We start from the raw sequence: 144,179 nt of genomic DNA on the forward strand, positions 1-144,179 counted from the left end.
GATTTTACCAACCCATACGATCCAAAGTAGGATCCCAATCTCGATATCCTTGGTTGTCAGTTTTCAAATTTAACATGGTTAATATAAAGGAAACATTGATACGAATAATCACAACTTTCACGAATCTTCTAAAAATAATCCCAACTTTGCATTATTTTAAGGAAAAATTATCAAGAATAAGTAAACCTTTACGTTGATCGCTTTTAACAAGTCAACCTTCATTTATTCCAGTAGCACGTAAAGCTTCTACATGAATTAGCTTTTAACAAGTTTTTTTACTTATGACCTGAACAACCTGTAAACTTTCATTTTAAACTTACTATTCCCTTTGACTTATTGACTCTGGCAAAAAAATTCCCTCCACATTTCGTTTCCCCTAACTGCTCGTATTACACACACTCTCTCTCCTGTTCTTCGTCTCCAAGTCAGGCATTGAAGCTCAAGCAAATCAAAGTTCGAATCTTTGCAGCAAACGTAAGTTCGTATTTTCTTTTATTTCGTTTTTCGCACTAGAATTTTCTTGAATTTTTCCATTTCATTATTCGAAACTCTTGGCTGAATGCATGTGTGTGGTGTTTGATTGATTTATTCGTAATAGTTAATTAGTTGCTTTGAAATGGTATGATGTTGAATGTAAACAATTAGGGTTGCAATTTTAGGTTGAATTATGGTTGTTGATTATGAATCAGTTACTTAGTTTAGGGTTTCCATCCTTTTTTTTCGTTATGTGTTTGGTATGTTTGTTAAATGAGTTTAAACTGGGTTGGAACTCATATTGAGAAATATATTGAATTTTTTAATGGCTAGTAGTGTTTGGGATACTGTTACCTTAAGGTATTGACATGGTGGAAGATTTAAAGAAGCTAGTACAGGGGAGTTAATATATGCAAGGGGGCAAGGGAAGACAATTGGTGTTGTTCCTGATGAGTTATGTTTTTGGGAAATTATGAATTTGGCTAAGAAGTGTGGGGATTAGAGCACAGTTGCAGTTTCCTATTTACTTCCTGGGATGGGGTTGTTAGATGGGTTAAGAAAGGTAGAAGATGACAAGGGTGTTCTTGCACTTTTTAATATAGCAAAGAAAGAGAAAAGTGTGGACTTGTATGTGTTGCATCAGCAGGCTTACCCCACTTTCCCACATAAATCTCCCTCTAAACTATACTTCATAGCACACGTTTTTAACTCTAAACCCTCTTTCTTCAATTGCTTCACCTCTGCTTCTAGTTTCCCAATATTCTTGTTCAATTCCTTTATATTCTCTTCACTGAACTTTTGCAACATCTCCATTTCTGCTATTGTAGTATCCTTCTCGAACAACCGAAATTGCAAATCTTCAACATCATACACCAACTTAAACATGTCACACTTAGTGTTCTACAAATCGAAATTGATAAAAATTAGCTTTCCTTGTTTAGCAAAGTAAAAAAATTTAAAGAATCTAATTAACTTACGGGCCAAAGTGGGCATCCATAAAATTTAGCACCGTAGTTGGATCCCTTCTTCACGGTTCTGACCACAACATCATTTCCACACTTGCACTTCACTTTTGGGTACAAAACCCTAGCTGAATTCGAAGAATTCCCAGACCCACACGAGCTTTGTCTTCGCGATGACATTTTAAAGAGGGAGGAAAAAAAACGAAAAGGAGGAAGAAGTGAAGAAGAAGCAAAGTATCAAACAGGGAGGAAGGAGCAGTTGGGTGGGTTTTATAACAGGTGGGAAAAAATTTAAAAATTAATTGCAATAAACCTAACGGATCTTTAATTACCTGTTGGAACCTACTATTGCAGGTTATCATTTAAAAAAACTTGTTAAAAGCTAATTCATGTAGAAGCTTTACTTGCTACTGGAATAAATGAAGGTTGACTTGTTAAAAGTGGTCAACGCAAAGGTTGACTTATTCTTGACAATTTTTCCTTATTTTAAAATAATCCCAAATCTAGGAGGTACCTTCCCAAAATAATCTAAATTATTAATTTTCTATATATTAAGACCTAAAGCAGATTAGTGTAGGCAAAAAAAGTGATAATTTGGTTTATTTTGAGAAGATTCCCTTCAAAGTTGAAATTATTTTCAGAAGACAGCTAAAAGTTGAGATTATTCATATGAATTTTTTCCTTATATATAAAGATGACTAATTTTAAGTTCATTATGCCCCTTATGTTTTAAAAAAGATCCATTTTTTAAAGAATCATATTCATCATCGTTTTCAAGGAAATCCCACGATCAATAATAACCCTAATTTCGAAAATAAGAAGCCCAATTATATGGTGTGGGTCAAATTCGGAACCTACAACACCAAAAAAAAACTGCAAAGCAAGAAAACCGATGGGGAAAAAATAAGTAGAAATTTAAGGTCGGATTAAAAGTTATGGCATTGAAGAAAGAGGAGAATTGTTAGGGAAAATAAAATGGAGAGTGAGAGTGATGAGAGAATTCAAGGTGCGGGAAAGAGAGGGAGTGAAAGTAATAAGATTGTGAGAAAAGTGAGAGAGATGAAGAGGAAAATTTTTAAAAGAAAAAAAAACACGAGAACATGTAATGGATTTTGGACATCTAGTGCCCATGTATTTCAAAAAATTACATGGGTAGCTGGTGAAAAATTCAAAAAGAATAACAAAAAGTAACAGATAATTAACGTCGTTGCAAACCAAGAGCACCAGCAGCCATGAGAATTTGTCATCCTCATAGCACTCTCTATTTTCTATAGAGAGTGATGAGTTTAAAAACTAATACGGCCAGTGCAGCTAGTGTGCTGTTAGCAGAGACTTAGCAAATACATGTCGATCTAAAGGGAGAGGATTTCTCTCGATTACGGTTCAATTAATTAACTATTTCAGAAGAAAGATGGTTGAATGAATAATATCTAGAACTAAAGTAAACTAAATCAGATATGGATGTAAATCAAATAATTAAAACCTAGGGCATTTGTTTGGTCCACCATGCTTATGCCAATTCAACAATACTTGGATTAACGGATGAGTTCCTAGAGTCTTTTGTTAATCCTACTATCGGATCTTAACACTCTTAGATTAACATATGCAGTGCGATCATTAACATAATCAAATCTACCAATTGTAACAAGCTTCTAATTAGACCTAGCAAAGTTGATCATGATCCGAACTCCTATCAGTGGTCCGAACCTTGATCTGAATCCGAAACGATCTGGTCCAAAATAATATTGATCCGAAAATCATTCGAAACCCGAATGATCTGATATGATCTTGTCCGATCCGAAATCAATCCGATCCAAAGGTACCCAATCTCAAAGCAATAAGAAATTATTGCCTTCCATCAGGCTTTCATCTGAAGTACCCGAAATTGACCCGTTAAAAAAAACGATTATCACAAATACTCTTTGGCACATGTTTTGACTATGCACATTAGTTATGTATATCTTTAGAAAGCACGAAAAATGGCAGTTTCATATATACATAACAAAAGCTCATAGTCAAAGAAACCATCAGACCAAAGGAGTAATAACTCCATACATAATAAAGATGAGATATTCCACCATCTGATCTACAACCGTCCAATCCGAAAAGCATCCCACTCCGATGATGATCCAAAGCATAATCCGAAATTCGGTCCGGTCCGGAATGGTCCTGTCAAGTCCGAATATAACTTGTTCCGAAAACGATATGATCTGAATTGACCCGGTCCAAATCGGATTGGTCCAATTTTGAGGTCTATTTCTAATGAGTACGATATTTCGATTCTAACCCTTATTAGCTAAATGATAACCTATGATATCGCACAATTACATGAAGTGAATAATGATAATAAACAATAGGAATTACTCTAATCTCGATCTAAACATTGAAGAACTTTAAATCATATCATAACCAAATAGGTATAAACATGGTTTCTCTCACTTATCCCTGAAAATAGACTACTCACTCATAATATTAAAGGACATTATAAACAAATCAAAGGAAAGAAATTCATCAAATTAACTTAAGTAAACAAAATATCGAATAATTGAAGAAAAATGGAAGTGAAATCAATGACTTTTATGATCTATAGAGAGTAAAGAGTGCATACTAAGCTAGAGAGAATCTAAATGTTTGACCTAAAAAAATAAGAAATAAAAGACGATTTAATCAAAATCAATAAAATGCTATATATAACGTTTGCAAAAACTATGAAAAAACACTAAAATTTATCATCCTGATAAACATCCCGACGGGGTAACGATGATTCTTCATTTACGAGCTCGACTGGAAATTTGCCCGGTCGGTGCAAGCACTTTTGGACCCTTTTTCACTCGATTAGCTGGGCCAAATGCATCCAGGTAACTAAGCAAGCATGGTTGGCCCAAACCGCCCGGTCAACTGGGCGAGAGCTTTTCTCTAGTTTCTGACTCATATTCTTCCTCCAAGCCTCTTGTAGGACTTCTCGAATATGTTATGGGCCACATGTGATCACTAGACTGTCCTTATGTGGCTCAAATCAAGACTTTAGATGCCTAACTTGCACAGCTAAAGAACGAATACAAGTCAACCATATCAAATCACACAAAAACAAGTAAAAAAGAACTCAAAATAGTACTCAATGCTAAGGGAATTAGGCTAACAACTTTATATAAAATGGACACATCAATGAGTCTTTAAATAAGGAAGGAGGAGAGAAGGAAGAGAATTCTCCAAATATGTAGGATTCAATAACTCGACCAATGTGCCAAAAAGTGGGTCCATTTTTTGTGTATTACCAACGCCTCTCTGTTTATTATCAAAAAATAAAAAAGCTACCGCAGTAATAAAAAATTACTAATTTCCCAACAATTTTTTTGTTTCTCTATAAAATGAGCCCAATATCCCTTGCTTTTAACTACCTTCGTCTCTTACCTTATTTTATTGCACAAGCCAATATTTTGCCCAATATCCATTTTCTCTTCATTTTCCTACTATGGATCATAATAATCAAAATTTTAGAATTATCAACACTACCAAAATAATCCAAGTCATCCTTAGATAATCCAAACTCCCAAAAATAATCAAAACTATCCGCAAATAACTAAAACTGTTAGAAAATAACCCAAATTATCTCCAATATAATACGAACAACTATCATGAATACCAATTTAATTTTTCGATAGATCCAAATATTTTCAAACACCCAATAGATGATTTCAAATTTGTGTAACAATCAAATGAGACAAACTAATCCAAATTTGGATGAAAGGTAGTCGCAAAATCATCAGATATATCCCATGGCACGACACTTTAGCCAACCATTCAATCGATCTCTACACGACGAAAGGAGTAGCTCTCATACTCCATTAGAAGATATGGGTCGAACGCAACACCTAGACGAAATAAACGATATTCGTGTTGATTTGTGCCTTAGAAGGAACCAACAAACTATTTAGGGTGTGCGATCCGAAGAATGCAAAGGGGTTTAAGCTAAAATGGATTATGAAAGAAGAAAAGGTCTTCAGCTTACATTAATGTCAGAGGAGACAGAATAAAGGGAACCAATTGGTCAATAATTAAGGATATATGGAAGCCATTATGAAACTCTACAATGACGTACACGAAGCTAATAATCCCTCCTACAACATCAATCCAAGGATGATAAAAATATCCAAAACCATTAGGACACAATCAACAAAAAATGTATCAAAATGGGTGGGGGTGTATGCCGCGGCAACAAGAGACAAGAAAAGTGGAGAGGATGAGGATGATCTTGAGAACAAAGCTCATGAAAGGTATAGAGAAATGTACAATACTAAATTTAACGTTATTCACTGTTGGATGATGTTGAAGCTATTCGATTACTGGAGTGTACCCCGAAAAATTATTACAATCTGAGAGTGAGGGAAGTAGCAAAAGATCCGAACCAAATAGTGAAAATGAGGAAAGTCAAGACAAATCACCTAATGGCATCAAGAAGATAGAAGAAGATTAAGGAAACTGCTAATTCTTCGAGCATAAACTTGGACTCCTTTACACAATCCCTAGATGAAATGTCAAGAGAAAGGCATTAGAGCAACTTCAATGGTAAACAAAATGGAGTTTGGCTTAAAGTGCCACCTAGATTTATCTAGCTAAACTATACTTTAAGCCAAAACACCTCCAATGGTTTAGCCAAACTCCATTTAGCTTGAGTAGGTCCCACTTGTCATTCATCTTTTGTATTTTATTTTTGACACAATACTCACTTATTATTAATTGGAACTAAATTGTAGATAAAATTTTAGTACATATAAAATTTATAAAAGAGTAAATAAAAACACAAATTGGAAAAAAAAAATTATACGTCTTGTGAAAAAAAAGTCGATTAAAAATTAATTAAAAATCTGAAAATATGCTTGAATTACAAAGCCATGAAATTTTTTGAAGGAAAAGAACAACAGCATATTTAGGAATTTAAACAACAATAATTAGGAATTTAAAAACAACACATTAATTATCATCTTGGCTTCCAAAACGTGTCCAAATGTGTTCGACAAGATCCGCTTTGAGTTGATGATGCATTTGTCTATCCCGGATGGCTACATCCCTTGGGAGATATGCTTGAAAATCTTGAGCATGTCCATGTTGAACGTCCTCAACAACATGTGGTGAAAAATCATCGTCGGGGAAGTTTCGCGAGTATGTGTGTCTCTCATCTTCAACAATCATATTATGCAATATAATACACGCTTCCATAATATCGTGAAGTTTACTTTTATGCCAACACCGTGATGGTCCACGAACTATTGCAAAACGGGCTTGAAGTACTCCAAATGCTCTCTCCACATCTTGTCTTGCACTTTCATGTTTACGTTTCAAACATATTCTTTTGGGGTCTTGAGGGTGTGGGAAGCTTTTAACGAATGTAGCCCATTCAGGATATATACCATCTGTAAGATAGTACCCCATATTGTAATCACTACCATTAATAGTGAAATGAACTTCAAGAGAAACTCCTTGTAAACTCTCCTGAAACAAGTTTGATCTACTCAAGACATTAAGGTCGTTTTTCGAACCAGCCACACCAAAAAATGCATGCCATATCCAAAGGTCCACCGAGGCGACTGCTTCAAGCATTATTGTAGGATGCCCGTAGTCACCTCGTGTGTATTGACCTTTCCATGCGACCGGACACTTTTTCCAAGCCCAATGCATGCAATCAAGACTACCAAGCATGCCAGGAAAACCATGACACTCTTCATGCAACTTTAGCAGTCGCTGAACATCATCATAAGTCGGATTTCTCATGTAAACCCCTCCAAAAACTTCAATAATAGTAAGACAAAATTTAAATAAACATTCAATACTAGTGCTCTCACCGATTTTAATATACTCGTCAAGAGCATCAGCAGGTGTTGCATAAGCAAGTATGCTAATAGCTGCGGTGCATTTTTGAAGTGGAGACAAACGTACTTTATTAGCTGCATCACTCCTTTGCTTGAAAAATGGTGACTTACTTTGAAGTGCATCTACTATACGCATGAACAGTTCCCTCCTCATCCTAAACCGTCTTCGAAACGTTGACATAGGATATACGGGTTCAGGAGAAAAGTAGTCTCGATAGAGGCGTGCTGCACCACCGTCACGATCCCGGGGAACGATTGATCTAGGCGGATTTGAAAATTTGTTGATATAAGTAAAGCCCCATTTGCTCGTTAGTGTCGTCCCAAAATTCATCATCCATCTCCTTCGTCCAATCAGTATTATTATTTGATGAGCTTGGATTATCAGACATTTTGAGGAGATTAATAATGTAGGTATAAAGAGAGAAAATTGAGATGAACTATGAGTTGTGAATCTTTACAATGAAAATGACCTATATATATAGAGAGAAAATTGATTCCAAACGGCTAGTTTCCAACCACTAAATCCAAAGAGCTAGTTGCCAACAACTAAATTCAAACGGCTAGTTTCCAATCACTAATTTCAAACGGCTAGTTTCCAACCATTACATCCAAACGACTAGTTTCCAATCACTAAATCCAAACCGCTAGATTCCATCCACTATATCCAAACTATTAATTTCCATTACATAAAGATTTTCAATTAGATACTAAGTAAACATAACTAATAGGACTATTACATAAAGATCCATACAAATACTTATATATTAATCAAGCATAGCATAAAGTCAATTACTAAAATATTAGTTTAAATTAAATTCCGTACTTAGTTCTAATGTACTGGCACACTGATTCATGATTTTTTTGAGCGTTTTCGTCCAAGTTTGAAGTGTCCTTACACAGAAGCTCAAAATATTGCACACGAATGCGTTCTTCATACAATGAATTTCTTTTTAGCTTGGAGCTTTTCAAACTTGCTCCAGGTTTCCATAGCTTCTGGATTAGTCTTTTTATTCTTTGCCTTTCCCTTACCTCTTGCTGCTGCTTTAGCTGCCTTTTGACCTGGTGGTCTAACATCCATAACCTCAACAACATTATCATTTTCGCTAGCATCCGGGTTTGAGGATGATGAAGTGTACGTACTAGAGACAGAATTCTTTGTTCTCTTTGAAGAACGATCTTCCTTTTTTGCAAATTGTTGCCATTTCAGTTGCTCTTTAAGAATTTTCCAAGAATGTAAATAAGCAAATTTCCTGTCGTAACGACTTGTCCAAAGATCCAAGGCCATAGCCATGATTTGATCATCATCATGACCACTTGGGTGTCTATCTGCCACCTGTATGCAACAACCAATAAATTTGGAAACATCGACACTCATTTTGTACCAATGATTTAGGGTCATTACCGGACCCTCCTTCCTATATTGGTTGTAGTAAGCCACAATATTTCCCAGTAATTATTGAACGATTGATCAGTTCCCTTTACACCATCATACGAAGTTGTAACCAAGCAAAGCACAAATTTGTATCTTGTATTGGACTCCACTTGACCCGTTTTTCACCTTTGCCCTTCCCTTTCATATTATTTTTTTCGATCACTTCGATGTTGTCCTCTTCACTGATTTCATGTTGAGGAGTTTGAGGCTCACTACCCGAACCTGGAGTTTCGAAATCTTGGTGTACGCTACTACCTCCAAAGTTTTCCCTTCTTGAATTATCATGAACTGTATATGGTTCATGGGGATACGGAGCGCGAGAGTAGTAGTTTGGCCTCATTGGAGGATTAACCGACATAATATTTTGTGGCTGATAGTATCCGGGGTGGTAATAAATTTGCGAGTCAAGAGGAAATGAGTGATGTTGATTATTATAATGTAGAGGAGTTGAACGAATTGGAGAAGTTTGGAGATTTGTGAAACAGTCTGGGTTGATTTTGGGATTTTTTGATTATCTAAATTGGGAGAATTTTCCAAGTAGGAGTAGTATTGAGCATAATAATCTTGTGAATTGTCCATATTATAGAATGTGGAACTTTACTAATGAAATGAAGTAAGATAACTTTTTTGTAGAAAGAAGAATTTAGAATTGGAAATAAATTTATTCTCAATTTCTCTACTATATATACACAAAATATTTACTGTTTAAATTTATTTAAAAAATAAATTACAAAATTATCCGTTATGGTGTAATACTCACCTTTACAAAAATAATGAAAATTGAACAAAGTAATCAAAATAATGTTGCAATGGAATTTTTTTTGCATGTGGGCCATCCCACTTTTTGTTTTGATGGAGCATTTGCACCATTCCAAAGGTGCGTGTACGTCACCTTTATCATTTCCTGCCTTCAGCAATGCAGTGATACTTGCGCTTGTTGTTTGTCTCTCTCCACAACATCAGCATGTCCCAACATACTTTTGCTTGGGCAAATTTGCTTAGTTCAGCTAAGTTGTTAAGCAAAAAAAAAAAATCAGCAACCTACTCCAGTGGTTAAGCTAGTTGCCCTATATTTTTTTAATTGCTAGCAAGTCCTGCACCCCAACTATTGGAGGTTCTCTTAGGTGGGAGAAAAAAATGCTCAATTTATGTAGGAGCGGCATGAGCAGAGGCAAAAGTAAAGAGAAGAGGAGAAGAAATTTAGGTAATTAACTATGTTAGAGGCTAAACCATCTCTAATAAGCACTGAGAAAGAATTGTATAATAATTGACCGAGGAATTAAAGTATAGATAGTGTTGATTAGTATTACATTAATGTCCTGGAATTGTTTAAAGCTTAAATGTTAAATAAATGTTTGTAGTAGTTGTAATGTTTGTAATATATAAATTCTTATTATATAATATTAGTAGATGTCATTCAGAATTTTTCTAGTTTACCTATCATAAAAACTCAAGATTATGTTATATTTTCACAAAAAAAGATAAAAGATATTATCTTTATACATATATCTTATCTTGTACCAATCAATAAAATATCATGAAATCTTATCTTATACCAGTCACACTAATAAAATCTTATCTTTTACATCAACAAAATCTTGGGAAATCTTATTTTATACCATAGTAATCATATCGAGTTCGAATCCTCTAGAGTTTTAGTGAAACTCTACAAGGTAGAGTTGAATTTGAACCATATATTTTAAAATCAAGGGTTTATATTGGATTATTGATCGAGGGAAAAATTAGGTGGATTTTGATGAGAAAAGATAGAGGAAATTTTGGAAAGAGAATATATGAGCCATTGGTTTTTTATTCAATGGTTGATATTGCTCAAACTCTACCTTGTATAGTTATTTTATAACTCTAGAGGATCCAAACACAGTAATCATATCAATATCATATCCTAGAAAATCTTATCCTTCATCAATCATTGTCTATAAAAAGGGGATTTTATTTCACTTGAGTGTCCACACCAATATTCTCATATTTAGAGTCAATATCATACTCCCACAATTATTATGAACATATCTGTAATATCCTAAAAATCTTAAACACACTTAAGTGAATAATTAACATAATAATGTAGTTAGAACATATTTTATTTTATTCGTTCCACTAATTAAGCAACGTCTAATGATTATAGAATTTTTTTTTTAACATAAAAATTTACCAACTTAAGTTATGACGATAATTTATAATATTCGATTTCATGAGTTAAACAAGAAAGCTAATGTAGTTGTAATTCACTTAAAATACAAAATGTCAACATTTCACCCAAATTTTTGCTAAGTCACGTTGATAAGTGATAGTAGGGATAAATTTCTGATTTTTGGGTTTGCAAAATAAAAAGGAAAAGGAGAAAATAAAGCTATGGTCAATCCCCATTAATGGTGCCTTCTTCCTCACCCTACCTTGTCCATTTGGCACCCATGCCTTCACTCTCTTCTCCTTCTTCAGTCAAATCTGTCACCAATCCTCACCAAAACTTCTTCAAGTTGACAAATTCAGATTATTTACTTCACCATCTTCCTCCCAACCACTGATTTTAAAACCTCCAAACTCCACTATAAATAGCCATGGAAATTCAACATCAAGAACTCACCAACAACAACCTTCATCCTCTCTTCTCTCTCTAATCAGAAAGTTCTGTCAACAAATTACCGGAAAATTGAAATTGTGACTAAAGGAAACCCACAAGAAAAACCCCATTTTCTCTCTCTCACTCCTCTGGTTCGCCCCCCACAACTGACCACCGTCGGCCACTGCGCACGCCACCTGCGTCGCGCCCAGTCCGCCGTCACCTCGCTGTCACTCGCCGGAGACCGCCGCGCCAGGAGCTTCGCTCTCGCTCCTCCTCACGCACTCTCTCTCCTCGTCGCTCTCTCTCCTCGACGCTCCTCTTCGCGCGCTGGTGCTGCTCGAGCTTTTCGCCGCCGCCGGAGTTCTGTGGGCCCGCCGACTTTCCGTGCCGTCGCCGCATCTTCGCCGGAACTCGCCAAGGGTGCTGCCCTGTCTTGGGTCGTCCTGCTCCAAGAGAGCAGAGGTATAATACCACCTCTTTTTATTCCTCCCTCTTATAAACTGACTTTAAGTTTTATGTTAATGCAAGCCCAAATTACCACCTATGGCTAAGTTAGTTTAGATTGGGCCCAAATCAAATTAGTTAAACCAACTTAGTTTAATTATTGCATGGATTAGTTGGGTTTCAAAAATCTGATTTTTATTAGTTAAATTTAAACTAACTCAATTTAATTGTTGTAAGTACATAAATTGGGCTCAAATCTGACTTTTTATAATATTAGCTAAGCTACTTATTATTAGATGGACTAATTGAGTTAAACTAAAGCTGATCTAGCATTTTATTAAGTTATGTTAGTTTTATTAAGTTAAGTATAATGTTGGGCTTATAATCTGATTTACTTAGCTAAGTCATTTAAGTTAATCTTGTTACTTTAGTATATTGAGCTTTAGTGGACTGATTTAGTTGGTTTCACTAAACCACCTAACTTAATTACTAAAATCTATTATTGGGTTATAATTCATGATTTCTAAAACTAGTTGAGTTGTTTAAAACTAACTAAAAATAATTCATTAAGCTTGTTGTTTATAATTAAGTTTAAGTTATGAGTACTTCACTAATCCTTAAGTTCACTTATAATAATTAGTTACTTGACTTGTTAGTTTTAAATGACTAAATAATATTAAAATAATGTTAATGTATCCATTATAACCTTAAACTTAATTAAGTTATTATTGGACGACTAATTAGTTATTAACTATGAACTAGAATAATGTTATGTTCTCGAAAGGTTATATAATATGAGTTTCGATAATTTCTAAAAATATAGCTAAATGAGTTATTTCATTAAGTGGTTGTTAAAGACTCACCTTAATTGAACAAAGTTATTAACGATTAAGAAATAATGACCTTTAAGGAAGCCTTTACGACGTTATAATGACCGCTATGACCTTAATAAGCGCTAACTAATATTTAGGCTTAAAAGCTAAATAACGAAATGTTCATTAATAAAATTATTCTTGAATAGATTAAGGAAGATAAAGGATATTACAAGCCTCCCCCGGCTATCATGGTTGGTAAGCAGGAATTCAGGTAACGTCTACTGCTAACACCCGCATTCCCCTTCGAAGTATGTTTTATGATCATGATTAATATTATATTTTTGTTTATGGATTGCGGGAAATGAAATGTTTTATGATGGTTATGATGATATGATGCTATGAAATGATGATGATGATGATGATGTTATGATATGAAATGAAAGAATATAATTATTCACGATGATGATGATATGCTTAAAACCAATGAAACATGATAAATTCAAGTGAAAAGAGTTCTTGGCAAGTATTCTGTTATCCCGGGTCGTGCACGTACCTTCCGGCCGGTTAACCACTTTCCGTTTAGTGAGGGCTATTGTCCTCGGGTGGCACCGCGCATTTTGTGCAAATAACGCCACCTTCCGTTTAGTGAGGGCTTTTGTCCTCGGGTGGCTGCCTTCCGTTTATGATGTTACTATGTTCTGGGGAGACGTCCCTTCCGTTGTACTAGCCAAGTTACCAAAGTAAAATATATATGATGATGAACATGATAAAGAAGGTAATGTAACCTGATATGATATGTTTGTGAAATTTTACTTATTCTATTCTCCTTGTTTTTAACTAAAATGATGTGAAATGAATTTACGATGTTAGAGTAGTATGTTACTGAGCCTCGGCTCACGACGTTTTGTATTATGTTTTAGGTATGGAAGAACAGTTGTGGATCACTATTATACTGCGTTATGGAGTTTTAAGATACTTTGTATAATGGATAAACAAGTATTATCTTGCGATGAGTAATTGTATAGTGAATTTTATATTTTAGGCTACTATTTTATTTGTGGGCCATAACCCACATGATTAAGTTATGCTTCCGCTGACGATTAAGGTTATGTAAATTTGTCGGGGCGTTACAATATCCCCTAGCAGTGAGTCACAAAATGGCCTTTGATTCAAGCTCTTCTAATTTTGATGATGATTATGATTTCATGTTACTCAATTATATACAGGAATCTAAGGCACCACAAATAGTTGAAGATGCGATGAAGTCATTTTTGTTTCCCCTTTTCACCAGCCCGAGGCCCCAAAGAAGAAGAGGAAGGTCATGCTTAGAGATCGTGAAAGCGCACACGAACTCCTAGTCGAAGATTCTTTTAGTAATGAGTCGCTGTACAGTGATGAGATGTTTTGATGAAGGTTTGGAATCCAGAGACATGCTTTTCTTGGCATTGTCCAAAAGGTTAGTACAAGCGACAAATATTCTCAGAGGCGAGATGCCAGAAGAAGATTTGGTGCCTCACAGTTTCAGAATTGTACTGTTGGGATGAGGATGTTGGCATATGGCACAAGAGCCTTAAATTGGGTGCAAGCACGTCAACTGAATGCTTTGCACACTTTGTCGACGAAGTCATATCACAATTCTCAGGCGAATACCTAAGAAAGGCTACACCGGAGGATGTCCATTCTCTCGTTCGTGTAGGAGAACGTCGTGGGTTTTCAGGCATGATAGGAAGCATTGATTGTATGCACTAAAATTGGAAAATTGTCCAGATGCATGAAAAGAAATGTATCGAGGAAGATCCAAATTGGCCACTCTAGTATTGGAAGTTGTTGCTTCAAGTCATCAATGGATTTGACATTCGTTTATTGGCACGCCTGGCTCATTCAATGAATATAAATGTGTTGCAACGTTCTCCTATTTTTTAGGATATTTTACATGGTCAAGCTTCGTAAGTATGTTATGATGTGGATAGAAACCCGTATAATATGTGATATTATTTGACAGATGGATTTATTCTAAATGGGCGTAATTCATCCCCACCGTAAGTCTAACCTAAACCCCAAAACATAGGATGTTTTTCCAACACCAAGAGGGTGTTAGAAAAAATGTTGAGCATGTGTTTAGAGTGCCCCGGGCTCGATTTTCAATTATACAACAATTAGCTTTAATTTTGAGTAAAGAGCTATGGTGAAATAATGATGGCATGCATCACAATGCACAATAAGATCATTGAAGATGAATGAGAAACATATGAAATTTAGACGATCCAACCGAATTTCTTTAAGATATACCTGAACATGAAAATGCATCGTCAAGCGAGAACATAGTAGAGCCTTTTATTGTTCAAAATGGGCGGATTCAAAAGCTAAACTTAAACAACTATATGCAAAACAACATATTCTTCAAGGTAGACAAGTTCACATATGAGCGGTCAGTATGAACATGTATGGAACATTTCAAGCAGTCAGTATGCGCTTAATAAAATGGTTAGTTTGTATTATAATTCGACTGAAGTAATTAATTATCGAATTAATTTACAAATCGTACTTGAAATTCCATAATTATTAGATTTTTTGATACAAAATTATTGCATCAATATTTAATTTAATTATTATGCTTTTCTAGTAATCACTTAGTAACCAAATTTATTTGAAGAATTTAATTTAATACAAATTGGGTGAATGAAAGAGGAAATTTGTGATGGAGTATGTTTATGGTTAGAGAGAGGTTAATGAGGATCATTATGGTTGGAGGAAAAGGTGAGAAAATGCTTAAGGAAAGATGATGTAAGAAGGAAAGAGAAAGAGACAGTAAGGTATATGGAGAGAATGAGAGAAAAAGACTATAAGGATTGGGCCTCATGAGTATTCATACTCTAAGGTGTTTGGTACATTTTTCGCAAACCTTAGGGTATGTGGTGAACTTTTGAAGTTACAGAGATATCCTATGAATTTTAAAAAATCAAAGGGATATCTGATGAAAAATCCGAAAAAAATAACTTTTACATTCATAAAACTTGGAATTGACAATGATCCAGAACGAGCTCCTAGTCACCATTTGTTGTTTTAAGTTTCAAAATTGACATGTTTTATATAAGCATGACTACTTTTAAGCTCATTATATCTCTTGTATCAATATACCATATAACTTTGATATCATAAAACCATAAACTAGATATCGCTAGCAATCTCGAATAAGCCCTTTAGATTCATACTTCATCTGTTTTTTCAATGCATCATGTGAATTTTTACGTTTGCGAATTCACAACTTTAACTATCAATACTCTAGTTATCTAAAAAAAAGTTTTTTTAAAAAAAATTTAGTCGAAAGCCACCTTTCAAAACATCATTTTTTTTTTTTGTCAAAAACCACCATAAAATTTTTTTGGCACAAAATCACCTTTTCCAAACTTTTATTTTTGTCAAAAGCCACCTTATAAAAAAACTTAGCACAAAATATCACGTTTTAGAAACTTTTTTTTTCAAAGCCACCTTTTTAAATCTCACTTTTGACTTCAAATTCCAGGTTGGAAGTCGAATTTGAAGTCAAAAGTGAGATTTGAAATGTGGCTTTTGACAAAAAAAAGTTTATAAAAGGTGATTTTGTGCCAAGTTTTTTTATAAGGTGGTTTTTGACAAAATAAAGTTTCATACCTTCTTTGTTTTTTTTTTTCTATTGCATCATATGGACTTTTACGCTTGAAAATGCACGACTTTAACTACAACTACTCTAATCATCTAAAACAGTTTTTAGAAAAGAAAAACTCACCGGAAACCACCTTCTAAACATCTTTTTTTTGTTCAAAAACCACCTTTTACAAACTTCTTTTTGTCAAAAGCCACATTTTACTGGAGTCTCACTATTGACTTCAAATTTCTGAGGTCGACTTATTTCTAGCACGTGAGTCAGTAACATCTTTTATATACTTCCTCCGACTTTTTTTTACTTGAAACACTTTTTTTTCATCAACTCCAATGCAAAATTTGGATAGAAGAAAGGTAGAGAGGAGGAAAAATAGAAAGGACCCCATGTGATTGGAGAAAAATAGAAAAGAAAAGCAAAAGTAAAAAATATTATAAGTAATTAATTATTGTGAAAGTATTGGATCAGACCGTCTGACCAAATACTTACTGTCAGACGGGCTGACCCAAATGAAAAAATACATTGGGGAGAGAGATGAGAGAAGGGAGAGCGTTTAGAGAGAGAAACCCAAACCAAAACCCAAACCCCTGGATAACTGTCCGGCGATGTAGACGCCCGCCTTCCACCCAACCTTCAGCCACTAAGACTATCTTCATCGATTTTCTTCCATTAAACATCAACCCAACATCCTCCTCGATATTTTCTACCCTCATGGCCCTATCTCCTCCCTCTTCATCCCGGAAAAACTCCGTCAAAACTGTAAGCACAGATACGCTTTCATCAAGTTCACCTCTTCCAGCTCCCTCCTGAAGGCAATCAATGGGGAAAATGGCAAAAGAATAGAAATTTCTATTTGTTTGTTTTTCACTTTCTCTTTCTTTAATTCTTATTTATTTATAAATTTCTATTTCTTATGTGGAATATTCTGGATAAACTCAAGGAGTAACAAGCTGAACCAATTGCAAATAACCAGATCTTCATGAAATTCTTAATCTCAGTCTCCATTCTTTTCCTATTTTTCATTTTCAATTGGTTATTTTTTTTGTTTCAATTGGTTATTGTTTTGTTTCAGTTAGTTATTGTTTTGTTTCAGTTGAACTTTGTTTCGTAATATGTGTACCAACTTAAAGAAATAATGGACCAACTGAAAGAAATAATGGACCAACTGAAACAAATAATGGACAAACAGAAAGAAATAATAGGCCAACTGAAAGAAATAATGGACCAACTGAAAAAAATTGAAACCAATTGAAAGTCGTTCCACCAAATATTATGGTCAAACACGTCTGACCCAATACCTTCTCTTAATTATTTTCCTTTTAAGAAAGTATTACAAGTAAAAAAAACAAAACAAAGGAAGAACACATTTTTCCCAAAACCACCTTTTTAATATAAAAGAACTAGCGAGAAAACCTATATTTGCATATCTCAAACTTAAGTCGAGCCTGTTCTTGGTTCTCTCAAGTTTGAGTCAAGCCCAAGTCTTGAGCGAGCCAAGCCAAAAGCTCGGGCTTGGTTCAGCTAATTGACACTAAGAATATGTAAACAATCCTATTATAATTGATATTGTTAGAGGAACGAACTTTTCAGGCATACTTTAGGGCTTTGCTAAACAACGCCCTAGTATTTCCTAGTAACGCCCTAAATACGGTATTTTTATACCGTATTTATATACCTGTATTTTTTTTCTCTCCTCCCCTTCACTCACTCACTTTCTCTCTCCTCTCCACCACAACCGCCACCAATTTCTCTCTCCTCTCAACCACAACCACCACCACCACACCACCACCACCATCTTCTTCTTCTCCAATTTCACACATTATACCCGGTAAAAAAAAAAAATTCACACATTATTGTATTTTTCTTTCACAAAATAACAAATTCTCTCATCTCTTAAAAAGTTTTAAATTTATACTACATCTTATTCAAATAGGGGAGAAACTGTAGATTGTTGCATCATCTTATTAATTCCAGAATCATAATGGAGAAGAAGAAATATACAGTTTGAATAAGAATAAACTGGACCCAATGTTAAATTTACAGTTTCTTGTCAAATTAATTCCACCACATGGGAGCGTCCACCATTGACAGATCTGAATTTTTTTTAAAAAAAAAAATAGGGGAGCATCCACCATGGACGCCCCACCACTGGTGGAGGCGTCCATGGCAGGCGCTCCACCACATGGTGAGGCGCCTGCCATGGACGCCTCCATCAGTGGTGGGGCGTCCATGGTGGACGCCTCCCTTTTTTCTGAAATTTTTTTTTAAAAAAACAGGGGAGGCGTCCACTATGGACGCCCCACCAATGGTGGAGGCGTCCATGGCAGGCGCCTCACCATGTGGTGGGGCGCCTGCCATGGACGCCTCCACTAGTGGTGGGGCGTCCATGGTGGACGCTCCCCTGTTTTTTTTTTTTTAAAAAAAATCAGATCTGTCAATGAAGAAACAGAGAAGAGGAGGGTGGGATTACGGCGGTGTGGTGCGGCGGCGGTACTGGTGCAGCGGCGGCGGTGGGGCGGCGGTGGTGCGGCGGCGGTGGTGGTGTTCAACCGGTGCCCAATGGTGATGTCTGATGTGGGAGAAGAGGGGAGAAGAATGAAGGTATTAGAAGGAAGAAAATCTGAAAATGAAAAAATACGTATATTATACGTATTTAGGGCGTTAATGGGAAAATTTAGGGCGTCGTTTAGCAAATGAGATACTTTATTACAAAATTTCCAACTTAAGAAATTACAAGTTGGAGACTTGGAGAGTGAAGAGAATACAAAGAAAAGAAGGTAATTACAAGTGGCGGCAAAATGAACAGGAGCAGCGCTAATTAAGAGGCAACTCACTCTGGCTTCTCTCCTTAGGTGTTGAGTATCTCCAAATTCCCGCCAAAGCACTTCCGATAATTGAGTGACAAACACTAGAGACTGCGCAAGGAACTGCAGTCAATGGGTTCCCGAAATGCTGGTTTGCGAGCACTAGCCCAAGAACCGAGTTCTGAAACAAAAGAATATAATCAGTTATACTGTTCCGTGCCATGAGGAGTTAGACTCTATCATTGCAAGGATAAGATCACGCAAGTCCAATACCCTTTTATTTTGCCTAAAACATGAGTTTCCTTGCAGGCATTAAGGTAATGTCATTATATACATTGATTCAGGAACTGCTAGAACTAATTTTGCTGCAAGTGAGCCTCTCCAAAATACAAATTCTTACCTGCATGCCAACCTCTATTGATATGGTCCTAGCAGATGACATATCAATTCCAAGCAACCTTGCAAGCATATATCCAAAGAAAAACCCGGATGCATGAAGGAGACAACAAGCCAGCACGACTTGCTGACCAGACATCAAGATTGCAGAAGAACTCTGCGCAATTGCATTGCCACATAGAACCGCGACAGTAGCCACAGCAATGGGTGGCAACAATGGTGAAACTAATCTAACCAGGCCCTGGAAATACTGGTTAAAGAACGCCCCAGCTAACACTGGAAGCAACACAACCTGCAATTCCAACAGAGCAAGAGTTTCTGAAAAGGCCAGAACACTAACATAGCAAGCATTGAGCTGAGAATAAGCACAAACCTGAAGAGTTGACATCAGAAGTCCAGTTGCATCAACTGGAACATATTGCCCAGCAAGTCTAGCAGTGAGGAATGGAGTCATGACCTGTGATACGATGCTTTAGAGAAAACTCAACATGGTAGAAAACTTCTTAGACTCCAAAAGATTTGGCCTTAAGGCTACTGGGCAAAGGGGTAGTGGCTAGCTTCAAACCACATCCTTAACATATCATACTAGTAATAAGTTATCATAGGCATCAGTTCGAGCCAGGCTTAAAAAATTCTCCAACCAAACTGAGGAAATGCGGACTTTATGAAAGTAAACGGCCTATGAATAAGGATAAGGATTTAATAACCTACCAAAAGAAAGGGGGGGGGGGGGAGAAATAATTGTGTTGATGACATTTGTTCAACAAAAATAACTTGAATGTATCACTAACCAGAAACAGAGATCAAAGTGTTTTCCAGCAACAATACATATCCAAGCACAAAAGTATATACTAAAGCATTATTATAATGGAATGAGACCACCTTCACAAATTTACCTATCACTTATTATCATTACCAACAACACCCGCTAAATTGTTTTTGGGTAACGCTGTATGCATTTCATTAAAAAATTGATACAAAGCCACCTATGCAGGAACATGGATGAATCTTATGTGAAGAGTGAAAGAAAGAGAACGCAAACACCAATACTAAATCAACAAAGTAATAGGAGATGACCCTCACGGGAACATTATAATTTCTCAAGCAAAGGCTTGGTATTTATCAATTAATGCTTCAGCACTACTGATACAAGTATTTCCAAAATCTAGCATCGTCTAATTTTTGGGGAAAAATAAATCACTTACTAGTCAGTATAATATAATTCTTAAACTAGATTGACTTGTAAAAAAAAGAAACAAAACGAAAAAAAGCTAGATCCTCTCACTTCAATTTGCTAGTCACTAGTCAATTTACTCATTTCTTAGATACCAATTATTCTCTAGACAATACTTGGTTCCTCACGATTGTTAAGTTTAGCCACATATAAACCAGGTGGGATCCTCCATAGTATTGTCATTCAGGGAACTTTAAAATGGATGCCAGAGTCACTAACACTCTGTACCTTATTTTGTTCTTCCACTTTCAAATGTAATTTTGTGTTCTTCCCCAACTTCTAGTCTCTCTAGCACGAGTACTTCTTCTAGGTCATGTATCCATACTTGTACCCATTATGATATGTTTCTTGTACGGATACGCGTACCTATGTCTTAAAAGCTGTCGAAATCTTGCCATTTTCCGTCTCCCGTACCCAAATTTGATCCCGTATGTGCAAAACTTAGCTTCTAATCTTCTAGTTCTCTCACAAAAACTACAAATGTGATTTCAATGGCCCACAAGATATTCATCTTCCTTGCTAACTCCCGAAAAGAAAGCGGGAAAAACCAATATAATCTGGAGGTAATAGTACATATTATATCCTTGTGATGAACTCAGACGCCTTCAAGCAACTCAGGTAAGCACAACAATAACTCAGAAATAATCAGGTAAGTGTAATAAACTCGATATTTAGACTGTAAAATAAAAGAAGATGATGATGATTTTGGTTGATAGAAATGGAAATTACAGAAAATAAAGATAGATTGCCAAGTATTCGAGTAACTTGACACACTCCCAAGTTAACCACTAAAGTGAACTCTCCATAATTTTCTTCATACCTCTTCCATCACTAATCCCCTATGCTTATAGAGCTAATTTATTTACTTACTTCCCAAGCTAACCTACTTATCTTGTACTCCCCATATTACCCCTCCCCTCAAACCCAATGTATAATAGTAAGCAATAGAAGAAAATAAAAGAAAAAGAGAGACATAGGAAACAGAAAAAAAGGAAGGATTTATGTATTTAGAGCACTCTCACTCATGTTTTATGACCAAATACTACAAATGCTTCCTACTCATGACATGAATAAAAGTTGTATATAATGTGCAAATGCTCTGAACTCAGATTAAACACAAGAATAAAACACAAAATATTAGGCTAAAGGAGGAAGATAGACTTGTATTCCACTGATTAATATCAATGCTCATCATTCGAGAGGATGAGTGCTCTCCCAAGGGTTCTATTCTCTCAATACTTTTCTACGTAATCCTCCCCTCAGTGAGGTCCTCCTTTTATTATATCACTGTACTACAGAAACACTACTAAGGACAAGTTTACCCCTTGGTCAGATATTTTCAGCACTATCTGGACCATTCACCAGCTCAGCATTGCTGTGGATATTCTCCAGCTCACCATTCCCCTTTTTCCCTTTGTTTCTTCTCTTGTAAGTTATCAGCCGGCTTGGGGTGAGTCACAGCATTATCCCCCGCCCAAACTTTCACCTTGTCCTCAAGGTGAAACGGTGGAAATCTCTTGTGGAATGCTGAATATTCTTCCCATGTGGCTTCAGTATCAGGCAAGTATTCGCACTGGATCAGCACTTTCGTTTGTGATCCTGTCCCCATAGGTACATAACGAACCCCCAGGACAGCAGCAGGGGTGGAATCCAGGGCTAATCCTGACGAAAGGTCAGCAGGTATATGAGCATATGCTGGGTGATTTCCCAGAGCCTTCTTCAGTTGAGAGAGATGGAAAACGGGGTGTATCTTAGCAGTAGGGGGAAGCTCCAGCTTGTAGCCAGCAGAGTCAATCTTCTCCACCACCTTGAATGGCTCATAAAAACGAGCGAGTAGCTTTTCAAATGGCCTCTTTGCCAAGGATTTCTGTCTATAGGGCCTGAGTTTTAAGTAGACCAAATCCCCCACTTGGAAGTGCACATCCCTTCTCATTCGTGTCCCTCTCCAACAATTGATCTTCCAAGGATGATACGGCTGTGCTGTCTTTTTCAAACCTCATAAGAGGAGGTGGATCCCTTCCATACAATGCTTTGAATGGAAAGCAAAGAGTGGAAGTGTGGGTAGAGGTGTTGTAGCAATATTCCGCCCATGGCAACCATGAAGCCCAAGTTTTAGGCTGCCCATTAATGAAACAACATAGATATCCTTCCATCCACTTGTTTATCACTTTCGGGCTCCGTCGGATTGAGGGTGATAAGCGGTGCTTTGATGGAGATGCGTACCTTGGAGCTTTGATCTCTGTCTGATACGATATAAGGATGGAAAACCCATGGAGTTTTACAATTTCTCGAACAAACAGTGCTGCCAGACTTGCAGTGGTAAAAGGGTGCGTCAGAGGCAAGAAATGGCTATATTTGGTGAGCCGATCGACTACCACCAGTACGGTATCGACCCTGACAGACCTATGGTAGCTCCTCCACAAAGTCCATCAACAAATCTTCCCATACTTGGTTGGAAATTGGCAGGGGCTAAACCCGCTGGTTTGAGGGAGGTTTTTTTTCTGTGCTTGACACACTTGACATGACTAAACATAGTTGGCAATCGCCTTGCGCATGCCTTGCCAATACCACTCATTGGCTATATGTTGGTACGTTTTGAAATCCCGAAGATGCCCACCCATGGTAGAATCATGGTGTTCACTGAGAATTTGCTGCACTAGTGCTGATTTGTTGGGAAGAACAATCCTCCCTTTGAAGCGTAGTACCCTTGAGCCACTATAAACCCTTTAGGAACTTGCTGCCCCTCTTCAATACCCCTTCTAAGCTGTTGTACGAAGTTGTCAGACTTGTCACCATCAATTTGCTGCTGCATATCTGCCCATTGAGGACAGCGGGTGGAAATGAGTGCCCCACATTCTAAGGAACCAGAGAATCGTCGAGAAAGAGCATCGGCTACCTTGTTAGATGACCTGGCTTATACTTGGTCTGAAGGTCATAAGCCATCAACTTACTCATCCACCTTTGGTAGTCTGTACCCACTTCCCTTTGGGCCATTAAGTGACGTAGGCTCTGTTGATCGGAGTGTATCACAAAATGTCGACCCAACAAATAGTGCTTCCACTTTTGTACCGCCAACACTACCGCCATCAACTCCTTTTCATAGATCGAACGGCTGCGAGCTCTCGGCCCCAACAACTTGCTATAATACGCAATGGGATGCCCCCCTTGCAACAGCACAACAGTCAGCACCTAGCCCATAACCAGAGGCATCGGACTCAGCAATAAATGGCTGTGAAAAATCAGGCATGGCAAGAACCAGGGCAGCAGCCAAGGCCTTTTTCAGGGCCGTAAAAGCTTCAGTGCACGGACCACCCAAAATTATCTTTCTTGAGCTGCATAGTGAGTGGTTGTGCAATGTGAGCATACCCTTTTACGAAATTCCGGTAATAACCAGTGAGACCAAGGAATCCATGCAATTCCCTCAAGCTATTTGGGACCGACCATTCCAACATTGCCTTTACTTTGGATTGGTCTACTGCCACACCCTTACTACCAATGATATGCCCTAAGTATGCTACTTCAGGCTTCCAAAACTCGCATTTCTTGCGGTTAGGAAACAAGTGATGCGTGAACAGCACCTCCAAAACAATAGTCAAGTGCTGTAGGTGCAATTCTAGGGTCTTCCTATAAATTAAAATGTCGTCGAAGAAGACAAGCACAAATTTCCGCAAGTTGATATTCCGGTCCTTTCAAGGTCCCAACAAGGGTGACCGACTCGCCCCCGGCCTGGAACTTGAGGGTTTGGGTCTTCCAATTCTTTGTCATCGTACCGAGCTTTTCAAGCCACTACATAATCAGATCCGAGTTGCCTAAGGGAAGAGGAGGAAGTCCTCAATAATTTCGATCCCTTGCAACTTCAATAGCACTTGCTTACATTCCCCTTCACCTTGAACGACCTCTCCAGTACCAAGGGATAACCCAAATGTGTGACTACTATTTCGAGCCTCCGCACCAAATTAACGGAGATGAAGTTATGTGTTGCTTTGGGATCCACAATGACCACCACCGGAGCGTCCTTGATAGTCCCTCGCAGCTTCAATGTTTTTGGGTTACTGATTTCCATAACCGAGTTAAGAGAAATTTCAGTGTTAAGCACCAGATTAACAGAGATGACGTTATGTGTTGCTTCGGGGTCCACCATGACCACCACTGGAGCGTCCCTGATAGTCCCTCACAACTTCAATGTTTTTGGGTTACTAATTTCCATAACCGAGTTAAGAAAAATTTCAGTGTTAAGGGTAAGGGTAAGGGTAAGGGTAAGGGTAAGGGTAAGGGGTCTTGGGTAAAGGGTGGGTCATCATCAAAATACTCTAACTGGGTTAAGAGAACGCTTAGTTCCCTCCTTTTGCATCTACGGCCGGGGGCACATTTTTCATCACATTTGAAACATAAACCTTTCTCTCTCTTGGTTTTTAGTTCTTGCTCATTGAGCCTTCTTACTTCCCCTGTGGGCCTGCCGATGAACGAGGCTGTGGATTGAATGGAGCTCTGGGTTGCTTGAAAAGTGTTTGTGGGCTGGGTTAATTTCGTGGGCTTGGTGAATTTTGTGGTGCTAGGTGGGTGTGGGTTTGAGTGGGTGGTCTGGGTTAGGGATGGGTTATTATGTGTGGGCTGGGTTGAGTGGGTGTACGTGGGCTCAGAACCAAACCTGGTCTCCCAATTACGGCCTCACTTTTGTTGTAGCCGATGTTCTACCTTGAGGGCCAGGTCCATGGCCTCGTCCAAGTTCATTGGGCATAACACTCTTACTTCTGCCCTAATTTTTCCTTTTAGCCCATTGATGAACTGCTCTTTGCAATCTCCTCATGGACTCCTTCCAATGGGGCCAGAAGTTCAATAAACTTCCGACGGTACTCCGCTACTTCTTCTCACTGCTGGTGGTCTAACCACTGAAATGAATGTATGAAACTGCTTGAGAAGCATTCCCTTTAACTCCTCCCACCGTCGAATGGGGTGTCGCCAATTCTCCCAGTGAAACCAAAAGAGTGCGTCGCCGTCGAGCGCCACCACCGATGCCTCCATCTTGTCCTCCTTGCTGAGGCGGTAGAACTTAAAGAACCGCTCGGCCTGGAGGATCCAACCATCGGGATTTTGGCCGTCAAAGGTAGGGAGGTCAAGTTTTTTGAAACGCCATCTCAGCCTTTCATTTCCTCCATTCTCAAAAGTAAAATCTCATCCACGCCCAGCCGCCTCTTCGAACTCCTCTTCATCTCGCGGACCACCGCCGCCCAGGAATGACTAGTGGTGGCCACTTCCCCGGTCATTAGTGTGATGCGAAGAGTTCCCATGCAACAAGGACTACGCTCCGAATTCCCCTTGAATTCTGCTCGACCTTCGCCAGATGTGCTCAAATCTTGGCAATCGCCGCCTCCTAGGTCTAGTCCATAAGCCCTTCTAGGCGAATTCGGTTCTCATTCATGTCAGTGTTAGTCTTTTCCAGCACTGACATGAGTTGGGTGAGGGCTTGCTGAAGTGGTTCAGCCACCCTACTCATCGCACGCGCGATTTCTCCCGGAAGCTCTGCCTGAAAGGCGACAAACTGACAAACTGTTGCTCGAGATTGTCAAGTCTCTTGGTGTTGTTCGAAGGTCCTACCATGGTTGTCAATGGAGTCCTTTTCTCGCTCTCTTTTTTTTCTATGGGGAATTGTACGGCTCCGATACCAAGTTTGCTGTGAACTCAAATTAAACCCAAGAATAAAACACAAAATATTAGGCTAAAGGAGGAAGATAGACTTGTATTCCACTAATTAATATCAATCTCATAGAATGCTCATCATTCGAGAGGATGAGTGCTCTCCCAAGGGTTCTATTCTCTCAATACGTCATAATCCTCCCCTTAGCGAGGTCGTCCTTTATTACATAAATGTACTTCAGAAACACTACTAAGGACAAGTTTACCCCTTATAGAAAGTGGTTAGATATTTTCAACACTATCTGGACCATTCACCAGCTTAGCATTGCTGTGAATATTCTCCAGCTCACCATTCCCCTTTTCCCCTTTGTTTCTTTTGTTAAGGTGGCTTGTGGTGAGTCACAACATCAAAATAAAAAGTCAATAAATTTTTTCGTTTTTTTAAATAAATAAATAGCATTTCAGTTTTTGTTTATAGATTGATAGAGTCAGAAAATATATTTTTAGAAGTTTTTAAAAATATATCAAAGTGGATGTTTAACTTCTTTCTTTTACTGCCATTTTTCTGAAATGAGTTACAAAAAAAAGCAAGTATGTGCAAATGACCATGTGTCCCTTTCTCATTACCTGCTAGAATGACTTTGTACTCCCAACTGGTGGGGCTCACGGGATGACTTATTTCTAGAATAAGTCACCGCTTACTTGTTGATGACAAACAATACATGAGATCAATGTTATCAAGATCGGGATCCTACTTTGGATCGTAAGGGTTGGTAGAATCGAATCGGTGGGATCGGATCGTAAGATCCTACAATTCAATAAAATAAAGATAATTATGCTAGAATATCGTGAGAACCTCATATTAAAAGTTTACACATTAATAATGACTTATTTAATTAGCAAATGGTGATAGTTTTTCAATCCTATAAGATTGAAATAACATGCGATCAAAATCTAATAGGACAAATATAATATGTAAAATTACTTTATGATTTTTTTACGATAGGATCGGATCGTAGAATCGTGTTAAGATCCTACCATGTATTTTTTGTGGTTGGGTAGGATCGGAAGATCCTGCATAGGATCGGGATCGGTGCGGTCCTCCAGGATCGTAGAATCGTAGGATCGTAAGATCTAGATCGGGATTTTAACAACAATGCATGAGATGTTTTTTTTTTTTTGAGTTTGTCATGAGTGTAGTGCAAATATTTTTTAATCGTGGTTAATGACTAATTTTGATGACCAATAAATTCATGAGTGAGAGTGCTCTAAGAAGATAACTAAGAAAATAAAAATGGTGAGCCTTCGAGAGGCTCCCTAGTCCGTACTCTCTAGTCTCTCCTAAGCCAAGTATTCCTTCCAATAATAAGATGACCTCACATGCAGATGTCTTCCCGCTTTATTGTGTATTCTACTGACCCATGTAACTACCTGACATAATAACAGAATTACAAAATATTCCCTTTCTAAATGTCTAGCAGCTTTAATCTTTCTGATTTGCCCTATTTGTTGCACCTCTCATATGACAGCAGCTCAGGTGTGTTAGACTACATGTAGCTGTAGTCTACTTTTCTTGCTATTCGTTTCTTTTATTTCGGGATCAGTAGCTGGACTCTTTCTTATTAGCTCATTTGTGCCCAAGGGTTGAGCCAGTCAATGAACGGAAACCAGCTTTCTAGATAGTGTTGAGGTTAAAACCTTAATATATCTATCTTCCTTACCCCAACCGTCCGCGGAGGCTCATTAGAGGCAGTGCAATGATGATATGATACAAGACCGTAGATTAAGGGACTTCACCTGTTCACCACAATCTAAGTTAAATGAATATCCTCTTCTGTGTAACTCTCCGCGATTCCAAAAAGAATAGGCTTCTATAGTTTGTTGCAATCATAGAATGAAGATTCTGGAAGCGTGGAACCAAATAAGCACTTTATTGTGAACTGGAGGAAGATAATTTTACAGGGGATTCAAACCTTTCATGTAAATTTGGCAGGCATTAGTAGTTTACTTTAAGGTATATCTAACAAGAAAAGAAGGGAAGATTCAAGTCAATCATGCAAAAAGAATTTAGCAATTAACTACGTATACCATCACCATAAGCCACTGTAGAAGATTAAAATATAAGTACAATAAGACGGCAAAAAAGTTACAAACCACGGCTGAAAATGTACTTGCCGCTGTCATCAGCACTGAAAGAGCAACATTTGCACTGCATAAACAAACATGTTAGAAACCTACCAACTCTGCTCCTTAGAACTGCGACTACAACTAAAAAAAGGCCTCAGAAATTAACCTACCGGGCAAGATAGGTGACAATGTTACTCGCTGTCCCTGCAGTTTTGATGCAAATGTGTAAAAAAGGAAGAGAAATATTAACAAACAAGAACACTTAGACCTTATGAAATCACTTACCACCAGGGCAACAGCCAACTAATATTAGGCCAGCTGCATAATGGGATGGCAACCCTAATAGCCGGCTGATAAAGAAACCAGACAATGGCATCACCTGCAGCAGGAAAGAAGCAAACAGGCCTCAACTCCGAGATTATGAAGCAAATGACAATGCCAAACACAAACGGGAAGGCTGGTAAAGAAGTGATGTAGAAGGCTTTCTCCAGACATATATGTGCTGAAGCTGGAACATTAAGTCATATAATCTAAATGTGTGTTCCTACTATTGCAAAACTGAAATTTATTATGTTAGTGGAGCTTACCAATCCTGTAATTGAAGAAGGAAGAAGATTTACCGAAAGGATCCAATCTAGATAAATGACATTTTACAAGTGAATTAACTTTTTTGTGCTTTTAAAAAGGGGTGGATGACATGATATTCTCAATATTTTTGTAAAAAAAATTATTACATCATGTCCAAATAGATATTTAGCACAAGATTATTCTTAATCCAAGAATCTTCCCCATTAGAGGTGGCAATTATGCGAGTTGAGTTCGTGTTTAGGTTCGCACGAATCACTTCGCTAACTTCTGGATTTGAGTGAGTCTAGGGGCAGTGATGTAATGGTTGCAATGTGCTCGAAGGTTGCAGGGAGCTTCAGGGTTGATGTTGCAGAGGCTATGACAGCTCGTCAAACATTAATGATTGAAGCATGTCTAAGGAATGTGATAGTGGAAACTGACAACAGTAAGTTGTACCACCACTTGAAGAACAAAAAGCGGCTATGCACTAGGGTGCACAGTGCTCATTGTGCACTCTAAAGAACATATCATTCTTGTAAAAGAACACATAATTTAAAATTAAAGAACATTAAAGCGTGGATTATGCACCCAAATAGAACATACCATTTATATAAAAGAACACGAACTTTTTTCAGCAACTTTTCTACTTTAAAAAAGAACACAAGACTTAATATTAAAAAACATGTAAATCTATATTTATAAAAAAACATAGGTTATAATGTAAAGAACATATAGTAAATGAACATCTACGCTTAAGGTATAAGAACATATACCAATTTTAATTAAAAAAACGAATCTTTAGTTGCAAAATTTAAGGAAACAAATAACAACTTTTTTGATAATTATAGACTGTAAAAATGATAAAACGACGTAGCTTAAAAGAGGGTGCACCATGCTCTACATACACTTGGGTGCATGTAATTATTTGCGAAAGAACATGAAAATCTCCAATTACAAAAGAACATAGGTCATAATGAAAAAAGCATATAGATGAACATCTAGTCTAAAGTACAAGAACATACCTTTTAAAATTCAAATTTAAAAAAAAAGAATCTCGCTTACAATCATATTCGAAAAGGTTAAACAAGTTGCAAGATTTAAGTAAACAGATAACAACATTTTTTCTCAAAAATATGGACTCTTAAAATATTAAAACTACGTCGTTTAGGAGATGGTGCACCATCCTCTACATGCACTTGGGTGCATGTTCCAAGGGCTTCGAAGAGAAGATAAGCTTTAGTAATATAGTAGCTAACATGCTTCTTTAGCAAGTCAATGTATTTCTATCTCATTTTCGTTTGTTAGGAGAAGTAGAAATAATGTTGCACATAAACTATCCCATATAAGCAAAAAAATTGATGAGATGAAGATCTGGATGGAGGTGCCTCATGAAGCTAGTGTGGATGCAATATCAGACTGTTTACCTGAGAATGAATAAAATTTTTTTTCTTTTCCCGTCAAAAAAAAATTAAATTCTCGAGTTGAGTCGAGTTCAAACGAGTCGAGTATTGATTGAGTCGAGTTTTAATGGAGCCGATCTCGAGTAACTCGCAAGTCTTCTTATCTGATAAGTGCCCTTAGGGTAGATATTATGTCAGATTTAGGCATTTTACTTTGGGTAATAATTAATAATTGTGTTTTCGAGTTTCTCAGAAGTTCTCAAGTCAAGTACCAAATAACTCAACTCAACTTGACAATGTCTCAAGTCGAGCTTGAGTTCTTGAGCTCACTCAAGTTCGGTTTTGACTGAGTCGATCTCAAGTAGCACATGAGTTGTCTTGTCTCATTGCGATCCCTACTCCCCATCCTTGATATAAGATAAGCCCACATCACAAGGCCCATTCCAACACCATATCTATTGAAGAATTTGGAAACCCCTTAACTCTGTCATATTCCACAAGTCTCGTGACTTATCTCCAAGATGGTTTGCTAAGTTACATGAAGATTTTTCTTCTTTTTCTCCCTAATAAGCCTAATAGGCAGAAAAACCATGATGACATTTCTAATTACAACCATAAATCAAAATACAAACAATAATCCAGCTATATAAAGTCATAGAGACTAGAGTAGCATCATAGACTCATAGTCATCTCCTATTTACTACAGACCAGAACAGGATATTAAAGTGAAACCTTCTCACAATCATTAAGCTAGTTTCTTGCATCATGATCAAGAATCAGGCTTAGTTTGATATCCATGACCACTGAACTTTGCAATACTTCTCTCTCATCCAGATGCAACTGTGAACGGGAAAACCAAAGCAACCCACTCGAGCAGTTCGATCATTTTCTCACTGCCCGTGAACTAGATTATAAAACCTACCCAAGAGCTACTTAAAGCACTTGATAGTTTCAGTTTTCACAAGAAACCATCAAAGGATTCCCCAAATCCCAAGTGATCATTGAGCTTTCCAACAAGTCAGCCAGATTGGTTTTGCATACAGTGTGTTTGGATTTGGTCCAGATCTAATTTCCAGTCGATTTCGGGTCAGATTTTTTTCCTGACTTTAGGGAGACTACTTCCTTAAAACCATCTCATCGCCTTTGCTTTTGGCAGATTGTTCACAGGTATTGGGTTGAAAACTATCCATCTCCCCGGAAGGGGGGGGGGGTTCCGGTCTAATTACTTTTGTCAATTCTAATTTAAACATAAACTGTATGATATGCTGTCACAATCGATATCAACTACTTGAAGGTTGAACATATACATCAAAACAACAACAAAAGTCATAATTGCAAACAAAAAGACAGAAAGAATAGTGTATAGTCAAAGCTCAACATGAATAAAAATGATGGGGAAATTGAAAATGAGAAAGATTTCGATGAAAAAACAGACCGAGTACTGAAGCAAAAAACCAGCAATCACTTCTTTAGGCATAGCCATAGCTCCACTCAGATCATCCAAAGTAAGTGTCATACCCATACCCAGCATAGTGATGGTCAATCCCCAAATTGACAACTGGGGTTTGACCCAACTGAAAGAATCCGGCTTCAAAAGTCCCATCAAACATCCCAAAGCAACCCATATTGGGAATGCAGTAGAAACTGCTTCACTGAGAGTTTCAATTAACCCCCTAAACGACGATTTGTTATTTGCACTCAAGCTGTTCGACGAATTGCCGCAAAGAAGCTGAGTGCAACGTTTGGTAGCATTCCTTGGTTTAGAAATAAGAAAACGTTTTTGGATTGTGGGGAATGAAATGGGGTTTATCAATTGAGTCGAAAAACTATTATGTTGGCATTTTAATTTGAATGGTGATGGGATTTGCAACTGTGAGTTTTTGTTGGGAAGAGATAGAAATTGGGTAGTGGGATTAACGATTGATGGTGTGTGCTTGCTGTTGCTTGGAAAAAGGTGAGGTTTTGGTGTTTTATGGAGGGATGAGAGTGAGAATTGCGACATTTTTCAGTTGAAACTAATCAAAATGGGTAGGAGAGATAGGGTATAGAGATGAATGATGATGAGGTGATGTTGCAAAGGCGCGAAAAGTGGATTTGGAAGTGTTTAAAACGCAGATTATGAGAGTTTAGAAACTGTGAAAGTGAGATAATTTAAGGCACGAGTTTTGGGAGAACTTTTGGTAACGTCAAAGTAATCACCACAGCGGCTGTTCGAGTACGAAGGCACATGTATGTAAGTTGTAACTAGCAGAGTGCTCCTCGTGAAGAAGACTACAAGCATAGTACGAATTAAGAGGACGACAATCAACCTTGGAGGAATGCTAATTCTTTCTTTTTCGGATCTTTTTACAAGGTATCCCAATGGAGTTTTTGGCAATGTTCATCAGGTGCCATCAACAAATTTTTTTGGAGAAATTTACAAAAGGGGGCCAACTATTATCCATTTCTTGTATAAATCCCAACTATGGATTATTTTCTATAGTTGTCAAGTTTACCATTTTGTAATTTTTATAAGTCTTGAATTACTTATAAACGGTTTAAAATGTAAGATTTTAAAACGTTGGCCCGATTTTATAGATCTTTATCACTTGCTGAAAGTGTTCGAAGATGGTAAACATTTATAAATCTTACCTTTCAAATCGGTTATAAGTAACTCGGGACCTATGAAAATTACAAAATAGTAAACTTGAGACATGTAGGGAATAATTTGTAGTTGGGACTTATAAAAGAAGATGGGTAATAATTGGGGTGAATTTTTCTCCTTTTTTTGTATTAGAAAAGATAATTAGTACGAAGATCAACCCTTTTAGGCTACTAGCATGCAGGGACACTAGTTGAGGTTGGGTACAAGGCTAAACGACAATAAGCCTAAAGGCCCACTGCCACCACAAATGAAATTCCCAACAAATTGTTGGGATAAGCATTCGAACCCTGGACATTGTTTGAAATTCGGGGTGATACCTAGCTACCATATCTCCCTCAATGCCATAAAGTAACATTGAGATATAGTATAAATTCTGGTAACTAATCCGAAACAAAACTAATTTAGAAAAACTGATTTAAAATTTTAACTATTTCATAAATTATGTTCTTGAGAGAAACATTTGATTTGTCATGGTGTTAAATAGAAATAACCTTTAAAATCAAGTTAGATTGAAGAATAATAGATATTATGAATGGAATTATAGTGACCATAACTAGCAATTTAGTTTTTCTCTTGTGTAAAGTATGTCTTATATATGAAAATGAAACCATTTGATGATTTGATCACTACAATATTTGTTATCAACAAGAGTAGAGATTCTTTATGGATATTGGTAAATGCCTCTGATTGTGCTAATTGTTAGAAAACACTTGGCTTATGTTGGTCCAAATTTGAAGTTGGTTAACTACTTTTGTTGTTGTCGTACATTGGTGGTGAAAGAAGTTGTACCCTAATTTATATAAAGAAGTGTCATATAATGAGTTAAACATGTTATGAAGGAGACAGTGAACAATTTCCATTTACATTATCTTGGTTGTTACAATTTTGTAATGTTAGTTAATTGCCATTATTTGCTGCATTATTTCTTATTGTTGTTGGATGTCATCTCATTAATCCATCGGTTACGTTTGTCCATTTTTCCTCCTATCAATAGTCCATCTTCTCTTTAGTATATACAACATAATTCTTTTTCCCCTCTACTCACCAGAATATCTATTCCATAAAATTTCTTCTGTTCGAGTTCAGTTCCCACTCCATCTACTGGAGGAGACATGAACCCCGGAGTCGGTGCCTGCTATCCAATCGCACCTGTTCTGGAGGCCTATCAACTAAGAGATGTGATAGTATCACGGCGTCTCAATTATCAGATAAGTTATTACGGTTTCTTATTAGTTCCAACAATCTAAGTTGATTAATTGTTCGGTTATAGTAATATTAGTTTGACATGGCTGCTGAGAATGTTTATGTTGCTTAACCTAATAATACTCTTATTACTATGCCTGAAAACATTATCACTGACTTGTCCAAATTTGAACCTTTGAATGAAAAGAACTTCAAATGTTGGTAAGAAAAAACATCCTTCTATTTTTAAGAGTCTGATATTGATTATGTGTTACGTTAGGAAATTGTTATTGATGATTCTGCCACTGGTTATTATAATACTAAGAAAGCTAAGGACAATTGTATTGTTAGAGGAGTTATGTTGCATTACATAGACAACTCTTTGTTTGATATATACTATAAATGAATTGTGCTAAAGAAATATGGACCGCTCTTGATTCTAAGTATGATTATAATGATGCTTGGTACCAATAAGTATGTTGTTGCTAAGTGGCTTATGTTTGAGATTGTAGATGACAAGCCTATTATGGACCAAATTCATTGATTTGATGTTTGTTAATTTGTGATCACTTTCAAGCTAATGCACTCATCGAGAAGTTACCTTCTTCTTGGGGAGAGTACAAGAAGAATTTGATGCACAAGAGAAAGGATATGAAGCTGCAAGAATTGATTGCTCATATCAAGATTGAGGATGCTAAAGAAACCAAGAACGTGTTAAGACTAATGCTTCTAACTTTGTTGTTATTGTTAAATATAAAATTGCAGGTATATACAAGAGTGGTGGCCAAACAAGAAGCGCAAAAGGTTTGATGGAGAATGCTTATACTGTCACAAGAAAGGACAATTTTTTCTGCCAATTGTCATGCTAGGATTGCAAGCGAGAAGAATGGAAACAAAGGTAACAAAGGCAACCAAAAAAGTTACAACAAAAACTACAAGGCTCATATAAACAATTCGGGTCAAGGAAATCCTCAAGCTGATCTCCATGAAACCTGTGAGGATGTGTTGTTGTTGTTCTCTCTAAAGTCAAATTGGTTGAAAATCAAGTTGAGTGAATTGTTGCTACTGGAGCTACATGTCACATCAGTGCCAACAAGGATTTCTTCAAGGAGCTCAAAGATTATGGTGATGGTGAGTATTGCGTACATGGGAAACTCCAGCAGCAAAGTTCGGGTCCATGACAAAGGAAAGGTTAGTGTGAAACTCACCTTTGGAAAGACTTTAGCTCTTGAAAATGTGCTATAGGTCCATAATGTGCGTATGAACATTATTTTGGGTCTTTACGTAATAATGATGGTGTTAAGCTTTCTTTTCATTTTGGTAAATTATACTTGTCTAAGTTTGGCTAGTTTTTTGCGAAAGGATTTTGTAATGGTGGTCTTATTTATTTTAGATGTTGAAATGAATGCATCATCTTCTGCTTATATTGTTGAATATGTTGATACTTGACATTCTAGACTTGGACATGTTAATTTAAATTCCATTAATCGCATGCATAATATGAATTTGATTCCAAAGTTATCCATGTTTGAAATGCAAAAATGTCAAGTGTGTGTTGAGGCCAAGTATCATAAGAACCTTTTAAGGAAGTAACCAAGAGGCAAACTCAATTGTTAGACTTGATCCATTCTTATCTTGCGAACTATAAGGATGTTGTGAGCAAATCTGGCCATATTTACCTGAATTTTATTGATGATTGTTCGAAGGTTAAGAATATGGTTCAAATAAGTTGTGGAAAGGTTATCCTCCTAACCTGAATTTTGTGAAAGTGTTGGGGTGGTTGGTTAAGGTTCTTGTATCTAAATTCAAGAGAGATAAGATTGGACATAAAATAGTTGATATTATTTTTCTTGGTTATGCCCCGAATAGTGCACCTTATAGGTTTGTGGCTAAGGATGCCAAATTTAGTTTTTATTGTCATACTTTTGTGTCGAGAGAAGCTAAATTTTTTTAGGATAGATTTCCTTTGAAGTCTTTTAGACTTGTTGATGTTTCTTAGGAGTCTTTACCTTCTTCATCTTCTCCACCTGATGATGCACTTGATGTTCCTAAAAATGTTGTTGAAGCCTCATTTGAACTTAGGAGAAGTACAGTCCTATAGTAATTTGAACATGATTTTATTACTACTTTTGTTATAGATTATGGTGATGATTCGGATGAGTCTTTTGTATCTGCTTTTATTGTTGAGGATGATCCTAAGACCTATGATGATGCCATGAGATTTGTTGATGCCGTGTTATGGAAGAAAGCCATTAATAGTGAGATTGAGTCCATTATGTCTAACCATACTTGGGAGGTAGTGGATTTACCTCGTGGATGTAAACTTCTAGGTTGTAAGTGGGTTTTCAGGATGAAACTCAAGTCTGGTGGATCTATTGATAACTTTAAGGCCAAAATCGTTGCTAAGGGTTTTACTTAGAAGAAAGATTTTTATTACTTTGATACTTATTCTCGGTTACTAAGATTGCCTCTATTAGGGTGTTGTTTCCTGTTGCCTTTATTTATGGTCTTTATGTGCATCAAATGAGTATTCTGTATGGTGATATTGGTGAGGAAATTCATATGGAGAAACTTGATGGTTTTAGGATTCTTAGTCAAGAACATAAGGTATGTAGACTTTTTAAGTCTTTGTATCATTGTATGGCTTGAAACAAGCTCCTAAGTGGTGGCATTGGAACTTTGACAGTGTTGTTTTATCTCTTGGTTTGAGAACTTGTGATATTGATTCATACATTTATGTAAGAACTGATTCTTTAGATTATGTTATTATTGAATTTTATGTTAATGATATGCTCATTTTCTATACTAGTATGTGGGTAGTTAACTCAACCAAGTATTTACTCAAATCTTCCTTTGACATGAAAGATATGGGTGAGGTAGATGTGATTTTGGGAGTTGAAGTTGAGAACACTACTTCTAGTTTCAGATTTAGTCAAGCTCATTGTATTAAAAAGGTTATTAGAAAGTTTGGTTATTTCAATGTGAAACTCGTTTGAAATCCCTATGATGCTAGTATATCTTTGAACAAGAATACTTATGATAATGTCAAACAGGTTGAGTATGCTAAGATTATTGGGAGTCTTATGTTTTTGATGAATTTTTCTCGTCCCGATATAGCTTATGCAATCGGCAGATTGAGTAGGTACACTCATAACCACGATCATGATTATTGAAGTGCTTTGATTCATTTAAGTATATTAAAGGGTCTATGAGTCTTGGTTTGTGTTATAGTGGCCATCCTCCTATTTTGGAGGGATATTGTGATGCTAACTGGATTTCTAAGAGTGATGATATACACTCTACTAGTGGTTTTGTGTTTACTTTAGCCGGAGCAACAGTGTCTTAGAAATCCTCCAAGTAGACATGCATTGCAAAGTCTACAATGAAGTCTGAGTTTATTGCTTTGGAGATGTCTGGTCAGGAAGCAGAGTGGCTGAGAAATCTTATGTCTGATGTTCTTTTGTGGATAAAGCAAATGCTCTCAGTTTTAATTCATGGTGACTCACAAGCGACCATTCATGTTGCCAAGAATAAGGCATATAATGGTAAGAGTAGGCATATACGCCTAACACAATATGTTGTTCGTAATTTAATCATATTAGGTGTAATCTTTCTTGACTATGTGAGGTAAGAGAGAAATTTAGAGGATTTGTTGACTAAAGGTCTAAACAGAAAACTAGTTTTAGAAACTACTTAAGGAATGAGATTGTTGAACCCTAGTTTTGATGATAACAAAGGAACAAAGATAAAAACTAGGTATTGAACTAACAAATTGCTAAATGAATGGATTTTACAAGGTATCAATGAAAGGAGCAAAGAGAATACTAAGTCAAAGAAGAAATCAAGTTTGGATTTTGAAGATTAGTAAAGATGATCAAGGAATTGCTACTGGAGAAGCGCTGGAACAAGAAGACCAAAGCAAGCTTTATGTTTCTAGTTCCAATGTAAAGGAACGAGTAAGAATGGCAAGGAGCTATGGCAATCTAGAATGAAAATGAGCATCTGTTCTTTTGTAAGGAACATACGAACTGATACTGTCATATTAAGTTTAAAGGAACTAACTATTAAAAGGAACTTAGACATTGTACCGCTAATAATGTCGTTTGAGTTATTTATGCCTAGATTCTAGGAACCCATTTTATTTAAGTAAAAAAAATCTGATTTTAAGGAAAATATTGTCAAGAAAAAGATTTTATTTATATGAGATAATAAATATCCTTTTTGGTTTTATGGAAAATATTTGAAAGATATTATTTTTGGTAAAAGGATTTTATTTATGTTTTATAAATTAAAATACTTTTTAATTAAATCAGATTTTTGATTTACTGCCTAAGTGGTTACTAAATTTAAGGAAGCAGTAAATGATCCATAACCCACGTTTAACAGAGATCATGGAGATCATGGGTGTCAAATAAGAACGTGTTCCTCTAGTTAAGGAACATCATGGGAAAATGTTTTTACCACTAACACATGATTTTATTCCACGTTCTTAGTTATCACTGCTATAGATACTAATGTCTAATTAAATTCCAATATGTGTATAACCAAGTGTTTAGTGAGTTTAACTAAGTAAAGTGCGTGCATTCATTCTCTCATAAAAGTCATTTCTTCTTTACCTTCTTACTCTATTCCACTAAGCTATTATTGATCATTGTAATTTTGGTTTCGGGGTAAGGGGACTTTCAGTGAAGTTCTGTAAAAGAGAAGCTTTGAGTGAAGCGAGTTAAAGTGAGAAAATTTCAAGTGAAGTTGAGAGGAAGAGTTGTTAAGGGAACGATTGTTCAAGAACTAGAGTTTAGGAAATCAAGGTGTGGCCCGTGAGTAGAATTAGGTTGTAACAAAGTTGTTTGGCCTAATTAGTGAAAATGTTGAGTTTAAAATCCCTAGTGGTTGAGGTTGTTTCTTCTTGTTGGACCCAATAAGTTTTTCCTCGTAAAAATCCCTTGTGTTTCTTTAGCTTGTTTCTTTGTTTAAGTTTTATAATTCCGCAAAAGTTACATTTATTTCTACAGATACAATCCCCCCTCTTGTGTTATTCCTAGTGAAATAAAAGATATTGAACCCCCTATGAAGTAGCCCATGATGGATAGCTAATCTGGTTTACCAAATGCAATGTGGTCAAACGAAGTTGTGGAGCTATTGCTTGTAATCATGTTGATATAAAAGCCTTGAGGTATTACTCAAGTATAGTTGTATATTGTACCCTTGAACATGTTTATACTGCATGGCTGAAGATGAGATCCATAGCCCTTGTTGGGTGGTGTGACCTATACAAACTTGATAGACTCACCTATGTTATTGGGGGGGCTGGCCACCTTGTATGAGCACAGACGCAGACCATTCTCTAAAGCAATAATGAGACACGTTGTTATGGCTTAATGTTATACATGCAACAAGGGATACTCAATTTCATAGTTGCAGGTTCAAGACCTTGTTTGCCCTAGCAACATTTTTCCTAATTTTCTTTTTCCTTGAAACCGGCGTAAGTTTGAACCAAGTGGGAGATTGTTAGAAAAAGATTGGCTTATTTTGGACCAAACTTGAAGTTGGTTACAACTTTTGTTATTGTCCCACAATGGTGGTGAAATAAGTTGTACGCCAATTTATATAGAGAAGTGTTCTATAATGTGTTAAACAATATCCCGCGCGTCAACCGCCTCGATACTGATACAATTTAATATTTTTTCCATGTAAAATATCTTGGTTGTTAAACTTTTGTAACGTTTAATTAATTATTATTATTTACAGCATTATTTCTAATGGTTGTGGGAGATCATCGCATTAATCCATCAGTTACGTTTGACCATTTTTCTTCCTATAAATAACCCATTTTCTCTTTAGAAAAATATAAACAACACAATTCTTTCTCCCTCTATTCACCAAAATATCTATTCCATAAAATTTCTTTTGTTCAAGTTCAGTTCCCACTCCATCTACTAGATTGTGCTAGTTCGTGGAGGAGATGTAAACTCTGGAGTCGGTGCATGCTATCCAATCACAATTGTTGTGGAGGTCTATCGACTTAGGGTAGTGATAGTATCACATCCTCTCAATTATCAGATCAAATAAGTTATTACAATTTCTTATTAGTTCTAACACTAACAAGCATCAATTTGTCGATCTTAATCTCTGAAGAACGCAAAACCCTTGCTTATAGCCATTAAGAGGCCATTCCAAATGGTCATACTTTAAAAACAAAAACAAGTGTAGAAAAAGAAGGTTTGAGCACAAAGAAGAATGATCGAGGGGACCATTGAAGTTGAAATCCATATATTATGAATGATTTTTGGTAGATCAGAGTCAGCTTGCTAGGGTTGGAAGAAAGTGAGAGCCATCATATTAAAAGAAAGCTTGCAATCAATATTGATTTTTTATGAACTGAAAACGTTGCACTAGAAAATAAGTAGGGATGTCTTGGAACCAAATATAGTGATATATTAGTTTAGGATGTTTAAAAAAAATATCCCACGAGTACAAGCTGCAAATTTTACGAAAAAAGGAGTATGAGAATTTAGGCCTTGAATCCCACTCATGTATAAAAGAAAGGAGAAAACATCCAACTCTACGGTCCATATTTGATCCATATTTAATGATTAAAGAAAAATGATGTTAATGCTAATAAATTATCTTAATGAATCCAATATGAATGAGAAATAGTTATCTTGAAAAAAAACAAGATAAGATTTGAGTTGGACAAGTAATACTATTAGAAATGGGTTTCTTTTCATCCATCATTTCTTGTTATTGCCATGTATTAATTTGCTTGTATTAACACCTTTACCTCTCATTGAGAAACTAGTTTTCAACAACTCTCTCTCTCTTTAAACCCCCTCAACCAAAAACCCTAAAAAACCTAGGGCCGCCCAGTAGGCTCGCCAGTCCTTGGCCTGAGCACGCTGCTCACCCGGTCACCGGCGAGCTTGCCTACTTTCACTTGTTCGTGTTTTTTTCTCTTTCTCCCCTCCCTTTCTGTATTTCCCTTCCTCTGTCGTCCCAAATCGCATCCTAGTCGTCTTCCCCAGTCACTACCTAGTTGTCGTCCCTACCGTCTCTGCTCGTCGTCCCCGTCGTCCAGTCGCCCTTTTCCCCACCTCCGGTTTCGTGAATCCCCTTTTCCCCTACTTTGGTTTACTGAGTATCCCCTTCCTTTCCCATCCATCTCCCCTATTTTACGTGGTTCAGTCATCCCCTCTCTGTTCCCCCGTGCTCTAGGTACTAGGTTCCCCTTCCCCATCCCCCTTCTAGTTCAAAGTGGTTAGTTTAGTTTCCCTTTTCCCGTTTTCCTCATTTATGTTCAAGGTTTAGAGTCGGCTTCCCATTCCCCCCCTGGTGTTTGGGATTTCCCTCCCCCTCCCCCTCCCCCTCCCCTCCCCCTCCCTCCCCCTAGATTTTTGGTCTTCCCATTTCCCTCCCCCTGGTTTTCGGGCTTCTCCTCCCCCTCCCCCTAGTTCATAGTTATGTAAGATATAAGTATGCTGATTTTTATCTTAGTATGCATGGTTAATCTCCAAATAATTGGATTCAGTTGTGTCTTTCGAGTTGCAGAAGATGTTCTTCGTGATTGGTTGTGAAAATCACAAATTGTTTGTGAGTTCGATAAGGATCGTATTACCTTAGAATTTAGGTATAAGGATTATGAGACTGGACGAGGTGATAAAAAGTCTTTATGGTTGGTACATGTGTTTTCTGGTTTCTCAAATCGGAGTTGTGTTCGAGAGCTCAACATGTTTAGCTCTCTTCTTAGCTTGGCATTGATCTTAATGATCCTTGCCTTGAAAAAAATCAAATATGAAGGCGGCATCCTAGTTCCATATGGTGGTTTTCAGCGCGCCAACTCAAATGATGCTCTCCTACCTTAAGGAGACACGTGCACTACTCTTGCAAGAGAGTAATGAGTCACCGAGGAACATGACTCTTCATAATATCATAAGCCAAGAATTCCAAGCGACAGAAGGTTGTAGGGATTGCTCATGGCATGATATGTGAAGCTCGTTGTTGGTTGCTAGTTGTCCAGATCGTGGACGAGATCGACTTCTTCCACCACTTCCATCAGTTTTTGCCTCAATCATCACAATCATTAAACAGCAACGACGACCTCCATAATATGCTACTCTTTATTGGTTTTACTTGTTTTTATTTTATATGATTTGTAAGAGCTCATAAAGCTCCTTTAGTTTTTATTTGCTTTGTTTTATACTTTCTCCGTTTCTTTTAAGTGAGTCACTTTCCTATCAAGGAGTAGTCATAATAAGTGACACACTTCCACAAATGAAAAAAATACTAAATTATTACAATATTGCCATTACAATTAAACTCACCTACCTTATTGATTACTCTACCACCAACCTAAAAATCATTAATTACATTAGGGTTTCCCTCCTTTTTTTTATTGTTGCAATTATTCCCCACATACCATCCTTTTCTCGATCATTCTACACACCTCCGGCCTCTTACTGATTTCTCTTTGATTTAACAACCCTAAATCTTGAACTTCTTCTCTCTCACTCAAGAACCCTAACTCTTCTCTCCGATTTATCTCTCTCGTCTCTTTTTATCTTCAAACCTAACTTCTCTCTTCTTTCTCATCTCTCTGAAAAAGAGATCTCTTATCTCTCGTCTCTTAGAAAAACTCTGATCTACGGTTTTGAAGACTGATCTTCTTTTTTTTCCGTTTCTATTTGTTGCTTCAATATGTCTTCTTCGTGGATTAAGACAGATTACTTGTTTGGTTGTGATGATATGGATTCTTCGGAGGAAACGTGGCTGATGCGCTTGATAGATCGTGCCAACCACAGTTCATCTTATACATCTACTAAGCTCCCTTATGTGCGTAGGGAATCTGAAACACAAACATAGAAATTGGTATGAAAGGAAGAAAATGTGGTGGAAGCCACAGTTGATTCGAGATCTGCGTGCTTGGGTAAGAGGAAATTGTAATTTAACGAGTCCCCTGAATCTTCGCCTCAAAAGTCTGCAGATTAGAACCCCAAAGTTCAAACTTCAACCTCTGTTGCCGAAAGCCCTAAAAATTGCAAGAATTTTTTTTTGAAATTCTTGTCTTTCTCTAAGTTGGTGAAGCGTTCCTAACTTTATCTCTTAAAGTTAATCTTTTTCATGAATTTATGTGTTGTTGAATGATTTTGTCATGTTGGCTCTGATATTTGTTAGTATTATGCTTTAATAGTACTTGTGAGGTCATTAGTTCTTTATGATTTGTTAGTATTAGTATTTGTTGATATTTGTCCTTATAGGCTGATTTCATCTTTATTAGTTGATGTTTGTTCAGTTCTTTGCTACTCTGTAAGTTTTGTACTTAAGATGAGTATATGTTTGTACAGTGAGGTCATTTGCATGATGGTTATTATGATGATTATATTTGAATTAGGTTAATCTGAAAGTTATTTGCATGATGGTGTTGTTGTGGTTGTGATTTTAACTATTTGTAGGGTTTATGGAGTGATTGGAGTGTGTATTTGTGATTGAATTTGCATGATGGTGTTGTTGTGGTTGTGATTTAAACTTTTTTTGGGAGTTTATGGAGTGATTTGAGTGTGTGTTTGTGATTGGTTTTGCATGATGGTGTTGTTATGGTTATGCTTCTAACTAAATTCAGGATTATTGAGTGATTTAAGTATATGTTTGTGAGTGGTTTTGCATGATCTGTTGTTGTTGTTGTTGTTGTTGTTGTTGTTGTTGTTGTTGTTGTTGTTGTGATTTTAACTTTTTTTGGGGGGGGGGGTTTATGGAGTGATTTGAGTGTATGTTTGTGACTAATTTTGCATGTAGTGTTGTTGTGGTTGTGATTTTAAGTTTTTTTGGGGTTTATGTACTGATTTGAGTGTGTGTTTGTGACTGATTTTGCATGGTGGTGTTGTTGTGGTTGTGATATTTTATTTTGGGGTTTATGGACTTATTTCAGTGGGTGTTTGGTACTGATTTTGCATGATGGTGTTGTTGTCGTTGTGATGGAGTGATTTTGGGGTTTGTGGACTGATTTGAGTGTGTGTTTGTGACTGATTTTACATGATGGTGTTGTTGTGGTTGTGATATGCTTGGTAATGATGTAATTTCCAAATGATGATAATCTGTTTACACCACAAATGTTGTCAACCTTTTTTTCCTCTCAATGTTCCCCTAGCATATTTAATTTGTCTTTGCATTGATGAGGCAACTGTGTGTTGATGTGGTTGTAATATTTTATTTTGGGGTTTATGGATTGAAGTTAGTGTGTGTGCTTGGTACTGATTTTGCATGATGGTGTTGTTGTGGTTGTGATGGAGTGATTTTGGGGTTTATGGACTAATTTGAATGTGCGTTTGTGACTGATTTTGCATGATGGTGTTGTTGTGGTTGTAACATGCTTGGTAATCATGTAACTTCCCAATGATGATGATCTTTTTACACCACAAATGCTTTCAACCTTTTTTTACTCTCAATGTACCCCTAGCATATTAATTTGTCTTTACATTGATGAGACAATTGTGTGTTGGTGTTGTACCTACTGGACTTGTGCCAAACAATGTCAAATAATAAAAATTTGCATGAGATAGAGGATGATAAATTATCTTCGATGATGAATGAGGTCAAGTTTAAGTTTAACATAGTCCATGTATTGGCTTTCCCCCACTTATGCTACTAATGCATTGACTTATTTTGCATGTTGGACGTGGCAGTTAGGAGGTTAAATATGGTTATGTGCATATTGGTGATTAGGGACAACCTGAGGGAAAGAACCAAGCCTTTCTTTTTTCTTCAAACATGTTCCTTACATGCATTACTTGTGGAAACCAACTGATGTGAAATGCATATAACTATGTACTTTACAAAAAAAAGGTCATAACTTTACAAAATAGGGCCATACAACCTTTATACTAAACAAAAAGTGTATGACTTATGTACTTTACAAAAAGTGTATTTATGTGTCAAAATGTATCCATGTCTTATTTACATGCCTCTATTGATCTTTTGGAAGCAATTTCATTGCTTTAAATGGCTGAGGCCCAATCACAATGTCTTGATTGAGCTCATTAACTCTGTCATTTACCAACTCCTCTGACACTTCAACAGTAGTTGGTAATTACTAGTGGAAAAAAGTTCAACCGTTACGGTCAAAATCGGGCTTACCGCTCCGGTTTTGGACCATAGTTGGACTCGCAGCAGTCCCCAACTATTAATTGATGTGGTCCTGAACTGGATCAATTAATCATTTACCCTTGCGGTTTTGACCCAAAAATCGCAGCAATTGACCATTCCAAAAACCAAAACATTTTTTTTTTTTGCTTTTTTTCATTATTAATCAATACAAAATCAATAATATATATCGATACTTATTTTATTAAGCATATTATGCTTAATTGAAGCATAAGCATAAATAATTAGTTACATAAAAATATTAACTATAATCTAGGTAAGTATGCGATTGATCCTTTGAGCTTGAGATAAACAGAGAGCCTTTCATCTATATCCCGGTGAATCCTGAGATGTTGAATCCCTTCATCAAATATAGATACCAAGGAGAACATAGCAAGAACAAATTGTTAAAATAATACCTTTGCTATCTTCGGTTGCTTCATTTGGTAGATCAAGCCAGGATATAGTTCTAGTTCATACTATATAAAACCAAAAAGTGAAAACATCGTAACTGTACCATATCGACTGGATAAATTCAATAGTCATAAATGTGTATGCAAAAATCAAATACCTAGCACTTCCAAGCTTCCACCAAAATCCCGACCAAGAGACCAAAAAGAAAGAAGGAGCAGCAAAGAGCATCAAGATTACTCATGGGAAAGTCAGACTGCTCAAGGCAAGCTCTATTATGACATAACAGAGGTAGGGACAGACCTAAAATATGTCACGGGTAAGCGTAAAATCCCACAAATAGTTGTCATGACTTGTGTAAGTATGAATAATTAACTAATTTATCCTGAAAATAATTAACTAAGAAAGTGCAAAATATGCTTAGCACCAACTATTCATCAATCATCAATGAGATAAGTTCAAAGAAAACATAAGATCCCTCGGCATTATAAAAACTACTATCTCTTGTCACAGTCTCAGAGATATCACTCACATGAAGCAATATAGAAAAATAGGTAATGATTGACAATCCATAGCTATGACGAAAAAAGTGGTCTAAGATTGGCTGCAACCAAGATTTGCCACAGCAACAAACCCACACAAGCAAGATAGCATAGAATCGAGAATGAGAGGGAGATGCAGATAGATAATCTAACAATACTTATACTTGAGAAAGCACCATAAGAAATATGCAAGCCCCTCCATGCTTATAGGAAACTTAACACCACATGCTCCAACTAGGGGTGTTCAATGTCGGATATCGGATCGGACCCGATCCGAAAATCCGGATATCCGAAAATTTCGGATCGGAGAAATTGCGATCCGAATCCGGTCCGAAATTTTCGGATATCCTAACTTTTCGGATCGGATCACCGGGTTTTCGGATCGGGTACGTTGATTTTTTTGAAAAATCCCGATCCGTATCCGATACGAAAACCCGAAATTTTTTCCGGATACCTGATTCGAAATATCCGAAATCTTAAAATCGGATCGGATCGGCGAATTTTCGGATCGGATATTTTTGCACACCCCTAGCTCCAACAATATTTTGGATCTTGAAATTCTAAAGAAATCCTAAATAATACCTTGAATTTTGCTGTAAACACCAACTTCTGAATAATTCGAGCATACTGAAAAAGAAAGCAAGGAGAAATTGTGAAACAAAATGCCCACATGCACAAACAGTAGAAACAAACACCGCAATGCCTAAAAATGTACCTTACGAGCTGCTAATTTTGACTGATTTTCACTCTTAGCTAGAGTGCAAACCTATGTTGATTAGGTAAACGAAAACAATGAGCAAGCATCAATGCATATTGAGGCACGAAAACTCAACAAAAATGAGCAATACAAAATAGTAAGAAGTTCATGTAAATTTATTTTTTTACTCATATATTTCCTATTAGTTTTAACACTTTTCACGCTAGCTAACATACAACTTTAAGTATTGACATATTTAAGACTTCAACCATCTAATATTAAAAATCACTACTAAGGAGAAAAAGAAATAAGTTAACACCCTTACTCTCGTTAAAGATACTTATTGAAAAACTTTAGTGGAGCTAAATGCATCCCGATGAAACTTCATCGTGGGTATCGCAACAACCACAAAGGATTCAAGACCATCTGCCCTTTGCTCTAGCTATCACAAAAAAGGGCAGACCAGAAGTGTTATACACCATCTAATTAAAGTTGATTGTATCAAACATCGCCATTCTACTAATTTACTATTAATTATGAATGTCAAACTAGTAAGAAAAGCATATTTCTAACAATTAGAAAGTAGACAATGTGGTAAATCAATAGCATTAATTTATCATGTCTTTACCATTAACCATAAGAAGCAAATCTAAACCCTATCAAATCAAACTAATAACCCTTAATTATCAATTCCACATTAAAATCAATGAAATTCGTCACATTTCACCCCACATTATACAACAAAATTAGATCTAATTGAAACTACCATCACTACCTCAATCTCTTCCATTACTATTATGCAATAATCATCCCAATTTTCACCTTCCAAACAAAACCCAATTCCAAAAATTCAAACTTTTGAAGAAATTGTGATGTTCTGCTTCTTCAAAGCAACCTCAAGAATTGCAAAATCAACCCGGAAAAAAGGAAGAACCATCGAGCGATAAACGAGTTGACCCAGTTGGTTTTAACAATAAATTCAACTCAAACAATTCAAAATCATCAAAAGCGCTAACCCGAACCCTCTATTCCTTAATTTTGTACCTTAGAGAAATACTGAGCTGGTACTGATAGAGTAGTCGCTCCAAAAATCTATCCAAATTCGTCGGATTCGAAGCACAATTCGAAGCTCCTTGCTTTGACTTTTCCGCCTCTTTTAATCTGCAACTAGGGATGCTTATCGAGTGAGCCGAGCCCGAATAGCACTAGGCTCGACTCGAGCTCGTTTAACTTTTCTTGGGCTCGGCTCGTGAGCTCGCCGAGCTTAGGGGAGCCGAGCTCGGTTGAGCTCATGATTAGAATTTGCGGCTCGAGCTCGACTCGTGAGCTCATTTAGGCTCGGCTCGTGAGCTCATTTAGGCTTGGCTCACTAGAATTTTTTAATATATAAATTTTTTTTTAATATATAAATTTTTTTTAATATATAAACAATTTATTAAGATAAAATATTTTTTTAATATAAAATATTTTTTTAAGTATAAAATAATAATCGAGCTGTTTATGAGCTTTACGAGCCGAGCTATGCCTAGATCGGCTCGGCTCGTTTAAGTCTCGAGTCGAGCCCGAGCTCGAGCCGAGCTTTGGCCGAGCCGAGCCCGAGCTGCTCGCTAGCTGTCATGCTCATTATCACCCCTATCTGCAACAACAATAAAATCAACAACAACATCAATAAAAACTCAAAAAAAAAAATTGAAGAGGAAAAAGTTCCAGGATAAAATATTAACCCTAGATCTAATTGAAACGAAAGAGGAAGTTGTGTAAGAGAGTGACGGTGATCCAGTGAAGGCTGAGAGAGGACGACGAGTGACCGTGAGTGAGTGAAGAACCACCACGAAGAAGCTTCCCAGGTTGTGAGAGGAGTGCCATAGGAGGATTGAGTAAGGAAAGAGAAGAGAAGCAATGGGTGGTGCCATGAAGATTAGGAGATCGGCAATGGCGAGAGATGGATTAAGAGGAACGATTGAAGAAATAGATTTGGATGATAGAGAGGGATGATTGGATAAGAGATCGAAGACCAAGTGAGTAGTGAAGAAGAGATTTGGGCTAGAAATAAGGGGGGAAAATTAGTATTAACCGTTGTGGTTCACCGAACCAAAACGGTTAAAAGAGAATCGCAATGATTTTTTGTTAACCGTTTCGGTTTTCTGAGAACCGCAACGGTTTATGTTCCTAATTTTCCCACCCAAAATTTTAAGGATTTACCGCTACGGTTCTCTTAAGGACCTCAACGGTTGTGTTTTGACCAATAGCGTTTTACACTAGTGAATTGACCCAATTTGTCCATAATTTTTTTTTTGGAAATGTGGGGATTTTCTGTTATTGTTTCCCCCCTTGACCTTATATGTCTCCATCATAACATACATCAAATATAGTTTAGTGTTGTTGATTATCCTAGTATCATACATTGTGTATGCATCCTCAACACTTTTAACCAACTTCTCAATTGAGTCTGGAAAACTCTGATGTTGAATTGATTGAATGGCTTTAAAAAAACCCAAATAGAGTACATTGAGGCCAGGGGACTAGGCTGGCTGGCAGATTATGTTAATTTCAAAATCACCTAGTGTAGATGCTTCCAAAAACTCAGCATCATTAGGTTGGATATGGGGTCTAGCATTGTCATACTGAATCCATATCTATTTGCACCCATTCTCTGGCCAAGTTGCTCTAACTGTTGGCAAAAGTTTGTTGTTAATATATTATCTGATGGTTTCCTTTGTAATACTTTGATTTGCCTTCATCTCAATCGTACTTATGTTCACTGACCATCTTTGTGCTACAACCTCATCTATGAAAGGGAAGATACCAATCTTTCCATCCCATATTATGTCCCCTGTTGTCCCTAACCACGGTCTTGCTATGGCAGCTAAGAACATAACTTTTGTAATGAATTCTTTTGATTGGCATGCTCTGTAAGGGTCCTCTTCTTCTGATAATAAGTAAAATCTTGAGTTTTTCTGTGCCCGTGTGGTTGTTGGTTTCTACATTGTACCCCAACTTTTTAAACTTTCTATACTGTGCCCCTTAATTTTAAAAGTTAAATAGAATTTACCCTTACTAACATATAATTAATGACGGACGTTTAAGGGGCATTAACTTGCACACCTACCCCTTTTGTTATTTTTTTTTTCTTTTTTTTCACTTTCCACTTTCCCTCCCATTCAGCTAATCATTCCACTTCCCCCTCTCTCTGTTTTACTCTTTCGAGCACCAAATTGAAGAACCGTAAGTTAATTTCTGGTGATTGATGGTGAAATTGTAGAACCCTAACATCATTCTTCAGTTTTCGCGAAATATGGACTTGAAGAAAATCGAAGGCACTACCAAAAAATCCACGGTTTGTCAGGTACATTTCCATTCTTTAAGCTTACTTAGCGAATAGCGAGTATGACAAATAGGAATGTTGTTGCTTTATTTATGGTAATATGGAATGTTCTAAAAGTGTATGTTAATTTGTGTGTGTTTTGTGTATTTGCTGGGAAATGTGCCCAAAGGTTCTTCCTTTGATTTTTGTAGGGTTTATACTATTGTTTTATTGTTGGGATATAATGGCAAATGTATTTTTTTTTTTTTTTTGCTGATTTGAAGAATGCCTGAAAAAATTCTTAAGTTTACATGGGTAATTATGTTGAATTAGACATTGATAATGTTCATAAGTGTTTGATGATGGATGTGGTTGATGACACATGCCTTGTTGGCAGCAATTACAATATTAGACATCAATGATGTATTAGAGATGCACATTTTGAACATTGTTGTTAAATGCAAAACTTTCGAGATGAGTTTTTGAGCATGCCTTGATGTCTTTTCATTAGATATGCAGCTGCAATCATAGTACAACCTAAACATGATTAACCACTAGATGACTACTAAATTAATCTAATTACTACTACATTAACAACAAAATATCCCCTGACCCAACATCTAAAACATTAAACCACACAAGATGACCAACCCAAATTATCTCAATCACCCCATCTTAATAACAACCACCAAAAGGACATACATAACTAACCCAAGTTTAACAAAATCTATTAAAAAAAAATACCTAGGACAGACGGTTTTGCTTTCACATCTTCAAGCTCCTGCCTTATTTTCATCAAATGGCCTTCATCAATTTGCGAATTTGCAGCATCACCACGCAACATACCTTCTTCCCCTCTTCTCATTATGTGATTGTTGTTGAACCACACGAAATACTGGTAGTAATCACACTTGAAATAAGCTTTCCTCGGATTGCGTTGTGAATGTGAGATATGCAATTTCGCGAATTTTGGAGGATTACAATTACATTTTGGTACAAAAAATTCACACTCTTTTCCTGCAGCCATTGATGAAGAGTAGGAGAAAGTCATTTTTTGTGTTTCAAGGAGATGCGAAAAATCTGATGAATCTTGGTTGCAAATGGAGATTGAAGAAGAGATATAATTAGGGGCAAATGGGGGGCGGGTGGTTGATATAAACAAACCCTAGATTTCTTGGCGAGAAAAACTAAAACAATCCAATAACTACAGTATACGTATAACACTAACAGAAGATTAACGCAGGGGTAATTTGTCTAACACTTTATAAATTAAGGGGCACAGTATAGAAAGTTTAAAAAGTTGGGGTACAATGTAGAAAACCAAAAACTACAGGGGTACAATATAGAAAAACCCTAAAATCTTTGTGTAATTTTACTCATGATAAACCATTTTTCATCAATATGAATCATGTTATACAGATAATCAAACTTTGGCAATTCATTCACTATTTTTGGTAAGATTTGAGACAGCACAAATTTCATTTTTCTTACTTTCTGTTTTGGTGTGAGTTTAGCCTTGATTGAGTTTGTATGGCTTGTGAGTATACCTCACTTTAGTAGCCTATAAACCTCTAAGGCCATAGCAAAGGACGTGATGGTTATTCTTTGCTTTAGAGGTACCCCTCTCAAGGCTTCATCATATGTCAACTTAACTTTTTCCACAATTTTCAGTTTTCCTACTTCCAACATTGACCTCTACACCCTCTATTCTCTGTTTCTTGGCAAGAGTCCATATCTTATGATAGTTGAACTACTACATGAGTATTTCTGCCTGAGTGTGGTTAAAAGTCCCTTGGTAATACTAAGTCATCATATGTCGATGCAAACATGTCATACAATTTGTCTTCTTATGTTGTTTGGCAGGTTTGATTTTTTTATTTCCCCACTATTACCCTCATCTTCATTTAACTCATTCATTGTCTCTTCTTCATTTTCAGACTCAGGATCAGAGAAGTACCGTGCCTCATTATCTTCTTCCTTTTCTTCTGCATTCATTTGTTCTTCCAAATGTAGCAATTCATCCACACTCATGGTCCCATCAGTAGAATGACATTGATTGTCTTCTTCTTTAGTTGTTATCTGTTACAAAAGTTGTAGTTATTCTTCTCCTATTGTGTTGTCATCACCAATTCCACTAGAAAGAATCCATGCTTGAAATGTTTCTTCATCCATGTATCCCATAATACGTGTTGTGTGTGCAAGTGGTTGATTTTGTAGTGCAGTGTGTAACTGAATGATTGGTTGTGCAGTGTGTGCAAGTGATTTTTTGGAATTGTTTTGAGAACTTGTATACATGATTTTTTTTGGCAGCCAAAGTTTGAATTCTTTAAAATTGTAAAAGTTAAAAAAATTTGGAGCCAAAGTTTGAAAAATGTGTAAATAGTCCCCTATGTATAGACCTGGGCATGGGCTAGGACGGGTCGGGCTCGAGCCCATGAATGGTGGGTCGTGCCGTGCCGAGCCTGGAATTTTCTAATATTGTCCACGGCCCGACCCAGGCCCACGAACCTGAGGACCGAGCTCGTGATTCCCGCGGGCTGGACCCGTGTTTTATGTTTTTTTTTTGGCAATTTTAGACTAAAAAACAAAAAGATTATTCGGTTTGTGGGTCGTCCCACGAGCCATATGGGCGAGCTCATGCCGAGATGGGCCGGAAATAAATTTCTTGACCGTGATAGGCCCCCGTAGCGGACAACGGACCAGACCGAGCCTTGAGCGGTCTTGGGTCGGGACAGGCCGACCCGGTCCATGCCCACCTCTACTTATGTATGTGAAAGTGAATCTCCAAAAAAAATTTGGAACCAAAAGTTTCAAATAAAGGTTGGCGGTGGAAAATTCCCTCTTTTTCCTTTTGTCATTTTGCGTGTAATGTCAATTGATATGGGACACTCAAATGCTTAAAATATTTAATCTATACTAATATATTAAAAGGCGTTCCTAAACGTGGAACGGTGCCATGTGGCTCTCTCCCTAAATCATTTTACTCCATGTAATCCTCATGCAATAAAAATTAGAAATTGCATAGCATAAGATTTGATCCCATGACCTCAAGGTCATATATTAAAGTCTTAACCACTAGACCAAGTGATATTTTATGGTATGATTTTAAAGTATAATATTAATAAATAAAAAATCTCCTTACACGGAGCATAACCCGAGCCTAATAACTAGTTACTTAGTTAAATAGTGGTCCCAACTTTCTCTCTCTAATCTCCTTGGTTGATGTGCACTTTATTTATGTTTCATTTAAAAAAAAACGGAAAAAGTATTTGGTTTGTAATAACATTATACTATACTTCCTTTTTAGATTAATGCGCGCTTTCTCGTTGATAAAAAAAATATTTGCCTGTCTGGCAACCTAACCATATTACAACCACCACCTACTACTCCCACCTTTGCCACTACGTTGACCACTCCCATACAACCACCTTGCTAGATTTTTAAGTCAACCATGAGCATAAATCTTGAAAAAATATTTGATTCAAAAAAGTCGACGGAAAATATCAGAGTGAAATTAATTATCGTGTTAACTCAATGTTTAGACAAAATTCTTTTTCGCTTGCCTTCTAATAATTTCTTCTCTTTTGCATAATATCATCTTCTATTAAAATAACAAGGATAACCTTCTTTTGCATCGTCAATTCTACTAAAGACCTACAAATTAAAAAGGGACAAAAGACACTGACCAATGACCCTGAAATACTAAAGAGACAGCCTAGATGAAGAAGCCATTTCCTTTTTATTCGGCCAATAAAACCCACCACAAATGACCTTTTCCTTCACCTTCACCTTCAAAAAGAAGTTTTAAATATGATCAAGTTTAATAAGAGGTAACAATATGATATTAAGTTAAGATCAGGTGATTCAAGCATACCCTTATTCTCTCATCTACTCTTATACGCCTTATTTCCTCTGTATGTTCACTTTTTTATATTCACGGGCTCTCTTCTAAACACTAATGTCGTCTTTAAACAACTTTTCATTAGTGAAAAGAAAAGTGAGCAAATTTTTGACTGCACGAGCAATCGACAAGTGACAAGGTAATTCATTATATTGACTTCTATATCAACAAAGTTCTATTATTGACCTAAAAACACTTTACAAAGATAACCATGAGTACCACCAACCACTACTGGCTCTGTGGCTCAAGCCTCCAAGAACCCGGTGCATACTGGATCGAGCAGCTGAAAAGGGCGAATAAACACACCCAGCAGAATGGTCCTGTCATTCCCTGTTTATTCAGAACAAATGAGAACACACAGTTGGAGGTCAGTGAATTTCTCCATGCTGCTGACACTTGAAGGACACATTATCAAAATTTGAGCTCTGTTACAAAACAAAACTGATCAATAGTAATCCACCAATAGTGTACAATTGACTTTAATAAAGATATGATCATAAAAGGGGAAAAAAACATCAAACATACAGAAGTAATAAAATATTAAACACTACAACCTTAAAACAAATTACATCTCTTCCTATCATTTAACTCATCATATCCCGCATCACCAAACATTAAACAAAATTAAACAGACAACAAAAAGGCATTTAAATGTTATATGAAATTGAGTAAACACCAACAATGGGGGCAATAATATGGAATAAAGCTGCTAGCAACCTATGTCTGAAACATCAAATATACATACAAGCTCGAAACATAAATATACGAATGCTAACATTCTACTACAATGTGTAGCTCTAGAAAAGTATCTACACTACAGGAATTCTATTGGTTATGAACTTGAAGCTTAGGCATTTCAAAGAGCCATATAGACATACAATGTTTTTTTTTGGAATCCCCGCAGAAAAAAGACACCATGATGACCATAATCCTATTAATCACTTCCCAAGGTGGTTTTCGCGGTTATTCTTTTCAAGCAGAGCAAAGTAGAAGCACATTTCTCACCAAAAATCAGATTTTGCAGCATTGGGCTCAACAATTCAGGTAAAATTCTAAATCTTTAATTGTAATATTCTAGATATGAGGGTTATTTGGTTTTGTGCTCTATTTCCTCCTTTACAATTTCCCTGCTACTATAGTCTAAATACGTTATTTCTTTAGTTGGGTTAATTATGAGTGAGTTGATTTCCTACTTAATATATTGGGTAATTTTGCTAATTGTTGGAGGATGTAATACAGTTGCCTATGTTGTTCTTTGTGGTTGGTTTTGGACATTGGGAAACGAGTGTTTGTTGGTAAGTAGGTACATGAGGAACCGGCCTAACATCTTTTCAATCGAAATCCTAATCAAAGACAAGTTCTACCAACTAAAAGAAAAAAAGAATTTTCCGGAATTCCAAGTGACATGATTCCTTTAAAAGCGAAAGTTGAATGATCGAAATCTGAAGAGAATTCAATTCTTCCTGTAAAGAATGGATCTAATTGCATTTCACGCTCCAAATTTTGGATGATTCAATCAATCTTTCTTGGGCGAAAGGGGGAGAATGGGGAAATCCCATATGATGGTTTATTAATTTGGAAGGAGTAGAATGGGTAGGTTTCTTAAAGTGTATGGTGAAGGATGAAGAACCTTCTGTTATGTATAGTCAATTTCTCATTCCAATCTCTAGAACTAGATTTACAAAGATACCAGAGTGGGCTACCTAGATTTTGAAGAAGAAAATACTCTCAATCTTGAGGGTGAATAGGGGACAGATTCTAATGTGCTTGACCAAATCACGGTGATACATTAGAACTTGAAAAATTGGAAGTTGAAAATCAGGAACTAAAGTTTAGGGATCCCCCATAAGATTATTTAAAAGAATGGGAGGGCGGACAACGGGAAAGGTTTTCATGGTTAAGACGTACATTTTCCGAAAATTGGAGGTGGCTTCGAAAGTTAATAATTATTAGCTTTCATTAAGGATCTTAAAGATCTTTGCTTTGAATAATTCAAACTAGCCTAATATTCACGCAATGCCTACGAAATAAAAAGCTGAATTTTGTATTTATATCTAATACCTTAATTAGTTTATTTTTCACTTATTTTATTTGATACGTTATCCCTATTATATAAGGCAACTACGAGGGGACACCAAAATAATGAAAGCTTTATTTTACCCCTAACAATAACGTATCAAATAAGATAAGTGAAAAATAAACTAGTTTAAGGTATTAGATATATAAATACACAATTCAGCTTTTTATTTCGCAGGCATCGCGTGCATATAAGGCTAGCTGTCATATTATTACAATTCACTTAGTAGTGCAAAAACATTCTGTAAAAAAAAGTCCAAGAACATAATAACAAAGTAAAGAAAATAAACGTATAATTTTGACTTGTTTATGCAAAAATACAATTACAAATCGCCTAACATGTTGGTTTTTTCAAATTATTGTATTGTTTCATTAAAAATCTCAGAAAATTCACCGAAGAAAAAATTCTCTATTTGAGGGGAATCCAAAGAGAACATCCATATTCTATTGATATCAAAATCAAGTCGACATGGCCTCATAACATTGCCTTCCCATTTTTTAGAGTAAGCCAATTTTTGTATTTATCCTATCAATATAACTTCAATAAGACTAATCAAATAAGACATTCATTAAAAGAAAAGGTTAGAAATATGTTGTTTCTTAACACGAATATTCAATCACAATTATCAATACATCAAGAAATTTGAAACTAATTTTTTAACAAAATAGAAAATTATGTAATTAGCGATAACAAAGAAAACGATATGAAATTTGTGATGTATCACTTACAACACCAATAGCAGAGTAGGTAGTGATGTTGAACTTTGATCACTTTGATAATCTTCGTAAAGATGTTGAACGTTGATCACTTTGATAATCTTTGTAAAGAAGATCTAATTCATGCCAAAAAAAATCATGACTTTTCACCAAAACTCATATAAGTAACCTCCACATTTCAACAACAAAAGAACCAAAATTTAACATCTACCTTCAAAAACTCAACACCACAACAAAATTCCCAAATCTAAACAACCACAAACCTCGACTTCAATTTTCTTCTCTCTAAATTTGAAGTTTGAAATTCGGAGTGTTGTGGTGGACCAGTGAGCGGTGGTGCGGTGGTGCTATTCGTCAGTTCAGAGTGCAACTGCAAAGGAAACAAGAGAGAGACTGAGATAACACGGGGAAAAACGCTAATTCAAAGTTAGGAATTCCTTTTTGAAAAACCACCACTTATACACCACTCGAAGTTTTGGAACTATTCAAGCTTTTGGAAAAATTTACAATGGAGGATGATGTTTGTGCTTGACAGGCTTCTATATATTCGCCTTCTGGTTTGCTTAAGGGGTTTGTATTTTTCAAAAAATACGGTTTTGATATTGGGGAGGTTACTAATTTGAAAATCTTCATTTCTTTTCCCCTTTTTCTTATTCTGTTTGATGTAAATATGTTTAATTTGTTAGGGGTAAAATGGAGCTTTCATTATTTTGGTATCCCCTCATAGTTGCCTTATATAATAGTGAACACCATAGTTGAACCTAGTGGTTTTTAGCATGCCAACTCAAATGCGGTTCTTATACCAAAAGGAGACACCAAAAGTACTCTCCTAAGAGAGTATTAAGTCACAAAGGAATGTGACTTTTAAAGAAATCACGAGCCAAGAGTTCCATGTGACACTAGGTCACGAAGATTTCTCATGATGCGAGATGCAATCTTGCTTTTGGTTATTAGTTATCCTGTATGTGACAAGAATACGTTCCGTTGGATACCTTTTTATTGCAGATTGTCTTCATCTAAGAAGCTACAATGTCTTCTCAATTATCGCTAGTACGGTCAAGCGATTGTCAATCACATCTCCATAGCCCAGCAATTCCTCAATAGTTTTACTTGTTTTAGCTTAATATGGTTTGTAAGAGTGGTAAAGCTCATTTTAGTTTTTGTTTTTTTTATTGTTTAGCCCTAGTTTGTATTTCGTGTTTTAATTAATGCAAATTTTCTCGATATCAACAAAAACAATAGAAGACATCAATTCATATTATATATGCGCTAAATATATCTCTTTTTCATAATTTTTTATTTATCGACATAAGGAAATAAAAAGGGCCGAATTACAAAACCAAAATAAATGAGGGGCCTTTGCCAATTTAGTAGAAAAGAACTTCCAATCACTTTGAGGTATTAAAAAAAGGGTAGGGATAAATGAGCATAAACCCTTATTTCTGATTTCATCAAATGATTTCATCAAACGATGCGTCTATTGTACTTACTTTTCTTATTCCCTTCTTTATCTTTAATTCGTTGAAGAAGGTAGTTCTTGAAGCGCATGTAAAGCTAGGATTCGGTGAGAAAAGAAGTGGAAGTTACTGGGAATCTTGGAAGAGAAATTAGGACAAAGTAGAGAAAGAAGAAGCTCTAACAGAGTTAGCAATGAGGTAAATCTCGCAAAGCAAAGAATTAAATTCTAATAAAACTCCAGAGGAAGCGAGTTCTTCCTGGCAATTTTTTTAGACCCAGTTCAGAACATTTCCTCATGTCGTGCAGCTATTTGATCTCACAGAATCACCCTCCTGAAATACTTTAATTTCTTCGTGTAAAACTCTCTCTATCTTGTTTGAGGGTGAAGAAAGTTGAATATAAGAGAAGCAGGTGAAAACAACTTAAACAGTTACGAAACACAGACCCCAGTTAATGAACTTAGCTCACAGGGAACGAGAATACTCTGGCAGTAGGGCCAAGGCCCAGTTCATCACCAATCAAAAGAAAATAAAAACGAACAAAAGATTGATGAAATCTGGTGAAGAACTAGCTTTATATGCTCTCCAACATTAATACCTTTTAAAAGTAGTTGGACGCTTTTTTTATTACCAAATTGGCAATTCGGCTGAAAATTAAGAGGAAAAGAATAAGAATAATGGAGAGGATGAAATGAATTAGGGGTGAAAATAAACACATTTAGCTTAAAAATGGCAGAAAGCAAAAATATCACGTGTGTTATCACACCGGAAATTTCATTAGGTGGTTCCGTTATTGAAAGAAAAATATATGTGGTGTGTTTATAAGGGGAAAAAGTGGTTTACGCAGATTTCCCTATAACATAAAGAGGACTACAGCAAAGGTCACATTCATAAGCAATCACCCCATAATTTAGCAGCTCCCAAACAAGAGCAACGATATGGACTATATTATCAGACGTTTGGCAACTAAGGGCATTTGTAAAGCTTCCATTTAGAGGTTACACCATTTTTAAATCAGAGATCGAATTCCTAAGGCAATACTTCCTCCGTTCTTTTTCTATTGCAACAATTGAGTTTTCACGTTTGCAAATACACATCTTCAACTACTAATATCTGTAATCTCTTTTTAGTAAAAATTATACAAATTTGATATTTTGCAAGTATATATCGAGACGAATCTAACAAGACCCCACATGACTATATTTTTCCTTATGTAAAAATTACAATAAATAGTTTAAGGATGGTGAGTGAATGGTGTAAAAATCCTATTGTTGCAATAGAAAAAGAACGGAGGAAGTATTAAACATCATTTGAGATGTTATTCTTCCAGTTTAAACAAAGATACTCATATGTGTTCAGGCTACAAGAATCAAGTACCATTCTTTCTCCAGCAACATAATTGAATCATTGAGAAAAGAAATTGCAAAGACAGCTACATACTACGGAAAATACAAAGTAAAATTTGTCAGCTACTACCTTTTCAATAGGTCCCTCTATAACTTGTAGCCTTTTCAAAAAATAAAGTTGTAAATTGCTACATTTTAAATCAATTTACATCACATCAAAAAGAAAAAAAGTTTTAAGGTGTTCAGAAGGATTATTAAGGTCCAATGGCTGATAGTTGGTTCAGAAGTTATAGGAGGTGTTCAGAATTTCTTCAATTTTGAAAATCTTTTGAAAGAATGAAATGCTTCTGGTTAAGATACCAACAATTGATCCCCCTCAAAATGCTGATCACCTTCGTCCCATTGGCCTTTGTAATACAATTTACAAAAATGTCTGGTGACGAGGATGAAATTTGTTTTGCCAACTCCCATTACAGATTACCAGCATGCTTTTGTTTCAGGAAGATACATTCAGGATAACGTTCTTACGAGTCATGAGCTTCTTCGTATAATTAATCAAAGAAAGAACGGAAACTCTTATTCAGCAGCTTTGAAGATGGATCAGCAAAGCCTCTGATAAGAGTAGGGATGGGCATGGGTCCAGGACCCTACCTGGACCCTGTTGGACCCGACCCTAATTTAAGGGTCTGGGTCCAACTTTTTCAGACCCTAAGGGTCCGGGTCCGGGTCTGGGTCCAAGTAAATTTTTTAGGGTCCGGGTCCGGGTCTTAAAGTTTTGGACCCAGACCCTACCCAGACCCGACCCTTAGACCCTAAACTTATCTAATATATACATTTTAACTTTTTTTTGAAAAAACAAATTGATTTTCTAAAAGATTAAAACCTAAACTAAAACACCCATTCTAAACTCTTATGTAAGTTGTGTTTATTTCGTTTTTTTTTTCAGTTTGTATGTTTGTGTATTTGTTTCGTTTTTTTTCAGTTTGTATGTTTGTGAATTGTGTTTGTTTCTTTTTTTTTCAGTTTATAAGTTTGTGTTTGTGTTTGTTTCGTTTTTTTAATTTATATGTTTGTGTTTGTTTCATGCGATTTTTTGTGTTTGTTTCATGCGAATTTCAGATGATTATTGATATTAATAATGCTAAAAATTTAGCAAAATAAAAAATTTAGGTCTGGACCCTCCAGACCCTCTAGACCCTCCAGACCCTAAGGGTCCGGGTCAGGGTCCAATTTTTTTAGACCCTTAGGGTCCGGGTCCGGGTCTGGGTCTGCAAAAATATTTAGGATCCGGGTCTAGGGTCCAGCTGGACCCGACCCAGACCCTACCCTTGCCCATCCCTAGATAAGAGTCTCCTGGGCTTTTTCTTCTCAAGGTTTTAACCACCTGGTTTTCCTCTTAGTTCGATCAAAATGGTTTCGGATTGTATCTCAACAGTATTTTTACAAATTTCTCCTTAATGGTTAGACTTCAGACACCTTCCTTCCCAATTGTGGCCTCCGGCCAAGTGATCCCTTTTCTCTTTTTATTATGAATATTCTTTCCTGAATGCTTCTCCTTGGCCAAGAGTTGATATATTTAAAGGTATCGAACATCTCGTCGAAGCCCTTCCATTTCACATTTGTTTTTCGCGAATGATGCTTTTCTGTTCTTCTCGCCCTCAACCTCTACTTGTGAGCATATTTCAGTTATTCTCTCTCGGTTTTGCTCAATCTCTGGTCAACAATTCTGTCATCAAATTTACTCCAAATGCGCACTCTGATGTGGTAAATTTTCCGGATCTCAGTTCAATCACAGCTAGGTTTATGTTTCTGGGGAAAAAAAGGACTCCCCACTTCCACTTCCTTATTGACAAGGTGGCGAAAAAGGTAACCTCTTGGGGCTTCTCTATTTAAAACCCTGCTGCTAAACTTAAACTCATTAAGTCTATTCTTGCTTGTTTTGCCTCCCATGTTATGAGTTGTATGACCCTTCTTACTTCAAAGTTGGACTCAATTATCAATCACTTTTGGTGGGCTAATAATAGTGACAAGCATTCACTGGGTTAATAGGACGAACACAGAGGCAAAGGGGGTTTAGGTCTTCGTAATATGCATTTCTTGAATCAAGCATTCCTGATGAAACAGTCTGCAAATCTATTGCCATCCTTAGCTTCTTTTCTCCAAGATCTACAATGATAAAACAGCCTCTTTCTTTATTCAAGGCTCAAAAAGAGGCTCTCTCTCTCTCTTGATGAAATAGAGGAAGTAGACAAGATTTGAATCTACTGGTAATGGCAAAGTATTCATGATATTAACCAATCTTGGGTTAATGGTAATATTCTGGAAGTCCATTCCAGAATGAGTCTTTCCCAAGCTCTATGGAAAGTTGGTGATATTCATAAGCTTTAATCCTCCCGAGCGGAAGCATATAGAGGTTTTTTAATTTATTTTTTTCCTAATGCTCTGCTAATCTGATTGTTGCTCAAGGATTGCCTTCAGACTTACATAAGGGTGATTTCTTATATCGGAAATTCCATTCCTTAGGGGAATTCACGATAAAGGCTGAATATCCGTCCTGGTTGGTTTCAACTCCACGGGAGAGTGTCCAATTTCTTCTTCAACCACAACCTACTTTAAGATCATTACGCACTTACCAATACTGCCTAAACGGAAGATTTTTCTTTGGAAATCATGGCATAATGCGTTAGCTACTCAAAGCAATCTTTTCTCACGACAAATCCCTGTTATTTCTACTTGTAATAGGTGTGATGGGAATATGGAAGATGGCCAGCACCTATTCAGGTTCTGTTCCCTATCACAAGTCCGGACGCTTGGTAAATTAGGTCTTCACTCAAATCTACCAGATTTTCTGTCTTTAAAGACTGGATCTTGTTCTATATCCAGCTTTTCTAAGCATGGATGGCCTCTCCAGTTCTCGTATTCCCTATTTTATTGCAACTCTTTGGAGTAAGTGGATTAGTAGAAACAATGGAAATTTTTTGACAAGAACCTTTTCTTCTGGAGTACTCTAGACAGAGTTGTTGCCACTATTCAGCTATGCTTGACTCAAAATCAGATTTTCAGTCAACCTCAAACAGCCAAACTTGATCTGGGCTTTCTCTATCCTCCAGAAAAGGATCCTATTGTTCCTCCAGGTTTATTTTGCTCATATTAGGTTGAAGTCAACTGGTTCTTTTAGTCACATAATTCAGGCAAATGGAGCTTGGAAGAAAACCAACCATAAGGCACGGGTAGGATGGGTAATCGATTTCCCTACTTCGATCAATTCATAAAGGTGGCTCTTTCTCTCTTGCTCATTCAGCCCTTTAGGTGGAAGTGCAAGCTTGTGTTTCTGCCCTTCATTGAGCGCAACGCAACCAAATGACTCAAATTGTCATCTACACCGAGTTACCGATTCAACCCTGATGGCGGACTTCATCAGGAACCCTTCTTCTACAAGGATTGAGGCCTTTTCGCTTGCTAAACACATCAATCTTCTCAGGATCCGCAAGGTAGCTAGGGAACAAGTCCACCAGACACATAATATTGCTCAAGCTTGTTGCTCCTCTTTAACTAGCTTTCCACTACTATCTCTAGGGTGTAATTTTATTGTTTTAGCTGATGTTAAAACAAAAAAATGATTTAACATTTATTATTGCTACCCTTACCATTCAATAGACATACCTTGGGACTAAAACCACAATTTAGGGCCATAATCAATTAATGACTTCACAAATTAATTAAATACATTATGACGTCATTTAGGGCAGTTAAATAACATCAAAATATTTAAAATTTGATAAGAGGTAGCAATTGTAAAAGAAAATGTTTTGAAAGGTAGTAATTTACAACTTTTTTTTTAAGAAAGGCTAGAAATCACATAATGACCTGTTAGAAAGTAGTAATCGACAATTTTCAAAAATATAAAGGAAATGGTTGCCTCGTTGCACACCATCTTATCCACCAAAGTTTGTTGTACATACACAACACTACAATACCATTACTTGGATATATATACATATATGTATGTATATATGTACATATATGTAGATATATATGTACATATATATGTATACATATATATGTACATACATATATATACATATATATGTACATATATATATATATATATATATATATATATATATATATATATATATATATATATATATATATATATATATATATATATATATATATATATATATATATACTGGGGAATCTCATTGCTATTACTCAAACAAGCATGAATATATATATATATATATATATACACACATATATATGTATATATATATATATAGAGAGAGAGAGGCAAGATCACATGAGAATGCTCCTTACATGTGAAATGAGAATGAATCTCAACCACACGATTGGATTAGAGTTACAATACTTGTTCATTAGAGTTATACCACCCTAAAAAATTTTGAGCCCAAAAAAAAAAAATTTTTTTTGAATTTTTTTTTTTCTAATTTTCTTTTTTTTGGAGTTACATCACTTTTTCATTAGAGTTACATTACTTATTCATAAGAGTTGTATCACATAAAATTCATTCTCATTTCTCACGTAAGTATGCATTCTCATATGAACTCACTTCTATGTATATATATATATATATATATATATATATATATATATATATATATGTATATATATGTACATACATAGGAATGAGTTCATGTGAGAATGGATATTAGGGTGAGAAGTGAAAAAGTTTGGGCCATTAGATCAGCAATATCCGATGGACGAAAAAGGATCCCACGTCATTAATGGCAAAGTCATAAATATAGCGACATTTCTTTGGAACTTTTTAATCTCTCTCCTCTCTCGCCTCCCTCTCTCATTCACGTGAAGTGCTTGACTCTCTCTCATTCACGTGAAGTGCTTCACTCTCTCTCCTCTCTCACCTCCATTTCTCACCTTTGCCTCTGAATCTCTCTCCTCGATACCTTGAAGCTCCAACTATAATAGCGGAGGAAGCTCAAACTACGAAGAGGGAGGAACCATTGTTACCGGTGAATAGGAAGGAAATGGAAGAAGTTGCAAAAGGGTGGTTTGTTGCGGTGATGGTGGTGCGTGAGGAAAGAGAAAGACAAGAGTATGGGCGAATTTTTTGAGTTTCGAGAACAATGGTGGACCTTGCGGTTCAATTCGATTTTGATTTTCATATTTTGCTTCGATTTGCACTCCAATGTGTTGCAAATTTTCGACTTTGAAAGTCCGTTTTGGTTTTTGATGAATCTAGCCATAACTCTAGTAATTGTTATAACTCTAAAGAAATGGTTCTATAACTCTAATTAGTACTTCCAATAACTCAAATTCATGATTGTTGTAAATATAGCAAGTACTTCATATAACTCTATACAAGCATCGTGTAATGTGGTATAGCTCTTAAATGCTACTTCCTCGTATATCGCTAACTCTAAATCACATTAATTAATGCTATTCAGGCCTAACTAAAGTTCTCTGTCAAAAAAAAAAAAATTAAGTGACGACATAATATTCAAAGATATACTTGTGGCTAGATATTCTTTAATATCTAATATACTCCTTCCGTCTTTAATTAGTTGCTACATTTTCATTTTAGGAAAATAAACTATCAACTGTGACCAATTATTTTGATTTATTTTCGTAAGTAAAAATATAATCATGTGTGATTATGTTGGAATCACCCCAACGTGTAGATTCATAATATTAAATTCTTCTAATGTTTACTTGAATTGAATGAGAGATATTCACGTTCAAAAAAATGTCTTGAAAATTGTGCAAAAGTATGAAACTCTATAGTATGAAAATTCATATTGGATTGGATCGTATTCAAACTCTAATTGGTTTGGATTCGGATTGGAAAATTAAAATCCAATTTTGTTCGGATCGGATTGGATTAGGCCCTAATCCAAACCGTACACCGAACTTTCACCCCTAGACATTTCGACCTCTATGTTCTACATACCCACCCATAGACCGAAGTGATCTCCCAATCCTCAATAGGGATGTCTCCTATAAGACCCACTTGACCTCCATTAAAAAATGCTCCCGATTTCTCATGATTATTTTATCCCGTACATGGATCTTCTGTTTTTAAGCTAAAAGCTAACTTTTTCTTTATCCCCCGAGTCTAGTTTATCATTAAGATTTTCTCATACTTCCTTATTCGTACACTTTATTGGTTAAGTCTTATTTTTCGCAATATCTTCAACATCCCTAAATTTTCTTAAGGCCAAGTAGGATTCTCTTATATTCTAAACTATTACTTTTACGTCCTTATACCACAATATTGTCTTTGATTAACGTAGAGGCTAAAATCTCCTTAGCTACTCCCAAAAAGAGTTCTTTGTTTTCATCCAAGTAAATTTGGGGCCCACATATGAGGTCCAAACAACTTCTTTAACCACTAAATTGATGAAAAACATTTTTACATTCTTTCAGTCTCCACACTCAATTGAAAATTTTGCTTCTATAGCAACTTTGCTTAGTTAGTACTGGATATGTTAACCTTGATTGTCCTCGTATAGTTTCTATTTGCTTAGTGTTCAAGTCTAAAGTGTATCCTCAAATATAATGATGACATATATAATAAGAAATGATCCCTATTCAAATTGCTATGTACAAAGTCTGCACTTCACAAAAAGCAAGCCAGGAACCTATTCTTGTGATACTACCTACTGCTGCAGTATTCTAATTTCAGAAAAAAGAAAAAGAACACCACAAATACAGCTTGAGTCGCTCCCAAGTCCAGCCAAAACCTAATATTGAGATTGTATTAACACCGATAAAAACAAACTCTGAAAAAACATTCCCCTCAGTCTCCTGAAGTCAAACACTAAAACCTAGTGAACTGATGTGAAAATGACTAAACGAATAAATATTAATGGCAAGAAGACACAGTACCTCAACATATTTCAAACTCAGTGGATGATTGAGCCTTCAACATTGCAAAAGGTCCATATCTGCAATACAAATGATCAATACCACATCAGATAAATCAAACCTCTAAATAAACAAACTTAGTATGAACTATCAACACACCAGCTCTCACAACTTCACAAATATGAATGACCTTGATCCAACAAAACATGTGAAGCTAACATGTTAGTAGAGCTTATCGTTATTTAGAAATAAACGTGCAATAACATTAAAAATTCATCTGATGAAGCCAACACACCTAAGATCTGAATAGCACTTGCATAGATTAAGTCTAGAATACTAAAATGAAAAAAGAAGCCATGCATTTATGGCCGATAAGAGAAAATATAAATTATAGATAATAGCATATTATGCAAAAAATTTGATGACACATTGGAGATTAATAAATCAGTTGAGGGAATCACATTCCATCAACCAGATTTGGACAGGACTGCAAACATGTAGCAAATGATAGCATTAATGATTCACTAACATAGTTCTCCAGCCATAGAGGAAGGATGCAGCAATGAGTTTCACACTAGGTCAGCTGCAGCTGAGTTTTTGCTCAACCTCAGTTTCCTACCCTTACCACTCAAATACACTCTTTTAACAACGATAATGCCCATCAATCACCCATGTGGTATCCTGGCTATTCTCAATTTCTGTTCCCAGATATATGTTGTCTCTCTAACATAACCGTAACGCTGAAGAATTTCTTTTAAAAACTTAAGACTAACTAAGAAACAGAAGACTAGCAAAGAGCAAACCCTCCGAAATCCATTTGCTCAACTCAGCTGTGCTTCTACATTTTTTCACCTTAATCAAGAATCCCAAACTTATCCAGTTCTGACTACTTCAGACATCATCAACCACCTAACTAGCCAAAACAGCATCCAGAATTCGTATAACCTTCACAATAGAGTTCAAGCCCAAGACTCGGGATAGACAAGGTGCTCAACCCAGTCTGTTATACAAACAAGAAATGAAAAATCATTGCTAATTCGCTCTCCTGCTGTACTCTACACTCCTAAATTTAATAATAGAATCTCTAGGTGAAAGATGGGATCCTTGTATCGAAATTACCATGTCTTTTCACATGATACAAGATATCTAAGATTGGCCTGTCAACAAACAGAACACTTAATTGATCCATTCAAATCTCTACTAGACAAAAAATATTTAACATCATAAATAATATAGAATAGTTGGTATAGCTACCACCTGCACATCATAACAAAACTTCGAGTTATCAGAAACATCCACAAATCCATAAAACAGTATGTCTAACATCACAAAACAATTCCATGAGCAAGATGTTTTTCTAGCAATTTGACAGTTCTTAAACACTATCATACAATAGAAAAATCAAGACTGGTAAATTCAGAAAATGAAGGAACCCTAACCCAATGTAAACCATTTGCTTCGGGCTGACATAATCTATTATAAATCTATTTGGCACTTCAGAGTAGGATGTTATCCAAATTTTTCTCTATATAGGGTTTAAAGAATAAAAATATTGTGCTTGTACCCCAAAAAGGTGGAAGTTCCTAATTCAAAGCGAAATCAACTTTATCCTCCAAACTCTAGCAAAATTCCTTCCCTCCGCCACTGCTCCCTTTTCCCCAATTCCTCCCAGCTATCTCTAAACTTTATCACTCCATAATCCTCTTTTGTTCCCCCTGACTCTTTCTCCCCCCCCCCCCCCTCATCTCCTTCATTTCGCATCCATAGAAACCTAGAAATACCCAAATGAAACCCGCAAAGATCATAAGTTGCTAATCAACAACCAACACAATATGCTTGTTTGGACTTTTGACTCCTTCTCTATTCTCCCTTGTCTACTTATATTCTCTTTTCCATTGTCAATTTTTTTTTGGACAAAACTACATATCTTCTCCTTGTCAAAACTTTGCAGCTAGCATAAATAGCAAGCCACAAAGTACAGCCCCAAAAGATCAAAGTTTCTGATAACTCGGGGAGAGGAAAGACTCCATGTATCACCTTCAGCTCCATAAAAATGAACTAAAGCAAGTGCTAATCAGCTTTTCCTTTGCCAGCTACCACTATTCAGTCCAAGAGGAATGATTTATCAATTATAAGCAGTCTATAGCTTCATTATTCCCATATAAACTGTGAATTGACAGCCCCTACAGCTTTCATAGCAAGCAGCCAAAATAATCCCAGCACTAACATTTACTAAACACCCTTTTGGATCCTCGGAATATGAGAGAACACACAATTTACTTTTTCCCGACTCCCGACTTGCCCCCAAGAAATTACAAACAAGAAAGACATGATTTTGTTGTGAAGATGGCCTAGCAAATAAGAATACCCAGTCAAATATGGAAGAAGTCAGAGACAATATATGGAAGATCAATCACCCAGACTGTAATGAACTGACATAGCCATGGCCGGTTAAGAGAGATGGTTGGAAAATAACATAGACTTTGGATTGATAATTTGAAGTTGGACAGTGAAATAAAAGATAATTTCAAGCATTCGAGAGGCTTGAATCTCTCCCAAGAACAAACTAAAACTCTTAACAATATTTATCCATCATCTCACTCTCTCCAAACTATTCTATATATAGAGATTCTTTCCTACTAACCTTCTAGCTTCTTCCCCAAGCTACCATTAACTAGCATACCTAAAATGCCCCTCCCCCTTGTATCAGTCTATTACACAGACATCCCAATTGTCGTAGTAATAATGAATCACATGCTAAACCCAGTGGACTGATTAGAAAAGCACCTACTAGGTGCAAACTGTACGACTGTGCCATTCCACAATGATCAAATAACACTAAACAAGCCAAAGCACTAAGAACAAAATAAATACCTAATTTGCAAATATCAAATATCAAGACACCACACATCAGCCTAAAAATAAAACAGTAAAGTAAACACAATCATTAGGAAGCAAGCGTTGCTTGTGAAGCAAAGTAACGTAAAGTGTAGAGCCAAATGAGAAAGATAAAAAAAAAATCGGACGCTTCCAAAGATGGAGATAGCATATAATAGAGGCATCCGATGAAATGTGACACAAATCTCAAACAAGGTTACAACTATATAAACTATGTCACTTACTTGTAATTTATTCATCCTTCATCCAGCTGCTTCACCCTCATAAATATCTTGCCAATGATCAGTTTACGTCTTCCAGCCAACAAAACTTTGACAAATTGGCTGCTGAACTTATGACAAGAGTAGCAATGGACATAGTACAATCAATTATGAGCTTGTCCTTAGAAGCGTCATCAAACAGTAAACCCCAAACGAAGGTACCAACAAGCCCCACTGAAGAGCTAAGCAAGTCAAATGACAAGAATTTTAACTCTGGGTGATAGTATACTGAGTGCACCTACATCTTTATAACTATCCAGAAGATAAGACCATCAACTGTTAGGTGCATGGCTCTGATAATATAGTGGCAGGCAAACAAAAAGGATACCCCAAGAAAGCTTGAATATCCAAGACATTTTAATGGAAGTAGCAGGTTGGAAAAGGGGGACATTTTGTTGACATTGAGATTCTCTGACAGCTTTACCACTCTCATAAGAAAATCCTGCTACAAAGATCACCTACACCATCATATATGAACTGGATATGGAGGAAAAGTGATCTCCAAATCATACATACATATGTTGGCTGAATTTTGAACAAAGACTTGCTGGACAGAGCAAGGATGACTGATCATAGAAAATCGACCTTAGGCACATCTATAGGCCAGAATTGCAAGTCCATAGCATGAGTAGAGGGTACTAGGCTGGCTAAACTTGTAATTGAACAGAGATAAGATGACTAATTCCTTCTCAAATCTACTGGAGAGATAATCCCTCAACATAGCAATCAAAAGACTAGGTCGAAACCGGGAAAAAATAGTTTTAAGCCGCCAGCATACATCTCTCACCATCAAATATCTAATCCAATGCAAAGAAACATCAAAGATTTAAGGCCTACTACTTAAGACCAGAAACACATATAAATTCCAAGGGCAAGACATGCCATATAAAATTTGAGATCTCCAAAAGGGTTGGCAAAACTCCCACAAGCAGTATTTCTTATATTACAATGAAACTAAGGCAACTTCAAGAGCACAATTCTTGTAAGGTTTTCATAAAAAAAATGAATGAGAAATATTACTTCAGTGCCACATAAAGCAAAGACAATATATACACATCTAACACACCAAATCTACGAAAACTAACATTTGTAGCTAGGCAGATGTTGCCAAGGAATTCTATATATTTTTCTGTTTAACTCTCCACCTCAAATGCAACAATGAAAATCTTACCTTACAAGCTAGTCAGCTATACTATTCATAGCAATAACAAGAGCAATTCAGATTATTCCCTCAAAAAAGAAAGAGCAATTCAGATTATTCCCTCAAAAAGAAAGAGCAATTCAGATTATTGTGTTCCAGTGAACAACTATCTGCTAGTATCTCACTCTTTTTAGGACAAATAAGGGGTGTGCGATAACTTTTCAAGTAGCGTCTAGAGGTTTGACCAAGTTAAAGCTCTAGTAAAGGTAGAAAATAGTGTTTCATTAAGTTGCATTTTGAGGTAGCTATGTAGTGGAGTGGTTGAGGTAGTATTTTAAAAAGATTTAAAAGAAAAAATAAGCTTTTGGTAACGGTACCTTTTGGATTAGCTTTCGAATGTAGAACATAGTTCATTTTTTGTTCATTTACTAATGAAACAACTAGTTTTACTAAGCACTAATCGTTTCATAAACTATTTTGATCGCTAACCTCTTACAGTTTAACATCCAAAATCCAATAGCTAATAATATAAAAAGCCAACCAATACTACAAAAACTATTTTTCCCAATTGGACCCTAAGGTAGAATATATAGTTTAATTTTTGTTCTTTTACCAATCTAACAACTAATTTGACCAAAGACTAATTGTTTCAAAAGCTATTCTAAGAGCTAACAGCTAGCAAAAATAGCGAAGAACTTCGTCAAGCATAGGCCCGAACTCTATTTTATTCTGCCTATCAATCACTAGACATAGCAAACAATACTCCAGTAGAACAACCAAATAATTAAGAAGGAATCAAATGCACATACATACAGGTTAGTTGATGCCTCAATGCCAACAGACGGCCACAATTAAGTACGCTACACACTCTAACCTAAATATGATTGATACATAATATAAACAAGCAAAGTAACTTGGCTAACATAATCAACATTGTGCCGACATCTATATCACAATATCCATCTTGTAATAGCCTATTTATCATCTATCTGATCCTTTTTGTGACAATTAGAAGTTTCTAACGATTGCAGTTTACAAAAAAGTGTCTCTCTTGGTTATCCTGCCAATCAATCAGTAGACATAGCCGAGCTTACTGAATGTACAACCTGATCACTGAAATATCACAATAAACACAAATTGGAGGATGGTTGACGCACCAATGCCGACAAATGGTCACAGTTGAGTAAGTTACACACTATACCCTGCATGAGATACAAGATATAATATTGATAATCAAGCAAATCAGCAACTATAATCAACATTCTGCTGACCATGATACAAAAGCCCTGTTGCCATATACTCGAACAATGAGAAACTTTTCAATAGCACCAAATGGTATCTAAGAATCAAATGTAACAACATGCAAAAGGCCCATACTGTAGCATACCCTCCCTATTCCCCATTCAAAAGAAAAAAGGAAACAGGTAGGAAAAGGTAACTCTAGTGTCAAGAAATCCTTTTTTCCTGGTAAGTTGATGTTCATGACACAAAGAATACATAACCCATAGATAAACCGCAATTGGAAAACGAGCCATGTCATGTAAAGTTAGTTTGTGTATTCACAATCTTAACTCAAAACCTAAGTGATCAATAAAAATGTACTTAGAGGTTGTTAAATTGACATAAAAATTCACAGTAAGTAGTACTTCTTAGGAAGTAAGATATGGTGAGGTTGTTTGGTTGCCAAAAAATTTAAGAAGCTGCACTTCCTAGAGAAATTCTACTTCCCACCAAAAGGAGTAAGTTACTTACCTAGGCGAACTAATAAATAGACCTTCCCATGGGAAGCTTTTCTTCCCATTATCAACCAAACAAAATTTGTCATTTCCTAGGAAATGGAACTTCAAGGGAAATACTACTTTCTAGGAAATACCTATGTTGCTCGGACTGGGATACCCATGTCTAGCACGGGTATGTATCCAAGTGTCCGAAGAATGTATCCAAGTGTCCGACTCGCATACTTCTTTGGAACATTTTCAACTTTTTTTGTCCCAAAACGAAATTTTCAAGTGTCCCACCCATGTCCGAGTGTCGAGGATCCGACACGTATACTTGAGGTGAAATGAAGAGTTTGAGCAACATAGGAAAATACTAATTCCTACATGCAGCCAAACGAGCACTTGGATAAGTTTAACACTAACTTAACCTAATTAAAAAAGGTGTGCATGAATTAGGAGTTAAATCTTTTTTATTATGATATTCTGATTAAAATTAGTTGTGGTATTAGTAAACAAAATAACAGCAATAGCTTTAGAATTATAATAGATAACGGTCCATCTCAAAAGTTTATTATGTGTTATTGGCCAATTGTTGCATCCCGGTGTTTTGTAATGCTCTAACATTCATAGGTCAAATGGGATAAAACATGTTATTTTCAGCTTGAATATTAAGCTAAATTACCTAAAACAGACTCATGTCAATTCATTCAAGAATTTTGGTGAAAATCCCAAGCCCAAACACGGTATTTACATGTGAGGTGCTGGTTGGAATAAGATGACTTCACAAATGCATGAAGTTTCTCGTTCTGATCAAAATGCTAACAAAGAATGCAGAAGGATAATTCTTACAGAAAGCTACAATCAACATCCAATCAGGGAATTAAGAAGGTCAACATCACAAATTATTTCAGCATGAAAGTGAGCTAAGCTCTACCCTTTCCTACTATTCTGCGTTGATCAATTGACCACGAAGAGCAGTAATTTGCAAATAACCAATCATATACTAGCATGAGTATGACAGCTGTCACTAAATAAATAGCAGAACAGAAACCACAAATAGTAATAGCATATCATAACTACCAACTGAATAAAATGTATGCTGTGGATGAGACAATATGAAGACATCATATTTCACCACATGAAATACATTGTAAACAAGCATCCCCACAATTCTTTAAAAGGATTCCCTCAAAATTACTCACACACCTAAGCATCTATCACGCTCCACCTGAAGGACCAGCATGCAAAATGAAACAGGACACTGCATCATCACATACTTGCAAGCCGACTTCATCTATGCCCTTGACTACGCTGCATGTTATATGCGCCCCAGTTGCCAGGCCCAGGTCCATATTGAGGATAATTCTCCATACCAGTTTGCGTCTGTATATCAGATGGAAAACATCAATACAAGATCTTTGAAGAAAGTAACAAAAAAGCAACAATGAACTCAACCATCTAAGGAGCATGCCAAGAAATACTTACTGGGTTCACTCCATAGCCAGCAGCAGGGTAGGGATTTCCTGCATATCCAGCTTCAGGAGCGCTATAATTGCCATTATAACCTGCTGCTGCTGCCAAGAAAAACAATCAAATTAACTTTTTATAGTTGACTTAACAATTAACACTGAGATAAGGCATTAACTTCCACAGCCGCTTTGCGCCCAAGCCAAGACAAAACCCTGGGCTACATAGAGACGTTTGAAATTAGCTTGATACTAAGTATTTGGGGGATAATAATCAACTATAGTCCAAAAGGGTATTCTAATATAACTAAATCGTTACAAGGTCACATTAACAATAAAATTGTTTTAACATTCACAGCCTCCAATACGGCAATACTAACTATGGTCCTTTTTCAATAATAACTCGAATAAAGCAATAGAATCATACCAGGATTGCCGACTGCAGCTGCAGCACGAGCTCTCTTCTCTGCATTAGCAACCTCAGCTCGAAGCTTCTCTAGCTCTCTAGCCATCGAGAGCAGATTGCTCTGCATAGCTTGACCTTGTTCATAGCTATCGGCATAAACTTTCTTCTCGTACTCGATAGCAGCCCTGTAAAGCCAAAAACAAACGTCAAACCAAGCATTCAAACCTCTGTATTACACTGTAACACCCTCAAGAACACCTCCATACTTTGCTCTGTCAACCTCCTGTCTCATGTGCTCGATTTCCGCCTTTAATGCCGGCACTTGCTGTATATCAGCCGAAGCTCTACCCAAATCTTGATTCATCCCTTGAACCTGAGCCATAAGCTCTTGCCTAACAACAGTAAGCTCCTTAATATCAGATTGAACCCGCGTGAGTTCGCCCTTCATTGCATCTGCTGCTTGAAGATCCATCTCCAATTTCCCAGACCGATCAAACATTTCTTTCATCTGCATATCTTTCTCGGCATGAAACGAATCTGCATAATGTGTCATACGTTTCAACTCAAAATGAGCAGCCTCTAATTCCTGCTTCAATGCAACATGAGTTGCAGCAACCCTCTGATTATCAACTAATAAGCCTTGGATTTCTTGAAGTTGAACTCCAAGACGATCCTCAAGAATTGCAGGGTGAGGGGGAAGTGACCTAGGTGGGCCCATCCCAAACTGCGATTCTCTCTCTCTCATCTCCTCCAGAAGTGCCGGGTGCGGCATTAGACCCATGTTTCGGCCATATGGCGGCGGTTCATGAGGCGGAAGTGGAATCCTGCCATGCTGATGCGGCATGTTCTTCATCGGCATTGGCGGACCTGAATTTCTACCTGACATTGATGTTCCTAACAATTTACAGTATATCAATAATAATTACGAACAACAACAGAAATTATCAATAATAATCACGAATAACAACAGAAATATAGTAATTCAGAAACTAATCAGCAAAAGAAACTGAAATAACAGGAGTTACTTTCTGCCTAACATCGTCACTAATGTTCCTGACAATTTATAGTATCAATGTTAATCGCGAATAACAACAAAAAGAGACGAAAAAAACAAGAGAGAACTGACCTTAATTGCAGAAATGGTGTCGAAATTGGGGGTTAGGGTTTTTCGGGTTTGAAGAAGTGGGAATTGGGAAGAAAGGTATGAGAGAGAAAGAAGAAAGGTTAGGTTATTAGACAGAGTAGAATGTAAAGAATCGACGCCGGAAACGCCGAGCAGACGAGCACAGAAACAAAGCTCTCTAAACGACTGTGTCGGGTTGGTTACGAATTTACGATCAGATAGTTTCAGGTTCGAGTTATATTCGAATTAGCATATTTGGTCGATTAATACGTTCACGATGAGGAATTTCCCGATTTTAATTGATTTAACGGTTACAGTTAAACGAATATTTTCTTTTAGGAATAGCGGAGGGATGATTTCATTAAGAGAACGTATTGTGTCGGACTCGTCCGATACAACATTCTCATCGGATGAGGCGCCTTAATAAAGACCGAAAAAACAAAAACAACAGCTTCATCCGCTTCAACCGCTTCATCCGCCATTGTTCAAAAACAAAAACAACGGCAAAATATCGTACAAATCCACTTTCTCCCTGCAATTAAATCTCATTTGAACATTTCACTTCTCAAATCTAGTTCAAGCAAGAATGTCAACCGAAGATTCGAATTCACAAATCGGAAGTTCATTACAAATTGATCTAAGGAACGAGAAAGGTGACACAGATCTCACATTACAAATTGAACTAAGCAATGATGAAAAGTAACACAGATTTCACATCAGAAAAAAAAAAAAGTACATGAAGAATCAGCTGGAAAAGAAGACAAAGAAACAAGTGTATGTCTAAAATTAATTTTCAATTGCATTTACTCATTTTCAGTTAGAATTTCGATTGTATCAGTTAGTATGTGTAAAATTAGCATTTACATTGCAACAAAAGTCTATTTTTCACTCAGTAACTTCTTTTTCAGTTAGACATATTTATTATTCAGTTAGACTTATTTATTATTCAGTTAGACTTATTTAGTTTTTAGTTAATTTAGTTTTCAATTAGACTAATTTAGTTTTCATTAGACTTATTTAGTTTTCAGTTAGACTTATTTAGTTCATATACTTATTTAGTTTTCAATAGACTTATTTCTTTCAGTTAGACTTATTTACTTTTCAGTTAGACTTATTTAGTTTTCAGTTAGACTTATTTAGTTTCAGTTAGACTTCTTTATTTCTCAGTTAGACTTATTTTCTTTTCAGTTGGTCTTTATATTATTTCATTTAGTATAATGATTCTTTCATTTGATACTATTACAATTATTTTCAGCTACACTTGTTTAATTTTCAGTTAGTGCTTCTGTTCTTTCAGTTAGTGTCCTTATTTTTTGTCAATGAACTCAACAGCTGAACATGAATATCTCAAGTACATCAATGACGAGAATATCAGTAGCAGTTTAATAGGGAGACATGTTACAGATCACAAAGATGGTTAAACTTGTATCAAGCCCACTCAAGAGCATTAGGATTTAGTATTAGGAAACAAACTCTAAGGAGGAGGAGAATTGATAATTCTATATACGAATTCTACTTTGTTTGCTCAAAGGAAGGAGCCTCAAAATCAACAAACAAAATAACAGAACCAAAAGAAAAAGACACACAACAAATCATGTTCAGATACCAGATGTTGAGCAGCCAACCAAGGAAAGAAAGGAAAGAGTAGTCAATGAGACAAGAACAGCATGCAAAGCCATGGTCAGTTTAAGCAAGAAAAACCTGGCAAACTTTGTTGTAGTAGCTCATGATTGCAGCACAACCATGAGTTGTAATACAACAAGAAATACATCATCTGAAATCAGAAAGGAAGATAACTGAACAAAAAGGACAACTAGAAACAATGGTTGAATCTGGCATAAAGCCAATGCATGCATACGACTTTTTGTGTCATGAGGCTGGATCAGAGGAAGTAGTGGGCCACACAAAAAGGGACCATATAAACTATGTCACACAGTTAGAACAAAGATTGGTTGAAGGAAAGGATATGCAGAGCGTGTTGGACTTACTTCAGCAAAGAGCGGATGATGATCCTGCATTCTTCTACAGGCTGAAATTTGGGGAACATAACAACATTGTCAGCTACTTTTGCGAGATTCAATGATGTTGGAGGACTTCAAAGCATATGGAGATGTTATGATATTCGACACAACTTATAGGACAAACAAATATGGACTGATATGTGCACCATTTGTTGGCATAAACTCCATTGGAAAACAACAATGTTTGCATGCTTTCATAACTAATGAAAAGGAAGAGAGCTTTGAATGGCTACTAGAAACATTCAAGAGAGCAATGTGCCAACAAGAGCCAAAGACAATTTTCACTGATCAAGATAAGCCATGGGCAATGCAATTAAAATAAATTTTTCATTCATTATATTTCAATTAGACTTATTATGTTTTCAGTTAGACTTATTTAGTTTTCAGTTAGACTTATTTAGTTTTCAGTTAGACTTATTTAGTTTTCAGTTAGACTTATTATGTTTTCAGTTAGACTTATATAGTTTTCAGTTAGACTTATTTAGTTTTGAGTTCTCTCATATATTTCAGTTAGTATAATGATTTTTTCATTTCATTTATTCCAATTAGACTAGAAATTTTGCAGTTAGCATTTACATTGTTTCAGTTAGACTTATTTATTTTTCAGTTGGCTTCATATTACTACATTTAGTCAAATGAAATTTTCAGTTAGCATTTACACTGTTTCAGTTAGACTTCTTTATTTTTCAGTTGGTCTTCATATTATTTCTTTACTCTTTCAATTAGATTCACAAGCATTCAAATGAAAATGAAAATGATTTGTAGCATAATATGTACTATCTTAAAACAGGTTTTCCCCAATTCAAGACATAGGCTCTGCCTCTGGCATATAGAGAAGAACTTTGTAAGCCACTTCGGATCCCTCAAGACCAATGAAGACTTCAAGAACATGTTCAAGAACTGCTTGATGGGGCGTCAAAATGAATCAGGCTTTGAAGAATTGTGGGCGACAATGATGGAAATGTATGGACACGAGAAAAAGGAATGGTTCGATCAAGCATATGATCAAAGACACAAGTGGTGCACCGCGTTAAATAGGGATATGTTTTCAGCTGGAATCTTATCATCACAAAGAAGTGAAGTCACAAACAAGGCAATATCATTCAATGCAAAAGCAACAACAAACTTGTTTGAATTCTACCATATATTTGAGCAAACAGTCAAGAGATGGAGAAGCAATGAAACTAGTGACAACTTCCGGAACAGAACCGAACGTCCCAAAGCTGTCAAATCCAAATCAAAGCTTCTGAAACATGCAGCTGATGTATACACACTAGCACTGTATAATGACTTTGAAACAGAGTATGAGTGGGCAATGGCATCCTTTTTACGAGCATTTGCAACAGAAAACTCAGAGCTGAAGTTGTTTGAAGTCTCACCAGAAGATTTCAGCAATTCACATAACGTAGCATACGATGAGGCTACAACAGAATTAGTGTGCTCATGTCAATGCTTCACAGAGACGGGGATGCTTTGCTTTCACATAATAAGGGTCATGCACATGTTCAGCATATTTCAAATCCCAGAACAATATATCCTTAAGAGATGGACAAGACTTGCAAAGTCAGCAGTATGGGAGAATGTTCAAGGTTAGTGAAATAAATCAATATGACTAACTGACAAATTAATGCAACTAACTGAAAAAATGAAGACTCCAACTGAAACAATTCACAAATCACCTGAAAATTTACTTAGTCAACTGAAAAAAAAAAAGGCTCCAGCTGAAAAATTAGTATAACTAACTGATCCATTAATGTTACTAACAGAAAAATATTTGGGGGTTTTGTTTGTGTGTGGGAGGGGGGATTTTGGTGGTAGGGGGTTTCGGGGTGTGGGGTTTAACACTTAACTAACTGAAACAATTAAGACCACCTGAAAAATTTATCAGCTATCTGAAAAATTTAGTTAGTCAAATGAAATAATTGACTAAGAAACATTTATTACAGAGACAAGGACCAAAACCAAAATGCACTGTTTTGGACACCATGGAGACATGCAATAACCAAGAATTTCTACAACCTAGTGTCAATATGTCAATCAAATGAGGATGCAAGAAATTATGTGACAAGTCGTTGAAGGAATTATACAAATCGTAAAAGAAGTTTTCAAGACGATCAACAAAAACAACAAGAAATCGAAGACGAAGAACTACGAAGACAGACAGTTGAAAATCCTGAGGTGATAAAGACAAAAGGAAGACCCCAAAGGGAAACAAGAGAGTAAAAGGACATTTTGAGAAGCGTAAAATGAAGACAAGGCATCCGAATGAATATGGAACAAAAACCCCAAATGTACCTGAAGTTGAATAGTGTAAAATAATATTAGTTTTCAATTGTATTCAATCAGTAATTGTATTCAAATTTACACCTGTTTATTCTTCAGCTACTCGAAATTCAGTTAGTAAATTAGTATTTATAGTGCTTCAGTTAGACTTGTTTATTTTTCAGCTAGCTTTTATATTGCTTCAGTTAGACTTGTTTATTTTTCAGCTTATATTAATTGTGCTTCAGTTAGACTTGTTTATTTTTCAGCTAATCTTTATACTGCTTCAGTTAGACTTGTTTATTTTTCAGCTAGTATAGTATTAATTGTGCTTCAGTTAGACTTGTTTATTTTTTAGCTAGTATAGTATTAATTGTGCTTCAGTTAGACTTGTTTATTTTTCAGCTAGTATTAATTGTGCTTCAGTTAAACTTGTTTATTTTTCAGCTAATCTTTATACTGCTTCAGTTAGACTTGTTTATTTTTCAGCTAGTATAGTATTAATTGTGCTTCAGTTAGACTTGTTTATTTTTCAGCTAGTATTAATTGTGTTCAGTTAACTTGTTTATTTTTCAGCTAGTCTTATTAGTGCTTCAGTTAGACTTGCTTTTTTTTAGCTAGTTTTAAGGTCTTCAGTTAGACTTGTTTTATATTTCAGCTAGTCTTTATTGTGGTTCAGGTAGACTTGTTTATTTTTCAGCTAGTCTTTACAGTGCTTCGGTTAGACTTAAAATTTATATTTACAAATATATGTCATAGACTTATCATTATGAGTTAGATTTTTCATTTTTCAGGTGGTGATTGTATTTTTCCAATTAATTCTCAAACAATTTCATTTACACAAATGTATTCCATTCAAAGTAAGTGTAAATGTACAATTCTAAAAATAAAAAATATGAAATGAGTTGTGTGCTATTTCTACTGTGCATTACAAAATTTAGTTGTGTGCTGTTTCTACTGTACATTATAATAAAAATGACAGTTTGGCAACTAAGAATAACGAAAATTCAACAATTGCTCTAATTTGACTTTGTCTTCAAAATGATTATTCAACACGTCTTCGACTGCCTCCTCATGCTCCCTCCTTCGCTGTAAAACTCGTGCTTCTTTTCTATTTATCCTCTTTGATCGATTAAATGCTAATTTATCTAGAGCAGCCTCTTTTTCCTTCCTTAACTTCTGTCTTTGCATAAGTTGAGGCTTGTTTGCTGACCAAACATAACAATCATGCTTCACTTTGTCTCTCAGTTTGTTTAAAGGATGCTCCACAAGACGAAGTGCAAGCCTGCACCGCTCAAGGTTTTTGGTGGCTGCCTGAAAAATAATAAAATCAACACTATTAAAAAAGTTTCAAAAACAGAAATCTAACAAGTAAAAAATAAGACTAACTGAAAACAAGCAACAACATCAACTACTCTTTATAGTGCTTCAGTTAGACTTGTTTTTTTATAAGCTAGTCTTTATAGTGCTTCAGTTAGACCAGCTTATTTTTCAGCTAGTCTTTATAGTGCTTCAGTTAGACTTGTTTATCTTTCAGCTAGTAATGATTGTGTCTCAGTTAGACTTGATTGTTTTTCAGCTAGTCTTTATTGTGCTTCAGTTAGACTTGTTTATTTTTCAGCTAGTCTTTATAGTGCTTCGGTTAGACTTGTTTTTTTTTTAAGCTAGTGTTTATAGTGATTCAGTTAGACTTCTTTGTTTTCCAGCTAGTCTCTAAAGTGCTTCACTAACTGGTTATCATACCCTTTTCTATTAAAAAAGTTTCAAAAACAGAAATCTAACAAGTAAAAATTCTCCCTAAAAACAATAAAGTTATCATATCCTTTTCAACAAGTGGAAACTGATTAGCATTTTGACCATCATACAGCTCCATGCATTTGATTGCATAGACACCACAATCAATTGTTGTCCTTGCTCCTCCAAGGGAAATAAAGAGTCGATGTTTGCCAATGTTGGAGATGATCAAAATCACGACATCTCATATTACCTTTCATAAAAGCATCAAAAGCACGACACTGCATTTGAAGATGAAAAAGTTAAGAACAATTAAAAAAAAAGTAATAAAATGGAATAAAAAACAATCCAATCACAAAAGCGTACGTACAAAGTATATAAGACCGTTAAATCCCTCATGAATATATCTATCAATATCCTTCATGTCTGTACGATTGTCAATGTTTTCAATCCTTTTATCTTTCTTGTTCAGCACCAAGACAGTATAATGATCATCCTTGTGAACAGGAACAAAAATCTGGAAAATAAACATAAGATGCAAAAGCAATAAGTCTACCTGACAGAGAACAAAGAACTAAATGAAATACTAACAACACTAGCTGAAACAAAAACATACACTAACTGAAAGATTGAAAACACTGACTGAAATATAAATTACTCCAACTGATTTATATACACTAACTGAACTAGAAACATACACTAACTGAAATAGAAAATACTAACTAATAAACATAACTAGTTTAACTGACAAGTAACATACACTAACTGAAATAGAAACATACACTAACTGAAATAGAAACATACACTAACTGAAACATAAACTAATACACTAACTGAACTAGAAACATATACTAACTGAAATAGAAACATATACTAACTGAAACATAAACTGATACTAACTGACAAGTAACATACACTAACCGATAAAAAACATATACCAAATGAAACATAAACTAATACTACCTGACATGAAACATACACTAACTGACAACAAACATACACTAAATAAAACATAAACTAATACTAAGTAAATCAAAAGGGAATAAAAAAATGGTCAACAATAATACAATATAACTAACCAGTTCAGCTTCTCGAATATCATTCCTGGAAATGATTTCACCCATGAAGATATAGCTTCCTTACATTTATTGAAAAATAAATCATCATCTTTTGTAACCAACTTTTTCTTCTTCTCTTCCCATTCTTTCAACTTGACATCATATTCACTAGTGCCCTTCAGCTTCTTCAAAATATGCTCATTTTCAGCAATTTCTCTATCAAGCTGAACCTTTTTTACCTTCTCAGCACACATCCAATTGATATAGTTCTGCAACAAAAGAAAACAAATACTAAATAACCAACTGAAAACAGAATATGACAAACTGAAAAACAGAAGATGACCAACTGAAAAAATAATATGACCAAATGAAAACAGAGAATAAAACAAAATGAAAAATAAAACTAAGCAATAACACTAAACACTTACAAAAGGCATAAATTAAACCAGAATCTCCTCGTTGCAGAAGGTGATTCCTCTTCTTGCCTATTAAACATGCAGGCCATCCTCAATAACTCCGCTAGTCAACCAACCTTGACGAGGCATGCTAATAAAGTCAAACTTGTACAATGGAACCGCGTAGTTGCTGTCATTATTCTCAAAATCCACAATGAGATCACTTTGTAGATCACTTTGCATAATATGATTTCTCATCTTTATATCTTCCGAATCTATATCCAATGACATGATTGAAAGATCTTCAAACTCATTGTAGATAGATAATCAACCAGCAACTCTGCTCAGGAGACAGATCACTCAGTACTTTTATATTGTTGCAAGCTTCGACACAATATATGCCATGATTGTTGACAGGATAGCCTGCAACCAGGTGTAGAAGAAGAACAACACGCACATTCCATATCTTTCGCCTCATCCTCTTCTTTTTTGGGCTCATTCATGAATCAACTCCTTGTGCACAAACCCTATCAATGAGTCATCCAAACCTTCATCGTCATAATCATCACCTGGTTCCTTAACTATCAAAACTTTCTCAGATTTCTCTGAAGTATGGTCATAGTCCCACCCCTTCAATAATTCAGGTGTTGAAGGAATTTCTGACTTTGAATGTTTCTGAGGTTTGTAGGATTTGTATGATGATTGATCAGAATAAGAGCCATCACCCTGCATTCAATTAAAATATCAAAAAAATACTTTAAACAAAAATGACAGATATACTAACTGAAAGATAAACATACACTAACTGAAAATAGAAACAGATACTAACTGACAAGAAACACAAACCAAATAAAAAATAAACTATTACTAACTGACAAGAAAGATACACTAACTGAAACATAAAATAATACTAACTGACAAGAAACAAACACTAACTGACATGAAACTTACACTAACTCAAACATAAACTGATACTAACTGACAAGAAACAAACACTAACTGACAACAAACATACACTAACTGAAATAGAAAGATATACTAAATGACAAGAAACATACACTAACTGAAACAGAAAAATAAACAAATTAAAACAAACACACAAACAAAACTATACTTACTCGAGGATATTTTACATTTACTGGAGTGATGATTGGAATTGAACTTCCAACACCCTCACCACTCTCTGCACTGTCTGCAAATCCAACATCCTCAACAACAGGACTAGGAGTTAATAGTTGGAATGAAGGGCCATCGAAATCAGGTATCTTTTTCCTTTTAGCAGAAGAATCAACTCTCCAAGACTTTCTCTATATACTTCTCAACACTTAACAACAGGAGGAGGAGTAGGAGTACATAGATCAACAAGATCAACACCAACAGCGGTGCGAGTAGGGATATGTGTAGAACTCTTACACTTATCCTTATCCTTAGCCCCTTTAAGTTGATCATCATCAGCATTCCTCGTCTTCGTATCATCTTCCTTTGGTTGTTCTTTCTCAACATCTTAATTCAAAAACAAAACAATAAAAAATAAATAAAAAAGTTCCATTTGATATTTATATGATATTCAGTTGGTATTAATTATTTCAGTTAGAGTATCAAAGTTTTCAGTTGGTCTTATATTCTTTCAGTTTGACTTGTTTATTGTTCAGCTAGTCTTTATAGTGCTTCAGTTAGACTTGTTTATTTTTCAGCTAGTCTTTATAGTACTTCAGTTAGCCCTATTTATTTTTCAGTTCGTTTTCATATTGTTACAAACTGAAAAATATTTCAGTTGCTATTTATAAGATATTATTTCCTTTAGAGATCATACATTTTCAGTTGGTTTTTGTATTCTTTCAATTAGCTATAAAATCAAAGAAACTTACTTCCTCCTTTCTCTCCATCTGCATGAACCCCAACATCCAACTCTTTATTTCTTCCTTTCTCTTTATCTCCTTGAAGACCACCATCATCATCAGCATTACCAGTCTTCTTATCATCTTCCTTTGGTTCTTTCTCATGATCTTCATTCAAAAACAAAAACAATAAAAAAAAAATCTAAACACACAAGAACTGAAAAACACAAAATCAAAAATGAATCAAATTCATTGACAAACTGAAATAATTTTTCCACCAGATTAAATAAAAACAAATAGCAAAAGTTTCATTTGGTATTTATATGATATTCAGCTAGTATTAATATTATTTCAGTTGGAGTATCAGATTTTCAGTTGGTCTTTTTATTCTTTCAGTTAGCTATTTAACTTTTTCATTTATAATGACAAACTGAAACAATACAATAAGGAACTTCACTCTCCACCTTGTCTCTCTCCTTTGTCTTCATCTCCTTGAAGACCAGCATCACCATTATCATCAGCATCATCTCTTTGTCTCATTATAATTCTGGTGATCCTTATCATCACCATCATCATCATCATCATCATATCATCATCATCTTTATGCTGATCATCATCAGCATTCCTCTTCTTCTCATCCTCCTCTCTTCTTTTCATCATCTTCATTCAAAACATAAAAGAAACAACTAAATACACAAGAACTGAAACAATGTTTCCACCAGATGAAAAAAAACCATCAATTGAAAACATCCATCAATCAAATAAAAACTTAATTGAAGTGAAAAAATTCATTTAATATTCATCTAATTTCAGCTGGTGTTATATTATTTCAGTTAGACTGTCAAAGTTTTCAGTTGGTCTTTTTATTCTTTCAGTTAGAGTCTCAAAGTTAGCTATTTACTTCTTCATTTAAACATTTCTTTCAGTTAGAGTCTAAAATTTTATTCCAACCAGATTACAAAACTACAACAACAAAATGAAACAATATAATGAAAGGAACTTACTTCCTTCTTTCTCTTCAACTCCATGAACACCAGAATCCAAATCAGGAACATTTCATTTCTTCAAACTCCAAATCACAGTCCGCTTCACCAATAGTGAAATTGTAGGATCAACTTTGTTTGCACTGTCTTTCGCTTCCAAATGACGCTTGCATATGTCGTCAATTTGACTCAAAAATCTGGTTAAATACTTCACTGTCATCCAGAGAAATACTGTCTTGAGACAGCTTCTCGCCTTCCTCCCGAATATTTTGGGCAATCTCCAAGTTCACTTGACAGAATGCAAGCGCATTCCTCTTCAACTTGTGCATGTTCTTCACATATTCCTTCAATTAAAAGAGCAAAACAAAATAAACAAACAAATCAATATGATAATGACACAGAAACAACATAAAAAAAAATAAGGACCAACTGAAAGAATCCAACAATCAAATGAAAACTTAAATGAAATAAAAATAAACTTATTTAGTTTTCAGTTAGACTATTTAGTTTCCAGATAGACTTATTTATTTTCAGTTAGACTTATTTAGTTTTCAGTTAGACTTATTACTTTTCAGTTAGACTTTTAGTTTTCAGTTAGACTTATTTAGTTTCAGTTAGACTCTTTATTTCTCAGTTAGACTTCTTATTTTCAGTTAGACTTATTTCTTTTCAGTTGTCTTATATTATGAATAAAGAAAAAATATTTTCATTTGGTATGTATATATACTCTTCAGTTAGAACTAACATTATTTCAGTTAGAGGTTAACAGTCTTCACTTAGAGTTTAAGAGTATAACAATAATAAAAACATAAGATAAATGAAACTCACAGGAACATCAAGAGCATCTATTTCCTCATCAGTCATCAAACTATGAGGAAGATCCATAACAAGCTGCCTAGTTGAAGGTGATGGACCCTCAACCACCTTTATTATAGGAGAACCAGACTTCCTACTAGCAACACTAACACTAGGAGCTTTAAACTCAAGCTTCTGTTTTTCACGCTTCACCGGCAGAATAAAATCCATGTTGATCTCAAACTGCTTCACAACACTACTCAAATCCTTCTCTTCCTGCCAATAAGTGATAAATGGCTTACTGACATTTGAAAAATTCAGATTACGACATTTGAAGTTGTGGATAACAGAAAGAGCCAAAGCGCTAATGCATCCCCGAAGCTTGAATGTCACTTTCTTCTGTCCCAGCTCATTCTTCTTCATCATTATAGACTGATGACAGTCCAAAACAACAGCACAAAGACTTCTTAAGATATATCCACACCAGTCGTAGCTTGAAATCGTAGATACATCTTCCAAACTCTTGGCACACTTCAGGACAGGCCCTAAATCAGCTATTAGACATAGAAGCTTGGACAAGCAAAAGATAACAAACAACTTCTTCAAATCATCCCCAGATTGATGCTTCTTAAACAAATCATCCCAATTTTTTCTACCAATGTATGGCTTCTTGGGGTCAGAAATACCAAGGAACCTATGCCAATCCTTCCTGGCACTTCCAGCCTCTACCTGACTACCTTTCCTCCTAAAGGCATCATCATCTATAACCTCAACTGGTTTATCTGACACAAGTAAACCCAAAACATCACTAATGGTAAACTTATTAAAAATCAATTTACCATTCTTTGTCGAAACATCATTCCGGAAGCATTATAATTCAACAACACCTCCAAATTCAGATCAGGACAGAACTTCTTTATCCTAATATCTAAGAGACTCCCAAACCCAATTTCCCTAATCTCTCTTTTCTGCTCATCACTGAAGTTACTAACAACTTCATGTAAATGAGAATAGTCTGACAATACTTGTAGACTAATAGACTTCAATTCTTGCTCAGTGAAATTCCTAAGAAAAGTGAACAAAAATAAATTAAAAAAAAGAAACAATCATATAATATAGAAGGAGAATAATGAAAAAACGTACGATCTATCAAACGTGTCTTTCTGTTCATCTGGATTAGACCTTGAAAACGAAAACTTCACTGGTGATAAATCAACTTTGCCTTTCTTCTTAGACAATGATTTATCACATCTGAAAGAAAGAAAGTTTAATCAAATAATAAGACTATATGAAAACAAGCGACAACATCAACTGAAAGAATACAAAGATCAACTGAAAGAATACAAAGTTCAACTGAAAGAATACAAACATCAACTGAAAGAAGACCACCATCAACTGAAAGATTACAAAGAGCAATTGAAAGAATACAAAGATCAACTGAAAGAATACAAAGTTCAACTGAAAGAATACAAACATCAACTGAAAGAAGACCACCATCAACTGATTGAATACAAAGAGCAACTGAAAGAATACAAAGATCACTTCTTTTTCAGTTAGACTACTTTATTTTTCAGTTGGTCGTCTTATTCTTTCATTTCATTCTATTCTGCTTCAGTTAGACTTGTTTATTTTGAGAGTAAAAGGACATTTTGAGAAGCGTAAAATGAAGACAAGGCATCCGAATGAATATGGTGCTACTCGAATTGTATTCCAGTCACTAATTGTATTCAAATTTACACTTGTTGATTTTTCAGCTACTCGAGATTCAGTTAGTTATATTAATATTTATATTGCTTCAGTTAGACTTGTTTGTTTTTCAGCTAGTCTTTATTGTGCTTCAGTTAGCCTAGAGGTGATCAAACATGGCCCGGCCCGCTGGCCCGGCCCGGCCCGGCCCGTTTTTGGGCCGGGTTTGGGCAGAATTTTTCGGCCCGCGGGCCGGGCCGGGCCCGGCCCGGTCAATTTTTTTTTTTTTTGGGCGGGCTTTGGGCAAGCTAAAAACGACTTTTTAGTCTATTTTTTGGCCCGGCCCGTTTTGGCCCGCAAAAGCCCGCTAAGCCCGGCCCGAAATAGCGGGCTTTGGACACAAAAATTCGGCCCGAATTTAGGCCCGGCCCGGCCCGGCCCGGCCAATGGGCAAATTTTTTTGGCCGCGGCCCGGCCCGAACCCGGCCCGGCCCGGCCCATGATCACCTCTAAGTTAGCCTTGTTTATTTTTCAGCTAGTCTATATAGTGCTTCAGTTAGACTTGTTTGTTTTTCAAGTAGTCTATATAGTGCTTTAGTTAGACTTGTTTGTTTTTCAGCTAGTCTATATAGTGCTTCAGTTAGACTTGTTTGTTTTTCAGCTAGTCAATACAGTGCTTCAGTTACACTTGTTTGTTTTTCAGCTAGTCCTTACAGTCCTTCAGAGTGACTTCTTTGTTTTTCAGCTAGTCTTTATTGTGCTTCACTTAGACTTGTTTTTTTATCAGCTAGTCCTTATTATTTCATTTAATATAATGATTCTTTCATTTCATTCTATTCCAATTACACTTAAAATTTTCAGTTAAAATTTACATTGCTTCAGTTAGACTTGTTTGTTTTTCAGCTAGTCTATATAGTGCTTCAGTTAGACTTGTTTGTTTTTCAGGTAGTCTATATAGTGCTTCAGTTAGACTTGTTTGTTTTTCAGCTAGTCTATATAGTGCTTCAGTTAGACTTTTTTATTTTTCAGTTAGACTTCTTTATTTTTCCGTTGGTATAATGATTCTTTCATTTCATTGTATTCCAATTACACTTAAAATTTTCATTTAGAATTTACATTGTTTCAGTTAGACTTCTTTATTTTTCAGTTGGTCTTCTTATTATTTCATTTAGTATAATGACTCCTTCATTTCATTGTATTCCCAATAAAGACTAAAAAATTTCAGTTGTCATTTACATTGTTTCAGTTAGATTTCTATATTTTTTCAGTTAGACTTCTTATTATTTCATTTAGTATAATGATTACTTCATTTCATTGTATTCCAATGAGACTAAAAATATTCAGTTACAATTTACATTGTTTCAGTTACACTTCTTCATTTTTCAGTTACACATCTTTATTTTACAAAAAAAGTAAAGAAAAACAAATGAAAAACACCAAACGAAAGGTAGAAATGTCTAAATGAAAGAAAAACAACATCAACTGAAAGAATACAAGAAGCAACTGAAAGAATACTAGAATCAACTGAAAGAATATAAATATCAACTGAAAAACAACATCAACTGAAAGAATACAAGAAGCAACTGAAAGAATACTAGAATCAACGGAAAGAATATAAAAATCAACTGAAAAACAACATCAACTGAAAACATATGTGAATAATACAAAACAACATAAACTGAAACACAAACCCTAACAACATGAAATAAATACAATAATAAACTAAAAACATCCAGCAGTAAGTACACTAAGAACTTGAAATATACCTTGGATCATAATCACCATATTTCTCTTTCTTCTTCCCAGCAGTAGACAGTACCAAAATTTTTCCTGAAGATGCAACAATCTTCACCTTCTTCGACTTCGGGCTACATTACAATTACAACAACAAAACGCTAAGAATTTGAAAACAAAAAAAATTTTACAGCAAAAATCAAACGAAATTATACCTAGAATCATCATCTCTGATCCTCTTCACCATATTTGCAATGCAACAGTAATGAACTACGAACAAAAAAACAAGCTAAATTTCAACAGAAGCGAAGCAGAGAAGCAGAGAACCAGAAAAATTCTAGAAATAATCAGTAATTAATATCGAAGAATCCGTTTCTTTGAAAAGAAGAAGAATCAGTTTTAAAACTAGCGAGAATCAAGCAGATATCAAAAAAACAGTTTCAAACTCGTAAAAAGATATAACCTAATATCCGTTAAATGTTTTTTTTTTAAATAAACAAATATGAAAAAAAGCCCGCGCGTTTTGATGGGCTCAACCCGTCCGACGGAAGGTATTGGGTCAGACGGTCTGACCCAATACTTTCACTTTCATTAATCACAAAGCATTATAGGAATACAAACATCACATGTTCCAAATACAATACAAGTCATATCAATCCTTGAACTAATAGCTTCACTGACGAACTGCTCCGATATCCTATAATTAGATGTGGGAATACATCCACCTCATCGAAGATCCAATTTGGTATAGCCTTTGGAATGATCGGGCAGGATTGATTTTTGAGAGCAACATCCCTAACCCGACTCACCAGCAGCGCCACATATATGTCAGAAAACACTTCTAAATATGCGACTCTAAAACTTAATACAACACAAAAACACAAACATGAGCCTAACAAACCCTTCGAAAAAAGGCAACAAACTCACCCCATGCAGGGATTAAAGCCATCACAAAGGTGGGACTTATTAAAGGACTGATTGTTGTCGCTGCCGCACGAGACTTATTTGTCCAAATGATCTAATATGGTATAAGCATTATCTCACAAATAATACTAGCCTTATATACACGTTATGTATGCAAAATTATTATTGAAGCTAAATTGATTAAGTAACTACATCTACAACATCTAGTAATAATTTATAAAAATAAAAAAATTATTTACAAAGTTTCGTCCAAAAAACGCATCTTCATAAAGCAACAATATAATTAATGACAAAGCAATTGAAAGAACATCGGAAATAGTTTTTTTCTCTTGTTGTATTTGCCTTCATTGTGCTTTCTTAATCACATGCATTCCTCCATCCAGTGGACATTAGAAAAATCATACGGATTAAACGATTAAACGCTTCAATAGGTGGATATATATGTACCTCATGGTCTCACTAAGTGTATTAAAGTAATATAATCTATATGCAAATTTATAAGGGCATATCTCCAATTATGAAATTAATGTGATGTCTAAGGTTAGCTAACACTGTTGTTCAACTCTCTAGAAATTTCTAGTCAGCAAACACATACCCTACCTAGGGGTGTTAATAAGCCGAACAAAGACCGAACATGTCCAAGCTCGGCCTCACTCTTTAGAAATTTCTAGTTAGCAAACACATAAACTATACCCTGTCTAGGGGTGTTAACGGAGCGAACCAAGACCGAACTTGTCCAAGCTCAGCTCGGCTCAGCTCGAGAGCAGATGAGGTTGAGCTCGGCTCGAGCTTGAAAAGAACAAAGCTAAGCTCAGCTCGAAATTTAAAAAATTAAAAGAAAGTTTAGCCTAACATTCATCGGGCCTTTAGGCTAGCCCAATAAAATCTTGTCAAACTCTTGATAAGTATATATGTCAGACTGATCTACATTAAACAATTAAGGCCCAACAACCATATCTATCTATACAAGCCCCTTTAATACAACGAGTCCCATGTTACTCTTACTTCCTCTCCAGTGTGGGACTTTGAAAATTCCAACCAAGAGTCCAATAATGATTCTACAGCTAGAACCAAGAAAAGATGCATTTGTGATTCTGAATCAGGTCCTTTTCATACTTGCGAGTGTGATTTTTTACTTTTGTCTCTCAGATGTGGGATACATAAATTAGGAACTGAACAGAAATGAATTGAATGAAATTATAACTAATAGTAATGATAATAAATAAAGTAGAAATTAAGTTAAACTGAGTTGAACTAAATTAAACTGATCCAAATTAAACTGAACTAAATCATTTTTAAACATTAGCATATTAATTTAAAATTAGTAATTTATAGCTAATGTGACACTATTTAAACTTCATTTGATTCATATGTTTATGATACACAAGTATATAGTGATTATATTACTATTGTTAAAATGTTCACTTTATTGGATTATTGGTGGCAAAATGTTTACTTATAAATATATAATGTACCACATATATAATTTTTTTGAAAGATTAACGTATTTGTTTAGGATATTGTATTTATTCTGAATCATTTTAATTTAGATACTAATAATTCAACTGTATATATTAATATAAAATTTAAGATATTATATGATGATTGTGCAAGGTTTTTTTTATTCAAAATTACTTTTTCTGGAACACTTGAATACATGGACATAATAATATATAAAAATTATAGAAGCAAGTAAATCAAAATTTCGATATGTTTTAAATGGCAAAAGCTAACAAGCACTAAATTATATAAGAATTGTATTTTTCCTTAATTATCTAGGCATACATATTTTAAAGAGAGTTAACTATAAAAACTCTGAAAAAGGGAAGTCTAAAGCGTTAATTACCAAAAAGGAGGTCAATTGCACCACCTTATTTTTTCCTTTTCAAACCATCTCACTATTCTCCAAAATTTAATATGATCCTTAAATCATGGAATCACTTTTTTTCCAACTCATTAAATAAAAAATAGACATTTAACTTCATATGGTAATATTTTACATAAAAAGTTAGTAATATAGGGTTATGCTATATGCAGCCCTTAGGGCTGTATATAAGATATAAATACATTGCTTATTTGAAATTTAGTTGTAAATTTATGACAAAACTTTGCATTAATCTATGTAATAAATGATTATTTAATGCTTGTTTTATCCATTTTTAACTTCTTATATGCAGCCCTTAGGGCTGCATTTAGCTTTTTCCTAAAATTTATTAACCCGAGAACATCTAAACAAGAAATATGACCTCGAAAGCATTAGTTTTTGTCAAGAGGTATGTATATACTTCATTTTCCATTTTTTGAGAATGATGTGTTGCGATAGTGTAAGACTGTAAGTTCTTTATTCCGAACATTTCCTGATTGATTCGTTTAAAATGGACTTATTAATCATTTGCACTAGGTTTATTGCATCAGTTTATCTTTTCCTTTGTGAACACTCTCATAACTATTCCAATAATAAATTGATCCTGCAATCATGGAGTCAATTAGGGCCTGTTCTCTTCGGCATAAAACAGTTGAACTGAACTGAATTGAACTGAACTGAATTGAATTGAACTGAACTGAACTGAACTGAAATGAATAGTGATATGTGAGAGTAAAAGTATTGTCAAGAGTTGAACTGAACTGAACTGAATTGAACTGAACTGAACTGAAAATAAGCTGGGGAGAACATGCCCTTAGTTATACAGGAACTCGTCATTAGCATAAAATGTGTTTAGCTAACATGACATGTTTTAAATTACAAGGTATTATAAGATTTGACGAACTTAGAAAAAGTTAAAATTATATCCCGATTAATAGAATATATTATATACTCCCTCCGTTTCCTAAAGATCTTCCCACTTACTGTTCCTACAGATACCAAGGAAAATCAAGTTGTGTGGGGCATGGTGTGAGTAAAGTAGGAGAGAGAAAGGGGTTAAGATAAATAAACAAATAAAAAGGGGTTAAAGTAGGAGAGAGAAAGGGAGTAAAATTGAATTGATAATGTAATGATGGACCATATGATACTGATATGAGAGGGTAAATAGGGAAATTTGTTTTGCCAAATAAGGAATAAAGCAAAAGAGGGAAGATCTTTTGGAAACACCCTTAAACGGAAAGAGGGAAGATCTTTAGAAAACGGATGGAGTATATTATTGCTAGTGTTAACTTAATTCACATTTATACTTATATAAATGTTTGTCATCATAGTACAAAAGTATCGTGTTCTTCCCCTACATCTATACTAATATATTAAAAGGCGTGCGTAAACGAGGAACGGTGCCACGTGGCGCTCTCCCTAGGGAGTTTTAGTTCATGTAATCCATGTACAATAAAAAAAATTAGAAATTGCATAGTATTGGTTTTGATCCCATGACCTCATGGTTCATGTACTAAAGTTTTAACCACTAGACCAAGTTGTATTTAGTGTTATCATATCAAAGTACAATATTAATAAATGAAATTTTTTTTTACCTGGGGCATAGCCCGGGCCTAATAACTAGTTTGTTTCTAAACAAGTACTCTACATTAAATAAAATTAGCCCTTAACATTTATTATAATGTCAAATTTAAACAATCTAAAACCTCTTGAGATAAAATTTTGCAACATCACCACTAATTCTAATCTAAAACCTCTGGAGATAAAATTTTGCAACATCACCACTAATTCTAATGTATATTTACTAGCTCTGTTTTATGAAATTCTACTCATTTACTTTTAAAAAAACTAATATGAACCCGGTGCACACTAATTAGTGTGCACCCGATCCATATCACGTGAGTTTATGATAGTGTATATTGATAAGATATAGTGTATGTTAAAATGATATATTGTATGTTAAAATGATATAGAGTATGTTACAGTGATATAGTGTATGTTAAAATATATAGTGTATAAAAATGATATAGTGTATGTTAAAGTGATATAGTGTATGTTAAAGTGATATAGTGTATGTTAAAGTGATATAATGTGTGTTAAAATGATACAGTGTATGTTACAATGGTATAGTGTATGTTAAAGTGATATAGTGTATGTTAAAGTGATATAGTGTGTGTTAAAGTGATATAGCGTGTGTTAAAATGATATAGTGTGTGTTACAATGATATAGTGTATGCTATAATGATATAGTGTATGTTAAAATGATATAACGGGTCACGTGCCTGGGCCTGGTCCACACTATTTTTAGTGTGAACCGGGTCCACGCAAGTCGGATTGTTTACTTTAGATACACATTTTGCTTGAATATTAAGTGTTAAGGAAAAAGTTTAAATAAAGAAATTGTGTTCGTAAATTTGGTGCTTAGATTTTAGGAAAAATTGTGAATAACCACCTGTCAGATACCCCTGTTTCAAAATAACCACCCCAATTTCAATTTTATTTGCATTTAAATAACCACCTCTACTTAGCTTCACGTTTTTAAATACCCACCTCTTAACGGAAAAAGGTGACTCCGTTAAGAGTGGGGCCCATTTTTTTTTACTGACCTAATTTCCCTCCAACAGACCACACATTTCTCACTTTTCTTCCTATTCTCTCTTTCCTTTCTCTTCTTTCTTCTTCAAACTTCAATTATTATTTCACCTTCCCCTCCCATTTGAAATTCTTCATTCAATTTTTCTGGACAAGATTCTTTCTCTCTCTAAACTGCAACTCAGTTTTTTACAATGAGAAGAAGGTGTGAGTGACGCTGGTGTTACTGCATTGTGTCGTCAGTGAAGTTGATTATATGCCCTAAACAAGGTAAAAAAACTGAAACTTTAACCTTTATACTATACTAATCTGTGTATAAAGTATTCAATTAAGTAATTAGAAGCTTGGTTAAGCAATTTCTTTTTCGTTTTTGATTGATTTTTAATTGCTGTTGATTGCCTTATGAAATTGGTAGAATCCTAATTTCAGTTTTGCCCTTGCTAGAATGTCGAAATATCAAATTAGGCTTCAAGTTGGTGGGGATTTTGTGAAGAAGATTATTAAAGGTAGAATTTTTAGAATTCATAAGAATACAAGAAAAAGCCCTAATTTCCCCTAGATATATACATTAAAACCCTAGAAATTGCAAAGAACATACCTGAATTTTGAGCTTCAAGAGGAATCACAGTGGAATTGAAGTAAATCTTTGCCAAATTTGTTTAGATTAGGTTTGTCAATGTTACAGATATATAAATAGGTCAAAGTCGAGGAAAATTGGCGGGAAATTTAATAAAAAAGCGTGTCAACAGGCCCCACTGTTAACGGAGTCACCTTTTTCCGTTAAAAGGTGGGTATTTAAAAACGTGAAGCTAAGTAGAGGTGGTTATTTAAATGCAAATGAAATTGGGGTGGTTATTTTGAAATAGGGGTATCTGACAGGTGGTTATTCACAATTTTTCCTAGATTTTATGTGCTTAGTTTAAATAAAAGAAACTATAATTATCATAATCTCTTTCCATAATTCCATCCAATAAAAAGAAGAGTTGGATTACAAAAAAATACTATCCTCATTAGTTTTAGTGATTTGTAGAGATTTGTAGATTTCATTTCCAAAACCAATAAGAGCCAACATAAACAATCTTCTCCATATATACTAGGAAGTGATATGTTTGCCACGCGTGCTAATACAGTTCGACAAAGCATTTTAAGGACAAGTTTGCAATCAATTAGCAGTACATTATTTTTACAAGCAATTAGCAGTATTCCAGTAAAAGTATTGTCCAGAGCTGAATTAAATTAAACTGAATTGAACTGGACTAAAAATATGGTGAGGAGAACAGGCCTAAGGCATTGATTCCGCGACATTTTAGTCATTTCTTAAGAATTTTATTATGTGAATCACAAACCATTTAGGGGGCAATTTTACTGCATCTCTTTAAACCATTTAGGGGGCAATTTTACTGCATCTCTTTAAACCATTTAGGCCACGACACTTGCAAGTTTTATTAGTGGTTGCTTGGTGGTGGTGGTCTAGTGGGGGGTTGGGGTGCGAGCACAGAACCAAGGGAGAAAGAAAATGAGTTATGGCAGATGAGGGAGGAGAGAGGAAATAGAGAGCTATGAATTAATGGCAACAAGTTAAGGTATTATACTGTTTTTTATGATTATTTGCAAGCTAAACTCATGAACTTTTGTGGAACAATAATGGTCTAAGTCTAGGAATGGCAGTGGGGCGGGTAGGTTTGGTGGGGATGGGGCGGGGATGGGGATTAAAATCCTACCCGCAATGGGTGGTGGAGCGGGTGTGGATTTTATGCTATTCCCGCCCGCCCCGCCCCATCCCCACCCGCCCCGCTCCACCTTCGCCCACCTCACATATATATGATTAAAATTCTACTTATATACTTATATTATTAATAATTTTATCTTGCAAAATATAAATATGTGGGTATGATGCAGGTACGAAGTGGGTGCGGATACCAATGAGGGTGGTGGGGGGGGGATGAAGTGGGTACGATGCGGGTATGAAGCGGGTGTGGGTACCCATGCGGGTGGTGGGGTGGGGATGGGTATAAATAAATACTTGGTGGGGCGGGAATGGTTCTGGAATTTCCCCCGCAATGGGTGGTGGGGCGGGGATGGGGATTGAAATTTTATGCGGGTGCGGGTGTGGAGGTACCATCCTCTGCACCCGCCCCGCCCAATTGCCATCCCTACGTCTAAGAGAGAAGATATATTTTAGCTATTGTAATCTATATTAGAAATAAGAGAAGATATTTTTTTAATTAGGAAATTAAGTCAGCTCAAGAGCTAACCCCTACAAGGCTACTAGCTTGTGGGAAACACCAACATATTGGCTGGTAAGAAACGCATAGCATGCTAAGGAAATAACCCAACACAATGCTGGGGGTAAGGATCGAACCCCTAACCTCAGGGGCAAGGGGAAGCTCACTTGAGCTAACTCCTATCCTTGATAAGAGAAGATATATGAGCTAAAAGAGAAGAGAGAAGAGAGAAGAGAGAAGAGAGAAGAGAGAAGAGAGAGGAGGGAGAAAATAGAAACAATTAGTAACAGTAGAGCATTATAGCTATTGTAATTGATAGATCTCAACCATTGATAAGGTTGATTTCATAATTAAGTTTGTTAAAAAAATAAAAAAGTAAATCATAATCAACGAGTAAGTTCTATGCAATATTCCGAATTCACTATGCTATGATTAATAGATTTCCCAAATTTGAATCGGCATAAACATCAATATCATCTTATGATAAAAATTATCAAATCTCTCCCCTAATCTGCAGGGCATAAACATCCCTCACTTGATTTTTTTGGTAATTATAAATGGAGATTGAAATATGATTGTAGGTATCGCAATTTACAACTAGAAGAAACTAACTAATTATTACAAGTCTTGGCGGTCTCCGGTTCTTTTTTTTTTTTTCAAACGAATCATCTCTCAAAAGGAAAATTAGTGATCAGCAAAAGAATATGTAATTTTGTAAATCAAGAGAAAGAAAAGATCGTGGGAATTAGTGATATTGTTGATGTATATTGATCTACTAAATTTAAAAAATATATATATAAAAAGAAGTCAACAAACATGGAAGGTATAAATCAAAGACTTTAAATGGACAGATCTAAAGTAGAACTTATGATAGTAACAATTTTATGGAAATAAAAAGAAAATTCGATGATTGACATAAGTACATCTTTTAGGGCCCGTTCGGTAGTAATATGGTTTTCTGTTTTTTGGTTTTCAAAGTCATATGATATATGTCCTATAATGAATAAAAAATTAGTCAAATTTATTGGAAAGATGATGATTTTGAAAACTGACAATTCAAAAGTGAAAACCACTAAGTCAGCGCAAAGACTAATCCCTACAAGGCTACTAGCTTGTAGGAAACACCAATACATTGGTTGGTAAGGCATGCATAGCTTGCAAATGAAATACCCCAGCATAATGGTGGGAGTAAGGATCAAACCCCCGACCTCAGAATATTACGATATGAGTGTTTTTCATTTTGTTAAGATTATTAAATTTATTCGATTTATATGTTTATTTCCATAAAAATACATGTTAGATCTTAGAAAAGATATATTTTTATTTCTTTTTATGTGATCAATTTACAAAATATTTTGGAGTTTCGTGCAAAAATGCATCCTCAACGATTTCCCCTAAAAAAAAAGTTTATTAACGATTTAAAATTTGAAAGTTCATGTCTGTTTCTTATCTTAACTCAATGATCTCTCTCACACACACACTCTCACACACACTCCCTGATCAGTCCCTTAATAGATTTTTCATTTTGCCAATGTACGTGTGCCAATACACATTTTGTATAATCAATATCTTCAATCACAAATTAGTAAAAATTACAAAAAATTGATTTTTCAAATAATCTACACAATGAGACGAATCAAACAAGGCCCCTCATGACTGTCTTTTATTGTACATATTGAAAAATCATTTGTTTTCATTAGTTGCCCGAAAATTACAAAATGTAGTTCAAACTAAACGGTTTAAAGTTCTAAATGAATATTAAATTTTTTTCTTATTTTTATTTATGAATAAATCACTGTCAAGGCAGTTATGTTAAGTATATTATTGTATGACGATTTCGAGATATTTAAATAGAATAGAAAATATTAGAAGATATGATAGGTGTATGTATGGCTATTAAAAGATTGATTTTATATTAATTTGGAAGCACATGTATCAAATTCTGAAAGTAAAAGCAAAAAAAAATAAGAAAGTAGATAGTGAATGCAAATTAAAGAGATCATAACAACATTAGAGAATGGGTTGAGTCATTATTCTTTTTTTTCAAGAATTAAATATTCATTCAACAATTGATTTTCTATAGATAACTACTTATGCTTCAGGATACCTGTACACGAGTGTTTTTTTTATGGATAGTGAATCAAAAAAAAAATCCTAATAGCCCTTTTTGAAAAAATAAGTATATTTTAGAAATGATAGTAATTATATACTATTGAGCAATCCTCATACGTACTTCAATTGTCTATAAACAAAATGCTAATAGATTAATCTGAAAAAGAAGTGTTTGTTCAGGCACATAATTTATCTAGTTATGTAATTAAAAATTTCATAATCTACACAATGACTTTTTTTCCTCATGAAAAAATGGATAATAAATCACCCATGACTGATAGATATTTAGAGTGGGAGTTAGCGTGTATACAACATACTAATTCTATTAATACCCCGATCTTTAGTGATGTTTTCTTAACTTAACTTCACAACGATCATTGTGTCACTCCAAACACTGTATTAAATAAACTCCCAACATAGTAGACAATATATAACCGCTCGACAAAGTTGATATGTGTTTCTCCAAGAAAACTAATTGAATTAGTGAATATATTTAAAGGAAATAAATATGGAGCTGCTTAAAAATTTATTTAAATTACAACACAAATTATGCTTTCGTGTATATATTATTTATATGTACACTATTTTTTTTTTCAATTGAATTAGTGAATATATTTGAAGGGAGTAAATATGGAGCTGCTTAAAAAATTATATGAATTGCAACTCATATGTATATGTTTTTTATATATACACTGCCTTTTTGTTTTCAATTATACATGGATGATAATAATAATGAAAGTTTCATGAATATAATTACGCACTTAGCAAAAACAAAAAAAAATAATGGTTGTTTTCAAATTATCGATAAAAGTTGAGTCGTACACTGCCCTATTTTGTTCACCTCAATTTTAGTCCATATAAGATTGGTGATTTCAAATAAGGTCCAATAATACTACCATCATATGCATGACAGCACAAGTATATTACACTTATAAATTATTTTGTCAATTACAAAATAAAATCAGAAATATTTTCTATTTGAAAAAAGCTAGAATGAGAGTCAGATTCTTGGTTTGCCATATCAGACATTATGGTCTTAATTTATGATAACAATAAGATTTTGATATGCGAGATTTTGTTAGTCAAAATATAACACAAAATGACGAAAATCTATACATTTTCTTTTTTTTTATGCTAAACCTATGAGATTTGTATGGTAGTGTGGATGGATAAAATATTGACATGCGCAATTATTGATTCAAATCAAAACAAAAAAGGTTATTAAGATATGAATGATATAAATCAGATTAAAAGAGTTGCAAATCAAAAGGAGGCACAACGAAAAGGTGATCATAGTAGAACTACTATATTATCAAAGAATAAATCAATTAGCACACATCAAGGACAAAATTATAGACAAGGATTTATGTACATCATTGATTCAAACTTGCAGCTACAATTTAAGCACATTTGTAAACGATGTTTTTTTTTAAAAAAGATATTGAAAGGAACTAGTTATTCATAGAATGTGAATTTACATAAAACTTTTGCAATAGAAAAATATACAAAAAATAAAGTGACAACATAAAAGAGAGAATCAATTTAGTCAAAACAAAGAAAATTAATTGATTAGTTTTTGAATATTCATGGATTGCGAATTTACTTGAAAAATATTTAATAAAAAATTATAGAAAAAAAATCAAGTGATGACATAAAAGAGAGTATCAATCTAGCTAAAACAAAGGAAATTTTTATAGATTAGTTTCCGAGTATCAAATATGTCCTACTACTTAAACAAACTATATAATGTTAGTATATCAAGATTAGTGAAATTTTAAAAACTTTTAATATACATATATATATGTTGCGTGTACAATTGATTCACGTGTTGGAGAAGCCCAATTTTAATAATTCTCCCAAAACGGATTGTCTTGAAATGTTCCTCATGGATGAAAATGTAATATTTCCTATTGGATGAAATTTTTTATATTATTGTTCAAACAAAATATTTATTATATACAAATGTTATTTTCTTCACGAAATATGATTCTTTTTGTTTAAGCAAGTTGTATAATTGTCTTTGTCCCGATGATTACAGAAGGGGGACTAAGAAATATATCAAAGTTATTGGTTACATCTAACATTGGTTTAGAATATCTATGAATTACTTATCTAAGATGGAAAGATGTGAAGGATTATGACTTCTTCAATATGGGTTCAATGAGACGAATAAACAAGATCGTACACGATTATGTTTTTTCTTATTTATTGGAGAAAATTCAAAAGAATTTCTTTACGTATTAATAGTGTCAAAATTGGAAACAAAGAGTTATTTGGGGATATGAGGGAGTAACAATTAAAAGAAAAGTCTTTCTAATCATATCATTTTTTATGTTTGTGAAATGTTCTTAAAGAAGTTTAATTTGTCTTTTTTCCCTTTATTGTTATTTAGACTTAATATTGTTTCTTTATTAATGTGCCACTTAACTTTTGAGCTGAACAAAATCTTACCTAATAATATGATACAATGAAAATTACATATTTAATCCACCTAATGTCTAAATAAGTTAATAGTATTCATAGATTTAGGAAGTAATAAATTAAGTTTACAAAATAAAAGGGTATATAGGTTATAAAAAGGATTTGATAAATATTTATGTGTTAGATGGTAGGCATGATTACAAGAACTATGTCAACATAAAAAGCAAAATGGTACTTAAATACGAGACACATAATAAATATTCAAAACAAAAAAAATTATACACTCATAACTAAATAACGTGTGATAATAGGTGCCATAATAGGCGTATTAATAGACATGATTATTGCCTAATATTACATAATCGAATATATAGCGCAAATCAATAATGAACATATTAGTCTATGATTGGATTATATTTAAGGATCTGAATGCACATTCTAACCCAACATCTTAAAAGGCAAATAAGGTTAGCTTTTATGATCAGAACGTCAGACTTCCATCCAAGGAGTCATACAAATTTTCTTTAAGAAACCTTTCGTATTATATTGGACTAACTTTTGGACCCTTGCATGTTGTACGTGAGATTTGTATTATATCTATTTTAGAAGTTATGATACTTTTCTTAAATCGTAGTGTAAATATTCATAGATAATTAATGTAATATCAAAGACATGAAAGTAAGGCGCATGTTATAAGGCACACCTTGGTGTATATAGAACTATATACTCCCAATTCATTTAATTTAAGTGGCCCACTCTAAAAAAATGAAAAATATATTGAGATTGTTTCTTGGGTTTATATAGCTCTATGTACTCCTAAGGTGTACCATATATGTTATTCGTAAATGTAATGACATATCATTTAGCTTATGTGCTAAATATAAGTACAGTAAAGTAAAATATACATAAGTTCAAATAAGATAATATAAGTTCATATATATAGGATATGATAAGTTCAGTAATAAGTTATATTCAGATTAGATAAGATAAGTTATATCGATCAAAATCCAGTAGTATGACTAACTTCCTTGCAAATTGACGAATGATTAGCTATAATTTTCTAATTATGTCGATCAAATTCAGTACTATAACTTACTTCCTTGCAAATTAACTAAAATCCATCAACAAATTACAAAATCAACAGAAAAAAATCCATATTGAAAAAAAGGGTACATCTAAATTGCAGGTTGCAGTGTAGCAGACACTCAGTGGTGGCTGGTGGATGTTGGTCAGGTGTAGTACAACAGTATTGCAAGATAGCAAGAGAGAAAGAATGATATGAGAAAACAAAATCATATGTGTACAACGTATAGGTCATAAACCCGTTTTAATTTTCTCAAAATAAGATCAATACATCTAAATCACAAGCTATTAGTTTTGAAATTTAAATAGAATTATTCTCATGGAACTCTCAAAGTTTAAAAGCACTGACTATAGTCAAAGGACATTGATGGTAATATGTAAGAAGTGTTTCATATTGCCAATTTAAAAGTATTGAACAAAATTTTCTGATACCAAAATTTTGAAATATAAATAGAATTATTCGCATTATAAAGGTTATTCCCAATAAAATTCCAATAAAGGCAGTTTTCATTGGTTGTATGTTTCGCAATGACAATAAATAAAAGCCAAGTACAATCTATAGCTCACGTAGGAATATATCCCCCTTGGTTAGTATTCAGTCATGGACAATTCTATATTGCTGTATCAAGAGTTACAAGCCAAAAGGGTTTGAAGATTTTAATATGTGATAAAGAGTGTGAGAACTCAAATGTCCCCACAAATGTAGTGTATAAGGAAGTATTTGACAATGTATAATAAGTACTATCTAATTTGAATTTATGTGTTTAGTTTTACTTTCAATTTGTTAATATAGTCACTCACAGTTGTTTTATATTCTACTTTGTTTCATATTATACGATAACTGCTTATTTTTTAAATAATTATATGTCACTTTGTTGGTTGTGTTTATGTTGCATGCATATTTTTTAAATATTTTTCACAAAAACGAATACAAACAATTAACACCCCGTGCATTTCTACACGAGCCTTAAACTAGTTTTATAATATAAGACAAATCAAACAAGAATTATAAGAAAGGACTTAAAGGGTAATAAGATTATATAGGAAAAACAAAGTTGGTGTTTATTTTTTCTATCAATGTGGGACTTTCCTAGTTCAACTTGCAATTGCTCAACTTGCTACTCTTGATAGTTATTGTCAATGACACTTAAGTTCTTTTTGTGTCTAAAATTAAAATCACAAAAAAGAATGTAGACTTTAGAATTGTAAAAGTATTATGAAGAAATGAAATTTATTCATGCTTCGTAATAACCTGATCTGTTGACGCTTGTGTTTTTGGTTAGTTTATTGTGATTTGCAGGTAATCAAAGAGAGTATTTGAAGATAAAAGGGGAAAAAAGGACTTTGTTTTGAAGCAGAGCCACTTATAGCCTTGAGGATTAAAGTGTATTTTTTTTTGCCAATTGTCGTGCTGTTTTGTTAAGGGATCCATTCCCCCGCTCCAATTCTTTTTTCTTGTTTTACTTTTCCCTTTTAAATTTAAACTGTGGTAGAATCAGTTATTTTGTTTTGTTGTGGGGGTAATTTGGGCAATTTAGACAGACACTAAAGTATTCAATAGTTCCATTGTATAATAGAGATATAGGAGATATGGTGTCCGACCGTCCCCTATGAAAAGACTTATATAACCCTAATTTAAAACATGAAAAAGAGCTATTCAAAATTTCTCATTCATTTCCTGATTTACATTTATGCATAATAAGGACAGGTGTGAAATGAGAAAACTAACATTAAAAACTTTAAGATTGCCATTAAAATATTACTTACGATAAGGAACCTAACATAACAAAGAAATTTTCCAACAATTATAAAGCCAAAAATACAAAGTTTTGTAAAGGAAAAAATATAAAGTTGTCTTTTACCTAAATATTCAATAACAATTCCAAAGAACATAATTATAAATTCACAAAAGTACCGAGAAAAAAAGAGTATATAACTCATCGTTTTATTTTTCGATTTCATAATTAACGTAGTCAAGATGTTATTCAAGCTAGAAAAACAATTAAACCTGATGAGAAAAAGTAATCATAGATCAACTTCTCTCATCTTCAGATGAAGCATGCCTTGAAATGAGGTGATTCATTATCAATGCTACCTGACCAGGTCACTAATGCATAACATCATGGGTTTGTTTCTTTAATCATCTCAACATATGCAGACAACAACCTATAGGATTCAACACCCCATATACAATACTTCCTTTATCATCTCCTTCACCTTATATAAAATCTTCTTCTTCACTTTCAACCTAAACTTTTCTTGGCATAACTTCTGTAATGATTTAATAGGAATGTCTTGGATAACTTCAATGTTACCCCTCAAATGTCTTGTCAACCAAATAGAGGAAATCATAGGGTTATTTTCCAACCTCCCATATAACTTGTGTTCTCCTTTGAGGGTCTCGACATGTCGTTGTCTAACAACTTGGATGCATGGATCCTCCAGTCACAATCCTCAGCATTGCAACATGCACCGGACATACTGTTATCAATCTTCTCTACCCTTAATGCAAACCCTTCTTGTATAAAATAGTCCTTAAACACATCAAGAAAATGTTCTTTAGAGGAGAATATCATCCAAGACTCTAGCTTCACCTCACGAAAAGCCATATCATCAACTACCTCACCATTCAAGTACACCTTATCCATGGTAGATGTCCCATCCAAGCACTCATCAAACCTAACCCTCTATGTATCACCGTCAAAATCGGGCTCATTTCTAGAACTTCCTCTTCAAGGTCCATATTATCTAGCTCTACCTAGAACTTTCTTCTTCCTCTTCATAATCCTCATCCTCATCGTTGTTAGAATCCCAAGGATCAGAGTCTCCAGATTCATCCTCTCCATGCACAGGTTGCCTAGACCTAGTTGCATTTCTCCTAGGGCCCTTAGTCTTAGGCATATGAGTATCAAGCTTCCTTGCCCTAGTCTTAGCAACCCTAAAACCCTTCTTTATTTGTTGCAACAGTACCATTTTTTGCTATGGTGGCTGGTTTCCTTGAGGGTTGTTTCCTAGTGGATTGGTGTGAGGGTTCACTTGAGGGGGTCAGTAGGGGGCTGTTAGTAGGAGGTGAAGGGTGTGAGATGAGATTATAGGGTTGTGAGTAGGAGGTGAAGGGTGTGAGGGTGAGATTGAGGGTTGTTAGTAGGAGGTAAAGGGTGTGAGGGTGGAATTGGATGGCTGTTTATAGGAGGTGGTTGGTGTGAGGGTGAAATAAGAGGTGATTGGTGTGAGGGTTCTTGTGATGTGGTGTGAGGTGGGGGTGTTTCAGGTGGGGGTGAAATAGGAGGTGGAGGTGGTGGTGGTGGATGGGTCTGATTTGGGGATGATGGTGATTGATGTGGGGCACTCTAGTGGGGGAGATTTTGGTGTGTGGGTGACTGAGTGGGGGGGGGGGGTTGAGGTGGAGTAGTTTGTGTTTGGGACATAGGTGGTTGTGACAACCCAGGGTCAATCTTCCACACTCTTTCATACTCTACAGCCATGTCATTCTCAACATTATAAACAGGGATCTCCACTGAGACAATGAACTTCCTTCAATCTTCTAAGTCTCTCAATCCTAGCTTCCTCTTCTTATTTTCTCAATTCCTCCTCTCTTCTTTTCCTTAATTCTTCTTCTAATTCTGCTTGTCTAGCAACTTCTTTCATCAGCTTGGAATTCCTCATTTATATGGCGAACTTAAATGATAATCCTACATCATGTGTTTCCTCTATCCAGATAATGATCTCCTCTTTACCTCTAAATAGAGGGAACATCCTCATCAAACTTTCATCATCACTCACTTTCACTCTCTGACCTGTCATAGGATGATCACCACAATCTGAACTTCTCAGGCACAAGAACATCTTGCTTTTGTCCCTCCACAATAAACTCATCAATCAAATCCATAAAACTACACTCATATCCATATCTAATATCCTAACATCAAATCTACGTCCCTTGTAATCACAAAGCAATTAACCAAATATCTCTAACCCTAAGCATATTAGAAGCAGAGTATGAAAACCACATCACAACATGCATAAAGTAAGGAAATACACTCAAAACAATCAACAATCACAAACTTAAACCCTAAAAACAATAAATTTCAAACATTTTAATATAAAATTATAACCATTAACTTCGCTAACTTACACTAAATGAAAACTGATTGAGAGAGAATGTACCTATTCATTTTGAAGATTCAACCCATATTTTCTTCAACTTCCAAATGCACTCAAATCCTTTTCAAAACCCGCAATTGAGATGCGAACACCCTATATTATTAAAAATTGAACTTCCCACACAAAAAATCCACTTTTCAGATTATGCAGATTTCACCTAAAAAATTTTGTGCGATTTTTAGGGCTTTTTTCGATGAGAGAGTTTTGAAAAATAGAGAGTGCGAGTCAAGTGAAGAGGAAATACGAAAGGTCGTGGGTTCGGGGATCATTCCAATGGCACCAGTTCTAACCGAGGGCATTTGTGTAAATATGCACTAACGACAGACTAACATTGTTCATCATTAATGGCATTTGGTGCAATTTAGTCAAACCTCGGGGGCATTTGGTGCACTTCTCAAACAACGAGGGTACCTGGTGCATTTCGTCGAACCTCAGGGGTACCTAGTGAAAAGATCGATTAATTAACATATCTCCATAAAAACATGGTAAAACACGGTTCCATGGTCAAAATTTGGCAAAAAAAACTTGGTATGATGATACCAAAACCATTTTAATCATGATAAGATGCCATTGTCAAAATTTGACAAATTATTTTCTTGGACGAAGTAACATGTTGTACATGTTGAAACCACCAATAATAAAAGGAGATGATGATAAAGAACTAAACTTAATCTCAACCCAAAAGACCAATTGTCATAGTAAGACTACAAAAATCAGAATATTATAAAAACAAAATTCTGGTAACAGGCTTTTTGTTGAGTCATGTAGTATTTTGATGATTGTAAACAAATGATGATTATCTAACTAACATGTGTGTTTGAGATGTGCATATTACATTAACATGAAACAAGTCATCAAAGGTTGAATATATCACATCATGAAGGTCTTCCACAAGTGAAGTTCCTAAAAGAGTTCCTATAAGGAACACAAATAGAGCGGTTCCTAGGTACATCCTATGAGGAACATTGAATATGAAGTTCTGGAGCAGTTCCTGAGTGGGAGCAGCAATATAACGTTTCAGAGTTGAAACAAGAAGTTCCTGAGCAGGAACTATGAGTGCGAAGTTTCTTAAAGGAACTAGCACACTGAAGTTCCAAAGGTGGAGCATCAACATGCGGTTCTTGAGTTGGAGCAGCATGGAGCATGAAGGCAGAAAATATGAGTTTATTTTCTAGGATTCATGTAAGTATATGGAAACTGAAAGGTAAAGGAACAATGTCTAAAGGAACTCGTAAGGTCAAAGGAACTCGTGGAACTTAGAGTCAAAAGTATTTAAGAGTCAATAAATCTGATGCATATTATTATCTTAATCTATAAGAATTTATTTAGAGTTTATTTCTTAATAAATCTCTACGTGGTTGAATATTTATAAATAATGTGCATTAGTTGTTTTAGATAAGTTTTAGTTTTATTTTAAAAGATAAGTTTTAGTTTTAAAATAAAAGATAAGTTTTTAATAAAATCGGTTTCTTTGGAAATTGATTTTAATTAATTTAATTTTATTTTTCAGTTTTTGGAAAATAAAAAGCCTAGATTTATAATACGTATAATAGTATTGTTAAAGAAATTGTCTGTCTGTTCCTCTCTAAAGGAACAGACGTGGTAGTCTATTAATCTAAGTTAAAGGAACTAACTATTACAAGGAACTATACTTAGGCGTCAATGAACATAACGGTACAATTATGTAATTGAGTAAGTCATGCCTAAATAATAGGAAATCAGTTTTACCCAAGTGAAAATCAGTTTTAATAGAAAATCTTTTAAGGAAAAGATTTTGTTTTTTAAAAAGATAAGAAAATATTTATCCGGTTTTTATGAATATTTTATTTAAAAGATAATATTTTCTTAAAGATTAAAATTAAGTTTTAATGATAAATCTGTTTTATAAACTAACTGATTTTCGGATAAAGCTCAAGGAACTCCTATTACTTAGGAGTTGTGGCTAAAATATATCCACGTTCATATTGAGATCATGGGATCATGGGACATGATAAGGAACGTGTTCCTTCGTGTAAGGAACATCATGGGATAATGGTTTAACCACTAACACATGATTAATCCCACGTTCATTCTAAAAGACTACTATAAATATACAAGTTCAATTGATTTCAAATTTGAGTTGTCATCATTGTCTGACTAGTGTCTTTCCATAGTGTTAGACTTATGTCATTCCATAAGTTTGGCTTAAGGAATAGCGTTACAAAAGAAATATATTTCTATTCCTTGTTTGAGTCAGTTCCTTTGAGTTTCAAGTTCCTACGAGTGCCATGTTCCTTTACAGTTATTCAGTTTCTATATACTAGAGTTAAACCAAATTATCAAGCGTCTGTATTTGAGTTTGGGGTTAAAGGGTTTGAGTGAACTCTTGTATTGGGAACTTGGTAAAGGGTTTGAGTGAATTCTTATATCAAGTTCGAGTTAGGAACTTGAGTAAGTTCGAGGAACTTGAGTAAGTTCTTATTGTGTATGCGTAGACTTAGGGTGAAGTCTATCTAGGGGTGAAGGGTTTGAGTAAACCTTTTGTAAAGAGTTGTGGGAACTCTTGAAAGACTTAGAGTTAAGTCTAGAGTATAGAGTGGAGATTGTGAGAGAGTTGGAGTTTCGAGTGGAACTTGCATGTGTAATAGGTTGAATCATAGGAGATTTCCTATTATAGTGAAGAGTTTAAATCCTGAGTAGGTCGTGGTTTTTCTTCTTGTATTGAGACAAGAAGTTTCCACGTAAAAATCTCTCTTGCACTTTCAGTTCCTTATTGCTTATGTTTTAAATTCCGCATTATTTGGGCAATAAGTTCCACACTACAATTCACCCCCCCTCTTGTAGTGTTCCTAGTGAAATAACAATTGGTATCAGAGCCGGAACTCATTGATAAGCAGGAAACCCTGCTGAGTTAAGTTCCTGCAAGAAGAAAGAACACGTACGAGAAAGGAACTCCACCCGATGTCATTCAAAGGAACAAGTGAAGGCTGACTTTTTATACACAATTAAAAGTCACTCAGGATTATGAACAACCCTTTGATGTAAGTATCTCTTCCTTGAGATATTCTTTATACGCATATATTACATTGGAACTTCTTTCCTATAGTATTTCTAGTAAGATTGTTTTATTTGGCTTTGATGTTTTTATAGAAATTTAGGATAACTTTAACATTGTTTTCTAAAGACAAATTCAGATTTCCATTTCTTTAAAATATCAAAGAATCATATACTAGAAATAGTTGAAGGAACAAGTTATATGGAAAATGCATATTGTGTCTTTGGAACTTGTTTCTCATCTTAAGGAAAATCCATATTTTTGGCATGTTATATCACGCTATAATATTATTCATTTGCCAAATGATAGTTTTATTATGCATCATGAATATTTGAAATATTTCTTATGTCGGTACATGATGTTCCTTGTTAGTAGTGGTAGATATGTGCGTGCATCATGAATATGGATATTTTATGTTGCTCCTACTAACAAGAAAGGACCCAACATATATTTGGGTACCAAAAACCAAGATCTTGCTTATTTTGCAGGTAATGTGAAAGGAACTGACATCTCTTGATGTAGAGGTTAGTTGTTTCTAAAAGTATATTCTAGACATGAGTTCCTATGACTACAAAAGCTAGAAAAAGTATGTAAAAGGTGAAATATATTTCTTAGGAAATTGGGTAATAATCTTTACATACTATATATCTTGGTCATTATTATTATCAAATTTGATTTTTGATATCTCTTATAAATACATGATTGAAGAAGGAGAAGTTGGTTGTTACATATAATGAATTATTTCAATCTAACTATCTTCAAGTTTTTGTGCAAGTAAAATTATATCTTGTAGGTTTGATACGGATATAATTAATATTGGTAAAGGAACTTATGGATGTAAAAGAGAATGATCGTTAGTTCCTCTAAAGGAACAACGTTTTGGCACAATTAAAACGAACCAAAGAACTCTAACATAGTATAGGACATAGTAATTAAGCATGAATCTAACAGTTAAATTATTCCACGTCCTAATGGTAATAGAAGTTTAAGGCTAAAATTTAGGAAGGTTTTAACGAAAAAGATTTTGACTAAGTTACATCATTTTAAAGATTTTTTTTGTTATGGAAAGATTTTAATAAAAAAAAATAAATTAAATCTTTTATATTTAAAGATAAACCTTCTTAGATATTATTAAAAAGAATTGAAATTAAACCTTATTAGGATAAGAAAAGATAATAAAATATCATGCTTAACAATTTCCTAGAATTTAGGAAGATGAGATACTGGATATAACACATTCAATTGAACGTATACAAGGTGGTGCATGATGTGCTTGTTCCTCAAGGAAAGGAACAACGTGTAAATCCATGATCCTACGACCTAATCTCATGATTAATCTAAATAACTATTATATAGGATCTAAATTAATGAAGTTCTAAGTATACCTGACTAAGTGATTAAGTGAGTTAAGTAATTAAAGTCTTAGTGCTTTTATTCTCTTATAATAGCAAATTGTTCCTATTGCCTACTTATTCTATTTCCACCAAATTAAATGCATAAAATCAGCTTCTCAAATCAAGAAACATTGACTATTGATTTGAAGGAAGCGATGGTAAACTAATATTAGTGGAATTACTAAATGGTATAGAAAAATACCAACATTTGGAACAAGTTTCTAATTCTTTTGAAATCGATTTCGGTTCAAAGGAACAAAGCAGAAGTTCCTTTACATATGAGACTATATTTTTTGAGGAACTTTATTTCATTATATGCTTTAACTATATTATCTCGTTTGACTAACCTACTAATATTAAAATGCACAAAGTATTCCTTTTGGGTTCGCCTTACGGATTATATTTCTTAGTTTTGACCACCCAAAATGAAGGAACATACAATATTTAGTGAGGGGAACAACTCGTAAGATATAGCTTGACAATGAGTGTTCAAAGCATATGATGATAGACAAATCAACATTACTCTCGCTATATGCTTATGATGAAGGAACTGTAGCTTCAGAAACCAACGTCAAATGGTAAGACTGTTTAATAATCAAATGTTGGTAAGTTAAGTTCTTGTTTCATTGTATACATATTTATTGTCGAATTAATGAAGCACTTTATGTTTACAGTTTTTAAAGATCACTAACTCTGGTTGTCTTGCAATTAAATTGTGTCTTCAATAAAAGCTAGAAATGTCACACTTGAAAGGGAATCAAGTAGGGAACACATAATTTGTGGATCTCAATTTGGTTCCTAACAACATGACATGACTAGTCATTATTGAGGATGATCTACTTATATCTATCAAAATAATCACATTCTAACTTCATCATGGTTGACAAACTTAGACCAAAGAACTTGATTATAGGTATATCTTATATCTAGTTCCTAAAGGTAAACGTTTGTATACTGTGTTCATGAAGATAGTATGTGATCTTATCTTCTTTCAAAATTGGTGTGCATCACAAATTCTTGGAACCTTTTCATATGAATTTGCGTGGCATTTTAAGTGTTTAGATTAGAATTTTGGAGGAGATTTTTCTTGTTTATAGTTATTTAAGGAACACTTGATTCTTTTCTTTAATCGCAAAGATAAGTATTCGACATAATGTGTAATCATTGCTAAGAAGATTAAAGGTATAAGTGTTCATAAATTATTATATTCAAGATCTAACCATGGAATTAATTCCAAACAAGTTTGATGATGTATGCAGGAACAAGAAACAAGTTAGAAAAAGCAATCGATGTCACTTGCTAAATCATCAACAAAGGATGATTATAAGTTATGATCAACAAGACATCCTATGACATCTTCAAAGAGAGAAAACATTGGTATTATATTCTTAAGCATTTGATTTAAGTGTTTTGGAATTAATAGCAATAAGAATCATCTAAGAAACTTTAAAAATAGAAGCAATGAGGTTGTGTTAAAATGCACCTCTAATTGTTAAACACACAGAGCTTATAGCAAAATGATATATAATGTGTTATGAAAAGTTGACATATTTATTATGAGACTAACTTGTTTATTCCCAGTAAACAGGTTAAATATGATTATTATTTGTTATATTGAACTCACAAGTTCCTGTGGAGCTAGAGTTCTTAATATGAAATATGTCACTCTAAAAAGTAATAGTAGCCAGCTATATGAACGTATGGAGAAGAGCTTAAAAATGAAGATCAAGTTCAAGTTCATCAAATAAAAGTTCAACTCAATGAATATGTGTAAACAAAGTTTCTGCCCAATTAGTAGGAACAAACAATTCCAACAATTGAGTTTCTTGATTCTAACTAGAACATAAGAAGTATACCTATGGCTCATTCACAGAGACATAGGCAAAGGAACTCTATACAGGTTAGTTGTTGAGAGGAACAACTAAACAAAGAGTTTTTGCTAACCTTATACGCAAATGAGTACACGAGCATGATAAGGGAACTCAACTACTCTTGGAACATAATGATATTATGACAAAAACATGTCAAAGAACTTTTGAAGAATGATGAGTATGAGTCAAGTTGGCATGGAAGTTTCTATCAGATGTGAAGACATCAAACTGATGGAACTAACAGTTCGGGAATCCAAAAGTAAGTCATCAAAATCAGTCCAGTACTTGAGGTAATTTTATATTATATTCATGGTGAAATATGACTTAAGTTATGATGTTCATAATTTGTATAAGTCTTGCTTTAAAAAAAATTATGTGAATATATATTCTTTATAATTTCACCTATTCATGGACTGTTTAGAGGAACACGACTTAATAAAGTATGACTTGAGTATAAACATGTTCTTTTCCAAAAGTTTTGTCGAATTGGGTTCTTACACATACTAAAATTGAAGTGATTATATGCACACTAGAGTAAATATGTTACACTTAATTTTTTTGTCGTAAAGGCATATTCCCTTGCCTAAAAGTATTTGAGGTCTCATAATAGAACTGTGGATGTTGTCAAACATGAAAGTCCTAAGTTGCCAAAGATACAATGAAAGAAACCTTGTTGGAACAAGACGGTAAATTCCCTTAATATATTTCATTTCATTTAACTTTTAGAGGGAACAAACCTATTCTTAGCCAACTATCAACAGTTCACACCACATTTCTTCAAACACCCTTTGATTAATTAATTTATCATTCCATTCATATCCTGTCACTTCAAATATCCTAATTCCGTGTGCTCTAAATTAAAATTCATGACTTTTTATGGTTCAATGATACATAAAGAGTGATAAATGGTAAATACATTTTGAGGGGAAGTTAAGGAAGAAGTGAGAAGCAAGTATTATATGTTTTAACAATTGATGCTCAGAAAGATATATCATTAGATGGAGCTACTCATATAAGTTCCTAATGATGAAGGAATGGTAAAGAACTCGGGGGAATAAGGAAGGAATCGATATATATGTTTACTTCTTTGTGGTAGGTAAATGTGACATTCTAGGAAAAGTACAACATCTTGTAATGACACCCTTGTTAAAAAAAAAAAAAAATTGAAATAAAAAAAAAATAAAAAATAAACAAGGGTGATCCAATCTTTATTATTTTCTAGAAGTCAATATGTCATATATATGGTTGTGAAGATGCTTACTCATGAATTTGATGAGAAGAGGAACATGAGCGAAAAAATGGAAGAACTTGATTATAAAGATGAATTTGTTCAAGTTTTTTCCTAATGAGTTTCTCAAGGTTGATTAGTTGAGTAAAAGTGAACTTGATAGATATATATATCAAGGTGTGTGGGGTTTGACAGAGATTTCAAAAGTGTGAGGTGAAGTGATTAACTCTAATGATTGTTGAGAACCTCTTATTATAAGTCTAAACCATAGAGCACACAATATATCTCAAGTTCTATCTACTCAAAATTTCCACAAACTTCTTTCATATTTCTTTGAGCCGGATATTACAATGTTCTACCTCTTAATCCATTCTGACCTTCAAAATTGATTTTTGCTTGACTTTTATTTTCTTACTTGTCAAGTTCCTTCAATGGTTTTTGAGTTGGGTCTTTGGATTGTGAGTTGGAAATTTGTGTAGCACATGCATCTAAGTTTGAAAACTGAGATTCTTGAGGCTTTTGGGACTAACAAGTGTTTAACCGTGATGGTGGTAAGTGTAGCATATAAAATAATGTGTATATGATATGTTATAAATAAGTGTGTAAGATGATCCTTTTCGATAATGACAAAAGGGGAAGAATATGTATGATGCTTATGGTCAAATATAGCTAAGTCTATATCCATCTATGATAATGTCTTTGTATGATGTGTTTATTTATGTTGATATTTCCTTCATATACATGCATGACTTGTTTATTATGGGGAATTAAAGTACATCGTTTATTGCTTAATTTGTGATAAGCATCATTTGTTTGTCATCATCAAAAAGGGGGAAATTGTTGAGTCATGTAGTATTTTGATGATTGTAAACAAATGATGATTATCTAACTAACATGTGTGTTTGAGATGTGCATATTACATTAACATGAAACAAGTCATCAAAGGTTGAATATATCACATCATGAAGGTCTTCCCACAAGTGAAGTTCCTAAAAGAGTTCCTATAAGGAACACAACTAGAGCGGTTCCTAGGTACATCCTATGAGGAACATTGAATATGAAGTTCTGGAGCAGTTCCTGAGTGGGAGCAGCAATATAACGTTTCAGAGTTGAAACAAGAAGTTCCTGAGCAGGAACTATGAGTGCGAAGTTTCTTAAAGGAACTAGCACACTGAAGTTCCAAAGGTGGAGCTATCAACATGCGGTTCTTGAGTTGGAGCAGCATGGAGCATGAAGGCAGAAAATATGAGTTTATTTTCTAGGATTCATGTAAGTATATGGAAACATGAAAGGTAAAGGAACAAGTCTAAAGGAACTCGTAAGGTCAAAGGAACTCGTGGAACTTAGAGTCAAAAGTATTTAAGAGTCAATAAATCTGATGCATATTATTATCTTAATCTATAAGAATTTATTTGAGTTTATTTCTTAATAAATCTCTACGTGGTTAATATTTATAAATAATGTGCATTAGTTGTTTTAAGATAAGTTTTAGTTTAGTTTTAAAAGATAAGTTTTAGTTTTAAAATAAAAGATAAGTTTCTAATAAAATCGGTTTCTTTGGAATTGATTTTAATTAATTTAATTTTATCTTTTCAGTTTTTGGAAAATAAAAAGCCTAGATTTATAATACGTATATGAGTATTGTTAAAGAAATTGTCTGTCTGCTCTCTTAAGGAACAGACGTGGTAGTCTATTAATCTAAGTTAAAGGAACTAACTATTACAAGGAACTAGACTTAGCGTGTACAGTAATATAACGGTACAATTATGAAGTTGAGTAAGTCATGCCTAAATAATAGGAAATCAGTTTTACCCAAGTGAAAATCAGTTTTAATAGAAAATCTTTTAAGGAAAAGATTTTGTTTTTTGAAAAAGATAAGAAAATATTTATCCGGTTTTATGAATATTTTATTTAAAAGATAATATTTTCTTAAAGATTAAAATTAAGTTTTAATGATAAATCTGTTTTATAAACTAACTGATTTTCGGATAAAGCTCAAGGAACTCCTATTACTTAGGAGTTGTGGCTAAAATATATCCACGTTCATATTGAGATCATGGGATCATGGACATGATAAGGAACGTGTTCCTTCGTGTAAGGAACATCATGGATAATGGTTTAACCACTAACACATGATTAATCCCACGTTCATTCTAAAAGACTACTATAAATATACAAGTTCAATTGAGTTTCAAATTGTCTGACTGATGTCATTCCATAGTGTCTGACTAGTGTCTTTCCATAGTGTTAGATTTATGTCATTCCATAAGTTTGGCTTAAGGAATAGTGTTACAAAAGAAATATATAATCTATTCCTTGTTTGAGTCAGTTCCTTTGAGTTTCAAGTTCCTACGAGTGCCATGTTCCTTTACAGTTATTCAGTTTCTATATACTAGAGTTAAACCAAATTATCAAGCGTCTGTATTTGAGTTTGGGGTTAAAGGGTTTGAGTGAACTCTTGTAATGGGAACTTGGTAAAGGTTTGAGTGAATTCTTGTATCAAGTTCGAGTTAGGAACTTGAGTAAGTTCGAGTAAGGAACTTGAGTAAGTTCTTATTGTGTATGCGTAGACTTAAGGGTGAAGTCTATCTAGGGGTGAAGGTTTGAGTAAACCTTTTGTAAAGAGTTGTGGGAACTCTTGAAAGACTTAGAGTTAAGTCTAGAGTATAGAGTGGAGATTGTGAGAGAGTTGAGTTTCGAGTGGAACTTGCGTATGTAATAGGTTGAATCATAGGAGATTTCCTATTATAGTGAAGAGTTTAAATCCTGAGTAGGTCGTGGTTTTTTCTTCGACAAGAAGTTTCCACGTAAAAATCTCTCTTGCACTTTCAGTTCCTTATTGCTTATGTTTTAAATTCCGCATTATTTGGGCAATAAGTTCCACACTACAATTCACCCCCCCTCTTGTAGTGTTCCTAGTGAAATAACAATTGGTATCAGAGCCGGAACTCATTGATAAGCAGGAAACCCTGCTGAGTTAAGTTCCTGCAAGAAGAAAGAACACGTACGAGAAAGGAACTCCACCCGATGTCATTCAAAGGAACAAGTGAAGGCTGACTTTTTATACACAATTAAAAGTCACTCAAGGATTATGAACAACTCCTTTGATGTAAGTATCTCTTCCTTGAGATATTCTTTATACGCATATATTACATTGGAACTTCTTCCTAATAGTATTTCTAGTAAGATTGTTTTATTTGGCTTTGATGTTTTTATAGAAATTTAGGATAACTTTAACATTGTTTTCTAAAGACAAATTTCAGATTTCCAGCTTCTTTAAAATATCAAAGAATCATATACTAGAAATAGTTGAAGGAACAAGTTATATGGAAAAATGCATATTCGTGTCTTTGGAACTTGATTTCTCATCTTAAGGAAAATCCATCATTTTTGGCATGTTATATCACGCTTATAATATTATTCATTTGCCAAATGATAGTTTTATTATACATCATGAATATTTGAAATATTTCTTATGTCGGTACATGATGTTCCTTGTTAGTAGTGGTAGATATGTGCGTGCATCATGAATATGTATATTTTATGTTGCTCCTACTAACAAGAAAGGACCCAACATATATTTGGGTACCAAAAACCAAGATCTTGCTTATTTTGCAGGTAATGTGAAAGGAACTGACATCTCTTGATGTAGAGGTTAGTTGTTTCTAAAAAGTATATCTAGACATGAGTTCCTATGACTACAAAAGCTAGAAAAAGTATGTAAAAGGTGAAATATATTTCTTAGAAATTGGGTAATAATCTTTACATACTATATATCTTGGTCATTATTATTATCAAATTTGATTTTTGATATCTCTTATAAATACATGATTGAAGAAGGAGAAGTTGGTTGTTACATATAATGAATTATTTCAATCTAACCTATCTTCAAGTTTTTGTGCAAGTAAAATTATATCTTGTAGGTTTGTATACGGATATAATTAATATTGGTAAAGGAACTTATGGATGTAAAAAGAGAATGATCGTTAGTTCCTCTAAAAGGAACAGACGTTTTGGCACAATTAAAACGAACCAAAGGAACTCTAACATAGTCATAGGAACATAGTAATTAAGCATGAATCTACAGTTAAATTATATCCACGTCCTAATGGTAATAGAAGTTTAAGGCTAAAATTTAGGAAGGTTTTAACGAAAAAGATTTTGACTAAGTTACATCATTTTAAAGATTTTTTTTGTTATGGAAAGATTTTAATAGAAAAAAATAAATTAAATCTTTTATATTTAAAGATAAACCTTCTTAGATATTATTAAAAAGAATTGAAATTAAACTCTTATTTAGGATAAGAAAAGATAAAAAATATCATGCTTAACAATTTCCTAGAATTTAGGAAGATGAGATACTGGATATAACACATTCAATTGAACGTATACAAGGTGGTGCATGATGTGCTTGTTCCTCAAGGAAAGGAACAACGTGTAAATCCATGATCCTAGACCTAATCTCATGATTAATCTAAATAACTATTATATAGGATCTAAATTAATGAAGTTCTAAGTATACCTGACTAAGTGATTAAGTGAGTTAAGTAATTAAAGTCTTAGTGCTTTTATTCTCTTATAATAGCAAATTGTTCCTATTGCCTACTTATTCTATTTCCACCAAATTAAATGAATAAATCAGCTTCTCAAATCAAGAAACATTGACTATTGATTTGAAGGAAGCGATGGTAAACTAATATTAGTGGAATTACTAAATGGTATAGAAAATACCAACATTTGGAACAAGTTTCTAATTCTTTTGAAATCGATTTCGGTTCAAAGGAACAAAGCAGAAGTTCCTTTACATATGAGACTATATTTTTTGAGGAACTTTATTTCATTATATGCTTTAACTATATTATCTCGTTTGACTAACCTACTAATATTAAAATGCACAAAGTTTCTTTTGGGTTCGCCTTACGGATTATATTTCTTAGTTTTGACACCCAAAATGAAGGAACATACAATATTTAGTGAGGGGAACAACTCGTAAGATATAGCTTGACAATGAGTGTTCAAGCATATGATGATAGACAAATCAACATTACTCTCGCTATATGCTTATGATGAAGGAACTGTAGCTTCAGAAACCAACGTCAAAATGGTAAGACTGTTTAATAATCAAATGTTGGTAAGTTAAGTTCTTGTTTCATTGTATACATTTTATTGTCGAATTAATGAAGCACTTTATGTTTACAGTTTTTAAAGATCACTAACTCTGGTTGTCTTGCAATTAAATTGTGTCTTCAATAAAAGCTAGAAATGTCACACTTGAAAGGGAATCAAGTAGGGAACACATAATTTGTGGATCTCAATATTGGTTCCTAACAACATGACATGACTAGTCATTATTGAGGATGATCTACTTATATCTATCAAAATAATCACATTCTAACTTCATCATGGTTGACAAACTTAGACCAAAGAACTTGATTATAGGTATATCTTATATCTAGTTCCTAAAGGTAAACGTTTGTATACTGTGTTCATGAAGATAGTATGTGATCTTATCTTCTTTCAAAATTGGTGTGCATCACAAATTCTTGAACCTTTTCATATGAATTTGCGTGGCATTTTAAGTGTTTAGATTAGAATTTTGGAGGAGTTTTTCTTGTTTATAGTTATTTAAGGAACACTTGATTCTTTTCTTTAATCGCAAAGATAAGTATTCGACATAATGTGTAATCATTGCTAAGAAGATTAAAGGTATAAGTGTTCATAAATTATTATATTCAAGATCTAACCATGGAATTAAGTTCCAAACAAGTTTGATGATGTATGCAGGAACAAGAAACAAGTTAGAAAAAGCAATCGATGTCACTTGCTAAATCATCAACAAAGGATGATTATAAGTTGATGATCAACAAGACATCCTATGACATCTTCAAAGGAGAAAACATTGGTATTATATTCTTAAGCATTTGATTTAAGTTTTTGGAATTAATAGCAATAAGAATCATCTAAGAAACTTTAAAAATAGAAGCAATGAGGTTGTGTTAAAATGCACCTCTAATTGTTAAACACACAGAGCTTATAGCAAAATGATATATAATGTGTTATGAAAAGTTGACATATTTATTATGAGACTAACTTTTTATTCCCAGTAAACAGGTTAAATATGATTATTATTGTTTATATTGAACTCACAAGTTCCTGTGGAGCTAGAGTTCTTAATATGAAATATGTCACTCTAAAAAGTAATAGTAGCCAGCTATATGAACGTATGGAGAAGAGCTTAAAAATGAAGATCAAGTTCAAGTTCATCAAATAAAAGTTCAACTCAATGAATATGTGTAAACAAAGTTTCTGCCCAATTAGTAGGAACAAACAATTCCAACAATTGAGTTTCTTGATTCTAACTAGAACATAAGAAGTATACCTATGGCTCATTCACAGAGACATAGGCAAAGGAACTCTATACAGGTTAGTTGTTGAGAGGAACAACTAAACAAAGAGTTTTTGCTAACCTTATACGCAAATGAGTACACGAGCATGATAAGGGAACTCAACTACTCTTGGAACATAATGATATTATGACAAAACATGTCAAAGAACTTTTGAAGAATGATGAGTATGAGTCAAGTTGGCATGGAAGTTTCTATCAGATGTGAAGACATCAAACTGATGGAACTAACAGTTCGGAATCCAAAAGTAAGTCATCAAAATCAGTCCAGTACTTGAGGTAATTTTATATTATATTCATGGTGAAATATGACTTAAGTTATGATGTTCATAATTTGTATAAGTCTTGCTTTAAAAAAATTATGTGAATATATATTCTTTATAATTTCACCTATTCATGGACTGTTTAGAGGAACAGACTTAATAAGTATGACTTGAGTATAAACATGTTCTTTTCCAAAAGTTTTGTCGAATTGGGTTCTTACACATACTAAAATTGAAGTGATTATATGCACACTAGAGTAAATATGTTACACTTAATTTTTTTGTCGTAAAGGCATATTCCCTTGCCTAAAGTATTTGAGGTCTCATAATAGAATGTGGATGTTGTCAAACATGAAAGTCCTAAGTTGCCAAAGATACAATGAAAGAAACCTTGTTGGAACAAGATTAAATTCCCTTAATATATTTCATTTCATTTAACTTTTAGAGGGAACAAACCTATTCTTAGCCAACTATCAACAGTTCACACCACATTTCTTCAAACACCCTTTGATTAATTAATTTATCATTCCATTCATATCCTGTCACTTCAAATATCCTAATTCCGTGTGCTCTAAATTAAAATTCATGACTTTTTATGGTTCAATGATACATAAAGAGTGATAAATGGTAAATACATTTTGAGGGGGAAGTTAAGGAAGAAGTGAGAAGCAAGTATTATATGTTTTAACAATTGATGCTCAGAAAGATATATCATTAGATGGAGCTACTCATATAAGTTCCTAATGATGAAGGAATGGTAAAGAACTCGGGGGAATAAGGAAGGAATCGATATATATGTTTACTTCTTTGTGGTAGGTAAATGTGACATTCTAGGAAAAGTACAACATCTTGTAATGACACCCTTGTTAAAAAAAAAAAATTGAAATAAAAAAAAAAAAAAATAAACAAGGGTGATCCAATCTTTATTATTTTCTAGAATTCAATATGTCATATATAGGTTGTGAAATGCTTACTCATGATTTGATGAGAAGAGGAACATAAGCGAAAAAATGAACTTGATATAAAGATGAATTGTTCAAGTTTTTTCACTAATGAGTTCCTCAGGTGATTAGTTAGTAAAGTGAACTTGATAGATATATATATCAAGGTGTGTGGGGTTTGACAGAGATTTAAAAGTGTGAGGTGAAGTGATTAACTCTAATTATTGTTGAGAACCTCTTATTATAAGTCTAAACCATAGAGCACACAATATATCTCAAGTTCTTCTACTCAAAATTTCCACAAACTTCTTTCATATTTCTTTGAGCCGGATATTACAATGTCCTACTCTTTAATCCATTTTGACTTTCAAAATTGATTTTTGCTTGACTTTTATTTTCTTACTGTCAAGTTCCTTCATGGTTTTTGAAGTTGGGTCTTTGGATTGTGAGTTGGAAATTTGTGTAGCACATGCATCCTAAGTTTGAAAACTGAGATTCTTGAGGCTTTTGGGACTAACAAGTGTTAACCAGATGGTGGTAAGTGTAGCATATAAAATAATGTGTATATGATATTTTAAATGTGTGTAAGATGATCCTTTTCGATAATGACAAAAGGGGGAAGAATATGTATGATGCTTATGGTCAAATATAGTTAAGTCTATATCCTTCTATGATAATGTTCTTTGTATGATGTGTTTATTTATGTTGATATTTCCTTCATATACATGCATGACTTGTTTATTATGGGGAATTAAAGTACATCGTTTATTGCTTAATTTGTGATAAGCATCATTTGTTTGTCATCATCAAAAAGGGGAAATTGTTGAGTCATGTAGTATTTTGATGATTGTAAACAAATGATGATTATCTAACTAACATGTGTGTTTGAGATGTGCATATTACATTAACATGAAACAAGTCATCAAAGGTTGAATATATCACATCATGAAGGTCTCCACAAGTGAAGTTCCTAAAAGAGTTCCTATAAGGAACACAGAGCGGTTCCTAGGTACATCCTATGAGGAACATTGAATATGAAGTTCTGGAGCAGTTCCTGAGTGGGAGCAGCAATATAACGTTTCAGAGTTGAAACAAGAAGTTCCTGAGCAGGAACTATGAGTGCGAAGTTTCTTAAAGGAACTAGCACACTGAAGTTCCAAAGGTGGAGCTATCAACATGCGGTTCTTGAGTTGGAGCAGCATGGAGCATGAAGGCAGAAAATATGAGTTTATTTTCTAGGATTCATGTAAGTATATGGAAACATGAAAGGTAAGGAACAAGGTCTAAAGGAACTCGTAAGGTCAAAGGAACTCGTGGAACTTAGAGTCAAAAGTATTTAAGAGTCAATAAATCTGATGCATATTATTATCTTAATCTATAAGAATTTATTTAGAGTTTATTTCTTAATAAATCTCTACGTGGTTAATATTTATAAATAATGTGCATTAGTTGTTTTAGATAAGTTTTAGTTTAGTTTTAAAAGATAAGTTTTAGTTTTAAAATAAAAGATAATTTTAATAAAATCGGTTTCTTTGGAATTGATTTTAATTAATTTAATTTTATCTTTTCAGTTTTTGGAAAATAAAAAGCCTAGATTTATAATACGTATGATGAGTATTGTTAAAGAAATTGTCTGTCTGTTCCTCTCTTAAGGAACAGACGTGGTAGTCTATTAATCTAAGTTAAAGGAACTAACTATTAAAGGAACTAGACTTAGCGTACAGTAATATAACGGTACAATTATGAATTGATAAGTCATGCCTAAATAATAGGAAATCAGTTTTACCCAAGTGAAAATCAGTTTTAATAGAAAATCTTTTAAGGAAAAGATTTTGTTTTTTAAAAAGATAAGAAAATATTTACCGGTTTTATGAATATTTTATTTAAAAGATAATATTTTCTAAAGATTAAAATTAAGTTTTAATGATAAATCTGTTTTATAAACTAACTGATTTTCGGATAAAGCTCAAGGAACTCCTATTACTTAGGAGTTGTGGCTAAAATATATCCACGTTCATATTGAGATCATGGGATCATGGGACATGATAAGGAACGTGTTCCTTCGTGTAAGGAACATCATGGGATAATAGTTTAACCACTAACACATGATTAATCCCACGTTCATTCTAAAAGACTACTATAAATATACAAGTTCAATTGATTTTCAAATTGTCTACGTGATTCATAGTGTCTGACTAGTGTCTTTCCATAGTGTTAGACTTATGTCATTCCATAAGTTTGGCTTAAGGAATAGGTTACAAAAGAAATATATTTTCTATTCCTTGTTTGAGTCAGTTCCTTTGAGTTTCAAGTTCCTACGAGTGCCATGTTCCTTTACAGTTATTCAGTTTCTATATACTAGAGTTAAACCAAATTATCAAGCGTCTGTATTTGAGTTTGGGGTTAAAGGGTTTGAGTGAACTCTTGTAATGGGAACTTGGTAAAGGGTTTGAGTGAATTCTTGTATCAAGTTCGAGTTAGGAACTTGAGTAAGTTCGAGTAAGGAACTTGAGTAAGTTCTTATTGTGTATGCGTAGACTTAGGGTGAAGTCTATCTAGGGGTGAAGGGTTTGAGTAAACCTTTTGTAAAGAGTTGTGGGAACTCTTGAAAGACTTAGAGTTAAGTCTAGAGTATAGAGTGGAGATTGTGAGAGAGTTGGAGTTCGAGTGGAACTTGGTATGTAATAGGTTGAATCATAGGAGATTTCCTATTATAGTGAAGAGTTTAAATCCTGAGTAGGTCGTGGTTTTTCTTCTTGTATTGAGACAAGAAGTTTCCACGTAAAAATCTCTCTTGCACTTTCAGTTCCTTATTGCTTATGTTTTAAATTCCGCATTATTTGGGCAATAAGTTCCACACTACAATTCACCCCCCCTCTTGTAGTGTTCCTAGTGAAATAACAATTGGTATCAGAGCCGGAACTCATTGATAAGCAGGAAACCCTGCTGAGTTAAGTTCCTGCAAGAAGAAAGAACACGTACGAGAAAGGAACTCCACCCGATGTCATTCAAAGGAACAAGTGAAGGCTGACTTTTTATACACAATTAAAAGTCACTCAAGGATTATGAACAACCCTTTGATGTAAGTATCTCTTCCTTGAGATATTCTTTATACGCATATATTACATTGGAACTTGTTCCTTATAGTATTTCTAGTAAGATTGTTTTATTTGGCTTTGATGTTTTTATAGAAATTTAGGATAACTTTAACATTGTTTTCTAAAGACAAATTCAGATTTCCAATTTCTTTAAAATATCAAAGAATCATATACTAGAAATAGTTGAAGGAACAAGTTATATGGAAACATGCATATTTGTGCTTTGGAACTTGGTTTCTCATCTTAAGGAAAATCCATCATTTTTGGCATGTTATATCACGCTCATATTATTATTCATTTGCCAAATGATAGTTTTATTATGCATCATGAATATTTGAAATATTTCTTATGTCGGTACATGATGTTCCTTGTTAGTAGTGGTAGATATGTGCGTGCATCATGAATATGGATATTTTATGTTGCTCCTACTAACAAGAAAGGACCCAACATATATTTGGGTACCAAAAACCAAGATCTTGCTTATTTTGCAGGTAATGTGAAAGGAACTGACATCTCTTGATGTAGAGGTTAGTTGTTTCTAAAAGTATTCTAGACATGAGTTCCTATGACTACAAAAGCTAGAAAAAGTATGTAAAAGGTGAAATATATTTCTTAGGAAATTGGGTAATAATCTTTACATACTATATATCTTGGTCTTATTATTATCAAATTTGATTTTTGATATCTCTTATAAATACATGATTGAAGAAGAGAAGTTGGTTGTTACATATATATGAATTATTTCAATCTAACTATCTTCAAGTTTTTGTGCAAGTAAAATTATATCTTGTAGGTTTGTATACGGATATAATTAATATTGGTAAAGGAACTTATGGATGTAATAAGAGAATGATCGTTAGTTCCTCTAAAGGAACAGACTTTTGGCACAATTAAAACGAACAAAGAACTCTAACATAGTCATAGAACATAGTAATTAAGCATGAATCAACAGTTAAATTATATCCACGTCCTAATGGTAATAGAAGTTTAAGGCTAAAATTTAGGAAGGTTTTAACGAAAAAGATTTTGACTAAGTTACATCATTTTAAAGATTTTTTTTGGTTATGGAAAGATTTTAATAAAAAAAATAAATTAAATCTTTTATATTTAAAGATAAACCTTCTTAGATATTATTAAAAAGAATTGAAATTAAACTCTTATTTAGGATAAGAAAAGATAATAAAATATCATGCTTAACAATTTCCTAGAATTTAGGAAGATGAGATACTGGATATAACACGTTCAATTGAACGTATACAAGGTGGTGCATGATGTGCTTGTTCCTCAAGGAAAGGAACAACGTGTAAATCCATGATCCTAGACTAATCTCATGATTAATCTAAATAACTATTATATAGGATCTAAATTAATGAAGTTCTAAGTATACCTGACTAAGTGATTAAGTGAGTTAAGTAATTAAAGTCTTAGTGCTTTTATTCTCTTATAATAGCAAATTGTTCCTATTGCCTACTTATTCTATTTCCACCAAATTAAATGCATAAAATCAGCTTCTCAAATCAAGAAACATTGACTATTGATTTGAAGGAAGCGATGGTAAACTAATATTAGTGGAATACTAAATGGTATAGAAAAATACAACATTTGGAACAAGTTTCTAATTCTTTTGAAATCGATTTCGGTTCAAAGGAACAAAGCAGAAGTTCCTTTACATATGAGACTATATTTTTTAAGGAACTTTATTTCATTATATGCTTTAACTATATTATCTCGTTTGACTAACCTACTAATATTAAAATGCACAAAGTATTCCTTTTGGGTTCGCTTTACGGATTATATTTCTTAGTTTTGACCACCCAAAATGAAGGAACAACAATATTTAGTGAGGGGAACAACTCGTAAGATATAGCTTGACAATGAGTGTTCAAAGCATATGATGATAGACAAATCAACATTACTCTCGCTATATGCTTATGATGAAGGAACTGTAGCTTCAGAAACCAACGTCAAATGGTAAGACTGTTTAATAATCAAATGTTGGTAAGTTAAGTTCTTGTTTCATTGTATACATATTTATTGTCGAATTAATGAAGCACTTTATGTTTACAGTTTTTAAAGTCACTAACTCTGGTTGTCTTGCAATTAAATTGTGTCTTCAATAAAAGCTAGAAATGTCACACTTGAAGGGAATCAAGTAGGGAACACATAATTTGTGGATCTCAATTTGGTTCCTAACAACATGACATGACTAGTCATTATTGAGGATGATCTACTTATATCTATCAAAATAATCACATTCTAACTTCATCATGGTTGACAAACTTAGACCAAAGAACTTGATTATAGGTATATCTTATATCTAGTTCCTAAAGGTAAACGTTTGTATACTGTGTTCATGAAGATAGTATGTGATCTTATCTTCTTTCAAAATTGGTGTGCATCACAAATTCTTGGAACCTTTTCATATGAATTTGCGTGGCATTTTAAGTGTTTAGATTAGAATTTTGGAGGAGATTTTTCTTGTTTATAGTTATTTAAGGAACACTTGATTCTTTTCTTTAATCGCAAAGATAAGTATTCGACATAATGTGTAATCATTGCTAAGAAGATTAAAGGTATAAGTGTTCATAAATTATTATATTCAAGATCTAACCATGGAACTAAGTTCCAAACAAGTTTGATGATGTATGCAGGAACAAGAAACAAGTTAGAAAAAGCAATCGATGTCACTTGCTAAATCATCAACAAAGGATGATTATAAGTTGATGATCAACAAGACATCCTATGACATCTTCAAAGGAGAAAACATTGGTATTATATTCTTAAGCATTTGATTTAAGTGTTTTGGAATTAATAGCAATAAGAATCATCTAAGAAACTTTAAAAATAGAAGCAATGAGGTTGTGTTAAAATGCACCTCTAATTGTTAAACACACAGAGCTTATAGCAAAATGATATATAATGTGTTATGAAAAGTTGACATATTTATTATGAGACTAACTTGTTTATTCCCAAAACAGGTTAAATATGATTATTATTTGTTATATTGAACTCACAAGTTCCTGTGGAGCTAGAGTTCTTAATATGAAATATGTCACTCTAAAAAGTAATAGTAGCCAGCTATATGAACGTATGGAGAAGAGCTTAAAAATGAAGATCAAGTTCAAGTTCATCAAATAAAAGTTAACTCAATGAATATGTGAAACAAAGTTTCTGCCCAATTAGTAGGAACAAACAATTCCAACAATTGAGTTTCTTGATTCTAACTAGAACATAAGAAGTATACCTATGGCTCATTCACAGAGACATAGGCAAAGGAACTCTATACAGGTTAGTTGTTGAGAGGAACAACTAAACAAAGAGTTTTTGCTAACCTTATACGCAAATGAGTACACGAGCATGATAAGGGAACTCAACTACTCTTGGAACATAATGATATTATGACAAAAACATGTCAAAGAACTTTTGAAGAATGATGAGTATGAGTCAAGTTGGCATGGAAGTTTCTATCAGATGTGAAGACATCAAACTGATGGAACTAACAGTTCGGGAATCCAAAAGTAAGTCATCAAAATCAGTCCAGTACTTGAGGTAATTTTATATTATATTCATGGTGAAATATGACTTAAGTTATGATGTTCATAATTTGTATAAGTCTTGCTTTAAAAAAAATTATGTGAATATATATTCTTTATAATTTCACCTATTCATGGACTGTTTAGAGGAACACGACTTAATAAAGTATGACTTGAGTATAAACATGTTCTTTTCCAAAAGTTTTGTCGAATTGGGTTCTTACACATACTAAAATTGAAGTGATTATATGCACACTAGAGTAAATATGTTACACTTAATTTTTTTGTCGTAAAGGCATATTCCCTTGCCTAAAAGTATTTGAGGTCTCATAATAGAACTGTGGATGTTGTCAAACATGAAAGTCCTAAGTTGCCAAAGATACAATGAAAGAAACCTTGTTGGAACAAGACGGTAAATTCCCTTAATATATTTCATTTCATTTAACTTTTAGAGGGAACAAACCTATTCTTAGCCAACTATCAACAGTTCACACCACATTTCTTCAAACACCCTTTGATTAATTAATTTATCATTCCATTCATATCCTGTCACTTCAAATATCCTAATTCTCGTGTGCTCTAAATTAAAATTCATGACTTTTTATGGTTCAATGATACATAAAGAGTGATAAATGGTAAATACATTTTGAGGGGGAAGTTAAGGAAGAAGTGAGAAGCAAGTATTATATGTTTTAACAATTGATGCTCAGAAAGATATATCATTAGATGGAGCTACTCATATAAGTTCCTAATGATGAAGGAATGGTAAAGAACTCGGGGGAATAAGGAAGGAATCGATATATATGTTTACTTCTTTGTGGTAGGTAAATGTGACATTCTAGGAAAAGTACAACATCTTGTAATGACACCCTTGTTAAAAAAAAAAAAAATTGAAATAAAAAAAAAATAAAAAATAAACAAGGGTGATCCAATCTTTATTATTTTCTAGAAGTCAATATGTCATATATATAGTTGTGAAGATGCTTACTCATGAATTTGATGAGAAGAGGAACATGAGCGAAAAAATGGAAGAACTTGATTATAAAGATGAATTTGTTCAAGTATTTTTCCTTAATGAGTTTCTCAAGGTTGATTAGTTGAGTAAAAGTGAACTTGATAGATATATATATCAAGGTGTGTGGGGTTTGACAGAGATTTCAAAAGTGTGAGGTGAAGTGATTAACTCTAATTATTGTTGAGAACCTCTTATTATAAGTCTAAACCATAGAGCACACAATATATCTCAAGTTCTATCTACTCAAAACTTTCCACAAACTTCTTTCATATTTCTTTGAGCCGGATATTACAATGTTCTACCTCTTAATCCATTCGTGACCTTCAAAATTGATTTTTGCTTGACTTTTATTTTCTTACTTGTCAAGTTCCTTCAATAGTTTTTGGAGTTGGGTCTTTGGATTGTGAGTTGGAAATTTGTGTAGCACATGCATCATAAGTTTGAAAACTGAGATTCTTGAGGCTTTTGGGACTAACAAGTGTTTAACCGTGATGGTGGTAAGTGTAGCATATAAAATAATGTGTATATGAATATGTGTGTAAATGTGTGTAAGATGATCCTTTTCGATAATGACAAAAGGGGGAAGAATATGTATGATGCTTATGGTCAAATATAGCTAAGTCTATATCCATCTATGATAAATGATCTTTGTATGATGTGTTTATTTATGTTGATATTTCCTTCATATACATGCATGACTTGTTTATTATGGGGAATTAAAGTACATCGTTTATTGCTTAATTTGTGATAAGCATCATTTGTTTGTCATCATCAAAAAGGGGGAAATTGTTGAGTCATGTAGTATTTTGATGATTGTAAACAAATGATGATTATCTAACTAACATGTGTGTTTGAGATGTGCATATTACATTAACATGAAACAAGTCATCAAAGGTTGAATATATCACATCATGAAGGTCTTCCCACAAGTGAAGTTCCTAAAAGAGTTCCTATAAGGAACACAACTAGAGCGGTTCCTAGGTACATCCTATGAGGAACATTGAATATGAAGTTCTGGAGCAGTTCCTGAGTGGGAGCAGCAATATAACGTTTCAGAGTTGAAACAAGAAGTTCCTGAGCAGGAACTATGAGTGCGAAGTTTCTTAAAGGAACTAGCACACTGAAGTTCCAAAGGTGGAGCTATCAACATGCGGTTCTTGAGTTGGAGCAGCATGGAGCATGAAGGCAGAAAATATGAGTTTATTTTCTAGGATTCATGTAAGTATATGGAAACATGAAAGGTAAAGGAACAAAGTCTAAAGGAACTCGTAAGGTCAAAGGAACTCGTGGAACTTAGAGTCAAAAGTATTTAAGAGTCAATAAATCTGATGCATATTATTATCTTAATCTATAAGAATTTATTTTGAGTTTATTTCTTAATAAATCTCTACGTGGTTAAGTATTTATAAATAATGTGCATTAGTTGTTTTAAGATAAGTTTTAGTTTTAGTTTTAAAAGATAAGTTTTAGTTTTAAAATAAAAGATAAGTTTCTAATAAAATCGGTTTCTTTGGAAATATGATTTTAATTAATTTAATTTTATCTTTTCAGTTTTTGGAAAATAAAAAGCCTAGATTTATAATACGTATGATGAGTATTGTTAAAGAAATTGTCTGTCTGTTCCTCTCTTAAGGAACAGACGTGGTAGTCTATTAATCTAAGTTAAAGGAACTAACTATTACAAGGAACTAGACTTAGGCGTACAGTAATATAACGGTACAATTATGAAGTTGAGTAAGTCATGCCTAAATAATAGGAAATCAGTTTTACCCAAGTGAAAATCAGTTTTAATAGAAAATCTTTTAAGGAAAAGATTTTGTTTTTTAAAAAAGATAAGAAAATATTTATCCGGTGTTTATGAATATTTTATTTAAAAGATAATATTTTCTTAAAGATTAAAATTAAGTTTTAATGATAAATCTGTTTTATAAACTAACTGATTTTCGGATAAAGCTCAAGGAACTCCTATTACTTAGGAGTTGTGGCTAAAATATATCCACGTTCATATTGAGATCATGGGATCATGGGACATGATAAGGAACGTGTTCCTTCGTGTAAGGAACATCATGGGATAATAGTTTAACCACTAACACATGATTAATCCCACGTTCATTCTAAAAGACTACTATAAATATACAAGTTCAATTGATTTTCAAATTGTCTGACTGGTGTCATTCCATAGTGTCTGACTAGTGTCTTTCCATAGTGTTAGATTTATGTCATTCCATAAGTTTGGCTTAAGGAATAGTGTTACAAAAGAAATATATAATCTATTCCTTGTTTGAGTCAGTTCCTTTGAGTTTCAAGTTCCTACGAGTGCCATGTTCCTTTACAGTTATTCAGTTTCTATATACTAGAGTTAAACCAAATTATCAAGCGTCTGTATTTGAGTTTGGGGTTAAAGGGTTTGAGTGAACTCTTGTAATGGGAACTTGGTAAAGGGTTTGAGTGAATTCTTGTATCAAGTTCGAGTTAGGAACTTGAGTAAGTTCGAGTAAGGAACTTGAGTAAGTTCTTATTGTGTATGCGTAGACTTAAGGGTGAAGTCTATCTAGGGGTGAAGGGTTTGAGTAAACCTTTTGTAAAGAGTTGTGGGAACTCTTGAAAGACTTAGAGTTAAGTCTAGAGTATAGAGTGGAGATTGTGAGAGAGTTGGAGTTTCGAGTGGAACTTGCGTATGTAATAGGTTGAATCATAGGAGATTTCCTATTATAGTGAAGAGTTTAAATCCTGAGTAGGTCGTGGTTTTTCTTCTTGTATTGAGACAAGAAGTTTCCACGTAAAAATCTCTCTTGCACTTTCAGTTCCTTATTGCTTATGTTTTAAATTCCGCATTATTTGGGCAATAAGTTCCACACTAAAATTCACCCCCCCCTCTTGTAGTGTTCCTAGTGAAATAACACTTTTGAACCATTGACAAATAGCAACATATATTATTTTTCTGTTGCCTATTATAAAATGACATTTCCTACACTATTTTTTCACCAAATGAAGCCAACATATTTTTATTTTGTTGCTATTGGAAGATAGTGGTTTTACCATTTGTTGCTTGATGTCATCATATTTCGAATTATTTTCCATCAAACAACAAACTACTACGACAAATATATGACCTGTTGACATCAGAAGCAATTAATTTTACTATTTGTTTCTAGATGACATCTTATTTCCAAATAGTTTCTATTTAACAATAAACTACGACAACTGAAACTTGATTTGATGACATTATAGACAATTAGTTGTCTATTTGTTCCTAGATGACATCAGATTTTGTATTTGTTGCCATTTAGACACAAACTATAGCATCTAATGTTTAATTTGTTGACATTCGAAACAATTAGTTTTAATATTTGTTGCTAGGTGACATCATATTCTCAACTTATCGCCATTTAGAAACAAATAATGGAAATCACTATCTGATTTATTGCTATTGAAAACAAGATATATTATTGTTTGTTGAGCAAACAATATCAGACTTTTAAAAAATGTATCCCATATCGAAAAAATATGATCTATAGTATCACTTTATAAGTTAAAGCACTTTGTCATACTATTATCAATTGCTTTTCAGAATATCCTTCAAGCTTGTAAGTGGATCGATTCTCCTCCTTTTTGTTTTTGAAGAGAGAAACAAACTAGGCATGGCTCCGAACATAGGACCAATCTACATCATCCTTTCGGATGATGGAAGGAAAAACAACATCATTAGAAGAAAACCAATAAACCAAGGACGAAAAAGAATGACCCTGGTGAGCCGCACAATCCGCCGCTTGATTCACTTCCCGAAAACAATGATCGATGGAGACCGCATTAAAAGACCACAAATCCACAAGAGAGTCCATTACCAGAGAACGAATAGCCCAAGGAACCTTCCAACATTGTCGGATCGCATTAATAACCACTACATTATCACCTTCCACCTTAAGAGAGCCAATCCCAAGAAAAAGAGCAACCCTCAACCCTTCCCGGAGTCCCCAAGCCTCAGCCTGAGTGAAGAGAGAGCCATAACACCAGTGAGACACAAATCCCCAGAATGATTACTGATAGTAAAACCAAACGAGGCCTTACCATCATCTAACTTCGAACCATCAAAATTAAGCTTGAACTTCCCTTCAGTCGGGGAGGACCAGGCCATAAGAAGACCAACCACTGGAGACGGGTTAGGCCGCACTACCAACACATCATATACATCATTACTAACACGGGAGGCCTCCCAGTCTCTGGCAAAATTAGCAATAAAATATGCAACGCTAATCACAGAAGAAGAAGCCTGCTGAAAAATGACTTTGTTACGCTGAAACCAGACAAACCAAACAAACCACTAAATAATAGCAAAATTGGCAAAATCAATAACAGAACTACCATTTCAAAAATAATTAAGATTATCCACCACATCAACTGAAACCGGAAACGCAGACAACAACTTCCAACCAAACAAATCATTCACAGCTCGGAAGGTATCAATTATGAAAGGACAATGAAATAACAAATGATTCGTATATTCAGAGTGAAAATTACAGAAGCAACACTCTTTGGGCATAAAAACATGACTTTTTTCCAATCTAGCCTTATTAGGTAAACCATCTAAACAAACTTTCCAAAGAAAATTCTTAATTTTGGGAGGGACAACCAGTTTCCATATCCAAGAAAAGGAGACCCGGGTCGGAGGATCAAATACCCAAACCCTGAACTAATAAAGCACCATACTTAACTAAATACTCCCTATCCGAAGTAAGGCCCTATACAAGAACGTCCTCCTCAGCTAGAGCAGGAAGATAAATGCCCAAAATGGCATTCCTAATATTCATAGGAATAAGCTCATCCAAAAGCTCCTTGTCCCAATTTCTATCATTAGAAATCACCCTACTTACTTTAATATTAGCCCAACCATCCACATGAGGGAAAACTTCTGAAATAGGATAAGGAAAAACCCAATTGTCATCCTAGATAGAAATGGAATCACCCGAGCTAACAATCCATCTAAGCCCTCTTTTAAAATATCCTCTGATGGAAATTAACTTTTTTCATTGCCAAGAACAATTATTGGAAGGGATATACTCAAATAGGGAACAATTTTCAAATATTTTTTTAGAAACAAGATCAATCCACAAATTACTAGGGTTTTTGATAATTTTCCATAAAAGTTTCATTTGAAGAGCTATATTGTTTACATTAGCTTTACGAAATCCTTGCCCACCATACTTTTTAGGAACATAAATCATATGCCACCCAATCAAATTACTTGAAGCTGAATTAGAATTTTTGTTCCAAAAGAAATTTCCATACGTTATATCGAAATTAACATAAATAGGAGACGGCAACAAAAAAACTTTACATTCGAAAATTAGCTTTTGTAGGCAGGTTGGCTTGAATCAATATAGATCTACTAGCTTGAAAAAGAGAATTAGCTTTTCATTTAGATAAATGGGCTTTGGAAGACTGGACCACTTTTTTAAATGTATTCTTAGTAACACGATAATCAATTATGGGGCAACGTAGATAATTACCCAACGAGAGAGAATTATCCATTTGTAAAATGGAGTTAAAACTATCGCAAGAATCATCCGAAATATTTTTCGTACACTAGAAAGAGGACTTATTAAATTCACAAGTTGACCCGACATAGCACAATACTATTAAGAACCGACTAATAATTTCACATCTTTGAACATGGGCCTTGGCAAACAACATCATATCATCAGCAAAAGTCAAAAAAGGAATTTCAACCCCAGACCTACCAAGCTTTACACCCAATAATTTATTTCCACTCATAGCTAAAAAAAAAATATCCCTAGCCAAGAGTTTTGGACTAAGAATAGGGCGACAAAGGGTCTCCTTGCCTAATCCCTCTAGAAGGAAAAAATCGTTCCCTCGGAAGACCATTGGCTAGAACAGAAAAAGAAACAGATGCAATGCACTTCCTAATCAATAAATCCATTTCTGATCAAACCCCAAATTTTCCAACATTACTAGAATAAATTTCCACTCTAAGCGATCATAAGCTTTTTCCATATCAAGCTTAATGGCAATCCAACCTTCCTTCTCAGATTTATTCTTAAAAGAATGAAAAAACTCATGAGCTAACAAAATATTATCTTGGATTAATCTCTAAGGGACAAAAGGGTGAATAATCTTACCTAGCACAACTTTAAAACAATTAGCTAACAAGTTAGCAATAATTATATAAAACGTAGAACAAAGACTAATAGGTCGGAAATGATTAATTGTCGAGGGAAATTTTTGGAATCAAAGTGATAAAAGTGTGATTAATCTCAGCCAAAAGATGACCTAAATGGAAAAACGCTTGAACGACTTTAATAACCGAAATACCAACAAGACACCAATATTTTTGAAAACAGAAAGGCGGAAAACCACCGGAGTCCGAAGATTTATCTGGCGCTAAATCAAAGAGTGCAACTTTGATTTCATCCGTCGAAACAACTTGGCATAAAAATTCATTATCTTCTTCGAAAATTATATTAGTAATTAGGGAAAAATCAATATCTAAATTAAATGAGCAACAAGTATATCAAACGAATCTTTCCTTCAACTCCATAGAAATAGCATTAGAAATATAATTGGGATTCGAAAGAATATGCCCATCTTTAGTAGTAAACAAATTAATACTACTCCTATTTTTCTTAATTGTAGCATAAGCATGGAAATATTTAGAGTTAGCATCCCCTCTCGCAAAATTAATAGACTTAGCCCTTTGATGCCAAAATTTCTCTTGGAAATAAATAACTTACGCCGTTTTTCTAAAAACCGATCTTGAAGATTTTGAAGATTAATATTATCCCTATCAATTTCTATCCTCTTTTGAATACTTTTAAGCTTAGCATAAACAACACTAATCTACCGAGCTATATTACCAAAATCGAGTTCTATTCCACTCTTTGGCTTTAGTTTTAAGAAGCTTATATTTATTAACTAATCTGAACATAAAAGACACATCAAACTAAGTACACTAAGTTTTCTTAATAAGCGTATCAAGGTCCTTTCTCAAACACCTTATTTTTTCAAACCTAAACAAAAATGCTTTATTTAAAAAGGGAGACATAAATACTAGAGAAATAACACAATGGTCCGAAGAATGAAGTAAAAATATGGTGCTTAATCTTCGCATTAGGAAACTAATGGAGCCAACCTAAATTGACCAAACATATATCTAAACATTCTAAAACATTGCCTTCCCTCCATGTTTTTTCCTCCAAGTAAATCTTAGACCAAAGTTCAACACACTCAAGGTGATTTTTAATAGCATGCATATGCTCAAATCTAGGAACACTAGCAATAGCACCACCAAGTTTATCTGAGTTAGAACTAATCTCATTATAATAACTAATTATAATAAACGAAGAATCTAATGAAGCAACACACTCATAAATTTCATCCCAAAAAGCTTGATTGCCATCCACGGCAGCAGGCGCATAAATACATAATGCATAAAAGGAGAAATTTAAGGATAATATAGTTATATTACAAGCCAAAAACCTAGAGCTTTTGAATATTATATTAATTGAAATAAGAATTCTAATGTTATCTTTCCACATAATCCAAAGACGATATGATCTCCCAATTGTAGGGACAAAATCAAAATGCACAAATCCACATTCTTGCATCGCAGCATGAGTAGGGGTAATTGAAGATTTTGTCTTACAAAGCACCATAATATCAAGATGATTTGTCACACAAAAACTCTTAATTTCAGCAAACAAATTTTTTCTTTGACTCACCTTCCAAAAGCCATCCGACATTTAAATAAAAATAGGTTGGTCAAAGGACTTAACTGAGGCACTAAAGCTTAGTTCTCTTCGGGGCTGAGGAGTGTCTCTCATCCCTTGAGCCACTCTTCCTCCTCTTAGCAGAAGTTGAGTGAGAAGATATAGCCAACTAATCATGTGGAACAACCCCCATAGCCTTAATCTTCTTCACAAAAGAATTATCAGAAGACATGGACTAAAAAGAAGTAGTAGACAAGACACCCATGCCTTGAATAATATCCTCAGCTTCATTCAGCAAGTAAGTAGCAAAATCATAATCAGAGAGAATAAGAATAGGAGAGATCTCATCATCAACATTCTCATGCATCAGGGGCAAAAATTTGTTTTTAGTAACAAACTCACCTGGAAACCTTACTTGTAGAGGAATAGGGACTTCCTCAATAGCTTGATCATGACTAGGGGAGAATCACACAAGAAATCAAGGCCTTCTTACTCACATCAAACATACTAAGGCCAATTGACATTGCAAGAGGAGGGGCAACATCACAAGAAATAGGATCAAAAGAAGCCTCATCATTAGAGCTTGACCCACACATTACGTTACGAGAAGGAACCATCAAAATCGATTTACCTTTACCACGCACAAAGGAGAAATATAAGGTTTCTTCATAGGTAACACATAATCAACAATTTTAATACCCTTACCAGCAACCTTACTGTAACGCCCCGACCTCTAATCGTCGTTGTTAAGTTAATTAATCGATTATTAGCAGCGGAACCTAGATAGTCGGCACGTTACCGCCGTACTTTCCATGAGGAAAATACAAAGCGACGTAAAATCATAAACTTAAACATTTTTATAACATGAAGCATAATATAGATCCAACATTAGTCTTGATTACCAGAACTTAGTTACTAATCAGAGTTTCGACATAAACTTAAATAAAACCATGAGAGTCTATATAAACTAGATATTAATAAAATCCTCACTGCTACGCCATCCCGTTGTCACCATCGGTACCTAAAACATAAAACAAAACGTCGTGAGACGAGGCTCGATAACATACTACTCTAACATCGTAAATTCATTTCACATCATTTTAGTTAAAAACAGGAAGGAGAGAATAAGTAAAACATTTCACAAACATATCATATCAGGTTACATTATCTTCTTTATCATGTTTATCATCATATATCATTTACTTTGGTAACTTGGCTAGTACAACGGAAGGGACGTCTCCCCAGAACATAGTAACATCATAAATGAAAGGCAGCCACCCGAGGACAAAAGCCCTCACTAAACGGAAGGTGGCGTTATTTGCCCAGAATGCGCGGTGCCACCCGAGGACAATAGCCCTCACTAAACGGAAGGTGGTTAACCGGCCGGAAGGTACGTGCACGACCCGGGATAACAGAATACTTGCCAAGAACCGTCTTTCACTTGAATTTATCATGTTTCATTGGTTTTAAGCATAACATCATCATCGTGAATAATTATATTAATTCATCATAACATCATCATCATCATTTCATAGCATCATATCATCATCCATCATAAAACATTTCATTTCCCGCAATCCATATATAAAACATAATATTAATCATGATCATAAAACATACTTTGAAGGGGAATGCGGGTGTTAGCAGTAGACGTTACCTCAATTCCTGCTTAATAACCTTGATAGTCGGGGGAGGCTTGTAATATCCTTTATCTTCCTTAATCTATTCAAGAATAATTTTATTAATGAACGTTTCGTTATTTAGCTTTTAAGCCTAAATATTAGTTTAGCGTTTATTAAGGTCATAGCGGTCATTATAACGTCGTAAAGGTCTCTTTAAAGGTCATTATTTCTTAATTGTTAATAACTTTTTAATTAAGGTGACTCTTTAACAGCTAATTAATGAAATAACTCATTTAGCTATATTTTTAGAAATTATCGAAACATTAAAGTTATATTACTACATATTATATAACCTTTCAAAAACATTTCATTATTCTAGTTCATAGTTAATAACTAATTAGTCGTCCATTAATAAATTAAGTTTAAAGTTATAATAGATCCATTAACATTAATTTAATATTAATTAGTCATTTAAAACTAACAAGTCAAGTAACTAATTACTATAAGTGAACTTAAGTATTAGTGAAGTACTCATACCTTAAACTCAATTATAAACAATAAGCTTAATGAATTATTTTTAATTAGTTTTAGTTAAATCAAGCAACTAGTTTAGAAATCATGAATTATAACCCAATAATAGATTTTAGTAAATAAGTTAAGTGGTTTAGTAAAACTAACTAAATCAGTCCACTAAAGCTCAATATATTAAAGCAACAAGATTAACTTAAATGATTTAACTAAGTAAATTCAGATTATAAGCCCAACATTATACTTAACTTAATAATTAAACTAACATAATCTAATAAAATACTAAATCAGCTTTAGTTTAACTCAATTAGCCCATCTAATATTAAGTATCTTAGCTAATAATATAAAAGGTCAGATTTAAGCCCAATTAATGTACATGCAACAATTGAATTGAGTTAGTCTAAGTTAACTAATATAAATCAGATTTTTGAAACCCAACTAAGTCCACGCAATAATTAAACTAAGTTGGTTTAACTAATTTGATTTGGGCCCAATCTAAACTAACCTAACAATAGGTAGTAATTTGGGCTTGCATTATAAACTAAGGAAATCAGAAATTTAAAAGGAGAATATCATCACCTCTGCTACTAGGAGTAGGGAGGACGAAATCAGCCTGAGGGATGGATGCCGGCGAGCAGCAGCGATGGTCTCCGGCGGTTCAGTGCACGCGGTCGTCGGTAGTGCTGCACGTGCAGCGGCATCGCGCGAAGAAGAAGAGGGGCGAGAGAGACAACGAGAGGAGAGAGAGAACGTGAGTGCTGGCGGTTGGCGGAGCTCCGGCGGCGTGATGGTGACCGGCGAGTGACGACGAGATGGGGGCGGGACTGGGCGCAACGCAGGTGGCGCGCGCGGTGGCCGACGGTGGTCGGTTGTGGGGGGTCGAAACAGAGGAGAAAGAGAGAGAAGAAATTTGGGTTTTTTTTTATTGGGTTTCTTTTAGTTGCAATTTTTCCGGCGATTATTGACTGAATTTCTGATTAGAGGGAGAAGAGATGATGAAGGTTGTTGTTGGTGTGTTCTTGGTATTGAATCCATGACTATTTATAGGGCAATTTGGAGTTAAAATCAGTGGTTGGGAGGAAGATGGTGAAGTAAATAATCTGATTTTGTTAACTTGAAGAAGCAATAATGGTGATGGGTTGGTGATAGATCTTGACTGAAGAAGAAGAGAGTTGTGATTGCATGAGTGCCAAATGGCCATGAAAGGGTGAGGAAGAAGGCAAATTAATGGGGGAATTGACCATGGCTTCCTCTTCTTCTTTTTGCCTTTTTGTTTCCCAACCAAAAATCAGAAAATTTTCCATACTAACACTCTTAAACGTGACTTAATGAAATATTGGGTGAAATGTTGACATTTTGTACTTTAAGTGAATTATCAACTATATTAGCCTTCTTTTTAACTCATGAAATCGTAAATTATAAATTATCGTCATAATTTAAGTTGATAAATTTTTATGTTAAAATTCTATAATCATTTTATCATATGTTGCTTAATTAGTGGAACGAATAAAATAAAATGTATTCTAAGTACATTATTATGTTAATTATTCACTTAAATATGTTTAAGATTTTTGGGATATTACATCCTTACCCCCTTAGAAAAAGTTTCGTCCTCGAAACTTACATAGCATTATCAAAAGGATAATATCATGCATTCATAGACTTGAACATTCATACATAAGTTTTCAGAAGCACATAATTAAACACATCAAATTAATCTATTCAAACAAGTGAGGGTATTTTGTTCTCATCTGATCCTCTGCTTCCCAAGTGGCTTCGGATGACGTGTGATTAGCCATAAAATCTTAACCATAGGAATTACTTTGCTTCTAAGTCACTTTTCCCTACGATCAAGAATTTCAATCGGTTTCTCTTCATAAGTCAAATCCTTCCTTAGCTGCAAAGGCTCGTGTCTGATCACATGGCTAGGGTCTGGTATATACTTCCGCAACATCGACACGTGGAAAACATTATGAACTTTATCCAAGTCTGTCGGTAACGCCAAGCGATAAGCTACTTCGTTGACTCGATCCAAAATCTCATATGGACCAATGTACCTCGGACTTAGCTTACCAGTTTGACCAAATCTCATAATACCCTTAGTAGGCGAAATTTTCAAAAAAACATGATCACCTACTTCGAACTCCAATGGTCTCCTTCGGTGGTCTGCATAACACTTTTGTCTGTTCTGAGCAGCTTTCATGCTGGCTTGAATTAATCGTACTTTTTCCGTTGTCTCTTGTATCAAGTCAGGTCCAATAATTTGAGCTTCATCGATGTCACTCCAACACACGGTGTACAGTGCTTCATATGGTGCCATTTGAATGCTAGCTTGATAGTTGTTGTTGTAAGAAAACTCAACCAATGGCAAGTATTTCTCCCAACTTCCTTGAAAATCCAGAATACATGCTCTCAACATATCTTCGAGAGTCTGAATGGTCCTTTCTGTTTGACCATCTGTTGCTGGGTGAAAAGCGGTACTAAAATCCAGTCTCGTACCAAGTGCCTTTTATAATTCCTTCCAAAACTTTGCTTGGAATCTCGAATCACGATCTGACACAATAGAACTTGGCACTCCATGCAATCTGACAATTGTGCTCATATATAACTCAGCTAGCTTATCCAAACTCCAATTATTTCTAATGGCTAAGAAATGTGCGGATTTTGTCAGTCTATCCACAATGACCCATATAGAGTTCATTCCTCGAAATGATGGTGGCAACCCCATGATAAAATCCATAGAAATTGAATCCCATTTCCATGCAAGAACATCTAATGGTTGCAACAATCCTGCAGGTCTCTAATGTTCGATCTTTATCCTTTGACAGGTCAGACATCTTGACACAAATTCTGCAACTTCTTGCTTCATATTGCTCCACCAGAAGGTCTGCTTTAAATCCTTGTACAACTTTTTTCCTCCAGGGTGAACAGAAAAAGGATTGTTGTGAGCTTCTTCCAGAATTCTCTTTTTCAATGCCTCCTTATCTGGAACACATGTTCTACCCTGAAATCTCAACGTGCCATCATCTTGGAATCACAGAATCCCGGTGATTTTCCCTTCTTCACATCACTCTTTATCTTTTGCAACTCCAAGTCTCCATCTTGCGCCTCTTTTTTTTTCCAACAAAGTCGGCCTCACTCTAATGCGTACAACTGTGCTTCTATTTTCGGTTGCATGATCTCCACTTTCATCTTCATCAAATCATCATTGACCTCTTTCGGCAAGGTTAAGGTTGTGTTTAGGTAGGATTTGCGGCTTAGAGCATCAGCTACGACATTAGCTTTGCCTGGGTGATATAGGATCGACATCATAATCCTTTAGGAGTTCAAGCCATCTACGTTGCTCAAGTTCAATTCCTTTTGGGTAAAAATGTATTTAAGGCTTTTGTGGTCGGTGAAGATCTTACACGGAACACCATAGAGATAGTGTCTCCATTTTTGAGAGCAAACACAACTGCGGCTAGTTCAAGGTCATGAGTTGGGTAGTTTTGTTCATGAGGCTTGAGTTGACGGGAAGCATATGCTATAACTTTATCATTCTGCATCAACACACACACCCTAATCCATGCTTAGAGGCATCGCTATACACAACAAATCCATCATTCCAGAAGGGAGAGTAAGAACAGGAGCAGTGGTAGACGCTTCTTCAACTCTTGAAAAGCTGCTTCACATTCATCACCTCCATACAAACTTAACCGTCTTCTTTACCAATGAGTTATAGGCATGGCTATCTTGGAGAAATCTTGGACAAATCTTCTATAATATCCAGCTAAACCATAAAACTCCGAACTTCAGGCATTAGTGGGTCTAGGCCATTCCATGATAGCTCTTATCTTTTGTGGATCAACCGAGACTCCAGTATCTGAAATGATGTGCCCTAGAAAGGCAACTTCTTTCAACCAGAACTCACATTTCTTCAACTTTGCATACAACTTTCTTTCTCTCAACACTTCTAACACCTTCCTCAAATGTTCTTCATGCTCAATTAA

The 144,179-nt window shown here is 34.6% G+C and overlaps 4 protein-coding genes and 1 long non-coding RNA gene across 14 annotated transcripts in view; 1 reads left to right on the forward strand and 4 right to left on the reverse strand.

Moving 5' to 3' along the window:
• Nucleotides 1-5,991: 5,991 nt before the first annotated feature.
• Nucleotides 5,992-7,653, reverse strand: LOC104907525 (uncharacterized). Its single transcript, XM_010696465.3, has one exon. The coding sequence runs from the start codon at nucleotides 7,635-7,637 to the stop codon at nucleotides 6,408-6,410; it is 1,230 nt and encodes a 409-aa protein (XP_010694767.3). The 5' UTR covers nucleotides 7,638-7,653; the 3' UTR covers nucleotides 5,992-6,407.
• An 11,183-nt stretch (nucleotides 7,654-18,836) lies between these two features.
• On the reverse strand, nucleotides 18,837-32,805 carry LOC104907510 (probable sodium/metabolite cotransporter BASS1, chloroplastic). The gene is made up of 7 exons (XM_010696450.4): nucleotides 31,813-32,805; nucleotides 28,696-28,789; nucleotides 28,581-28,614; nucleotides 28,438-28,492; nucleotides 19,789-19,872; nucleotides 19,420-19,707; nucleotides 18,837-19,200 (listed from the first exon to the last, which is right to left on the reverse strand). The coding sequence occupies exons 1-7, from the start codon at nucleotides 32,377-32,379 to the stop codon at nucleotides 19,030-19,032; spliced, it is 1,293 nt and encodes a 430-aa protein (XP_010694752.1). The 5' UTR covers nucleotides 32,380-32,805; the 3' UTR covers nucleotides 18,837-19,029.
• On the forward strand, nucleotides 32,615-38,288 carry LOC125496360 (uncharacterized). Its single transcript, XR_008968980.1, has 3 exons — nucleotides 32,615-32,730; nucleotides 34,070-35,394; nucleotides 38,001-38,288. It is a non-coding gene; the product is annotated as an uncharacterized LOC125496360 (long non-coding RNA).
• A 15,960-nt stretch (nucleotides 38,289-54,248) lies between these two features.
• Nucleotides 54,249-75,925, reverse strand: LOC104907511 (protein FLX-like 1). 10 transcript variants are annotated; one of them, XR_007273297.1, is made up of 9 exons: nucleotides 75,649-75,925; nucleotides 74,789-75,416; nucleotides 74,544-74,707; nucleotides 74,136-74,224; nucleotides 73,928-74,033; nucleotides 66,655-66,713; nucleotides 59,037-59,085; nucleotides 56,994-57,351; nucleotides 54,249-54,613 (listed from the first exon to the last, which is right to left on the reverse strand). XR_007273297.1 is itself a non-coding variant. In XM_010696451.4 (5 exons), exons 2-5 carry the CDS (start codon nucleotides 75,406-75,408, stop codon nucleotides 73,941-73,943), a joined length of 966 nt encoding a protein of 321 aa, XP_010694753.1. In that variant the 5' UTR covers nucleotides 75,409-75,416; nucleotides 75,649-75,925; the 3' UTR covers nucleotides 73,697-73,940. The 10 variants fall into 10 exon arrangements, 2 of the variants coding, with proteins under 2 accessions (XP_010694753.1, XP_048498852.1); XR_007273296.2 differs by having other exon boundaries at nucleotides 73,857-74,033; XR_792035.4 differs by lacking the exon at nucleotides 59,037-59,085.
• A 67,065-nt stretch (nucleotides 75,926-142,990) lies between these two features.
• The window catches only part of LOC130591075 (uncharacterized), a 3,099-nt gene continuing 1,910 nt past the window's right edge, over nucleotides 142,991-144,179 (reverse strand). Inside the window, exons 4-5 of the mRNA XM_057393979.1 lie at nucleotides 143,598-143,729; nucleotides 142,991-143,194 (exon numbers count right to left, since the gene is read on the reverse strand). Coding sequence (XP_057249962.1) covers nucleotides 142,991-143,194; nucleotides 143,598-143,729 — 336 coding nt within the window. The remainder of the gene's footprint in view (nucleotides 143,195-143,597; nucleotides 143,730-144,179) is intronic.

The sequence above is a fragment of the Beta vulgaris genome, chromosome 4, assembly GCF_026745355.1.
Source record: "Beta vulgaris subsp. vulgaris cultivar EL10 chromosome 4, EL10.2, whole genome shotgun sequence".
Classification (NCBI taxonomy): Eukaryota; Viridiplantae; Streptophyta; class Magnoliopsida; order Caryophyllales; family Amaranthaceae; genus Beta; species Beta vulgaris.

What these genes read in the sequence shown, in the direction of transcription:
- LOC104907525 (XM_010696465.3), bottom strand. Translation starts at nt 7,637, where the DNA reads ATGATGAATTTTGGGACGACACTAACGAGCAAATGGGGCTTTACTTAT.
- LOC104907510 (XM_010696450.4), bottom strand. Translation starts at nt 32,379, where the DNA reads ATGTCGCAATTCTCACTCTCATCCCTCCATAAAACACCAAAACCTCAC. An exon ending in AGTTGGCTGTTGCCCTGGTG is followed by an intron (nt 28,615 to 28,695) that starts GTAAGTGATTTC and finishes TCAAAACTGCAG; the next exon opens with GGACAGCGAGTAACATTGTC. An exon ending in CAAGTACATTTTCAGCCGTG is followed by an intron (nt 19,873 to 28,437) that starts GTTTGTAACTTT and finishes ATCGTATCACAG; the next exon opens with GTCATGACTCCATTCCTCAC.
- LOC104907511 (XM_010696451.4), bottom strand. Translation starts at nt 75,408, where the DNA reads ATGTCAGGTAGAAATTCAGGTCCGCCAATGCCGATGAAGAACATGCCG. An exon ending in AGCTGCAGTCGGCAATCCTG is followed by an intron (nt 74,225 to 74,543) that starts GTATGATTCTAT and finishes TTTTCTTGGCAG; the next exon opens with CAGCAGCAGGTTATAATGGC. An exon ending in CTGGCTATGGAGTGAACCCA is followed by an intron (nt 74,034 to 74,135) that starts GTAAGTATTTCT and finishes TCTGATATACAG; the next exon opens with ACGCAAACTGGTATGGAGAA.